The sequence below is a fragment of the Arctopsyche grandis genome, chromosome 2, assembly GCF_051622035.1.
Source record: "Arctopsyche grandis isolate Sample6627 chromosome 2, ASM5162203v2, whole genome shotgun sequence".
Taxonomy (NCBI): Eukaryota; Metazoa; Arthropoda; class Insecta; order Trichoptera; family Hydropsychidae; genus Arctopsyche; species Arctopsyche grandis.
Genome location: NC_135356.1, coordinates 29,505,947 through 29,632,863, shown reverse-complemented (window position 1 = coordinate 29,632,863; position 126,917 = coordinate 29,505,947). Strand labels below are relative to the sequence as shown.

At 33.9% G+C, this 126,917-nt stretch overlaps 3 protein-coding genes across 4 annotated transcripts; 2 read left to right on the top strand and 1 right to left on the bottom strand.

The window, feature by feature from the left end:
• The first annotated feature begins 11,988 nt into the window (after positions 1–11,988).
• blot (solute carrier family member bloated tubules) lies at positions 11,989–24,695 on the top strand. Its single transcript, XM_077446040.1, has 10 exons — positions 11,989–12,452; positions 20,458–20,713; positions 21,185–21,327; positions 21,408–21,451; positions 21,528–21,620; positions 21,692–21,949; positions 22,979–23,189; positions 23,263–23,479; positions 23,691–23,947; positions 24,019–24,695. The coding sequence occupies exons 1-10, from the start codon at positions 12,408–12,410 to the stop codon at positions 24,394–24,396; spliced, it is 1,902 nt and encodes a 633-aa protein (XP_077302166.1). The 5' UTR covers positions 11,989–12,407; the 3' UTR covers positions 24,397–24,695.
• A 982-nt stretch (positions 24,696–25,677) lies between these two features.
• Ldh (Lactate dehydrogenase) lies at positions 25,678–50,641 on the top strand. Of its 2 annotated transcripts, none has more exons than XM_077446043.1 (7): positions 25,678–25,767; positions 42,507–42,639; positions 42,725–42,842; positions 44,472–44,596; positions 44,697–44,919; positions 48,710–48,951; positions 49,055–50,616. In XM_077446043.1, the coding sequence occupies exons 1-7, from the start codon at positions 25,730–25,732 to the stop codon at positions 49,217–49,219; spliced, it is 1,044 nt and encodes a 347-aa protein (XP_077302169.1). In that variant the 5' UTR covers positions 25,678–25,729; the 3' UTR covers positions 49,220–50,616. The 2 variants fall into 2 exon arrangements, with proteins under 2 accessions (XP_077302169.1, XP_077302170.1); XM_077446044.1 differs by lacking the exon at positions 25,678–25,767 and adding an exon at positions 36,202–36,421 and having other exon boundaries at positions 49,055–50,641.
• LanA (laminin subunit alpha) lies at positions 50,628–111,762 on the bottom strand. The gene is made up of 57 exons (XM_077446039.1): positions 111,518–111,762; positions 101,373–101,519; positions 84,715–84,842; positions 84,527–84,635; positions 84,281–84,451; positions 83,982–84,195; positions 81,083–81,292; positions 80,816–81,009; positions 79,679–79,757; positions 79,467–79,604; positions 79,284–79,395; positions 79,030–79,205; positions 78,693–78,869; positions 78,493–78,615; positions 78,262–78,420; positions 77,921–78,177; positions 77,696–77,832; positions 76,618–76,756; positions 76,336–76,545; positions 75,951–76,259; positions 75,130–75,282; positions 74,872–75,055; positions 74,443–74,600; positions 73,959–74,115; positions 73,075–73,311; positions 72,838–73,000; positions 71,876–72,020; positions 71,582–71,722; positions 70,313–70,791; positions 68,639–68,870; positions 68,438–68,565; positions 68,241–68,365; positions 66,291–66,464; positions 65,930–66,211; positions 65,626–65,852; positions 64,464–64,631; positions 64,153–64,372; positions 63,966–64,075; positions 62,934–63,058; positions 62,593–62,866; positions 62,344–62,505; positions 62,078–62,265; positions 60,231–60,433; positions 59,824–60,155; positions 59,605–59,735; positions 59,229–59,522; positions 58,942–59,149; positions 56,922–57,254; positions 56,515–56,831; positions 55,236–55,483; positions 55,031–55,162; positions 54,439–54,669; positions 54,192–54,358; positions 53,868–54,110; positions 53,637–53,786; positions 52,035–52,266; positions 50,628–51,943 (listed from the first exon to the last, which is right to left on the bottom strand). The coding sequence occupies exons 1-57, from the start codon at positions 111,737–111,739 to the stop codon at positions 51,672–51,674; spliced, it is 11,136 nt and encodes a 3,711-aa protein (XP_077302165.1). The 5' UTR covers positions 111,740–111,762; the 3' UTR covers positions 50,628–51,671.
• Positions 111,763–126,917: the final 15,155 nt, after the last annotated feature.

Below are 126,917 nucleotides of genomic sequence, written 5' to 3'. Positions count from 1 at the left end.
TAGAAAGAGTGCACTTTTTATTAAAACACAAACGAGCGTTAGATCACTAAAACATGAGATATTTCAATTAGTGTAAGATCGGCTTTAGATGAAACACTGCAGAAAGAAAGATTCTGTTAACATATCCCACTCACGACGAGATAAATCTCTGCCTACGAATTTTAATATTTCAAAATCTAAATCTTCTTTCAAAGTTATAAGCCACTCGTTTATTTCGTACAAACTGTATTGAAACTTTTCCTTGACTACCTATTGTATAATAATTTACAACTTTTCATCTGCTTTTATATGTCTTGTGATATTCTTACTTATCTTACATATGTACCTGTGCTATCCCAAACTTGTAATATACGTTTTTCTTCAACACGACACGATACGTATTTACTAGGAAAAGTGCGACTCGATGATTTTGCGTAATGTGCAAGAATTCAATTGCAGTTTTAAAAATGATTACATTTTAAAAGAAACCTCATATTTTGAAACGTCTAACAATCTAAAATATGTGTAGGTCACTTTAATAGGCACAACATGCACTTTTGAGGCACAAAATGCACTTTTTAGGCACAAAATACACTTTTATAAGGCACAAAATGCACTTTTTCGGCACAAAATGCACTTTTTAGGCACAAAATGCAGTTTTATAAGGCACAAAATGCACTTTTTAGGCACAAAATGCACAATATTTAGATCAATGTGTGACAATGATTTTGTTTGATTAAACTTTTATAAGGCACAAAATGCACTTTTTAGGCACAAAAAGCACTTTTATGGTACAAAATACACTTTTATATGGCACAAAATGCACTTTTTAGGCACAAAATGCACTTTTTAGGCACAAAATGCACAATATTTAGATCAATTTAATGTGTGACAATGTTTTTGTTTGATTAAACTTTTATAAGGCACAAAATGCGCTTATTAGACACAAAATGCACAATATTTAGATCAATTTAATGTGTGACAATTTTTTTTTGTTTGATGAAACTTTTATAAGGCACAAAATGCACTTTTTAGGCACAAAATGCACAATATTTAGATCAATTTAATGTGTGACAATGTTTTTGTTTGATTAAACTTTTATAAGGCACAAAATGCGCTTATTAGACACAAAATGCACAATATTTAGATCAATTTAATGTGTGACAATTTTTTTTTGTTTGATGAAACTTTTATAAGGCACAAAATGCACTTTTTAGGCACAAAATGCACAATATTTAGATCAATTTAATGTGTGACAATGTTTTTGTTTGATTAAACTTTTATAAGGCACAAAATGCGCTTATTAGACACAAAATGCACAATATTTAGATCAATTTAATGTGTGACAATTTTTTTTTGTTTGATGAAACTTTTATAAGGCACAAAATGCACTTTTTAGGCACAAAATGCACAATATTTAGATCAATTTAATGTGTGACAATGTTTTTGTTTGATTAAACTTTTATAAGGCACAAAATGCGCTTATTAGACACAAAATGCACAATATTTAGATCAATTTAATGTGTGACAATTTTTTTTTGTTTGATGAAACTTTTATAAGGCACAAAATGCACTTTTTAGGCACAAAATGCACAATATTTAGATCAATTTAATGTGTGACAATGTTTTTGTTTGATTAAACTTTTATAAGGCACAAAATGCGCTTATTAGACACAAAATGCACAATATTTAGATCAATTTAATGTGTGACAATTTTTTTTTGTTTGATGAAACTTTTATAAGGCACAAAATGCACTTTTTAGGCACAAAATGCACTTTTTAGGCACAAAATGCACAATATTTAGATGAATTTAATAAGTGCCAATGTTTTTGTTTGATTAATTACTATATTTTACTATTATATTATGTAATATTAGATGTTAAAAATGGTTACCATGTGAGTATTTTGTTTTTTGTATGTTTTATAATAAAATAAATAATAAAAAAATAAAACTAAGGTATTTTATTTCTACATTTTTTTTTTTTATGAGAGAGACTAATTTCGAAAATCAGATTCAATATACATACATACATACATCCTTAAATACAAACTGGGGGGTGTTCAAAAAGTTTCCGGATAGTGTAAATGAAAAGACAGCATATTATATTATAATACTTTTCACTAATTACTTGAAAGATCAACATGAATTTAATATATATGTTACTTTACTATTAAATATCCTAATTTCTCTGGTGTTTCGCAAGGTTCCAATCTTTTAAACCATTGCTTTTTAACTTATTAAAAAAAATAACCGTGCAAATGATTTTAAGCATATTCGTAAGATCAGCAGAGGGTTTAAAAGATATGCTAAATAATAGCAGAAGTGCTTAAAAAGGCATTGGAAACGTTTTAATTTTATTTTTTATACAAAATATTGGATGATTACATAAGTTCGTGCCCAATTTTTATGTAAAGCTATTTTTAACAGAAAATAAGCAAGAACTTATGCAATCATCCAATATTTTGTAATACAATTATATTTTTCATAACATTTTAAATGAGTTCAATGACTTTTAAAGCACTTCTGCTATTATTTAACTTATCTTTAAGAATACTCTGCCGATTTTACGAATGTGCTTAAAATCATATGCACAGTTTTTTTTAATGTATAAAAAAGTATTGGACCAAGATTAGAACCGTGTGGAACGCCCGAAAAAGTGGGATATTTAATAACGAAGAGTAATATATTTATTAAATTCATGCTAATCTGTCGAGTAATTAGTGGAAAGACGAATTAATTTGTTAGAAAAACCAAAATTATTTGATTATGACTTCATTATAGCCTCAATAGCACAGATATTTTCTTACAAATTGAAGATTAAGAATTTGATGCTCTCGAATCTAATTAAAGCAATTGATGCGTTCAAAATTGGTATATTTTCATATTTGTGATAATGTCACGTAATTCCCAAACCAATTTAATGCTAGCGCACGTTTCGAATTTGGTGGAATCCCAGTTTTTCCATTTCAAACTGGATTTTGATTGCAAACACTAGATGTCAAAAGATCGATTGTAAATTTTGCATTCTGTTGTCAAATCACCTTCCGGGAACTTGCTCTACCATCCCACGTACGTATGATCTCATTCCAAGTAATCCGACTAATTTGGAAGTCAATTTGACTTTCAATTCGAGACGTAACGGTTTTGGGACGGTCGACTGCCTATAAACGTACACGTAATAATTTTCCGCGTTAGCCATTGCAAATTCGCATACAACGATTTTAATTAATTTTAATTGCTGTCTACGTATAATATAATGCATAGCATCCTTTCTAACAGTGTACGTAGATATCTGTACTGCATACGATGCATTTCATTGTGCAAAATGCAGTCTTACAACATTGACATTTTAGATACACGCGAATACTTTCATTTTTATGATGGAGAGAGACCGAAAAAAGAAGAGTCTGTGCACACTTCATTCACCTGCAATCACGGTCGAGCAAATCTTTCGAATAGCGAAGATTCTTTGCGGCCGAACTCACACGCGATTTTAAAATTTGCATGTTTTCCAACACGCAACACGATATATATATGTATATATATGTATATATATGTATATATATATATATATATATATATATATATATATATATATATATATATATATATATATATATATAGAGAGAGAGAGAGAGAGAGAGAGAGAGAGAGAGAGAGAGATTATTTCAACCCACGGGATCGAACCTGTCAACCTTGTTATAATTGTTGTAATTATTAAAAGAACTTTTTTAAATTTTTTTTTTATTTAAATGCTTTAAACTGATAAACTTAGTATACATATGTATATTGTAATAATGTTAAATATGCTATGAAATATTTTATAGCGATACAATTTAAATATCGTTATGAAATGTACATAAAAAAAGAAAAAGAAATTACTTTCTAATTATTTTTAAATATATTTCATCATTTGAATCAATTGAGCTGGTTAGGTAGTTTATTATCTCCATATTCTAAATTCGAAGCTCATATATCATACTCATTTCATCATAAATATTAAAATATGTATGCAATTTAATTAAATGTTATATATGTTACACCGAATCCGTGAAATTGTCTATTACACGCATTCGGCAAGAGAATTGCCGAATGCGTGAAAAATGCAAGCATGTTGCCCAGTTCACGGATTCCGTAAATTCTTTGCCGAATGCGTGAACTGGACAATGTGGACTGGACAACTGGACGAACCTGCGCTCATCACTATTTTCTTAATTTGAATGTGATGTATGTGTGGAATATTAATCTACTCTCTTCCATTTGGGCCTCGCTGTGATTTTATTTTACTTTTTCTTTTTCTTTCTCCTTATGTATATTTTAGGGGTCTACGTGACGAGACAGAATGTTAAATTACAGAAAACACAAATATCGGAAGGCAAAGATCGAAAATCGAAAGATCTTAAGTCGAAAGATCAAAAAAAAATGGTGCATGGTAAACGGTACATACTCACTTAATTTGCGCGAGCAGGATACAACAGGAATAAGAGGAACATACCTTTCCTCCCGTATTCTGCGCGCACACATTAATACGGGAGGAAAAGCCTGGTCCTCTTGTTCCTGTTGTATCCTGCTCGCGCAAATTAAGTGCACCATTTTTTTTATCTTTCGACTTAAGATTTTTCGATTTTCAATCTTTGCCTTCCGATATTTGCGTTTTCTGTAATTTAACATTCTGTCTCGCCACGGAGACCGATATTTTAGGTACTATTTTTTTTTTTTTTTTTTTTGGTCATTGTGAAACTAAGAATAGGATTTGAGGATTTTATTTATTTAATTTTTACACCTTTGTTTATTTATTTTTTTTCTTTTGTTTTCTGTTTTTTTATTTTAATTTTTTCATTTTATCGTGTTTTTCTGCCTTTGAATTTTTGCTTTTTATTTTTTGTTTTTCTTTAACAAATGTAGGCCATTGTGGCGCATAAGGTTCTTCCTGTGGTCCTTAGGTTGACAATGGTCCAAAACCAACTATAAATAAAATAAATTATTCAGTCAGTGTCACACGCGAGAACTGAGACAGTGAGACCGCATATTAAAGTAAAATCGTGAAGGTAGATCGCATACTAAAGTACATACATATGTGAAGGTAGACCGCATACTAAAGTAGCACCCTTGTTTCTTAATATGTCTGTTTGTCATAATGCCCCTAGCTACTACTGAAATGGTATCCAGAGACTCACACATGTCCATGTGAATGCTGACCATTGAACAGAGCAATCCTCAACGAGCCAGCGAACCCTCTTACGTTACAGTGGTTGCGTGCCGGCACCGGACCGTGTCGGCCGGGGAGCGCACGTCACATGCATCATATTGGATTCACAGAAAACAATTCTCTTTTGATCGGGAGAAAGCAAGCCCCTCGGATCATCTCAGACGCTGTCGATCCACGTCTAATTGAAATGCAGGACAGATCGCTTTCCACCAAATGCTTAATCACCGGAAGTGTGGCGACAAAACCCACCGGAAGTCCGAGTAACAGTAGCGTCTGGAACCGTTCGATTTACGCCATAACCGGGATTGGTAAACTGCGACCCAACGGTCAATCGACACGCATTCGGATTTACTCCGTTTTGGGTACCTACATAATACATACATACATGCATACGTGTTTAGTGTGTTATCAACTGTAAAATGTTTATGTGCTGGTAATTATGACAATAGGCCAATGTTTTTCTATAAATAGTATAACTTGTTTGATCATAAACGTTCGACCTGCTTGAAATAATTAATATGACCCGTTGATGAACTTGCAGTGGCGTAGCGTGAATTCCTAGTGCCCCCCCGCAAAATATTTCAAGGCGCCCCACCCCCCCCCCACCCCCCTCCCCATATATTAATATTAGTAAAATAACTTTCCAAATTAATATTTATACTTTTTTACGTATCGATATATGTACCTATATATCAAAGTGCATTAATAGTTTAATCTGGACGACCAACAAGCAGTGCACAATCTGTTTAAAGTAACTGATGGTGAATTTTCCTTAAAAACTTCCCACCTGTTAATGGTGGCAGCGAAAAATTTATAAACTTTATTGGTTTTAATCATATAATTTTGTTTTATTGTTTACACATTGAAAAAATATATACAAGAATAAGAAAATTCTCAGCTAATAGGTTGAAGTGGCACTGACGTTCAAAAGATGGAAAAAGACGGTAATCTTCTAGCCCTATTGGCATAGATCAATCACACAATGAGGATAAATTCAAAATATGTTAATGTATGTACATACACATATAGCACAAATAGGTTGCAAAATAAGAGAAGTTTTTAAAAAAATTACGGAACAAATTAAAAAATACGTGAAAAAGGCGCGCTTCGTGGCGCCCCCCAGGTCTCGGCGCCCCCCCCCGCATTGCGGGGTCTGCGGGCGCGGTAGTTACGCCACTGTGATGAAGGGATTTGTTGATAAATATATGGCTATTAAAGCAATTGCAATTGCCGTGGCTAAACTCATAGATGAGTAACTTTTTTCAACTTGTCGATTTTCTTCACAATATAATACAACCAGTCGAGTCATTGGTTTGAAATGTGTACAAAGAGTATACATATGTCTTTTAGTTCACCAAGTCTTATCTATTAATAACTTTTGTTGAAAACAAATGCTTGTAAATTTTATCATGTGGTAAATTTTATCACTATAGTACATGGAATATAATATTTTCATTTATATTTGTATATTTTTTTGTCTCACTGTACTGCTTTCTTTTTTTGTATTTTATTATGTGTGTGTGCCAATTTAAATAAAATAAAATTGTGTACCGACAGAAACTGGCAGTTATGTATATATCATGATACACATGTAGGCATAAAATAAACAAAACTATTATTCATTAATTATTTATAGATGAACCGGCCTAGCATGAGACTTACGTAAAATGAACACTTGACCCGCGATGGCCAATCACATTTCGTTTCAGTATTGCATTGTATTTTGGTCAAGAAATACAATATTTTTCGTGTGTATAGCTGTCGGTAGATTATGACTTTTATTTTTTGAGTTCGTGTTTTGAAATATTTACATTAATAATGTTTTAATATAAAATGCATTGTTGATATTATTAATTTATTTATGAAATACGTATATTTTATATTAATGGAAGTTTATATTTTTTAAGCAAAAAATGTAATTGTCAACGCCATGTTATGGACAGCAAAACTTACAGTAATGTATTATTAAAGACCTTGTATTTAATTATATTGTAATAATATTATATAGTTAAATAAGAAATAATTTAAAAAAAATAAGAAAATAATTTTACGTCCTTACAATGTTAAGGCACATTGCACGAATGCGACAGCATGCTCGGTTCTCGTCTTACTACAGTTCATATTTTTATATAAATAAAAACACAATAAATAAAAAATACATTAATAGCAGACAATATTATCTGCTATTAATGTATCGAGGCTATTGTCGCTAACGGTTTCAGCGGTCAATTCGCATCGCCCCCTCATACCATTAACATGTGTACATATGTCTTATTCAGTGACAATTGTAATATTTATATGATATTATTTTAATATTTATTGAAATCTCCATACTTGTCCATGCAAAAAACATGCATACATACGTCAATTCCGTTTATTTATTTCAAATATATGGTACATATATAACATTTTTATTTCAAAATTTGCATTTGTCAAAAGAATTGTTTATTGCATTTCATAAAAGTATTTGAAAGATTTGTCTATTTGAGTCTGTCTTGTGATCTCTCTCTAACAAATTTTGAAGGCAAAATTTACCGTATGACTTTTCTCTTCGTGAGTGTGCCATATAAAATATGTATATTACATGCAATGTATATAAATATGTAGTTTCTATATTGGACTTAAAGCGTTTGTAAACTCAAAAATATAGAATTAATCAATGGATTTAATTTTTTACTATTGTGAAAATGATAGCCTCAAATGACTTAAACCATAATTAACAATATATACGAATCTACTTGAAAAACACGCTTATTAGACACTAATCATACTGAAACTGGCTTAGACCAATAATAGACAAAATAAATTAATTACATTATTAACTATTTTTACTATATCTTTGTTTTCAAATTTGCAATATATGTAGACCATTGTCATAATAACAGCACAACAGTCATCAATTAATGAATCATATCTACTTAACAGACTAACACAGTTGAACAGGGAAAGTAGGAAAATGGGATAAAAAAATAATGTAGATAAGACCAAACTAATGTTCAATAGTTATTGCATGCCCGATAGCATTTTACTAGATAATAAAATAGTATTATATACATAAGTAGTAAATAATTATTTATGACAAAACAAGTGCTAGAATGGTACGTAAAGAGTAAAGACATTGAAATGGCCACGTGGCTAGAAGAATGGAGTAAAGTTGGATAAAAGAAGCGCCATAATGGTACCCGACAGAAAGCAAAAGGGTTAAAAGAAGACCGCAGGGAAGATGGGTAGACGAAATTAGGAAAACGTGAGAGTTGCGCAAAACAGAGACGAGTAGAAGCGTGTTGGAGGGGCCTTCATCCAACAGTGGATGTTGAGCGGCTGTTGGTGGTGATGATATAAATTGAAAAATTTTCATTTTAGATTTTGAATCCGAAACTACATATTATAAATTCGCGTATGAAATGTTGATTTTTTTTTTAATTCAAAAATTAACCCAAATGGAAATTTTTGACTAATTCATGTAATGAGTCAATTTCACGCATTTGATGTAACACAAACACTCTTAAATTGACATTGAATTTCAAGGTAATGATTATCAACGGTGTTTTTCTCCATATGTGCATATTATAAATTTAAGTATTTTACAAGTAATTACTATGTATTATTATGGACATCATTAAATAAATGGTGTTAATATTTTTACTCCGCTTTCTATGAGCACCGATGTTTCATGATCAAATTGAGTCAAATCTTGATATAGTGCACCCACATGATGACCTGTTCTAAGATTACTAGGTTTCAGGGAAAATATTATTTTCTAAAGGTGGAAACTTTTAAAAAATTTAAGTATAAAAAAAATCGAAGCAAATTTAGGTATAAAAAAAATCTGAAGACAAATTAAAATTTAGCCTTCGGCATTCGTCCCAATTACACCCAAAAGAACTTGAGACCAAATGTGGAATTTTTCGGATATTAATATAATAAATCGCACTTGAAAAATTCCGTCAACAGAGCGAAGAAAATTATTCGAAATATGCAAAGAAAAATAGACAGATAAGAATAGGAAAGTAAGTGCGAGCTAGAGGCGAAATGGAAAAGTCGACGATACGTCACGCATAATAGCAACAAAATAAAACACATAAATAAATAAATAAACGATACACTGTGTTACTGTAAAAGTCCAAACACTCATAAAACGCAAAACAGAAAATCTTCATATGTACATATTTGTGTTTAAGATTTCATAACGTGTTTTTGATTCACTACTGATATAAGAACTCTTGTTATAACTTGATGAATTTGACTCTCAAAGTATGTAATACTAAATCTACAATAGTTGCGAATCTGCCGCTTCCTCTTGCCCCCTCCACGGTGAAACACCACGGCTGTCTTATACTCATAAAATGTGTAGAGAATCTATTTAAAGCACATCGTTATATGTACATACATTAATCGTTGGCTCATTGATTCGTTTATCCATCCAAAAATCTCAACACACAATCATCAAATTATTTATTATTTACATATAATATATGGTCAATGAATCATAGCTAATAAATACAAAATGTGGCAAAAGTCTCGTCACTATTTAAAAACAAAAATAATTCTTCACAATATAATATAACGTACGCGTCATTTAAATGAATCAAAATTAAAATCATTTTGCTTTCTAGGGCGAAGCTCAAGGCTCATTGGGGCACCGAGGGCGAAGCCCTAGACGGCAATAGGCTCAGGGCGGGGGGCGAAGGCGAAGCCCTAGAAGGCAAAAAAAAAATTTTTTTTTTTTTGATTTTTTTTAATTTTTAATTTTTTTTTTTATAAAATATTAACTATTAGATTATTTATTAGTCATGTTTAAGCGGTTTATGGGGCGCAGCCGTCAACGAACCAATGATTCGATTTATTTTTTTCGATTCATAGGCGCCGATTCGACTTATTTTTTAAAGACCAAAGGCTCAGGAGGGTGCCGAGGGCAAAGCCCTAGAAGGCAAAGGCTCAGGGGGCGCGGAGGGCGAAGCCCTAGAAGGCAAAGGCTCAGGGAGCGCCGTGGGCGAAGCCCTAGAAGGAAAAAAAATTAAAAAAAAACAATTTTTTTTTTATTTTTTAATAAAATCTGTACTATTAGATTAGTCATGTTTAAGCGGTTTATATTATAAATACTGAGCGAAGCCGGGTAATATTATAAAATATTATAAAATAATAGTAATATTATAAAATACATTAACTCTGAATAGGTGTTCATTATTGTTGAATCGGTAGTCGGACGTTTAATGACATTTTGAATTTTTATTTTTAAATAATCATTTAATAGGCCATTTCTTTCGCTTCTGATTTTATTTCTTCATATGAATTTCGTAATTCATTTAAATTGTATGTATATGTTCTGTTTTTACTTTCGATATTTTTAGATTGACAACAATTATTTTTTCATATTAAGTGTTCAGGGGCCCAACAATTTGGGCCCCTTGTCAAGCTTGGCCCTCATGCTTTGCATGACCCTGCTGTTAGGTATGTACATATACGTATGAATACTCCAATTACAGCTTCCCAAATTATTTAGCTCAATCACTTCTTCCCTATCGTAAATTTGGCTAGTTTGGATTTGTTGATTTATGCAAGCATACATTTCTATTTCTATTTCTATTGTCTTCTCGCTTGCTTTTCAACTCGCTTGTTAGAAGTAAGCTAGAGTATAATGCGATTGTGTGGAATCCGCATGAAGCCAATTACTCTCTTATGATCGAAAAAGTGCAAAAAGCATTTCTTCGTTTTTTATATAAGAAAGAGTATGGGTACTACCCATATCTCTACCCTACACCTTTCCTTTTGGGCATGCTTGGGTATAATTCCCTTGAACTTCGGAGAAACTTCTCATTAACTCGTTTCGTTCTCCAGCTACTGCGTGGTAATAAGCCATGCCCGTTGTTGCTGGAACAGTTGGGACTTTTTGTCCCAAATAACTACATATGTGCGTAGTAGACATCATCATTTGATGATGTCACCTGCTCGCATAGTTCTTTTTCGAATTGCTCCTATTCCAAGAGGTATTCGACTTCTCAATGAAATCGTTGCTGCCGTGCCTGAATGCGATATTTTCCACCTATGTACATAAGTGAGCGTAGATTATCGGATATTATTTTAACATATTTATCTGGTAACATACGCTCATCATTATTCTCTTAATTTGAATGTGATGTATGTGTGGAATCTTAATCTACTCTCTTCCATTTGGGCCTCGCAGGGATGTTTTGTATTTGTAGCTTATTCTTATTTATCGGAACGGGCTGCAGGTGCAAGACATTCCCTTGTTTGTATTTGTACTTATTTTAAGTTTTTTATTATTGTGTTAAATGCTGTATTATTTTTTTTCTTTTCTTTTTTTGTAATTTTTTGCTTTTGCTTTTTGTTTTATCTATTAATTTTATTTTTTTATTTTTGTTTTCTCCCTCTCTTATTTTAATATTTTATTATGCAGGCCATTGTGGGGCATTAGGTTCTTCCTGTAATGCCACAATGCTCAAAAACGTTAAATAAATAAATTATTATTATTATATATTCTTTATCCAATTATATTATATCACTTAATATTTAATTATGCATTGTCCTATTTATTCAAATAATTAACTTTTATTCTTTCCTTTTTCATTTGCTTGTCTATATTTACTAGATATACACATTATGTATTTTGTAAAAATCTATAATTGGGTTCAGATGTTATTTTGTTATATTTATTCTTTATTTTTATGAATTTATACATCTGAGGCCTGTTGATTTTTCAATAAATAAATACATACATATGCTTGCGGTTTGTAATTCACATATGTATTAAAATGTATAGTGTGTTTGGATATGAGCATTGCTAGACATGGCGTCGATTTAGGGTGACCTTTATAGCATCATTTATAAATAAATAAATGACTACCCACTTTCACCGAAACTTTTCGGTAAATGTTAGAATTTCGTACATTTATAGTAACATACATATATGTATGTATGAATGTATGTACGTGTGTTTGAATCGTATGTGAACGTGTGTGTTCACGTAGCGAACAATTATTCAACGATGCGATCAGTGAACGGCCACTCGCGACACAGCCAACACCTGTGTGTACAATCGAGTTTATCGCGAACCGACGAAAATACGCGTTTTCCATTGGGAAAATTCGGAAAAGCGCAGTGATGCTGGAGCCGCTACCGGAATCGTCTCCCGCCATGTGCAAAGTTTAGCGCGCTCCATATCCATAAGGACGCTAGTGAAATACCCACAATACTGCATGAATCAATTTCACTGCACTACCAATAATGCCCAAGATACAGCAGTGAGTCAAATGTGTCATTTAACATGCTCATATGGAATATATCACTAAATATAGGATGGTGAATAGGGCGATGACAATTCACAATACACGTTCGAACAGTTCTGCATGCAATAGAGCAAAAAACAGTTTTTTACGTAGTTAATACTATCCATAACTACCCAAAAGCATATTGTCCTAATCACCATCCGCTATTTACATACGTACATATGTATATGTTGCAGTGAAAGCATATTTCAAGTGAAAATGTATCAAACAATGAATTTACAACGTTTAACTCTATACATTTAACCCTAACGACCCAATCTTAAATGAATGGGGCCAACCCTTACTTAACCTAACCGTTCCTAACCCTTAAATAATACCAACCCTAACAATCTAATCTTAAATTAATAAAACCAACCCTGAAAATGTGACTGGTTATGATTTCACTGAAACGTTAGTGAATATATATTTTCACTTGAAATATAATTTCACTGTGACATTTATACAACATACCTATAAATTCTGCATCAATTCACTAAAGATGGATTGACGTAGTAACAAATCGACAAAGCAAAATACAATATATTAATGTTTTGTTCACAATAATGTTTTGTTCAATCGGGTGATCCAAGTTGTATTCGTCGCTGTGTTTTAAGGATGAAAACTTTTATTAAATATTACATCGAACACACTATTTGCTTATTACGGTGAGCTTTACGCTTTTTTTAATGATATATAACTATGAAATGTAGTTGTGATCCCAAAATTGCATTTGTCAATTGTTTTTTTATTTGACGAAAATTCTCAGTAACGTATTTGAGAGGTTTGTCTCTATGTAGCGTCTATAACTGCGACATATATCGTAGCTCGATATGTAGACAAATACCAAATATCAGAAAGTGTAAACGGATTAAAATCGCGAATACGGAATATCTGGCACCTGAGTTCTCGTTAGTACAATATTTCGCGTGTGTAGCTTTCGATTGTTGGAATTTTTGGGTGCCAGGTGTTCCATTTTCAATTTTGAAATGAAATACTACTCCATTTTCAATTTTGCATATTTTTTTACAATATTTACATAATATAAAAAGTATGTTAAATATAATAGTTGTAGTAGAAATGGAATTTATTGCGGCAAAATTGTATACAATTACAAAAAGTCAATTAATAAGACCTTTAATGTCATTAAATTCATTTATATGTATATGTAGAAAATGCTCCATATCCAAAGTATTAATATTATATAATACTAGTGTTGTACCCAATGACATATCATCGCATGGGTGTTGGCATATTAAGTTATTAAATAAAAAAAATTAAAAGAAATGTGTCGTCGGTCATGTTTTCGATCCCCACGCGGTCGAATGTTTTTGAAATACCTTTTAAATATATTTATATTTAATTTTTTAATACGAAAAAAAGGTAAAAACAACCTACCTACATGTAAACAATATAAAACACCAATAGAAAAATTAATTAATTAATTATTTAAATAAATAAATTTTCAATAGATGGCGGTAAATTCTCTGCCAAGCGGAAACATAAGAAGCGATCAGTATATATAGATTTTTTTTTCTTTTGCTATTGTATTCGTACATACGTTTTGGCAGTGGCTCAGCTATGACGTACATATGTAAGTCGAATCGAAACGACTATTATAGTTCGGCGCGCGTTATCTCAGACAGACAGACAGACACGCAGACGGAATATCAATACTATAATTGAAATGTACATATGTATGTATATTTGAAATGAAATACTGCTCCATTTTCTATTTTGGATATATTTTTTTAAATATTCATACAATATAAAAAAAATAGCAGTTGTAATAGAAATGGAATTTGTTCAGGTAAAATTGTAAACAATTACGTAAAGCCTTAAATAAGTCTGTTCTACGTATTTCTTACTCGGTATGATTCATTATCATTTCCTAAAATTGTGCCTCATTAGTACGTGTTGATTATACTTGTACATATATTGACCTAATGAATAAAACATGTCAATGAATCCACACATCAGGTAGGCAAATGTTTAATAATATGAATTATGCAAGCGTTCCAAAAACTCCACACTGTTTGCACTTACATACGTTTTCAAAATAAATTTATATTTTATTCGGTATTGTAATCCGAATTTGTGTCAAGCTGCAACACTAATTGTTAACACTATATAATGGCTAATGTGCAGTTTTTGGAGCGAAAACAAAAACGTTTTCTACAAATACACATCCAGATCAGGTTATTATTTTTACGATCGTATCTAAAATGTAATTTTATTTATTATAATATGTATGTATATGTGCGAGCATACATAAGAAAGTATTCGAAATTTTCATTTGACTATACATATGTACATATGCGGTTTGAATCATTTACTCGTATAGTGAAATTAATATATAATAATAATAGAGAGTTGATATGGGTTATTATGAATGGTAATCGTTATTATCGTAAAACTTGGCATCTGTTTTTCGATAATTGGAAGATATTTGATATGATAAATGTTAATGTCTGTGAAAATTGCAAGTTTCTATATAATAAAGGGTTTTGTAATTAAAATATTGATGAAGATGTAAAACTATACGTACACTAGTGTTGTGCCCGATGAAATATCATCGCATGGGTTATGGCGTATTAAGATAGTAAATAAAAAAAAATTAAAAGATGCTGTGTCGGTGCTGTGTTCGATCCGCAAGCGGTCGTATTTTTTTCAAATACCTTATAAATATATTTATATTTAATTGTTTAATATGAAAAAAAGGTAAAAACTAACTATCTACCTACGTATAAACAATATAAAACAACCAAAAATTTATTAATTAATTAAATAAATTTTCAATAGATGGCGCTAAATTCCCAGAGACATATATACTGTTTGCTGCCAATGTTTCCTCTAGGTAAATAGGTCTCTGGGAATTTACCTAGAGGAAACATTGGCAGCAAACAGTATATATAGAAGTTTTTTCTTTTGTTATTATATTCGTATATTATGTATATTCGTACATTTTGTTGCTATGACTAGAGACATGTATTTTGGGCATCTATTTTTGTCAATTTTAGCATTTTCATTTTGCATTTTAGCGTTTTAGGGCATTAAAAATGTTCAATTTTAGCATCTATTTTTATGAACAGTTTAATTTTAAATAATAAAATATTTCGATGAATTTTAATAAAATTTATATACATATACATATGTATACAATTTAAAGACAACCCAACAATCAAAAAATAATAGAAAAATTCAAAAATGTTTTGGAATTAAATATAAAAATACAAAGACAAAAAATATGAATATAAAAATATAATACCAATTAAAATTTATTAAAACTCAACATGGAGCATATTTCTACAGATTATTTTTTGAGACGATCGGTAACAATTATATTGTATTTACTAAAATACCTTTCAGCATCCACATTTTTATCTACTATTTACAGTAGTAGACAAAAGCAGTTGCTTGGTTTCGACAGGAAAAACACCGTCTATGGTAAACTGCAAGCTCTGTTTTATCCCCTCAATTTCTTCACATAATAAATGGGCAAAGTTATAGGAAGACCCTTCTAAATCTATTCCGAATTTTAGCATCAATTAAGCATTAATAGCAAATGCCCAAATGTCTCTAGCTATGACGCACGTATGTATGTATGTCGAATCGAATATATATACATACATATATGCATATATACCTAGAAGAATGGTTAAGTTGTCATCTTGTACATGTAATACGGCAAACGACAGTTCGTTATGGCGTGTCTAGAAAAAGAAGGACCGAAACCTCTGAAAGAGTATCATTTTCTGTGCCGCCTATGTCTCCTCACAACCAGATCCTACACATATATACATACATATAATAAGAATTTTGTATTATGTAAGGCCAAAGAAAATTTGAAGGTTAACTTCATAATAAAAAATAAATATAAAATTCACACACCAATAGTTGTTACATGATATTTCAGCTGGTTTATTATAATTGGAATACTTTCATATGTGTATGTAAGTATAGTAAAAAGTAAACGTTATATAAAAAATTACGAAAGAAATTCACATAAAATGGACGAAATCTACGCGAATTTTGAACCAACGTAATCACATAATGTTGTATATGAATTGCGTAAAAATTCATCAACAACAAAGTTTTCCGGAGAATGTATTAATTGGGTGTAGTTTTTGAGATTTGTGTCAATTTTATAATCACATGTATCCATTTTCTTGAATATTGTCATTTTAACGTGAACATTTTTTTAAAAATTCAGATATTATAATAATTCAAAAATATATATATAAATATAAATTTTTAATATTAGTAGTTGTTTTACCCGGCTTCGCTCAGTATTTGTAAAATAAACAGCGTAAACATGGCGAATCTAATAGTAAATGTTCATTTGTTTTTTTATTAAATCTATTTGAATCGAAAAAAATATAATATTCAACCAATTGAATTGTCGTCATAGAAAACCTTTTTTCGTTTACGAAGTTCCCATCCAAAGATACTTACATATATACGTACATAATTGCATACAAAGTCTCTTTCGAAATTACATATATATTAGATTATAAATTTGAAATTAAATTCAAATAATGGTGACAAATGACGACTATTTGATAGGAGCTGTTTCAACAATGAAATTGGATAAATTGGCAAAATCTGGTATAAAATGATCGACTTAGAGTCACATATTATATATATATCCAAAATCTGGCCAGCAACACTGGACCAGGGATTGAACCCGTTACACTTCAGTTGTTAGCATTCTACGCTGACCACTGAGCTATGTTGATGGTTTATTAACTAACGAATTTAGCCAGATCTGCTTGGATTTAAATTCGTATATAAGAAATTAACCTAAATCAACCTATTCCGAAGTGTTGAAAAACATTTGCAACAATTTGCACCCGGGGGTAAACATGAGACTTAAAATGTATGTACATGCTATCACGTTCAATGCAATGGGCAATTACATTTCGTTTCACTTTCGCATTGCATTTTGGTCAAGAAATACATAGGTCAAGGTCGGTAGAATTTGACTTTTATTTTTTGTTAGTTTTGAGTTCGTGTTCCATGTTTTGAAATATATACTTCATACCCCCCGCCTCTATAAACTAATACAATTCATTACTAAGAAAGAAAACGTGCTTTTATATGTATGTAAATTATAAACGCAAGTTAAACACACAAATGACTTTGAACTGGAAACAAAAACGTTCAATTAAACCGTATGGCCATTCAAATTAAACCCATTATCAAAATTTCATTTCACTTTCGCGTGAAAACGCTTGTTTATAATAAAAATTGAAATCGTTTACTGACGCTTCGAAATTAAATTTTCGTTAGACAATTAAATATTTCTATTACAGAAGTATGTATGTATGTATATTGCGTATTGTATCTCACGCTTAGTAAAATTGGCGTATTTTCTCCCCTTGAAAAAAATCTTCATCGATATACATTGTATCTATCACAACTAATACAGTTCCTATGTACGTATTTGTATTTCATGCATTTAATGCCAACCCAATAGAATTCGTAAAAACGCTCACATGAGATAAAACACCATATAATATACAATGTACAATACTTCAAACAGTGTCCTCACCAGAATTTTTTCCCAAAAGTAATTCTGAGTAAGGTGGAAACCATTAGACGATTGGTTTTTTTGAAAATTAACCTTTTAATCGACAAGTGAATATCTATAATATGTATAAAAACGGACGCGATGTGTGTGGGTATGTTTGTAGGTATGTGCGAGTACATCGACAAGTATGGAGATTTCAAAAAATAAAATTTTAGAATACCAGAAGTATACGTTATGCATAGGGATGTGGCGTGACGACCGATCTTTTCGGTTTCGGTGTAAGCCGGCTTGGAAGTAGGATTTCTGAAAACCAGACGGATCCGGGTCCAATGTTTTGAAAACCCGACGGATCCGGGTCGGATTTGGGTCCAAAATAAAAATCAAAATCAAAAACTTCCAGGTTTTAAATTTAAATTTTATTTATTTTTTATTTTGTTTCATTATACAATTGTCGAAAAATATTACAGAAGGTGATTAAAAACATATAATATACAAATACAAATACATATAATGGGTCTACGTGACTTGACAGAATGTTAAATTACAGAAAACGCAAATATCGGAAGGCAAAGATCGAAAATCGAAAGATCTTAAGTCGAAAGATCAAAAAAAAAAAAATGGTGCATGGTAAACGGTACATACTCACTTAATTTGCGCGAGCAGGATACAACAGGAACAAGAGGAACATGCTTTTCCTCCCGTATTCTGCGCGCGCACATTAACACGGGAGGAAAAGCATGTTCCTCTTGTTCCTGTTGTATCCTGCTCGCGCAAATTAAGTGAGTATGTACCGTTTACCATGCACCATTTTTTTTTTTTTTGATCTTTCGACTTAAGATCTTTCGATTTTCGATGTTTGCATTCTGATATTTGCGTTTTCTGTAATTTAACATTCTGTCAAATCACGGAGACCGAAATATAATACAGTATATCATAATGCAAAAATATAGGCAAAATTACAATAAATTAAAAATTTGATTTTGTTTTCCTAATGTTAACATAATAATACTTTAGGAACACTAAAACATTATTATGAGACTTATCCCCCAATGCCGATCTCAGTTTAGTGCAGAGGTATACCAATATTATCGGCACATTTAGCAATTATGTGATTTTGTGTCCCTCTATTAATGTTACGTATACTAAAAAGAGCCGCCGAGTAGTTGCAATCGGATTAGCCCGAGTAGCATCCCAGAGACTGTGTGACCGTTATAATTGGTTTCAACGATTATATCTAGACTCTAAGTGCACGTAGGCTAAACAATGGCCGCTATTTGGTCCCTTCTCAGAAGTGACCAATGCCGTGGTACCGTGGGACCGAATGTCGTGGGAATACATATCCGAGTACGTGACCATAACAATAGGTAAACAAATCAGACGTCGAAGATGTCCTGAGAGACCTGTCCCTTATAAGGCGGTACTTAGGCGATATCAAGACATTCTGGACTGAGCACTACCAGTGTGTGTATCTCCTTAATCATCAATAAATGCTGTGACACGACTTTGGCCTTTTACTTGGATCCTCCACCCACCCCTACGCAACATTACTATCATTATCATTGTTATTATAGAATTTTGTAGTTCTCCAAAAAATATAATGAAAACTATATTTATATTCGATCAAGAATAAAACTGATTTTTTTAAGAGAACTACAAAAAATAATTAAAATAAAGTACTTAACGTTATAGAAATCAGGTATGATGATCATGATGATGATAATGTTGAAACGATGTTTACACTCTGAAGTCTTACACTAGTCTAAGGCAAAATTCTTAATTTAGCCAAAATCCGTTCCATTGTTCGTAGTTTTCTCAGAACTCACTATATAAGCATAACACTAATTTATTACCAAGTATTATAATAACACATAAATATTTGGATATTATTTCAATGTATCGAGTTTTTTATCATTTTTATTTTATTTTATTTTACTCTAAACAGACCATTGTGGCATAACAGGAATTCCTAAAGCGCCACAATGATCAAAAAATATAACACAAAAAAAAACAAAATAACAATTAAACATAAATTAATACATAACGAAAATAAAATACTCATCAATTATACATAAAAAAAATACATTTGAACATAAACATAAATACATCCATACATAAACATAAAAAATAGCATTTAATAATAACAGATAAAGTAAAAATATCAAATAAAAAAAATATAGCATAAGGAATTTTGAATCTTTACGTTAATACTCGATATTTTAAATACACGGATCCGATGGGTTTTGAAGCCCGGATCCCGAATCCGGTTTTTAAGTCATTACCCGGCCGAGTCGAGTCCAGGTCGAGTCAAATCCAGAAACTCTACTCGGAAGCCCTAACATATGTACATATATCCGTCTAAAACGGCTTGTGGGTCTTAATGTTTACATACATATGAAGCTAAACTTACTTATCTATATATTAAATTTGTTTATAATGCTGGTTGGTTGACAGAGGGATCCAAACTATGGAGACGAGCGTCCAGCAGTGGTTCGCAGCATCTTGTGCTCCGTCTGTGTCGCCGTCGGACTGGCTACAACTGCCCGACTTCCAAGGGAGGTAGCCGCACACGGGGGAGCGGCTTTCATGGTCGCTTACACCCTGCTTTCCATCGCCTTTACACTACCATTAGTCTTCTTAGAACTAGCACTGGGAAAGTTCAGTGAACAAGGTGCCATCAAACTGTGGCGTTCCGTGCCCCTCCTCAAAGGTAACTTACAACACGACACTTGTTATCACACATTGCCTCTCAGCGAGCACACCACTGTGTCAAATTATATCTTTGTTTTGATCGTTGTTCCACATTGTGTTGATATATGTATTTCAAAACTTGGCGTTGCATTGCGCATATTAGCGATTACACACAATATATTACATATGTGCCTACATACAAACTTGTCGCTACACCGTGCATATGAGTGAGATAATACATGAGTTTTTTAAAGGTCTTTTTTTATATTTTGATCATTTTACATCATTAAAGAAAAACTGTCTGAAGTTATAACTAAACTTTTGTAAATAAAAGAGACCTTTCAAATTATTCATGAACATATTGATTCTATGGCCGTACTATCATTTAAAAATCTATATAGTTTTTTTAATTGTAATCTGCATATTTTATGCGTAGCTGTGAATTAAAATTTTAATTCCTGATATAGATTGACAACTCAATCCTTTTTAGGTTTAGGATATGTGAAACTATTTGCAAGTTTTTTGGTCGCCGTCTATTATATGGTCTACGTTGGATTAGTCTGCGCATTACTTATATGGACTGCAAAAGGTCCAGTGCCTTTGGCAGAATGCCGCGAATTGCACCGAGCTTTAGTGAGTATATTGTTAATAAGAAGAGGCTTGTAATAAGTAATAAAATTCAATATAATATATAATTTGTAATTTTATTTTAGGACGGCTATCAAGTCGTCGGTACACCCGGCCAAAAATGTATATAGTAAGTTATACTGATGTGCATATGAAACATATTATAAATGGATTTTGTTTAAATTGAAAGTGTTAAATAATTTCAGTGAAACATTTTTGAAACCAGTCGTCGACGATCCCATGTGGTATGGAATTGTAGCTGCAATTGTTTTCACGTTATGGCTGCTGGTGTCACTATGGTAATATTATTAAAATAGTATAATACCTCATAGTAAATTGGCATTTAGTTATGTGGTGTTTGTTCTTTTAGTTTGATACGATTGCCTCAAACCTTTCTGATGTCTTTGTACGTGTTCGGAAGCGCCATTCTCGTGTTGAGTATGACGATCGTGATAATGGACGACCTCAAGAGCGTCAAAATGTTCTTCTTCGATGTGAATTGGGAGCTCTTAACAGCCAAGGAACTGTGGTATGCAGCTTTTGTGCAATCTCTCTTCTCTATGCATCTCGGATTCGGATATCACGTGACAACCGGAGGGACAGTCTACAACAAAAGTTGTCTTTTCAGGTATTTCTGAATAAATTATCCAAGCCACATTATGAATATTGTATCAACATTGTTTATTTTATCTTTTAATTTATACCAGGAAGGCCTAACAGGTAACCCCAATGCGCCTTCCTGCCCAGAAACATTGAACATTTGATACAAATATTATTAGTATTATACAAAGTACATTAAAAAATAATCAATTAATATCCACCAAGAAATCTGTGGTCAAATTTGAAAATTTGCAGCATTTTAAACAATTCAGGCGAAATTCGAGATTGCTAAAAACTCGAGATTTTGCAAGAAAATGGGTAAGGTTGCCAATTTTTTGGAACCGTTTCAATGAAAATCAGATAAATTCAGGAAACGATCGACCTGGAGGCACAAATCCAAGGTCTGGTCAGCAGAAACCAGTGGAATTTGAACCCGTGACCACTCTGTTCAAAGCATTATATGCTAACCACTAATCTATTCTGCTGGTTATTGTATATCTGTATGCAATTTAAAAGTAACATATTTGAAAATAATAGGCTAAAATTAAAAAGGTACATAAATAATATATATTAATGTAACAAATCCGATTAATACTAATAATACCCAATAATTATAACTGATTTTAAACCTAATCTAACTGAACCTCGTTATTTGATTTGTATAAATGATAACCGGTAAGAATTAGCACTTTCCAATTTGTCTAATATTGCCAAATGTTATAAATCTGCATTCACACGTTACCCAGAATATATATGAATTTATAAATATAAATATGAAGTTGCAATTGTCAAATTATTTACCAAAATGTTTTATATTATACAACCTATTTTCATTTACTTTTATTTAATTGTACTAAGTTGCTGTCTAATATAATTGACCACATGATCATTAAAGTAGAATATTATATAGCTTATCACTGCCTATAAATCTTACATCATAAATATAAATACATAAATACATATACATAAATCCTGTAAACTATTTAGATACAATAAAACCAACCTTTACTGTTTCCATATATAATGTGAATGTATAATTATTTCCTTAATCATTCAGAAGTGCATTGTGGTTCACATTGTGGAATATTTTATGCGGTTGGCTGAGCGTACTATTATGGCACAGCATTGAAGATACAAAAAAACCAAAAGACACGTCGATCTTGATGACATTAATATTAATATATGATTCGTCTCTATCAAAAGATGCGAGCGCTGTTAAATTTTCCTTCGCCTACACTTTGTTGATATGTTCTGGATTTATAAGCGTGGTAATTTAAATTATCCATTTGAAAAATATGTCTTTTCATATACAATTAATATTATTTAATGGTCTTTTTATAGCTGTCACTTACTTATCCTGTCGTCTGGTGCATTTCACTTGAAGATTGCTATCACAAAAGAAGCGTTGGATGGCTCGTCTCCATCACGGGGATATTTTGCTCTCTATCTATATTTGTATTGGGCTTGGATGTTATAGTGCTACTTGACTCTTTCGTCATCCCTATTTATTTATTAACATTTATGGCGCTGGAATTATTTGGGCTTTTTTATATTTACGGTATGAATTAATACATATAAGATTATATGAATACGTATGAAAATACGTACAAGATTATTCAACTTCTTCAAAAATTTCCACATAATTTACTATCTTGTCTGTCATTATATTTAGTTGATTTGAGACATATATTCTTATACAATATATTATTTAAGTATTTATTATCAATTTTGAATCTGAGAGCTAGACGTCATATATGAATTTGTTTTAGGTTTTAAATATATGAAGCACGATTTAGAATTCATTTTAAATCATAAAATCAACTACTTTTTGATATTTCTGTGGATGATAATGCCGATTGCTCTATCTGGCATGATATGCTGGCAAATTTGGAAGCATTTCAATGATTGGAGTGGTAGCAGTTGGACATTTTGGTTAATGATAGGAATGTTCATATTTTCCTTGTTACATATAACAATATGGGCTGTTTGGGTTATAACTCATAAAGAAGGATATGGAATAATGCAGGTAAATCTTGAATATGTATCAGATAATTGCAATTTTTAACAAAATTAATTTTAACAATTCTGTACTTATAGAAGTTGATATCGGCCTGTAAGTCATCGCGCAAATGGGGTCCAGTTGAATTCAAACTGAGGTACAAATGGCTCCACTACAAATCTACTAAAAAACGGTCTAAAGCGTGGAAACTAGATTGCAAAGAACCCATGTGCAGTAATTGCATTGTCGCATCGAACAAGCCGTCTGACTTGTATCTGGACTCGGACAAACATTCGACGAATAATTCTATACAGAAAATTCTTTGGGTAACAGAATATGAAACTGCAAAGCCATCCAATCTTACCACCGATTTGCATGCAATGGAGCCAAATATTTCGTGCTTGGTGAGGCACTCGAGGAAAACCAAATGTTCGAAGCATTGCGGACACGTCTGCTGGAAAGAGTCCGGCTTTTAGTTGTGCATATAATACTATATGTAATGTACTCAGTCATTATTTTTAATTGTTATATTTAAGATATGTTACTAAGCTGAAATAAAACAAATGTAAAATCGTTCGTTTATACTTCAATACAAATGATTCTTTAAACATAATAATAATATGTAGTTTCATTTAAACAAATCAAAGACTGAAAAGAAAAAGAAACACTTATTATTTTCAAAACTTTTATACATATATTACATATTATCTGGAGCTATATATGTAGTAAGTAAACATCACTTACATACATAAATGGATATTGAATAATGACGTTTATGTCTAGTTGTCTTTCTTAATGACCGAAAACTATTTTAAGCAACACAAATATTTACATACGTACATAATACGCAGTGAGGTGGAAATAACTACATGACTAATAACTTGAAATTAGCACTTTAATTGAGAATTTAAATTGATGGACTGTTTCTATCAACATGCTGAGACATTATCTTGAAAACATAACTACTATTTGAATGTAGAACAGTTCACATTTCAATTTAAGTGCAATTTTCAAGATAGTAATCGTCTAATTGCTTCTATCCCAACTTTTGGCACAGCACAAATTAAACCATTCATATCACATGTATACATATTACAATAACATTTATATAAAAAAATAACTTACAAGTTTATACATGAATATACTATTTTTACTCCTACAGATTTTTACTCTTACAGATTCCAACAGATAGTACAGTATATATTTACTTTATTTTTCAAAATGTTAATAATAGAAATACTAGCATTTGTAAGGATCAAAAAGCCATAGTTACAACATATACCATTCACCAAAATGAAGAGGTGATGAACAATTTAATGTAATCCATGAAATATCTGTCACTGACATATACGGTGCCAAAACATGCACATGTTTGGCTCATGTTTGATGACTAACTTACACTTGAATAATAACAGTGGGATTAGAGTTCCGTTAGATTGTACGTACATATATGAAGATAGTTGATGATGCATTATGTATGTATATTAAAGAAAAAATAGTTCCAAGTGGGTGAACCCGTATAATTTGGCAAGCCAGATGAAGTTTGTTGAAGAATTTGTGCCAAGATTCAAAAGAAGCATCAATGCAGAAACATTTTTTGTCAAGAAAACCAATAAAAACAATTATAAGACGGTTCAAGTATAAGCTAACATTTAACGTTGTATTCGAGCAATCTAAGTTTACTAATTGATAAGAAATAAATAGTTTTTTATCTTATCTCTGAATGGGAGCGTCTGCTATGAAATATAGTATTTTTGAACAGTTGACAGATGACATTTTTATCGACAACATCAACAGTTTTCACTTACAATGTCTACCGATAAAGTATTTTCGGAACTGAATAAACCGTAAGTAATTAACGTATCTTCTTTTGTATAGATGAATGCTTGTTTGTTTGTTCACTGTGCATCTACAGTCTTAAAATCTACATTTTATATATCATCTCATGAATAACTTAGACTGCAGACGGTTTTTTAAAGGGGAATATATGTATGTATTTATAGAAACTACTAAATTTATTACAGCTCAGTCGTCTTTTGCTTAAATTTGCTTTATTTTATCTGACTTAATGTTGTGACTTAATAGTTGCACACGAAATTAGCATCAACACATTAGCGGGATTAATGTTTGTCAAATATTAATCCCGTTACGATGAAGCAATTTATGCTATAATGTATATTAAAAAAATTGGCCTTCATACACGTTTTTGTACCATTGTTTTGTTGCACTTTACAACTTGTACTTATGTACATATTTATTATATATTCCTTTTCATTTGACTACCTAAATGAGACATCATTGAAAACGATCTTCGAAAAAAAAGTGTTTATTTTCTCATTGAGAATACCAAAAAAATTCTATATTTGAACCCACGACCTCTACTGGTAAATAATCAGCTATACGCTATTTTACAAGAATATTACTATATTAAATAAGAAGTAATTCCTATATTAAAGTACATACGCTAACTTTATAATCAAGTATAAAATTATTTAAAAAGAGATTTGTGCAATTATATTGTTTTCAATTTAGAATTTGTATATGTATTTATTTATTTGACAATTTTACCATAGCGACATTAGAGTAGTTCCAAATCGTAACTATGGCTAAACAAAAATAAAATAAAAACGATAAAAAAATAAAACAGAATAAACATAAATATTAAACAAATACAATATTAAAACACAGCACGGTCTCAAATTAAACAATCCCTCAACCACATCAAAATATTTTGAAGAAACAAATCCTAGTTAATAGAAATCGGTTTGAGGAGTTTGATGCCTCTTGCAACAGGCGACGAAACCATCAAATTGGTACGTGCCACGGGAGAAGAGGACAAAGTGCAGCACCTAAAGTACTCGAGTTGGCTGGGAACATTGAAGCGCTATTCTGCAAGAATTTGAGGATTTCTCATCAAACCAACCAGTAACTCAAATAAATGTTTCCCCAAATATACTATACATCATGAAGGAATTGTAACCTAGTGCTCCCACTAGACAGGTAGGCACTAGGATAAATCCAAGAATAGAGACCGTAAACTGTCATATTATATAAGTGATTATACCAAATTGCGCGGCCCTGATTATACAAAATGGATATAATCAGGGCCGCGCCTACCATATGTACAAATGTGTGCAACGCATACAGACAACCGAAATATAAAGACAGCCGAAAGAAATGAGAGTACAAAATACAAAACAAGACATCGTACTTTTTAAAATGCATTTCGGTTGTTTTGTTTTATACTTGTGGATTGCTGTTGCAAGTTACAACTTGTACTATAATTCGGGAAACTAACGGGATAGCAGGTATAGCTTTGGTCCGCATGGAACTAGGCAGTGGCGGCTTGTGAGAATTCATATAGGGGGGGGGGCTGCAGAGATTAATCGGGATGTAATAGCTGGTTGACCATACCGGTGATCAAATGCAGACAAAAATAGCATGCATATGTACTATACTGGGAGGTCTGCAGCCCTGCAGCCCATATGGACGGCAAAAATAGCATGCATTTGTACTATACAGGGAGGCTGTAGCCCCGCAGCCCATATAGACGAGCCGCCACTGGAACTGGGTCTTTTGAGTTCTATTATCTTTGCGACAGTCAGATTTATTTCTTCAAGGATGTTGAGTATTGTTTGGTCATGGAAAGAACAATGTCCTAGATGTGGGATTGGGGGTAAAAACACTATATTTTCAAGAATGAACTCGGAAACGTTCAGTCTCTCTTTTCGTCTGGTTCTGTTCAGAACTAAACTTTTTGATTTTCTGTCTGTTTTTCTGGTTAATTTTTATCCTGATTAAAATTTTCAACACTATACCCCGAATTAATATTGTTGCGTAGGGGCGGGTGGAGGATCCAAGTAAAAGGCCAAAGTCGTTTCACAGCATTTATTGATGATTAAGGAGATACACGCACTGGCAGTGCTCAGTCCAGACTGACATGATATCGCCTAAGTATCGCTTTATAAGGGATAGATCTCTCAGGACGTCTAATCTGTTTACCTATTGTATAGTCACGTATTCGGATATGTCTTCCTACGGTATGGGTCAGTTAACAGATAATCCTTGAACGGTCACACAGTATCTGGGATTCTATTCGCTTAATCCGCGGTGTACGTAACAATATGTTTATACAAATTCTGATAATATTAAAAGACGGCCGATTTAAGTTTGCACAAAGCGACCCTTGATATAATAACTTGGAAAAGCTTAGAACCAAGAATCATACAAAATTGTCTGAAAAAGCTCAACATTTACCTTTTTTAAAGGGACTATTTTTTTCTTCCTTGTAACGTCAAGCAGTTCGACTAGTACTCTAATAAAAGTTGCAATTTAATAAAAATGCAATATAAATTTTGTCGTAATGTATTTTTAAGGCTTTTAAAATTTCGAAAAAGTTAAACAGTAATTAGTATTGATTCAGATCAATGACGCTTTGCTTAGCGAAAAGTTTTTGATCAATGTGCTATGCCAGTAATGACGAATGGATGTGAAACTGTCATTGAATGCCAAAATGTTGCATAAAGTTCAATACACTCGCAGAAGTACCAAACGTTGTATGCTCAGAATAACAAGGAGAGACAGAAAGCGAAACATATGAATGAGAAGAAGAGTTACATGTGGCTGGAAAAATGGACGAAAAGTTGAAAGGCTCGAATACTAACCGAGAAAAGCTACAAATGTAAAGAAATAAAGAAAATGTATGGCAATATATGTATATGTATGTACATATATGAAAGATAGTGCCCAAAACAAAGAAGAATGGAAAAGTAAATATTACTTTATTTACTACTAGTAAGCCTGTGTGCACATAATTGTGCACTCGGTAAAACATCACAATTCGGATCAAGGGAATTAATAATTTAAAATTTAAGTATTTTTTTTTAAAATAACCTTTTGTTTTTGTCGGCCGATCATGTGAACGAAGTGATATGCCGCGTCTCTTTCCACGATATACGATTTCAAGGGAAGAAAGATAGATGGAGCATGGTGTTAACAGCGAGTACTTCGTACACACGCACACACGCATTAGGCAATTATTATATAAGACATACAAAATATAAAGAAATTAAGTTGTTTTTTTATTAAATAAATTTTCAAATATAAAAACACTTTAAATTTCAATGAAAATTAATTACACTAGTATATATGGTAAACGGATTATTCCGCAAAAAGCGATCTCGCGCAACTTACTAAAATCATCATCACAGAACATCTGGCACTCAAGTTCTCGTTAGTACAATATTTCGCGTGTGCTACTTTCGATTGATGGAGTTTTTGGATGTCAGACGCAAGATCACTTTTTGCGGAAGAAGCACCGAACCATTATATACATACATATATGTACTTCATTTTTTACTTTATCTATGTACGTAGTAACAATAGATGAAGTTTTGTGATCATGCGAAAATTCGAATTGGAGATTTTGACTGGTTCGAACTCAGAATCGATCACTGATCATGTTTTCATGATTTAGAAAAAATGTGTGTATTTGTTTGTGTACCTGTGTGTATCTGTGTGTGTGTGCCTGTGTGTGTATCTGTATGTGTTTGTGTGTCTGTGTATTTTGGGGATTTTTTGAAAACCGTTATTCCTATCTAACTGAAACTTAGTATCGGTCACTGAATTTTTTATCGATACGACGTAAATTTTTTTCAAATTTTTAAGTTGACCGGAAATGGTACCTCCCCTTATACATGTCCTCTTTTTTAAGTTTTTGAATTCGATTATCTCCCAAACCGCTAACTGAATCGCTAACTAAATCGAAATTTTTTTATATGTTATAATAGAAATAATAATCTTTATAACCTAATATTTTTTAAATATTTTATCTGAACCGGAAGTAGTACTTTTACTCTAGATAATCGACGTTTTTTATGTTTTTGTCAGAAACCTTTTGTTTTATTGAACTGAAATTTCATATCTAGGAGTTTAAGCGTAATACCAAGTTATGTATAAAATTTGGTAAGCATCCCTCAACCGGAAGTGGCAGTTTACTCTTTTCGATTTTTCTGCCCCTTAAACATGAATTCTTCACAAAAAAAGTATAATAATTGTATCAATGTGATGAAAACAAAAATCACAATATTTGATAAACCGGAAGTGGAAGTTTTTCCTCTTAGAAAGGTAAAAAATGTTTCGCCCACTATTCTGTCCACACCCCTAAACGTATCAAGCTGAAAATATATATTTGTATTATTTATGTACTAACTTAAACCGGAAGTAGTATTTATTTTAAAACAATATTTCATTATTTAATTTTGACCTTTAAATTATTTTAATCTTTTTGATATTTATTGTGTATAATACTGATAGTGATTTTAAGTAATAAAAAAAAATTAACAAAATCCGACAACCGGAAGTAGAACTTTTGTCTTGTGCAAGTTTCCATACATTTGCGCTCAATTTGTATCGAAAATGCTGTCATAGCTATTAGTATTGCATAATGCTGCCGGTATGTGTGAATGTGTCTGTACGGTTCAATATAGAATTTTGTTTTGTGACTTTCTTATATTCCTCAAATACATACATAGATAAAGTCATGGGTTGGTCACACCCGAATTTTTTTAATTAGTCACTGTAAATATGTTCACATACGCTTTAGCAATTAGTGCGCCAATTTAAATTTCCAACTCGTAGTATACATAATATACTACATATGTAGACTAGCATAGCTTTCGAGCCGCCCACATTATGTAAATTAATTATCAACTTAAATTGTCCTGAGACGCGCGTGCTATTCAATAATTGTTATAAAAATGTATATAGTGATAATATTTTGAGTCCTAGACAGATTGAACGCATTGCATTGTAAACCTTATTTATTAGCAGAATTTCTGCGTGAACTTTTTGACATCTCCATAAAATTCGTCAGAAATCTCGTTTGTCCTTATGAAGGACAATTCGCGGTCAAAGACACGATCACTAGTCTGGTCAACCTACGTTTCCCAAACTTCGAACCGATATTATTATACACGTATTTCAATTACTACAAACGCGTGCGCTTAAAAATAGACACATTCGAAACTATTACATACATTTGGCTCGCGACCAGCAACTGCATTCTAATGAAATAATCTCAATAATCTATATACATACATATAAAAAAAAATAATGTTTGCCTGTCAGATACACAAATTCATAACTTTCTACTTTGGACCATCAAATATCTACAAAAAACCCCGAGCAACGCTGGGCAAGTGTGTTAATCATAGATGTATAATACATAGATCCGCTCTCACGCTTTATACTGGTCTCCCTTTTGGCGCATGCAAAATACATGGCGCATGCACACTTTCTCTCAGTAGGTAGTTAGCTTCTAAGTAGGAAAGGTCGATTGCGGAGATCTTGTCGTCACTAACTGAGGGGTGCGGGGGGTTTAACTAGCGGGGAAGTGAAAAAAACGCCGACCGCTGCGTCATAGGGAAAAAAACCTTTTTTTCCCAACTTCCCCGCTAGTTAAACTCCCCGCACCCCTCAGTTAGTGACGACAAGATCTCCGACCAAAACCACGCGTCAGGGCCCATCTATGTGTATTATATATCTATGGTGTTAATCCTCTATATAATTCCACAATTTTCATAATAAAACTACCAAATATTCTATACTATCTCATGATGCTCTAACTTGGATGGGTTTTGGAAAGGCTCAGGACCCGGATTTGAATAGCTTCCGTGAATCCACTAAGTAATTCTACAGCTTTCGCAAAAAAAAAAAACTAACAAACTATCTCACGATGCTCTAATTTAGATAGGTTTTGGATGTGCTCAGGACTCGGGTTCGAATGACTTTCGTACAAAAACCCCGAGCAACGCTGGGCAAGTGTGTTATTTCACTATGTAATTCTAGTTTTCATAAAATAAACTACCAAATTTGGTATACTATCTCATGATGCTTTAATTTAGATAGGTTTTGGATGTGTTCAGGACTCGGGTTCGAATGACTTCCGTACAGAAACTACGAGCAACGCTGGGCAAGTGTGTTATTTCTAGAGGTAGGATATCCAAGGTGCCGCTCATTGTTCCATTGTTGTAAATCTTTTGTAAAAAAGGTTCGGCAAACCTTTAACAATGCATTTACAACATTTGAACAATACGCGGCACCCTCTGGGTCCGGGGTTTAGTTATTTCACTATGTAATTCTAGTTTTCATAAAATAAACTACCAAATTTGGTATACTATCTCATGATGCTCTAATTTAGATGAGTTTTGGAAGGGCTCAGTACCCGGGTTTGAGGGCTTCCGTATAGAAACTCCGACCAACGCTGGGCAAGTGTGTTTTTTCACTATGTAATTCTAGTTTTCATAAAAAAAACCTATCAAATTTGGTATCCTATCTCATTTATTTATTTATTTATTTATATATATTTTAGCTATGAAGCTTTAACATAGATGGGTTTTGGAAGGGCTCAGTACCCGGATTGAGGGCTACCGTACAGAAACTCCGAGCAACGCTGGGCAAGTGTGTTATTTCACTATGTAATTCTATTTTTCATAAAATAAACTACCAAATTTGGTATACTATCTCATGATGCTCTAATTTAGATGAGTTTTGGAAGGGCTCAGTACCCGGGTTTGAGGGCTTCCGTATAGAAACTCCGACCAACGCTGGGCAAGTGTGTTTTTCACTATGTAATTCTACTTTTCATAAAAAAAAACCTATCAAATTTGGTATCCTATCTCATTTATTTATTTATTTATATATATTTTAGCTATGAAGCTTTAACTTAGATAGGTTTTGGAAGGGCTCAGTACCCGGGTTTGAGGGCTACCGTACAGAAACTCCGAGCAACGCTGGGCAAGTGTGTTATTTCACTATGTAATTCTAGTTTTCATAAAATAAACTACCAAATTTGGTATACTATCTCATGATGCTCTAATTTAGATGAGTTTTGGAAGGGCTCAGTACCCGGGTTTGAGGGCTTCCGTATAGAAACTCCGACCAAAGCTGGGCAAGTGTGTTTTTTCACTATGTAATTCTAGTTTTCCTAAAAAAAAATCTATCAAATTTGGTATCCTATCTCATTTATTTATTTATTTATATATATTTTAGCTTTGAAGCTTTAACTTAGATGGGTTTTGGAATGGCTAAAAACCCCGGGCGTCGCTGGGCAAGTGTTTTCATCCACTAGGCAATTCCACAGTTTTCAACATAATAGAATCGATACATTTAGCATTCTATCTCACAGTACCGCAATTTGGACCGTAGACGAAAGACTTGAAAGGGCGTACTTGGAGCCTGGAGTCAGAAGACTCCCATACAATTTTTCTTAATAAGACTTCCAGTCGCTCTGGTAACGCTAGGCAATGCCGAGAAGACCAAAACCAAATGGTATCTAAAAAAAAAGTTCACACCCACAAATGGGCGTTATCGAAAAAAAAATCTATTGAGAGCGTTATCGACTATTGAACCGGTTGTAAATCATGATTCGCCATTGATTTGTTTGCCGACATGACTAATGCCAATATTGAAAGTTTACATTATGCAATGGGATTATCGGCTTGTGCAAATATCTACGATAAGTTGCAATATGTACTTGTGTGTGATTACGCGTTAACGGAAACGTATACTCAGATTTGCACTACGTTGGCGGACTCACGTGCTGATGCGGTTTCGCTGAATTAGGGTGACCATGAAGTGCGAAAATCACAATGGCACTATCACATTGCCGAAACGGGTTAAGTAGACGTTTTAGCAAGGACGGTTTGGAAATGTTAGTAGTTCATATTTTATTTTTTTATTTAATTTACACCAAGAAGGCCTAACAGGTAAACCCAATGCGCCTTCCTGGCCAAAGACAATTATATAAACATATATGTACTGTTTCGCAGTGACAAATGAGGTTTTTGTTTACAATGCGTTTTAGCCCTTTGAATGCCGACCAACGCCGATTGGCGTTTTGCCAACAAGTCAATGAGCCTTAAATAAGCCGATAAGCGTTGTATTTAAAAAATAAACAAGAATACTACCCGCTGAGCCTTTCCAGGGAGCATTGATAAAAAATGCATTGAACATGGGTCGTGTAATCCGTTTCAATGTTTATAAAGACTGGTTTACACCGGAATTTCTGAATTTATAACCATAGCAGAATTTCTCGACGGAAATCCCTAACTGCTAAGTATTTTAAATGGTAGCTTGGCATTTAGATTGTTAGCATTAGATTTTAACAACAATAAAGAAGATGGAACTAGTTTTGGAAAAATACATTAAGTGCAATCTCAAAATACAATACACGTTCCAACATTACATATAAAAAAAAAATCAGATGTGGGTAAAAGTTGGAATTCTCGACAGGGCGGACCCTCTAGGCTCGGAAGCGAGGCTCGATCGACCCACTCCTTCCTGTCATTGGTTGCTCTTTGCGAGTACTTTAGTATTGCCGTGCCCTGAATTAACTCGACTTTTACCTGATGAAATACTTTGACATATACTGACCGGTTCGCATATAATTTCAGACGGTTGGGCAGCGTACGGAAATATTCCGAATTCCAGTAAAAGTGGTTATATTTCGTGGATCCAAATGATAATGAAATACATACGCAAAATGTGGATGCGTGTGAAAAGAAAGATGAGGCGTCAATTTGGCACAACGCGTGCCCGTTTTGATTCATATTTAGATAAATTTGTATTGAACCACAAACGAATGCGTGTATATTCCATTCGTAATATGTGGAATATTTGCGTACGCTACCCAACCGTCCGAAATACTAAGCGAACCAGGCAGTATATGTCGGAATATTTCATCAGGTAAAAGTCGAGGTAATTCAGAGCACGGCAATAATTAGAATAGTCTCAAAGAGCAACCAATGACAGGAAGGAGCGGGTCGACCGAGCCTCGCTTCCGAGCCTAGAGGATCCGCCCCGTCGAGAATTCCGACTTTTACCCACATCCGAATTTTTACTTTATCTATGCACTTAGTAACAATAGATGAAGTTTTGTGATCATGCGAAAATTCGAACTCGAGATTTTGACGGATTCGAACTCAGAATCGATTACTGATCACGTTTTCATGATCTAGATAAAATGTGTGTGTGTCTGTGTATTTTGGGGATTTTTTCAACATCGTTAGTCTTATCGCACCGAAACTTAGTATCGGTTACTGAAATTCTTATCCACACTACGTAAATTTTTTTCAAATTTTTAAGTTGACCGGAAATGGTACCTCCCCTTATAGGTGTCCTCTTTTTTTATATGTGATGTTGGAACGTGTATTGTATTTTGAGACTGCCCTTATGACTTATGAGTAGATGTAGGATAGTCACAGTGCTATCCATTGTTCCATTGTTGTAAATGGACAGCGCGCTCTGGGTCCGCTCTTTACTCATAAGTAGTCATCGGACCCAGAAGGTGCCGCGTATTGTTCAAAGGTTGTAAATGCATTGTTAAAGGTTTGCCGAACCTTTTTTACAAATAATTTACAACAATGGAACAATGAGCGGCCCCTTGGCTATCCTACCTCTACTAATAAGTAGTCACCGGACCCAGAAGGTGCCGCGTATTGTTCAAAGGTTGTAAATGCATTGTTTAAGGTTTGCCGAACCTTTTTTACAAAGCATTTACAATAATGGAACAATAGACGGCGCGTTTCCGGTCCTTCCTCTACTTATCAGTAGAGGTGGGATAGTCACAGTGCTATCCATTGTTTCATTCTTGTAAATCCTTTGTAAAAAACGGTTCGGCAAACCTTTAACAATGCATTTACAACCTTTAAACAATACGCGGCACCTTCTGGGTCCGGTGACTACTTATGAGTAAAGAGCGGACCCAGAGCGCGCTGTCCATTGTTCACATGTTGCAAATGCATTGTTTTTTACAAAGCATTTACAATAATGGAACAATAGACGGCGCGTTTCCGGTCCTACCTCTACTTATGAGTAGAGGTGGGATAGTTACAGTTGTAGTTGTAAATCCTTTGTAAAAAACGGTTCGGCAAACCTTTAACAATGCATTTACAACCTTTGAACAATACGCGGCACCTTCTGGGTCCGGTGACTACTTATGACTCATAAGTATTAATAAATGGATACTCATAAGTAGAGCCCGGAATCTGAAGGGGCTGTTTATTGTTCAAAGATTGTAAATGCATTGTTAAAGGTTTGCCGAACCTTTTTTACAAAGGATTTACAACAATGGAACAATAGGCGGCACGTTTCCGGCCCCTGCAGATTCCGACCTCTACTCATAAGTTATGAGTATCCATTTATTAATGATAAAAATCTAGTCAAGGCAACGACCATACCACATGATGGAAGTCCCATGGTGACCCTAGGTGTGGCGCGCCAGTGGCGCACGGCATACGTGCCCTGTGGCTTGTGCGCGTCTCGCTCTACGCACACAAAAAAACAAATAAAAAGTCACTTTCCGGGGGAACGGAGATTCCCCGCCACTGGCACGGGGTGACTTTCAAGTTCACCTTTTATTCGGTGCCCGTCGCTCGATCCGTTCACTCGCTCTCGACGTGTCGGTCCACAACGTACGCACAAGCCTAACTACACACATAGGTATGATATCATATACATTGTACATAATACTCAATACACCATTCAATCCGCGTCGTGACAATTTCTTACCACATTCAAACTTCAAGTTTCAATTCCAAACTTGAAGGTCGTTCAAGAACAGCTGGGGATGTGACCCTTCTTACCCCCGACAGTCATCCTGTCTCATCCCCTATTGAGTATTGTCAGCATTTACAACCATGCACTATCCACTACTGGATGAAAGCCTCTCCAACACGCTTCCATTCGTCGCTGCTTTGTGCAGCTGTCACACATTTTTATTCTGATTTCATACACGCATTTCCCTTTTAGCCTACCTTGCGCCCTTTTACATTCTTTTGAAAACGTTTCATTATAAATATATAACTTAAATTTCATTTACTTTTCTGTTGGAAGCGTTTTGATATCATTTTATGAGCCGCTATATTTGAAAACACTATTTCAGTTTGACTTGATTCGCAAATCGCTACTTTTAATTCGATATGTCCAGAATCTTGGAAAAGAAGAATAAACTTATTACTAGAGGCCGGATAGCCAAGGGGCCGCTCATTGTTGTAAATCATTTGTAAAAAAGGTTCGGCAAACCTTTAACAATGCATTTACAAAATTTGAACAATACGCGGCCCCTTGGCTATCCGGCCTCTACTTATTACAAAGCAACCAGTATTTTTTTAAATATTGTGAAGGGTAAAACATTACATTTAATGTTTTGCGAGATATTTCTCGAAATATACGAGAGTGGACTTTCGTATATCATATCAAAGTGGATTTCGTATGATTCGAGTTGTTTTTTTTTAATTTACTTCATTTCGAGAAGGCAAATGTTAAATAAACCACTTGTTCAAACGAAATGTTAAAAAAAAAAACAATAAAATGTCGTGATAATCAGTTCTCAATACAATATATAGTTCTTTGAAATTCATTCTAAAAATAAATTCTTATTTCAAAGCTCACTCAGTTTTGAACATTTCGTTTAAACGAAATGTTCAAAACTGAGTGAGCTTTGAAATAAGAATTTATTTTTAGAATGAATTTCAAAGAACTACATATTGTATTTAGAACTGATTATCACGACATTTTATTGATTTCTTTAACTTTTGCAAGGCACACCCATTTCAAATTCGATGTCCTTGACCGACCTTGAAACGGTTCAAGTGGCAATGTCATGATTTAATTCAGGGCGTTTCTGCTGAATTGAGTTCAATGCCACTAAGGTCGACTAAAATAGCTGAAACTGAAATTATTGCAATTTTCGCAAAATCTTTTTTTGCCACAATAGGTCTTTTGCAATGTCACTCGTAGGTAACGGAAGAATTTGTCTAAACTCATAAGTTTTTCGTCTTTTTTGCTTAAATCGTGAATTCTTATTGCAGTCTGAATTTTGAAGGAATTTCCCATAAGTTTCCGGAAACCAAAGTTCATTATTTTCTTTTCACGACAGCACTGTTACATAGGGCGTGTTTTTTTCTCCCCTTGAAAAGTCTCAATTAATTAACTTCACAATAGATCACGAATACAATTTCAATGCTCAATGTTCAAATCAAAGCTTAGGAAACATCATCAGAAACTTTTCTTATTTTTCGATCAAATTTCAGTTTTAAATGCATGTATAGCAAACATTGAAACTGTACTATAGTCGAAGGGATCTAGCATGAATATACTAACGTAAAATGTTCACACTATCGCATTCATCCCCCACTCGACCTGCGATGGCCAATTACATTTCGTTTCAGTTTCGCAATGCTTTTAGGTCATGAAATACAACATTGTTCGTGGGTATAGTGGTCGGTAGAAATTGACTTTTATTTTTTGTTGGTTTTGAGTTCGTGGTTCGTATTTTGAAATATTTACATTAATAAAATTTTAATATAAAATACGTAAGTTGTTGATATTATTAATTTATTTGTGGAATACGTATATATTTTATATTAATGGAAATTTATGTGTTTTAGACGATAAAAGTAATTGTCAACGTCATATTATAGACAGCAAAGCTTACAGTAATATTATTAAAGACCGTGCTTTGAATTATATTGTAATTGTAATAATATTATATAGTTAAATAAGAAAGAATTTAATTAAAAATCAAGAAATTATATTACGTCCTATATCGACTATAGTAACTAATAATTCTAAATTCGTATACATATATTTAGCCAGCAGCATATCTTGGTGGTTGCGTCAATGCTAACCACCAAGAGGATCCCAAGTCCAAGCCCTGGGTTGACCTCGATTGAAAATAATTTATTCGGAAGTACTCAAATAACTATGGAACGCTGTATGCTCGACATAACGAGGAAAGACAGGAAGCAGAACACGTGGATGAGAAGTATGACAAAGGTAGTGGACATAGTGGATAGAGTAAAGAGACTGAAATGGCAATGGCCGGCCACATTGCTAGAAGAATGGACTAAAGGTGGACAAAAGAAGAGCTTGAACGATACCCGAGATAATGCGAAAGGGTAAATGGGTAGACGAAATTAGGAAAATGTGTGGGGTGAGATGGATGATAGTTGCGTAAAATAGAGATGAGTGGAAGCGTGTTGAAGAGGCCTTCGAAGATCCAGCAGTGGATGGTGAATGGCTGTAGATGATGATGATGATGATATTGAGTATCTTGATGGAGACATCTTTGTTGCGAATCGCAAGATACGCCATCGTTAGATGAAAGCACTGTTTCCTCTTAAATAAAAAAAGATCCAATCAATCTACCCAGTATATAATATTGTTACCATTATTAGTTTCTCAACTTACACGTATTCGTTTCCTATACATTTAAATCATTCTTAAGAGGGCAGTACACCCGAAACCTTAATTTTGTTGCCGTTCCTTTCTTTGATATATATATTGAGTGAATGCGACAATATATATCAAAAAAAAAAAAAATATTTATATATATATATATATATATATATATATATATATATATATATATATATATATATATATATATATATATATATTGAGTGAATGCGACAGTTGCGCTTCGACCAGATAAAACTCTTAATATAATCAATCAAATGTGTCATCTTGAGATAATAACACTATGTATACACATGTAATACATCTGGACTAAAACTTGGGAACACGAACGTTCAACGTACTATAGAAACTTCCCTTGAGTTATAAATATATCCAAACGTAAAAATAGTGCATTCATTGAAATCGAAAGTGATACTATTTGAATGCAAGAAGCGAGAGTATACAGAATAGTAAAAAAAAATACTAAACATTCAACAGACACACAACATTACCATTTACGATAGTTAAATATTAAACATTTCCGAATATTTTAGACTTGGGTGACGCCGGACATTTTTATCGCTTTTTGCTAAGGCTAAATAATAAACAACTATCGTACATATCGGCAATTAGTGAAACTATCGTTATAATTTATACTAAAAATCTTTCATATATCTATTATACATACATATGTTTATATCAATCCATTGATTCACAAATGTCGGATTTAAATTGAGGTATGGACGTATGGTAGATTAAAACCGGGTTGAATATGTACATGTATAAACCCACTTTCAATTTTAAGGTCTGATTCCACATTCAACGACCAATGTTCCTTTTTTTCTGGGCAATTACACCTTTTTCATAATGCATTTCGAACTTTTTGTATTTTGAATGCATCGTTTTGATTATTAGTGCTTTAAAACAGTAAACAAATTCTTGTCTTAACAGCCCTAATATATTCTATTGATTATTTTCACCCAGCATAAAATCACATTGACCCTCGAAAACACTTTAGTTCCATTATCTAACATGACTGTATATACATATTTACATATGTATACATATTTACATATGTATACATATATACATATGTCATGTAATGACATTTCACTGTACTCACTAGGTATACGATTAGCTAAAATAGGGCCACCATATTTTGATCATTAGAAAATAGTACCCAAGATCTTATCGGCATATAAAAAAAGTTCCCATTCTTTATTCTTAAATCAATAATTATTTTTCGGGGCCGCGTCTACCATATGTACAAATGTGTGCAACGCACACAGGCAACCGAAATATAAAGGCAGCCGAAAGAAATGAGAGTATAAAATACAGAACAAGACATCGTACTTTTTAAAATGCATTTGGGTTGTCTTGTTTTATACTTGTGGATAGCTGTTGCAAGTTACAACTTGTACTATAATTCGGGAAACTAACGGGATAGCAGGTATAGCTTTGGTCCGCATGGAACTAGGTCTTTTAAGTTCTATTATCTTTGCGACAGTCAGATGTATTTCTTCAAGTATGTTGAGTATTGTTTGGTCATGGAAAGAACAATGTCCTAGACGTGGGATTGGGGATAAAAACACTATATTTTCATGAATGAACTTGAAAACGTCCAGTCTCTCTTGTCGTCTGGTCCTGTTTAGAACTAAATGTTTTTGTTTTATGTCTGTTTTTCTGTTTAATTTTTATTATGATTAAAATTTTCAATACTATATTTCTCACAAGGTAAGATCGGGATAATTGATATACCTATAAATTGTTTTCAAAATATTAATAAAGGTTCGGAATAAAATCTTTATTTTATTAAAAGTAGGATTTTATTCAAATATATTGTTGCGTAGGGGTGGGTGGAGGATCCAAGTAAAAGGCCAAAGTCGTGTCACAGCATTTGTTGATGATTAAGGAGATACACGCACTGGCAGTGCTCCGTCCAGAATGTCTTGATATCGCCTAAGTACCGCCTTATAACGGGTCGGTCGCTCAAGGCATCCGGTTACAACCCTATTGTTTAGGCATGTACCCGGATATATATGTCCACGACACCCAGTCCCACGGTATCGGTCACTTCTGCGAAGGGACCAAATAGTGGCCACTTCGGTGGCCATTGTTTAGGCTACATGCACTTAGCGTCTAGAGATAATCCTTGAAACCAATTATAACGGTCACACAGTCTCTGGGATGCTATTCGGCCTAATCCGATTGCAACTACGCGGTGGTGTACATAACAATATGTACATATATGTAATGTACATCTTTTTTGCGCAATTTTTTTAATTTATTATTAATCCGTCTAAAAGGTATTAAATTAAAACCCAAACAAATAAACGTGTAGTCTCGAAGTCGTAAAAAATCAACTGACTCCGACTCCTTTTTATTATTTTCTTTAATTAATAGTATTACGGTATATGTCAACTAGTCTCCAACTTTATTGAAGTAAATCCACTAATAAATTGAAATTAAATAATTTTTATATAAAAATCATGAATTAAAATTACATTGCAAATAAAATTGTTGAATAGGTGTATTGTGGCCAAAACCGATCGTGTCCCCGCCTTATACTTTTTTTTACTCTCATTTTTATTTGAATTTTTTTATTAAATTGATTTACTTACGCATGAAATAAATACACATACACTATATATGTACATACTTACTTCTTATTTATACCTATTTAATTACCAATAATTCAATAAATTGGGTTACATATCAATTTTTAGTGATTTGTTTTAATAACGTTGGCAAAAAAAGTATATCTTACTAAAAGCGAGTCGGAGTTGAATCATAAAATAAAGTGAGAGTTGGTAAATTTTGAAGCGACTCTACACAGTCATTATAACATGTTTCAAAAACCCAACCCGACAGAAATTTAAGGCCTTAAAAAAGGACAAATCCAGGGGAAATTGGGCGTATGGTAACCCTAACTAATACCTACTATGTATGTATCACATTATGAAAGTGTATTTATGTATAATTATATATCTAATTTATAAAATGTAAGATAAGATATCGACGTGTAGAAAATATCATGGAATATATGTACATATTTTGGCTTGTTCCACCCAAAAGTATGAAATTTCAACAGAACTAACACCGGCCAATACTACATGTGGCAATTTCAACACACTCTTCAAATATATTATAATAATTTAAGTCCACGGTCAAACACTAACCGGTGCACGTTCTATTAAGTGGTACATATGTATGTAGTTGCGTTTGAACGTGCCAAATTGTTTCAATCTGTGCGTCCCTCCAAGTAGACCGAATTTGATTAATGAGTGTGTCGCACGCAATTAATGAGTATAGATCAACGCTGTTAATTTCGTTTATCTTTTGTCAGTCAAGGAAAGAAGATGGCTGCATCTACACTGATGAGTTTGCTGTCGGAGCCAATCCACACGACAGGCAACAAAGTGACTGTCGTAGGGGTCGGTCAAGTTGGAATGGCCTGTGCTTTCAGCATCTTGTCCCAAGTGAGTACATTTACATACTATCTGTAATTAACAGAAACGATTGTGAACAATCGATCGATCGATTTGTGTGATTGTAATTTTGTAGGGAGTCACCAGCGAGCTGGTAATGGTGGACTGCATGGCCGACAAATTGAAAGGTGAACTCATGGATATGCAGCATGGTTCTATGTTCTTGAAGAATGCAAAAATTCAAGCTGGCACTGGTGAGTTGATATTTAATTAAATTAATGTGCTCTTATATTTAGCCAAAGTCGTTTTTTTTAACGATTCCGCAGCCCTAATGTAGGTTTTTCATTCCAAATCTTCAAATTGATATTGAAAAGAGGTCAATTTGAAATGAAAATGGGTCAATTTCGAATGAAAAACCAGTATTTACCATCAAAATACGATCGAGTGAAATAAAACCACCCAATTCATTATTCATTTATTAATTTGAAAATATTTTAATTTATTTAATGGTATGTAAATATGTATGTATAAAAAATACTAGAATGTAAAATAACTACATACATACATATATGATAACTTAATCCGATAATTTTTTTTCTGGATCCGACCCTGAATTTAGTTATGCAAAATCATACAAGTATTATAAAGGTTTAATACATTGAACAGCTTTTTAAATATAAAATATATACATATGTAAAAAAATATTTAAGCTGAGGTGATTAGGAATTGAATGAAGTAAATAGAACATGCAATGATGTTTCTTAAAATTTTCTTAAAGTTACACTATTTTAAACATTTTTCTGCTGTATATAGTTTGACAAATTTAATATATAACAAATATTTTACACCATTGAAATTCAATGAACTGATTTTAAATAAAACCTCTTAATTTTCTTTAAAATATAAAATAGAAAAATCTAAATTTCATAATGGCATGCTTAAAAATTATGCTATACATATGTATATATAGTAGATTTTTAAAATTTCAGTCAATCTTTCAAACTCATAAGTCAAAATTGATTCTTCGATCATAAAGTGACCTTGCATTGATCATTTATATTATATACAGTAGAACCTCGATTATCCGGACTAATTGTGGAGGAAGGTAGTCCGGATAATCGAAAAAATCACAATTGACAGGGAAAGATGTGTAATAATTTTTATTTCTCTACATTTACATATATAATAACATGAAGATCAATATCAAATTATGCTTTAGTAAGAAATTCAATTATGATTTTTTGCTTAAAGTTAGCTGTTCTCTTTGAAGCTGCCAAATCGCGAATACTTTTCAAACAATAATGGACCAGATATTGTCTGTCCAGACGGTCGTCTTTGCATGAACCACATAAAAATACACTCTTCGACTTCTTCATTACCTGATTTTTCATAACCTTACGCCTGAGCTTCCATCTTCTGACATTAAAGAATCAGTAAACTTCATAATTTTTTCACTTTGTGTTTTTATATCCGAGATCGTTGATGTTCCAATACCATATTTATTTGTCAAAAAAAGTCCTAAGACACCGCCTTTAAAAGCATTGATTATATCTAATTTATCTTTTAATGATAATACAACACGTTTTCTTTTCCATATTGGTAATATTAAAAATAAATAATTAAATCACGATCAAATTTTCAAGAAACAAAAGTCCTTTGAGTGTTTAATTTTGAAGACAACTGACTCATTTCTCCGTATTATTTTCGAATTTTTATGTTATGCATTTTGAAGCTGCAAAATTGTAAAATTTGTGTTTGTTTTTAACAATCCGGATAATCGAGGTTCTACTGTATAGTAAAACAATCATGTGATACTGTAAAAAAATCGATTTTACTGTTAAAATTTAAATATGTATGTAATTGTATGCTAAATTTAATTTTAGACTATGCACTCACTGCCGATTCTGCTCTGTGCATCATCACCGCAGGTGCTAGGCAACGTGAAGGTGAATCCCGGCTTAGTCTTGTACAGAAAAATACAGACATTTTCAAACACATCATTCCTCAAGTACGTATAACATAATACATTTTTTTTTAATGCATGCTCAATTGCAATTTTGTCACTTTACATACATTGACAATTGACATTTCCATTTCCGCTTTTACAGCTCGTCCAATACAGTCCGAACACAATTCTGCTAGTGGTCAGCAACCCGGTTGACATTCTCACATACATTGCCTGGAAGATCAGCGGCCTGCCGAAGAATCGGGTCTTCGGATCTGGCACGAATCTGGACTCGTCCCGGTTCAGATACTTGATGTCGGAGATGCTCGGCGTCGCTCCGTCTTCCTGCCACGGATACATCATCGGCGAACATGGAGACAGCAGCGGTGAGATAACTGCGAAAAATTGCAATAGCGTCCGTTTATGATATGCACATGAAGTACATATATTTAGTGATGGAAAATTGATTGATTTTGTTTGCGCTTGTTTATGTGTATTATCTTTGATTGGTTTTATAGCTTTCAATGCAATGCGAGCGATAAAAAATTTTTGTTTCTTATCTTATGTTTATAATGCACTTTATGATGAAGTTATTAGAAGTCACTTAAAAAAAGTCATTTATCAAATGTATAAATACAATAGGTATTCTTTCAAAGAATTTTAAATTGTATGTATATATAATTCACTTAATTTTTATATAGTTTATTTATAATACATAATATTGAGGTTTTTCTCTGTTTACAATTAGTAAATAATAGGCAGTTGAATTCACTAATATCAACCAATTCCTATAACAACGAATTTTCAAACAAATTCATACATTCTTTGCTCAATGCTAAGCGTCGTGGTCATTGATGTCGTTTGGATTTTTTTTATTTGATGGACTATCCGCTTCCCGGTTCTGTGCCAAGTTGAAAGCAGAAGGGACGATTCCGTCAGCTCTTTGATTTGGTCTGACCATCAGTAGGGAGACCGTCCTCAGCTCGCCTTTCTCTCCAGCGTTCTGCTGACTACCAGCCTCTCCAAACTCTTCACATTATTTCTTGCAATATGGTCACAGTAGGAAAGAACCCTTTTTAGTTTTCCTACATGTTGTGGAGAGTCTCTCTGAAACGCCAGCTCTTTGAGAATGGAAATAGTCTCCAACACCACATTTCGAATACATCTAGCGTATACCTTTATCTCTTTTTCAGGTTCCATACTATTGATGCAATTTTTTTTTTATCGTATAACTGATGCTATAGATTCACATATGTATCTATATATGTATATGTGTGCAATTAATTATTATTAAATTATTTTCCAATTACATTCCAATAATGTTGGTATTATAGTGAACAAGCAAACTAAGAAAAAAAATTAGCTTATAGGTTTTTAAATTAAAACTATTATCTTCTTCTAATGCCAAATCCGTGCGAATTCTGCCCTATCACGGGCAAACCGAAACAATTTTTCGAGTCCAAGTCCCATACATACCTGATGTTCCGGAGCCAAGATAGTTTCTTTCTCCCAAACACCGTTTGTTTGCCTTCTATTTTTCTATTTTCCTCTATTATCGTTTGTAGAAGGCGATACTTTGAGCCACAAATAACGTGGCCAAAATATTTCTATTATAAAATTATAATAGTGCTGTTTATTTAAATATTCTTTAATGATGTTCAATAGAGTTAACATCAGTTCCAATTTTTCATACTTAGTAGAGCTTCATAGCAAAAGCTGTTTCAGAGGTAACAAATATTGCAATTCCGCTGAGTAACAACACTGAATGAAGTTTAGATTAAATATATATATATATATATATATATATATATATATATATATATATATATATATATATATATATATTTATATATATATATATATATATATATATATATATATATATATATATATATATATATATATATATATATATATATATATATATATATACATATATACATATATATATATATATATATATATATATATATATATATATATATATATATGTATATATATATATATATATATATATATATATATATATATATATATATATATATATATATATATGTATATAATGTAATCGTATTATTTATAATTCTCGAAAACCAATTAACAATATCAAGACTCAAATTTGTATTGCATTGAGTTCTAATTACATTATGTACAGTCGTATGACAACGAATTACTAACACCCGCGTATTTACCCTATTTTGTGTACCTGCGCCGTCTTAAGTAACATTTTGGGTTGGTTTTTTTTGTAGACCATTCATTGTATCCTATTCTATGTATTTAGAGAAGGATAGGATGAGTAGTGTTTATACAAATAGTTTAAAAACCGAACAAGTGCAAATACACAGTTTGGCTTTGAAATTCGTTTGGTGTAGACGTGTGCTTTCACTGGGAGAAAAGTTAGTTTTGAAGAGATTTTTGCTTTCCTGTATATTATCGATATCATTGAAGTAAGTTAAAGTGTTTAAATTTTTTAAATGTGACTTAATTATTTGTTTAAATTGCTTGTGAAAAAAACCCCTTTCCTTTTTAGATGGGAAGAAATAAAGATTTATCTATGGAGAAAATCGCCAATATTTCCACATTATTAAATACTGGGAAGTATTCTATACGATATATTGCTAAAGATTAGGGGGTTAGAGTTTTCAGTGTGCATAAAATTAGCACCCAACTAAAAAGAGGTGAAAATCCTACGGTCACCAAGCGTAAGAATTGTTGTGGCACTCGAAAATACGGTCCTCGAGTCGATCGATATATTATAAATACTGTTGAGAAGGATCGGTTTGCCACAAATAAAAAAATCCAGACAAATTTACGGGAGCGGAACCGAAATATCGACTCGGACAATACAACGCCGTTTCGCAGACGCGGGGATGAATGGCAGACAACTACTTAAAAAAACGCTTTTGACGCCAAAAATGAAGAAAGCCAGGCTCAATTTGGCTAATGAGCATCGCCACTTCACCCTCGACGATTGGAAAGGGGTAATTTAATTGAAATTAAATTATTTGTCTAATTTTTTTTGAATGAATTGAATTAATCGATGTTTTTAACATTTTTAAGGTTCACTTCTCTGACGAGTCGTCAATTCAATTGATGACACCGACTCACCAATACGTACGTAGGCGAGTCGGCAAGCGGTATAATGAGTCCTGTGTCATAAAAAATGTGAAACACCCGCTGTCACTCATGATTTGGGGCTCAATTAGAGCGGAAGGTCGGGGGCCATTGTATTTTGTAGAAGGGATGATGAATGCTTCGCAATATATAACGGTATTGCGATACACCCTATTGCACTCTATACAAAACAAAATTGACAAAAGGGATCGCCTGCACTTAATGCAATATTTTTGCACCCTGCCATAAAGCCAAAATTGTGAAAAAAATCATGTCCAACCACAATTTACCGCTCCTTCACTGGCCCGGTAATTCTCCCGATCTAAATCCTAAAGAAAATGTCCGGCATACCCTTAAAATGAAATTAAATAAGCTCCAATGTACCAATAAAAATATCCTAAAACAAAACATAATTTCTGTGTGGCAGGGAGATCCTGAGATAAAGTCAACCATTGCGTCTTGTATCGAGAGTATGCCCAAAAGAATAGCATCGTGTCTCCGAAATAAGGGTGGACATACAAAATATTAATAATATATATATATGTTGTATTAATATTGTAAATAAACTATGTATAATCATTATAAACACATCTTTGTTTTAATTTTACGAACCTACTCTTCAATATATAGCTCTAAACATAGAATTTGCAAAATCCGCATGGTGTTAGTAATTCGCTGTCATGGGACTGTACATATGTCAGCTTGGACACATGTCTCAAAATGTGCAAATTTTACATCATCTGTTAATAAATAACAATACACACACATTCAAATATAAACCGGTTTAATAATACAAAGTATGTGTGTTTAAAGATGACACAAAATGGTATGTTTTTCTTTTCCATTATGTGTACATCCTGTAATTTGGTTTAAGCCGCGTTGTATAACGCTCTTCTGTATGCGACTATAATTAAATGGCGATTTTTTTATCACTTTCTTCACAAAATCCACAGATCTTAGATCTGTGAGCGCGCACTGAAACACGCACATTGATAAATTGGGCAAGCCTGGATTATTTATATATTTTATTTATCATTAACAGTGTGTTATATTTGATTTCAGTTCCTGTCTGGTCTGGAATGAACATCGCCGGAGTAAAGCTCCGAGATTTAAACCCGCTCGCCGGTCTTCCCGGCGACGCTGACAATTGGCAAGAAGTGCACAAGAAAGTAGTGCAGAGTGCATACGAAATAATCCGTCTGAAGGGATACACATCCTGGGCCATAGGCTTGAGCATCTCTAACTTGGCTCAAGCTATTCTGAGAAACGCAGCCAGCGTCCACGCAGTCTCCACATATGTTAAGGTACGCAAAGAATCGACAAAAGTTTTAACAATACTGATCGTGTATACTGAGTGAATAAGCACATACTTGAATATGTAATACCAATTGATAATGTCAATTTTAGGGTCAGCATGGCATCGTAGATGAAGTGTTTCTGTCGTTACCGAGCGTGCTCGGCCTCAACGGAGTAACGCACATCGTGAAGCAGCCGCTCACCGACCTCGAAAAGGAACAGTTGAACAATTCGGCGAAGCTGATGCGATCCATCATCGATAATTTGATCATGTAAGCTTGTCGCACGATAATTTCGTAGCTAGGGCCCATGTTAAATGAGTCCATCCATTTATTTCCGCCTGCAAAATCTGTCAAATCATGTCGTCGGAAAAAAGTGGGATTTGCAACACAGTCCTGATTTATAAATGTAAATTAAAATAACCGTAAAGTTATATCGATGTATTACAATGTGACATTTATTATTATTGTTGTATGTATTACTAGTCCATACATACAAACTTATTGTATCAATGTTTCCCGAACACGTTTCATTTCATTAAATTCCTGTTTTAGTTTGTTTTTCCTGTAGGTTAGCAATGTTCTAGTAACTATTACATGCACAAGGGTATGCTGTTTCCTTAGAGTACAAAGGGATAAATATAGTTCAGTTAACTGATTTTCAATTGTAAGTTCCTTTGGCTTTTATTTTCTAGTACTGTTTCGCCCGTTGACATTTCAATGGGTAGTTTTGGAAAGGAATTAATATTTGATTTGAAATTTAAGTTATTTTTGAACAAATTTCGTACACTGTATAGCCAAAAATTGATGTTGTTTTAAAAAAGTTATCGGTGTGCTCCGATAGAATGTGAAATTAGGAACAAAAATGTATTTATTAATGACTCAATTTAACAAAATCTTACTTATCTTATTGTGCTCTCAGGTGCGATGTGCTTCTGATTTTATTATCATGTGTTATTAATGCATATTCCAGTTGTATATAACCTATTCAAAAAGCTAAAAATGTGCTGCATCTTAAAATGTATTTATTTCTTGTAAAAATTTTCATAAATGACATCATTATAATAATCATCTTCAGTTTTAAGTGCTTGTTTATATCAATCAGTTAGAAGATGTTTTCTTAGTTTTAAAGTTATTATTAAATTTTCAAACGAAATTACATATGTTTGAACTAAGATTTAATTTCAATTAAAATGATTAATATTGAGATTTATTATATATTACATGTAAAATTGCTATTTTATATGAGTGTTCCATTGAACACGTTTTGGGAAGCTATCATATTATATGTATATGTGTGATCGCTTTAGTATTATGCAAGAGTTATCTCATCACGATCTCTCGATGTTTAAAACATAATGAATAGTCAACTGAATTTATTATTATCTATGAAATGTTATGTAAATTTGGATATTATTGCATTTAAAATGTTTATCTAATATCTACATGTGCCAAAAATATCGTGAATGTCTTTCATTTTTTAGTTTTCATCGTGTAATTAATGGACTAGATAAATTCTATGTATTATTCGAATGTATGTTTTTGTTACAGCCTTCAGTAGAATTATTGACCGTCTTCAGCAAAAATATTTTTCAGTATTCTTGAAGATGCCAACGAGAGATGTATTTTTGATTTTATTTTTTAATTAAATTATTTTATAAATATGCTATTTATAAAAAAAATATACAATAATAAGTGTCTTTTATTTGTTATATTTTTAAGGGTACAATTTAACTGTGCATTGAGAAAAATACTTTGTATCTTAAAAAAAATGTTTGTGCATTAAAAATTTGCATTATTTTCGGTGCATTAAACAATCTCATATTGTGCATCGAATGAAATGTTTTGGCATTATAAAGTGACCATTAAAAAAAATATATGAAACGATCATTCGAAAAAATAGATTTTAGCATTAGAATAGATACAAAAAGTGGCAACGTTGCAGTCTTCCACTGTTGACAACTGAAAACAGTCGAAAGTTTTTACTTTTGTTTACGTATTACGTATGAATATGAATGGTGATGTCAGCTCGTAGAGTCGAAACCAAGATCGCAAGCCGAAGAGTAAAAAAGAAGGAATCCAGTAGAGAGAAGCGTTGTTCGTTGTCGGTTCGTATTTTGGTCATTGTAATACACATTTAAGTAGCAAATATTTTTTTCAATGATCAAAGCAAAGTTTCTAATGCAATCTGTATCTGCCATTTAGAAATGCACACAATTTTTTATTAATGTACAGAAACTTTTTTTTAATGTACAAATTTTTTTTTAAATTGCTTTTTTAAACGCACATTTATTTTATTAAAAGGAGGTATAAATTGGTCCCTATTTGTAATATGGTTAAAAAAAGGATTATATTGGATATAGAAGAGTTTCATCGAGTCTTTTAGAATGAGCGAATTTGAGACGTTTATTATTTTTATTGTTTTACAAAAATCGTAGAAAATATTATATTACATAAAAACTAGCACATTTTAATTAAAGTATTTAACAGTTCCTTTTAATATTATAATGTTGAATTGACAAAGAAAAATATAAGTAGCTCGTAGTCAAAAAAAAAAGATTTATACTTAATCTTAAACAATAAAAATGCTGCAACGGAAAAGCACACGTGTAAATAAAAAAAATTTCCACCGTCAATCCAAAATATCATCGTCGAATAAAAAACAAACACAAGCGATTATGCCGACATTCACACAGTTTAAATTATAGTCCAAAGTAACGTTTCTGTTCCTAATCGGTCGGACATACTCCAACGTGGACGTCTGCGTGCGCATTTGTCAACGTCACGTCCACCGGCGAATTCTTGATCTGCAAATTCTTCATGCATCCCGAGAAGCCGTGACGCACCCTCGCGCCGTTGAGTCTCTGCCCTCGTAGGAGGGTCGGATGGCCACCGATGAACAGGGCCGACTTGGTGTCCGTCGACGATTTGTCCAATCCGACACCGGCCTCGCTGAAGTGCCCGTCGATTCCGAGAGTCACGACGTTCCTCGATTTGACAGCTGCGAAAGAAACCCCAACGTCAAAATTGCAAAGTCAAAATTCTTCACTTGAATTGTACTACATATGTATGTGTGTGGATGTAACATTTACCTTGAATGGTGTGCCAGTTTCCGTCGCACATCAAAAACTTATTGTTCGGTTTAAAGTACGCCTCGAATGGACCCTTGCCGTTATCGACTCTCAAGACCACCATATTATCGACGATCTCTAATATCAAGTAATCTCTCCTACCGTGGACGGCCACTAAGAGACCAGATGAATTTCGAGATTTAATTTCCAGTGAAATTGTCGCTTCTACGCCGACTTTGAATTTCTCAACAACCTTAAAACACAAATTAAAAATCAAAGATTTATATATACATATATACATATTTTTAAATTTATTAAATTTAAATACACCCATTCATTAGTATTGTTACGTACACCGCCGAGTAAGTGCAATCGGATTAGACCGAGTAGCATCCCAGAGACTGTGTGACCGTTATAATTGGTTTCAAGGATTATCTCCAGACTAAGTGCAAGTAGGCTAAACAATAGCCACCGAATTAGTCGCTATTGGTACCTTCTCAGAAGTGACCGATAGCGTGGGACTGAGTGTCGTGGGAATACATATCCGGGTACATGCCTAAACAATAAGGTAGTAACCGGACGTCGAAGATGCCCTGAGCGACCTATCTGTTATAAGGCGGTACTTAGGCGATATCAAGAGATTCTGGACGGAGCATTGCCCTACGCAACAGTATTAATGGAATTCAAAAAAAAAAAAACTAAAAACTCCACAAAGACAGAGGTAGAAGATATAAAAAAGCAAAATATGTCAATAAACAGTACATTTTATCTAAAGGCAAAAAGTATTTGAATTATAGAAGAAAGATTTTGGGGAAAACTCTCAAACAAATACATATATTACATATGTTACAGTTGAAGTGTACATATCTTCCAGTTGTAATATATTTTGACCAGTTGGAATATATTCCATCTAACCTGGCACCAACTACCATTATAGTTGAAGTGTATTTTCAGTTGTAATATATTTTGACTAATTAGAATATATTCAGTCTAACCCACGTAAGTTGATTCATATGCTGTATTCCATTCCAACTGGTCCAAATATATTACAACTGAAAATACAGTTCAACTATAAGTAGGTAAGATGGAGAGATTACGTCTACGTGAAAACATCAACTGAGTTGGAAAGTCACATTTTTGTTTTGAACACACTCTTAGAGTTATCGTAATACGGTACTCATTAACTTTATTCGTGATATCTAGTAAATATTAATGCATCATTGAATTCTAAAGCATTCTTAAAAACATCAGAGCTGTCTAAACTCAATTGTATATTACAACTGGTGCACATTGTGTGAAAGTGTATTTGCGCTTGTAGGGATATAATTTACTAGTTGGAATATATTACAACTGAAAATACACTTCAACTATAGCATACATATATACAAAATTTAAATTTACAAACAACTTCTCAAGGGCTAATCTTATCCGTAAAGTGAGAGATAGATTAAGTCGAATCTAAATCATTTAAAAAAATCAATATTGAAGGAACCAATTTTGGTTCAATTCTACTTTTTCACATGCAAAGGTACTACGTATTCATTTCAAAAAATTAGTATTACTTTTGAAATCAGAACCACAACTGAAAAAATACATACTTGAAACTACATAATTGAAACTTACTCTGAGATAACCTCCAGATGGTCTGAAATACACTCCCTGTTCAATATTCGAACTACATGGTAGCACATTCACTCGTGCTTTAATTTCTTCCACAGGTTTATTATTCAATTGCAAATTTTTCAGACATCCTTTGAACGGCGAATAATCAGTCTAAAATACACAAACACAACATGTAGTTTAATTAAATACAAAAACAATTGATAGTAATTAAACAAAAAAAAATGAACTCACTTCTAGATGTTTCTTAATTTCTGTTGTAACATTGGGAACGCCGCCGTAGAAATACGGAGCATTCAACATGATCGGGTTCTGTAAATCTTTGGCTTCAGCTACGTTGATCACTTCGCCATCTATCCACAGCTCTCCGATCTGCTTCATCTTTTTGAATGCAACGTTGTGCCATTTTCCGTCGTTGTACATGTTTTCGTATTTCAAATTTATCGTACCCGTTTCATAGTGCAAAACGAAAGAGATCTGAAATATAAATTAAGCGCGAATTATACACAAACAAACGAGCATGAGTGGATTTCATCCGATCTGTTATTGCAAACGTACTTGTCCGTGATCCATAAACAATGCGATGAAGTTTTGTTGCGACGCATCGGTGGCATAGAATATGAGACCGCCATTATCAGTCGTATTAAATTCAACGGATAGCGTAAATGAACTCTGGAACCGATCTGGTAGTCTTTCGAACTGGATGCAACTGTTGTATCTGGTGCCTGAAATATACAATGCAATCGGCGGTTACATAATGAATCATGCAAAATGATTTGAATAATTGAATAAAGCTCATACTGACCGAATCTGTAACCCACGGCAGGATCCCAATGCCTTTTGATTGGATCGTGAGCTAATGCACAACCCTCTTCCTCAGACGTCGGTACAGGTCTAGGCCTGGATTCCGGCTTGGGTTCTGGCCTGGGTGCCGGCCTGGGTTCCGGCCTGATCTCCGGCCTGATCTCTGGCCTGATCTCTGGCTTAGGAGCTTTAGTCGTTGGCGTTGGAGATTTAGTTATTTGAGGTCGCAGGACTTGTGGAAGACAAAAATGACCATTTCAAACATATGTTCTCATCCTTTTAAAAACACTAATGTTCGAAGAAACTCCCCGATTCGTATCAGAGAAGCAGAACTTATGTACTAGATTAGTAATTTTAAAATGAATATTTTGATCGAATAGTCAAAATATAGATCCTAATTGAGTACGAAGCTGTATTTCTATAGGTAGAGAAAGAAACCAAACAAAAAACTAGCCACCTTTTTGTGTTACGAAGTATTTTTCTCAATGTACAGATAAATCGCACCCGCTAGAGGTAATTCCTGTCATGGCACATACGATATATGTATGTATGTAATAAAATTAACTTTTGAAAACTAAAAATAAAATTAAAACCTGGCGCAGAAGGAGCTGGTGTTGTTTGTGGCACAATTGTCTTCACTGTAGTTGGCACCCTATGATATTCTTCCTTCCTCTTTGGAGGTAATCTAGACAACGGTTCTGTGTCCAAGTTGGGAATGAGCGGAACTTTGGAAAATAGAGAATTGATTAGAATCAAATAAAATACGAAGTTGAAGAAAAAAAAAAACAAATCAAAAACCTTGAGCTTGACTGATAGCGACGGCTCCAAGTTTGGAATCTTTCGAACATTTTCGCAATGCTCTGTTCTGTTCATCGGTGGCATTTGAGAAGTCTATGATTGTTCCATTTAAGATCACATAGCTTAAACATCCCACGAACGGTTTCTTAGATCCCGTTGCACCTGGTGTGATGGTGTACCGGGAACCCACCCCACCGATAAATAGCTCTCCATACATCAGATACAATACCGGAGGCGGGCCGTCAGTACTAAAATCATAATGAGATAATGAGATAGCACGAAACTGATGTATAGATGTAGTTGAAGAATATAAGAAGGTCACAAAACAAAACTCGATAATTAAACATGCATACACATTCACACTACCGATTATGAGAGCATTTTCGATACAAATTGAGCGCAAATGTAGAGAAACTTACACAAGACAAAAGTTCTACTTCCGGATGTCGGATTTTGTTCGAAATTTTTTTATTAATTAAAATCACTATAATTATTATACACATTTAATATCAAGAAAATAAAAATACTTTAAAAGGTTAAAATAAAATGCTACTTCAGGTCTACGAATTCTGACCAAAACCATATCAGCTCTAAGTAAGTACATCAAGAATACAAATATTAATTTTCAGCCTGATATGTTTAGGGGTGTGGAAAGAATCGTGGTCACATCATTCTTGACTTTTCTAACAGGAAAAAATCCCACTTCCGGTTTATTAAATTTAGTAATTTTTTGTTATTTTCATCACATTGATACAAGAATTATAATTGAATTTTTTCGTGAAGAGCACACATGTTCAAGCGGTCGAAAAAAATAGTGGAAGAAAAATAAAAAAAAGTAAACTGTCACTTCCGGTTGACTAATGCTTACCAAATTTTATACATAACTTGGACTAAGCTTGAACTTCTAGATATGAATATTATATGTAAAAAAATCTGAGTCTGGTTAGCGGTTGGGAGATAATTGAATTCAAAAACTTAAGAAAAGAGGACACCTATTCCAGTCAACTTAAAAATTTGAAAAAAAATTTACGTCGTATCGATAAGAATTTCAGTTCGATAGCACTAACGGTATTCGAAATATCCCCAAAATATACACACATTTTTTTTCTAGATCATAAAAACTGATTCTGAGCTCGAATCAGTTAGAATTTTCGCATGATCACGACTTCATCTATTGTTACTACCTACATAGATAAAGTAAAAAGCGCACATTCATAATGGCAGCACAAATGTCTTTTACACTTTTCGATTAAAAAAAAAACCACCTGTTCAGTCTTACCTATTCTCATAATAATCGTCTACAGATATTTTGAGTGCCATGTCGTTGTGAGTTACGGTAACAATGTGCCATTGATTATCGTTGTATGTGTTAAGTCCAGTGGACAATTGTTCACGTTGACTGATGAGGACCAGCGATCCGTTGACCAACGACAACGAAATTCCCTCTCTCTGGTATTTATCCGTCGCGTAGAATATCAAACCGTCCTTAGCAGATGTCTTGAATCTGGCACTCAATTCGAATTTGTTGGGAATAGAGATGTTCGGCTTTCGTATGAAACCGCCGGTTTCACTCTCGAAACTCACCGCGTTGGTCAACTGAAATGCAACGAAAGAAAAATTAAAATTCATTCAATCCTACTATATACTACCCTAATCAAATAGTTATAGTTAAAGCGCAACACTGACTTTATTAGGACATCCAGACTTTACGCCGTAAGCGAGTTTGTTTTCTTTCAAATCGATGCCTCTTCTTGAAATTATGACCGAATCGATGCAACCGTCGAAGTCGACGTTGGTGACCTCCTCAAAATGATGCTCGCCAGGATAGCCACCGATGTAGATAAAATCAGTGACGACCAGATCGTCCAATACACCTTGGCCCTCGTCCGTTAATCTATCATCATCATCGACCTCAAGCTTTCCCTGTCGGTTCAATCTGCTTGCACTAACAGTGTGCCATAGTCCGTCATTGCAACGTGTGGGCGAACCGATTGTGACAACATCATCTTCTAGACGATACTGAAAAATCACAAGTGTTTGTATTAATAATAATAATAAATTGTTTACCTACATGTATTACATCTAATATATAATGTCGAAAGAGACTTTATAGAGAAATGTTATAATAATAGAAGTGGCTTTATTACGATTGTCCACAGACAATTCTAAATAATTTTAGCATCAGTCGTATTTGATGCTTGGTGGTCGACGTATGTCCGATAAAAACTTCTCTGGGCAAGGGCAACGGTCAAGTGCATCGTTAAAAATTGCACGATGCATTCAAAACACACAATAAACAACATGGGATACATTTTTATAAGTAAATTAATCATTTAAGTAACATATTATTCAATTAACATCATATGAAAGCGTCTTGACGACAGCTAGCATACGCATACGCGTACAATATTGCGTAGTTATGGAAACGGTACGCGTGTATTGAAACAAGAAATGTATTCCAAAGGGCGCTTCTATTATTATAACATGTATGTAACTATTGTTGGTTCGTAAATCCGTGACGTCATCAAACAAATGAATATTCAAATAAATTTAAATAAAATGTTTACTACTAGATTGGCCATGTTTAAGCGGTTTATATTACAAATACCGAGTGAAGCCGGGTAAAATACGCGAACTCTAATACAGTTTTCGGTAAATTCGAGCGGTCTTTAAGAGGGCTGGACACCAGCGCCTTGTCCATACAAACGTATTACACTTCTCCCTTCCTCAATTATGGCACTAGAGAAATTATTTTTTAATATACTATGGATATCCACCATTGGCATGCATCTATGCTTTTGTTTTTTTGATTAGTTATTTTTTATAGGAGCTAGGAGCCGTCAAACATCTATAAAATCGCCTTTTTTTCACACCAACGAAAAGAGTCCAGCGTGCTTATTTAACGGTCAATTTAAAAAAAAATACGCACACAGATGCATACAAAATATCTTTCTCATACCGATAAGGAATTTTTTTTAAAATTGGTCCAGTTTCGGAGGAGAAAATTGGAGAATACGAAACCTCGATTTTGTCGATTTAAAATACGTATTATCTGGTCGAAGCGCAACTGTCGCATTCACTCATTATATATATGATATATATTGTCGCATTCACTCAATATATACATATATCGAAGAAAGGAATGGCAACAAAAATAGGGTTTCGGGTGTACAGCCCTCTTAACATCGACAGTTAACTTTACAAGATTTGTCAGAAAGGTTTTCTCATTTAAAACTAAACTGACCAATTTAATCAATCATTAACTGCTACAAGGCAAAGCAGATTTTCTAAATTTTATCTAAAATTGAAACTGACCCTTGGAATTTGTATGAAATGAATAATATAGAATTCGTTTTACGGCAATCTTTTCATGAATATACTTTATAAAAAAAAAAAAATATATATATATATATATATATATATATATATATATATATATATATATATATATATATATATATATATAGAGTCAAGTATGCAGTAACAGATCAGAATTGTATGTAGGATTTGCGAATATTATACTATTTTAAACAGATAATCAATCCCGTACGGGATTGACAATCAACGTGATGAATGAAAAATAACATCTAAGGCACTCCGATTGCATTCCAAAGCATCAACTTGCGTTGTCAATAGGTGTACGTACACAAACGATACAAACAAAATACCATTGTATTAAGCTAAACATAATAAACATCAAACTCACTTGGAAATATATATTGCCTTGTCTCATTTCAATTGAAAAAAACGCGCGATTATTTCCAATCAAGAATAAGAGACCGTCTTCTGCGAAAGTGCTGAATGACAGCTTCACATAATAATCTTTCGTATCGTATGGTTTTCCGTCGATAATCACGTATCCATCACCTTCGAAGCGATATCCAGTAGAAGAATCAGAATTCAACAGCGTGTCTCTAAAAGTCCAAATAAAACAATTTACAACTTAAGAAAATTCATTCATATAATTCACATCGCATGTACAATACTAATTACCTCTCCATTGCTCCTGAATTATTGTCTAGTTTTGCATCAACAAAGTTCCACAATCCAACAGGCGTATCACCAATAACGAGATCTTCTATTTGACCGTCAAATCCTGCGAATTTCAAATCGTCTTGCATTTCACCCTGAATTTCGTTAGGATAACCTCCAACGAAGAGCTTTGATTGCTGTTGATTCAAATTCAAAATGTTTTTATCTCCTTTTAGCGTACTCACAACAGGGTAAATTCGTACGCTTGCATTAGACAATTCCTCTCTAATAGTCAAATTAACGTTCTTACCAACTCTGAAATGATCAAAATAATAAAGTAATTTGTTTTTTAAGAATGTTTTTAATTTATATGAATATTAATACACATAATATTTACCGATCAACAATTACTTGATACCAAACATCGTCAGAAACATATTTATTGCTGTTGATTCTTTCAGGTCCATTTCCAATGTCAATAGTGACATAAGGATATCCTTTATCTATCTCTAGCGCCATAAAATCGCCCTAAAAACACCAAAGCGACATAGAATCTCATTAAAAACAAAAAAAGATATGTAAATATTATATAAAATCTTTATACAAGCAAACTTACCTTCTGATTTCCGCCAAGTGTTGAGCCTTTAGGATTACCCAAGTACATCAAAAATCCGCTATCGTAGGATGTTTTAAAATAGGCAGACACATGAGTAGACATTCCCATATCTTCGATGTTTTCTGGTGGGGGCAGTTGTAAGACTTTGGACTGATCAAATTTAATACCGACTTCAATTCGGTTTGCTGTGTCTTTCGCTGTAGCGACTGTCTTCTCTATTTCTCCCTTAAGTTTTTCAAAATTTTGCATTTTATCTTTATTTTTGCCTTGTTTATCAGTTATATTATCAGCTAACGCTGTCATATTAGGAGCTATCGAGTCAACCCTTTCCACTGCAAACGAAATAAAAAATTACATCATTACATTACATCGTTAAAGGGAAAAAAAATCAAATTCATAATTCTCACGTTGATTTTTCAGCTGTGTGACGTCGTTTAATATGTCGTGCATTTCCTTGGAAACATTCTTTGCCTTCTCGAGTTTTACTTTTGTGTCTGTCTCGTTAGCGACCCGGAGCACATTTTTGGATAGGTCAAGAACCCGCGTCGAGTTCTCCATAATCTTATCTTTGAAATCGCCCAATGATGGATATGGAAAATTGGGTAATGACCTGCCAACACAAATGATCATTAAATTTAGAAATGAATAATATACATACATAAAAAAACGGGCGCGATGTGTGTGTATGTGGGTATGTGGCAGACCGTGGACACAGAACCAATCAGAGTTGAGTGTTCAAGGAGAGGCGGGGAAGTGGGGGGGAGGGTGTGGAGCGTTATGTGACGTCGGGCCGAGCGACGACAGTGCGACGACATGTGCGACGTCAGGCCGAGCGACGGGTGACACACACATCCATTGATCATTTCGAACGGGTGAACGGGGCATTAATACGTGCACGCGCCCATAAACTACCTTACACTATATTTATATGTAATATATACATAACTTTATTTTAATTCACGTATCAATTCCTTTCCAAAATCACCCTGAAATCAACAGGCACAACACTAGTAATGTTTAATAAGTAATTTAACCATTTGGCTGTCGGAGCATTTTAAAGGTCCCTGTCTAAGACTACGATACAGTCGATCCGTTGCAGGACTACTTATTTTTAAATATCTCTGTATATGTACATCAAATCTACATTCAGCCGAGCCAAGAAATTTCGACCCATAAAAATAAAACTCATTGCGCTCTCTATCTTTTACATGTCAGTTTTCAGTTAGGAAATATCTTTTTTTCATACTTTTTTTTACAAATTTATAGCTAAGCTTCATTAATATTTGTTTTGTCGGAAACATTTTTAAATACAGCAAATAATAATTTAAAATTTATATATTTCTAGGAAACACTGTAGGAAGACACTTAGGTAAAACGAGCATGCTGTCTCTTACACCCCATCTCGACCAATAGCATTTCGCACGTACAACGTTCTATTGTCTACACGAAATGCTATTGGTCAAGAGGCGGTGTAAGATACAGCATGTACGTCTTTCCTAAGTGTCTTCCTACAGCAGACCAACTATAAACTGTAAACAACGATATGCATATAGTACCCAGGGGCGGCTCGTCTTTAAGGGCAACCGAGGCACTGGCCCACACACATTTTTCTCAACTAAAAAATAAAATGAATTTTGTATACAGTTGGAGACTTCTCAAAAGTCAAAAGGTGTTTGTTTATCCCGATTACTATGCAGTGAGCAGAACCAATTCGTATTTTACTTTGGGCAGTTGCTTATCTGCCGTGATCCCGTGGTAGCCAGCATCAGCTCACCTGCTACTCTGTCACTTGCTAGTGGTACAAAGAAAAAAGATCCGTATTTCCGTATACAGACAGTCGCTTTTAGTTGCCTGTGTTTTGAGTCTCTTTGTATGAACATACATATATTCTATATACGATTCGAAAAATACTCGACACCGTCAACGTTTTTCGACATTTCAACTATATTTTACAAGGTATTCTTTCATGTTTAGAATTAAATATTTTTTATTAATCATATTTTTACTGTTTTAGAACGAACATAATGAACGAAGTCGAGTGATTTTCCTTGCCTAGTAAAATAAATTAAGTTCATTTTTTTTAGGACGAAAATATGTTGGGTCACGAGCCATCCCTGATTGTACATCTATACACATTGGCACCCAAAGGGTACATGTCATAAAATCCTCAGTTTGTCCACAGACAAGGTAAATTTACAATTCAAATATAATATATCAAAAAAAACCTAGTGACATATTTTTATTGATCACTTACGAACTGATTGCGTTATTTTCATCGTCAGATTCCTGATTTTGATTTTTGATATCGTTAACAACTGTCTCAGCAGAATCTAACTGAGGCTTTAACTTTCCTTGAACGAAATTCAAAGCTTCCAAAGCTTCCTTGTGCAAGTTTGCACTTCTATTATTTGATGGTTCGATTTCACCAATGATGGCAGCATTCTAAAAAAATAAAAAACGAAAACCATTAACAACTTTCATACATACATACAATATTAAGCATAAAATTACTCAATTTACCGCAAAAGAAGCATTGTTAGCTGCGATTTTAGCATGTTCGGAATTTTCCAATGCTTCGTTTACTTCCTTCACAATATCCGAATATGCAGATGCCGCTCGTACTGCGTTTTCAGTCTCGATGTTATTCGTAAACGATTGCAACATGTCTTGTAAATTTACTGACTGAAACATTTACATGAATAATGAATTAATCTATTATACAAATGTCATTTATAAATAATACATATAATTTTAATTACAAATATCAACCTTGTCCAACAAATTGTAGACGTGTTCATCGGCTCGCGCCATAAGATTCTCGAGTGGTTGTATTTCGTTATCTCTATCGTTGATTGTCTGGTGGACTTGATTGTTGATCAAGAATCCTTCGTTCAGTTCGGTCTGGGCGGTGATCAAATTCGCTTTAATTTCATCTAAGAACTTATTCGAGCTCTTCAGCAGCTCCGTTGCATTCTTCAGATTGTTATCGCTGTTGATCGCGGCTGAATTTACTCGGGCAACTTTATCTTTAACATCAGTTATTCTAAAATATACAATTAATATATGTATTTATTAAGATTTATATAAATAAAAATTTAATCAAATATTACCTTTCTACAACATTGTTGAGTTTGAATGCTTTATCAATTTTCGTTTGAAGTGCTTCAGATATGTTTAACAGATCATCAAGATCGTTGTTGTACTTGTTTATGGTGTTTTTCACTTTTTTCAATTCCTACAAGTTTAATATTACATATTAATAAAACCATATAGGTTGACTTTGAGACATAGACATAGGTTGACTTTCACAAATCGTCGACTTTGGAGAATCTTTAGTTAATATTATGTATAAGCTGTATTATGAGCATTTATAAGAATTGTAAATAGGTTTTTGAGTTATTTTTCCTATTATGCTGTACATAAACATTAGAATAACATAATACTTTAATTACTAACAAAAATTGTAAAATAGAAAATGATCAGTAGATCAGTAGCCATTAAAATAAATATAAGATGTACTGTGAACATAATTTAGTAATAATAAAAAGGATTTAAAATTCAAAATAAAATACAGGTTGCGGTGGAAACAACTAAGCAGTTACTTTCTTGAGAATGAACACTTTAACTTAAAAATAAATATTCACTAGCTGAATAAAACCAAGCTGATTAATATAACTTGGTATTTGTCCATAATTTTTTGAGCATAATCTGAAATTCTATGAATTTTCAATCGACTGTTATCCTTTAACTCCTTGATGGTTTGAAGTAGATGAACGAACATACACTACTCTTTCAAATCGTCGTAAAATAAATCACACAAGCTTCAAGTCCGAATAATGTCTTCTAGATGTGGATGGGGTTTTGTGCAACATATATCGATCCAGTTGGAACCGAACCACTTTAGAATTTCAATCCAGAAATGCCCCAAAAAGTTCAACGGTTCAAGATTCAAGGGCTCATCTGAATGGCATCATCTTCAAAAAATGTTTTGTAGCATGTCGTATAGTTTGCTATCATTTAACTAACGTACATATATTTATTTTTAAATTAAAATGTTCATTTCAACTTATTGACCGTCTAATTAGTTCTAAGCCATTCTGTAGTACGATTAAACTAATTTTAAAAAGGTGACTTTTTCTTACCGAATCAGATTGCGATACAGGTTTCAGGAATTCACCAATTTTATTATAAGACATTTTGGCATTATCAAGTTGAACTTGAGAGGCATTTAATTGAGGACTGAATTCCTTGTCTGAAAAATAAATAAGTGTGCGTTTAAAAATATGAAAAACAGTATTTTTTTTAATAAAAATGCCTAAATAACAATACCTTTGATGTCTAATAAGATTTGTTCGGCTTCAGCCAATGCACTATCTACTCGTTGACCCTCTCCGGTGACCAAGTTTGTAGATAGTTGTTTGATCTGTTGTACGACTGCATTAGATTTCAAAGATTCTCGTGTAATATTCTTCAATATTTCTTCGCACCGATGCGTCAAATTTCCCGCATTGTATTTGTTTTTTTTTGAATCATTGATTCCGTAATCGATCTGCATAGTCAAAAAAATAAATTTAGAACTTACTATGTAGCGCGTGCGGAAATTTATGTGGTTGTTTTAAACACCAAAAAATATATATTACTGTTCTGTTGAGATTTTTCGTTGATGTTTCCAATTCTTCTATCTTGTTGTTAATCACGTTCAGATCAACAACATCTGGATCTAACTGTTTGATTGTGTCATTTAAATTATTCAACTTCCTGTTAATGTAAACCAAACGCTGGGCCGTGAAAAATCCGGAAGCTTTATTCTACAAACGTTTATATTTGTAAATTAAATATAAGATTTCAATTTTAAAACTAAAACATATAATATTTAAAAAGTGAAACTTCACAATACGCATGCAGTTCCTGTTTCCGTTCTAGTTCTCGTTTCTCGATGTGTTTCGATAAGTGAATGTTTCAGTTTCAAATTAATACTTAATAATTAAATTAAATTACAGTAATGATAATTTGTCGGAAAAACATTTTAAATTATTCAATTGTTTATTTTACCCTAACAACGCAGGTGCTGACGCGAACACATTTTAAATTATTGCGTTGCAATGCCACTCATTCCCGTTTTCCCGTTTCCGTTTTTGGGCGATCTTTTTTTACAGAAACCATCGCAGGCATGAACACAATAACTCATGTAAGTTTCATCGCAATCGGTTGAATGGTATAGGAACGCATACGTGACAAACATTGATTTTTATGGTTCGGTGATTATTGGTCAAAAAGCGGTCGCCCAAAAGTCACTAAAATCTCTATAAGGGCCGGGCCGCACCGTGCGACTTGCAAACGACTTGGTTGAGGGCGACCAGACCAATGCATGCAGGTAGATGGGACATGCTACACCCGTCAACTTGTTTGTCGCACACATTTCCACACATTTTTTCGTGTCGCGCAACTAGTCGGCCGACAAAGTTGCACGGTGCGGCCCGTTCTTAACGGAACATCTGGCAGCCGAAAAGTCCATCATACTAACGATAACTATCATACTAACGAGAACTCCAGTGCCACATATTCCGTATTGGCAATTTCCATGGCAAAAATTGTCTTTTGGGCGATCGTAATGTGACTAATAATGCAATTACCGATTTTTATAAATATAGATATTCTTCAAGCAGCAAAACTAATGTCCAAAATTTTTAAAGGAATTGCAAATCGCCTGAGAAAAAATTTCACTCTTGAAAAGCCAAATTTGACTCACAATTAATATTAAATTTGACCTCAAAAATTAAAAATACAAAAAAAATTACGAACCTCAAAATCATCCATTGTCGGATTGATCAAAAGCTCCAGCGGATCAGTAGAATTGAGAAGATCATGAGTGCAAGAATCACATTCCAAGCATCCTTCTTCAGCCACCAGAACATTTCTATACGGACAACGGTCACACTTGTCGCCAACAACACCCGGCAGACACTCGCAATGGCCAGTTTTGGCATTACAACCAAACCCATGAGAATATTCAGTGTTGCAGCCACAAGCTAAAATTTTAAAAATTACCTCATATAAGATCCAATTACAAGGGTCGATTGAATCGATCGGTGACGCATTCACTCACTGACGCATCCCGTAGAACTGTAGTTCCAGAATCCAGGAGCGCATTTGTTGCACTGCTTCCCAGTGACACCAGGCATGCATTTGCACTGGCCGGTCTCATCGTCACACTGTTTCGAATGTGAAGCCAAACCGCAATCGCACTCGGTGCAACCGTTACCCCGCTCGTAACCCCAATGATCTACTTCGCATCGATCACACTTATCACCAATGATATTCTTTTTGCATTCGCACATTCCCGTATAACTGTTACACCTATCCATGCCGAGGGAGTCGCAGATGCAAACTGAAAGAAATCAGTCTATTATATAAAGAAAAGATCATTGAGCAATCAGTGTTTATTTTACAAATCCATTCAAAATTACGTTGACAATCTTTCAGGACAATAGCATCTCCGTAATATCCAGGCTGACACAAACTGCAGGCTTCACCACCCGTGTAATTCATACACTTGAGACAGTCGCCCGTTACCGTGTCGCAGGAACTAGGATCGTCCTTGTTGATGTTTCCAGAACATTGACACTCCTTGCAAAAATCACCTGAAAATGTCATCAACAACAAATAAACAAAACATACACCAGCGCTTCTTAACCTCTTAATCGGCACGCGTTCGTAGAAACCGATTCGATTATTTTATTATGGGTGACCGTCACCGCACAGACAGTCAAAAAATCGAAAATGTTCGTTTACCATGCATACATATGAAAAACGGTTAGTATATATATCAGTGACGTGCGGTAAAACTCTCTCTCCCCCCCCATCGTACATCCTCACTTAATTTGCGCGCATAGGATACAAGAGGAACAGGCTTTTCCTCCCGTATCCTACGCGCGCACATTAAACAAGGCTGTATGACAAAAAGATAAATAATTTCACCACGTGCCACTGATATATATTATATATACATACATAGTACCGTTTACCATGCACCATTTTTTTTTTTTTTGATCTTTCGACTTAAGATCTTTCGATTTTCGATCTTTGCCTTCCGATATTTGATTTTTCGATCTTTTGACTTTCGGTGCCGTGAGGTAGACCCCATTGTGAAGAAACCAAAATTAATTTCGAATCATAGCCTTAAATACGAAGGAGCGCGCGCACCTGTGCGCTTATGGCGATTAACTGGCTAAGCAATTGTGGAGGAGATTCACTGAACTACGACAAATTTGTATATCATTTTAATATCCCGATCATAGCAACTAGGGATTGCAATACTGAAAGTACCGATACCGGTAGTATCGGTATTTGAACGAAAATAAGCCTTTGTTGATACCGATAGTATCGACTTTTTTCAAATTCGTACATTTTATTTGTTGAAAACGTCAAATCTCCATGGCTAAAAACTACGAAAACGACTATAATATTTTGTGTACGCGACGCTGAGCGGGTTATTATTTTATAAATTGTTTTCGATCTCTCTATATTTTATCACGCCACACATCTGTAAAATTGTTTTAATTTTTACTGTTTTCCGATACATATCGTTAAATACAATGTTTGGCAGCATTTTCAATTTTAATTTAAATAAGAAAATGTTTACTATCCAAATTAATTTAAAAAAAATACCGAAAGTACCGGTAACACCAGTATCGTTCTATTTTTATTTCGATAATACCGTACCGGAAGTTCCGGTATTTTTGCAATCCCTAATAGCAACTAAATCAAGGATAAATTTTATACATACATATGCATATCTATTCATTGATATTTTCAAACAAAGACCTGGAGGTACCGGTTTAGCTTGAGGTCTACCTGCTTCTTGCAATCTACCATGATTTGGCGTGCGGTCTACCCGCTTTTGTTGAAAGATCGTGGTTAGATACAAAAATCAAGATAATGAAAAATATGAGGAGTACTCAACCAGACATGCTGAAATCACATTTAGATGAATACTGGTGGCGCTTCGAGAACAAGGATTTTCCTGACCTTTTCGTCAAATTTCTTACAGACATTGCAACTGTTTACTGATAATCGAATAATATGACGATGACGATTTTTTAATTTAATGAATATTACCTTTGACAGTAATAAAACATAATAATTAAAAAACTGTTTTTATTTCAAACGTTCCTGTTTTTTTTCAAGGTCCTTAAATTACATACATTACTGTTTTTTATCATTAAACAACAATTTCTGTTTGTAATAAAATATAATAATGTATTAACCCTATATTTATATCTTCAAACATGGGTAGGTAGACCGCATGCTAAACCAGAAAATTGCAGGTAGACCACACGCTAAACCGGCACGGACCTGAAATTCTTTACACGAAATGAGCTCATCTATTAAATTCACACACAACCGAGTATATTTACCCGTTAGTTCTGGCTGTCCGTAATATCCTGAAGTGCATGATTCACACCTGGCACCGAAATATCCTGGTAAACAATCACACGATATACTATCACCATCAGGACTGACTCGACAACCCGTCGCAAAGCTGAAATATAAATATATACATGTATGACACCTTTAATTCGAACACAAACATAAAAATTACTATTGAATTTACTTGTTAGATGTGATCGGAAGTGGACAAGCGCAGATAAGACAGTCGTTCGGCGTGCCGATGGTCGCATTTCCGTGATATCCTTCTATACACATTTCGCAGTGGTCTCCAGTAGTCGCATGCTGACAGTCCTGTTGATAGTATTCACTTTATAGTAACCGAACGTTCGTTTTATACAATTTGTACCGTGTGTGAAATATTTACTATGCAAATGCCCGTGTCAACGTCGCAAGATGTCGCGTGTTCATTGCATTGGCAAGGTATGCATATTCCGCCGTGCGATCCAGATTGGACTCTGTAATACCCTTCGGCACACTCTTCGCATGAGGTACCTTTGTAGTTGACTGGACATTGGCATTCTTCGATTGACGTGGCCGCCTCCAGATCCTTAGTCCATAAATCGTAATCGCCGTAATCCAGAGAAACGTCTTGAAGCCTATTTCCGCGAAATTAAAATGTCAGTGAAATAGATTGGGAACTTACATTATATTATATGTACATATATAGGGCTTTCAAAAAGTTTCTGGAAAGTGTATCAAGTATTCGAACAGTGCTGTATGATTTCCTTTAAGAATGGATTATTTGTTTTAACGAATCAAGAGAATATTAAAGACGACAGTCATAGAGGCGACCGTTAACTTCACTTTCACAACAAAATATTCATAATAATGTGAAGACTATAGAGAAAAATGATAATCAAATAACCATCCAAATGATAATTTATATCTGTCAGCAGAGGATATTGTAAATTAAAAACTAAAACTAAGCAAACTTTCTCTATGATGAGTGCTAAAGTTGTTACATGAAGTGAACAAGTGTAGTGCAATAGCGAGAAATAATTTTTACCAAAAAGAATTTGAAAAATATCACTGTATACATAAATGTTCGAACTGCATTCAATTCCTTGACTTTTTACTTTATCTATGTACGTAAGTAATAATAGATGAAGTTTTGTGATCATGCGAAAATTATTACTCGATATTGTGATTGATTCGAACTCAGAATCAATCACTGATCACGTTTTCATGATCTAGAGAAAATGTATGTGTCAAATTGATTTTTTTTTTACATGTAAGATAAATTATAAATTTTATACCCTAATATTTTTACCTGAGCCAGACGTAGTACTTTTACTTTAGAGAATCGAGGCTTTTTATGTTTTTCTCAGAAACCTTTTGGTTGATTGAACTAAAATTGAATATCATGTTTAAGTTTAATACCAAGTTATGTATAAAATTTAGTAAGCATCCGTCAACTGGAAGTGGTAGTTTACTCTTGTTCAATTTTTCTTCCACTATTTTTTTCGACCCCTTAAACACGTGTGCTCTTCACGAAAAAAAGCATGTATTATTCTTCTATTAATGTGATGAAAATAAAAAAAAAACCACTAAATTTAATAAACCGGAAGTGGGATTTTTTCGGAAGGAAAGGTCAAAAATGTTCTTTCCGCACCCCTGAACGTATCAGGCTGAAAATTTATATTTATATTCTTTATGTACTAGCTTAGAGCTGATTAGGTTTTGGTCAGAATTTGTAAACCGAAAGTAGTATTTTTTTTTAAAACAATATTTCATTATTTTATTTTGACCTTTTAAATTATATTTATTTTCTTGATATTAAATGTGTATAATGATTATAGTGATTTTAATTATTAAAAAAAATTCGAACAAAATCAGACAGGCGGAAGTAGAACTTTTGTCTTGTGTAAGTTTCTCTACATTTTCCCTCTCATAATCGGTATGTGTGAACGTGTATGCATGTTTAATTATAATAGTCATGGGTGGGTCACATCCGAATTTTTTATTTAAATTTTCCAGAAAGTTTTCGAATGCCCTTCTCTCACTACGCCTGTGCAGGTACATATATGTATATCAGTACCTTGTAGTAACGCTCGCTTCCCAATAAGTAGCCCGTATGTAGATACCCTGCAAATTTTCTAGAGCTGTCATTAGAAGCTCCCTTGTAGCGGGCAGGCCAGATACAGTCGTAAACTCTGACTCCACTAGAGACAAATTCTTCTTCCAATGCGTATTTTCCGGTGGCTGCTCAATTCCAGAATGCACCAACCAATTATCGGCTCCTTCCAGAATGACATCAGCGTGGCTGATAGCATTTCCGAACGGACCAGTGGTATACAACAAGGAATATTTCAACAAGCCACCGTACGATGTCAATCTATTGTTGAGATAATCGTGCGGAGCCCCAAAATATACGGTATTTTTGGAATCGATATCGTTGGACAAATCCGCAATGATGGTCGACTCGCTGTGATTTTTTGGGGCGCTGGAATATTGTGAGATCGTTACGTTCTCTCCAATCGCAATATTGAAAAGAGCCCATCCTCTCATTTGTTTGATCTGTAAATCGAAGCAAACATTTTTTTATTGTGAACATATTTGCATTAAAATATTTCCTCTTTTCTTAACTTCTATAATACTTTTATGACTCAGCAAACAAAATAAGTAACAACCCTGGCTAATCATTCAAATTTGCTTGTACATATAGTTAATTCCCATTACAGAAACATAAATTTGGATTCGACTTACCAAAAGGAACTGCTGGTGTAAAATTGACTTTAAGAAAACATTACTTCAAGTGTTTTCTTTCTAAATGACTATGATATAGTAACCCTATACTTTATATACATATTATTATTTTAATTTTAATCAATGAATCATGCACACTCGTCATTACAGATTGCTCCCATGCGACGAGTATACTATACAGATCAAGAAATATCAATCATAAACAGGGGCGCGGGGGCAGCTAAAAGCTTGGTCCGTACTGCACTCCCAACAGTGCTATACACATTTCTTGTTGCGGTCGTGTGCGCGCCGCGCTATATATATATATATATATATATATATATATATATATATATATATATATATATATATATATATATATATATATATATATATATATATATATATATATATATATATATATATATATATATATATATATATATATATATATATATATATATAAATATATATAACACATATCCAAGGTCTGGCCAGCAGCAACCAGTGGGAATCGAGCCCGTGGCCACTTTGTTCGAAAGCATTATATGCTAACCACTAGTCCAAGCTGCTGGATATATATGCTGGATATATAGTTAAATATAAGATTGACATAACATACTTGACTCCAATATGCATTTACACTGTTGCATCTAGTAGTTTTGCCAAAACAGAAGCATTTGGTACAGCCAGCATCATTTTCTTCGCGCAAATCGAACGTGCCATCTTTGCAATGTTCGCACGCTGGTCCAACAACATTAGACTAAACAGAAAAACTCATATTTAATAAATTTTCCAACGGATACAATACACAATTGGTTAAAATCGGGTATGTCTTTTTTTGTACAATACAATATTAAACATTAATCAAAAATAATTATATGTATGTATGTGTTGTTAGAATTGTCTGACATACTTTACAAAAGCATTCGGCAGTTTCTTGATCGCATATGTCTATGGTAGAACCTTTCAGGTCGCAATTACAAAGTTCGCAATCGGGGAATTGGAAATGTCCCGGCAGACATTTATCACACGTTCTGCCGACAACGTCTTGTTTACACCTGCAATATAGAAAAATGAACAAATTGATTGAATAAGTAAAATATTTTATTATGTTAAAAATAATACACACTAATCCCTCGATTTTCAGACTTTACATTATTTATATGAATAAGGAAAATAAAACTAGATATTAAATTTATCATTTTACGTTCAATCGTTAATGTATCGACTTTGATGTATAAAAAAAGCTTTCAATAAAGTACTTCTTCAGTAAATTGAGAGTTTGGTGTAATTTGAGATGAATTTGTGTAAGATATTAAGAGGGCTGGACACCAGCGCCCTGTCTATACAAACGTATTACACTTCTCCCTTCCTCAATTATGACACTAGAGAAACTATTTTTTAATATGCTATAGATATCCACCATTGGCATGCACCTGTGCTTTTATTTTTTTTGATTAGTTATTTTTTATAGGAGCTAGGAGCCGCCAAACATCTATAAAATCGCCTCTTTTTTACACCCACCAAAAGAGTCCAGCGTGCTTATTTAACGGTCGATTTAAAAAAAAAATACGCCCACAGTTGCATAGAAAATATCTTTTTAATACCGATGATGATTTTTTTTTTTAAATTGGTCCAGTTTCGGAGGAGAAAATTGGAGAATACGAAACCTCGATTTTGTCGATTTAAAATACGTATTATCTGGTCGAAGCGCAACTGTCGCATTCACTCAATATATACATTCAATCAATATATATATCAAAGAAAGGAACGGCAACAAAATTAAGGTTTTAGGTGTACAGCCCTCTTAAGGTTGAAAATTACCTTTCAGTCTCTTTCGAAATTATATATTAGATGTATAAAAATTATACTAACGTGCAGCTGCCATTCAAAAGATCGCATTGCAAATTATTAATCTCTACTCCAGAAGGATCACAATTGCAATCTTCACATCCGATAATAGGATCGAAACCGTACGTCAGTGGTGTGCACTGGTCGCACTTTTCTCCGGTGACTCTTGTCGGGCAAATGCACTCACCTGCAATAAGCATATATAAATTGAATTTCGAAAAATAAAACCAGACTATTTGATTGTAAAGTATAAAAAATCACCGGTATCCTTTTCGCAGAGGGCCGTGGAGGGACAATCGCAAGGTTTGCAATTGGGGAAACCAAAGAAACCCGTCTTGCAAGCTTCGCACTGTCTACCGATGATATTCGGTTTGCAATTGCATTGTCCGCCAAAAGCGTTGCACTCGAACGACAACGAGCCTAAATAATCACAATTGCATTGTGTACCACCATTGTTGTAATCAGCCGTCAATGCAAACACAGCATCTCTGCAAAATTCTGTAATAGATAAGCGACATTTATTTATTATCCTGTAATAGAAATGCATAAAAATAAAAAATAAATGTAACAAAATAACATCTAAGACCAATTATAGATTTTTACAAATTACATAAAATGGTACATAGAGACAAACAAATGAAAAATAAAATAATACAAACTAAAACATGACTGAATTGACCAGTGCATAACTAAACATCAAGTGATATAATATTAGATAAAGATTATATAATAGAAATAGGAATAGAAATGGATCAATCAATTAAAACTCTCCCGATGGCAAAACCTGAATTGATGCAAGGAAATACCAAATAGATCAACGTCTTCAGCTCCCCGTTAAACATACGATACACACGCTGTAGATTTAGGGAATTGGTTTTGAAAGGATTAAGTGAAAGGAGTGCAACGTGTCTAAAACACTTAACTGGGATCCTGAAACCAACCTTACTCAGTAAATCGGGACAATCAAGGAAACCGTTTAGGACATATGAATGTTACAAAATTGTATATACATATTTGGCAGTCAAGTTGTTGAATTCGACTTGGTTTCATCCCACATTCGACTTGGTTTTCGATAACACACAATTGGGAATTGATGTATTATTGATTCACAAATTGAAATTATTATTATTAATATGTCATTTTACCTTCATTGGTGATGTTAATGTGGAAATGATCGCTTCCACATGTTGAAATAAATTCCCTAGTTTGATCCAATTTGTTCTCTTCCAATAAATAGTTAAAATATTGATTAGCCGGAACAATCAATAAATAGTCGAGCCACAGTTCATTACCAGGCGTTCCCTATATTAGAAAACAAAAAAAAATCAACAATGCAACTTTTAAATACATATTATATTCATAATGTTAACGAATCAAATCAATCAATGTTCAGCAATATATAATCGCAAATTGCATATTACATACAAAAATTATATATAAGAATAAGCAACACAAAACAAATAAAATACATTTAAAGCATAAATAATCAATTATACCTCATTTCGGTTAATTTGATAATATGTTAACTCTATATCTTGTGTTCTACCTATACTAATCGACGAGCTTCATTATGCGAACTTCTAAATGAAATGAAGTATGAATACTGAGGTTAAAGCCCCGAATGATTACCTTTAGATTGACGACAAAATTCTCAGTTAAAGAAAAGCGATTGTTGCCATCGGCCGTCTGAATTACAGATCTACAGCCAGAATTAGAGGGGCAATGTTTGATCGGCAGTATTCCTTCATAAAAGTTACCGTTCTGTATGATAACCTCCATTTTACTTTCTGTAACAATACAAAGAAAAAATTGCAATACCAAAGGAATACTGATCGACTTTAGCATAAATAGAATACACATGTATGTATGTAGAATATAATCATTTAACTCGCCCGCTAATATAATTCGCATTAGTAATATGTATGTACATTTTTTTAAAACAACGCACATAATCTAACATGTATATAATTAAAGACGCTGCAAATACATATCTTATTTGATAATACGCACAGCAAATATATAATTTAATGTATGTATAAAGGTATTCAAATTTGTTACCAGGATAATTCGGTTGATAATACTGCACAATAAATACATATTTTCCTGGATAAGGGACCTTAGAATTGAGATCGACATATTCTTTTTCTGAATCGCCGCTCAAAAAGACCAATTCTGTTGCATTGTCATAAATGTATGCCGGTTTGTCTTTAGTGGGAAGTTCAGTTTCCGATTCAAATTCCACCTAAAATAGAAATAAAAGAGTTGATTCACAATAGTAAAAGTTTGACGATCGATTATGTCAATAATGAACAATACCTTTTTAGAATCCGGAGCTGATGGGAATTCACTCTGTAAGCATTTTCCATTTTTCCTTATGCATACAGGTTGTGGTTTGATAAAGTCAGAATGCCACTCACTGTATGGAATAGCAACGACCGATTTTAGCCCCACAGTCGTATTTTGTTCTCCCTGCATCATCGATCAATCGATTAAGTATTATCCAATCATAACGCATGCATAACTTATGTACAGAGTGGGACAGACATGATTGGACGATAAGTATATTATAAATAAACTCTTTAATTTAGATGTAAATGTTCACCAGTCAAATAAAACTAAACTATACAGTATTTCAGCCATTTTTTAAATTAACATTAGTCAGATGAGATCCACTGGATGTTGAGCAATCTTCAGCACATTCCCAGATAGAGACCATAAAATTCCTCATCACAATCTCTGGACTTAGAAACTATGAAATTCAAGAATGTTCGGTTGGCAAATAGCCCAAGAATTGTTCCATATTATCATATAGAGATGTTGTCCGATTTAAATACTCCCTGATTTATTAGCATGCGATTTCTTCATATAGAGCTATTTTAAAGATAAAGTGCATGCTCATCAATTCCAACTACCCAGGAGTTAAAGAATATGTGCGCGAAAATTCAATGAATTTTAGCGATTATACTAAATAAAGTAGTGGACATGCTGAGCTTATCTGAATGACATTATCTTAAAAAAAATGACTGTGTAGCATAATGTTACACTAAATATTTTGGTTGTATTTAAGTTGTGATTTTTTTAAGTGTTACAATATACCGACCTTCTACCTCACGTCTGTCTACCACAAACTTTTATACCTTCAAAGTCAAGCCAACAAAGTTGTTGGGTATTTTGAAGACCTGCACACGTTTGTTGTCATTGAGTAGGACATGTCTGCAGATGGCTGTATACGGACACGAATCCAAAAACACACTAGAGTGATCTTGAGAAGTATCACTTCGAACATCTATGTTTATTATTCCGCCACTACTGTCTCGATTCTCATATGGAGTAACGTATTCTATCAAGAGCACGTACGATCCCGGTTTGCTGACTGTCAATTCCAGCATTAGTTCGTCTTGTTCGCCGTTTATTAATGGTATATCATTCTCATTGAAGTGTGCAACCTTTAAATAATGAAAAAAATATGATCAAAACAAGAATTTTCACTATAAAATGCATATGAATAAAATGCAACTCTACCTGTTGTTCGTCGACAAACTGAGTTATGGAAGATCGTTCGTTTTGCTTTGAAACGTATCCTCCAGCACCTTGGACGGAATTGAACGATGTGATATTCGGATATGCAAAATGATTGCACAATCCTTTTTCGCCAACGACACAAGGAGTATTGATGTTTTGCAATAATATTGTAGCTTCGTAATATGACGCCGGTATCAAAACAAAGTAGTCCTAACATGTACAATATCGAATTATGTATATTGTTCAAAATGATAATGAAGGAATTGATAGTTCATATCTTACCAAAAATAGGCTTTTATCTGTCTTTATGCTGACAGTCCATTTGCCGGGATTTATCACGAATGGTGATGGGATAACTCCTTGAGATCCAGACACTGTTACAAATCGGGGAACCATAGACGATTTCAACAACACATCAAAGCTAATAAAAAATGAATACAATATTTAAATATATGTATATATGTATGTACATTTGATTAAATTTAATTATATTATTGTAATATATATATGAGGCTCATTTTTATAAGCCTCTTATCAGCTTACTTTCGATTTTTTCGTCTGATAATATTTGTTTAAAGTAAGAATTGTTTTGTCATAAATTGAGAATAATTTATTGTAGCGCAAAATCCTTGTGTTTTAACAGAACTATTTTATAAAATAATTCCTGATGATATTGTAAAGTAGATATTATGTAATTGGTGTTCGTGGACCGCTGACTTACCATCACTAATACAACAGCCAATAAGGTATCCAGGTGATCTCTCTGTGCTGAGTACACGCTGTATATAAATAAATATTCAGCAGATCTGTTCCGTGCTTTATTCAAAGCTGGTTCATCGACGGATCAAGAACAATAAACTACTTCTACCAATACTGGCTGTGTCTTTCATTCCGATCTCGGAAACCCCACTATACGTCCAAGCTACAATACTTAAACTTTTTAGAGATTGATAGACAAACTTGGCCATCCCTTGTTAAAGAAATCTGCCACCGGTTCCTTGAATTAGTTTGTGACAGTTTGATGGACGACTCAATCAGTCTGCATGCATTTTCCAAGAAAAAATTCAGGAAAATATATGCAAAGACCATAACTATCAGATCTACACTGTACGGAGAATGGTTCAATACCTCAATTTTGAGCAAATAATTATTTGGCGAGATTGATCATTGACATAGTAAATGAAATGTTATTGAAAATGACTTCTGAGGCACTCGCAAGACTTAAATAACATTATCACGGACAATTGTACCAATTCTGACCAAATTGTATTCCAAAGCGTTAACTTACGTTAGTATAAATACGTAAACGATTCTTACTTAAACATAAATATATTATTTCTTATTATATTAAAATAAACACCTTTGTTCAGTCTCATTGGGATTTTCCGGCGTAATAGTAATCCTTCCGATGATTGGATCCGGATTTGGGTTTACGTAGCGTAACACCATTTGATAAACTGACGACTTTTGAATTTGAATATTTTGAAAGATTTCATTCTAAAAAAATGGCAAACAACAGAAATGTCGATAGAAAAATACTCTTATAACAAATATAACACTAATAGTCATGTATGAGAATGGGTACCTGTAGCAGGGAAAACACTGCATAACCTTTCCAAGAATATCCCGGGAATTTAGATTGCGAAAATGCATATCGAACGGGATTACCAGAAACCGTGAAACCATCTTCTACTTCATACTGGAACTGATGCAATGTGGGGAAATAGTGAGCCGTGAGTGGTTTATCACAATTAAGTCCGTCGATTCTCGGACGACATGCACACTGTCCAGACTCCTTGTTGCAAACATTGTTAACCGAACCGCCAATATTACATTCACAGTCTGAATAAAAAATAATTAAATCAATTAGACCATTCATACAAACACTCGATATTCAACCATACATATGTACAAATGTATTTTTACCTGTACATCCGAAGATATTTGACTCCTTCAAACCGAACGAACCGTCTGCACATTCGTTGCAAGCCCTTTTTCCAACGGAATATTTGCAACTACACTGTCCCGTTTTCATATCACACGTTCCGATTCCAGCTTGTGTTCCCCGGGAGTCGCATTCGCATTCTGTTCACAATGAAAACTTTTATAGCATTCCAATACAATATAATATTTTGTTTGGTATCATAAATGTCGAACCTTGACAGCCTAAAGCGTTACTCTGCTGGAGGTTCCAATACAAGGGTCGACATTCGTCACAGATTCTTCCTTGGACCCTTTCTTTGCACTGACAAAGTTCACCGGCAGGAACAGATCCGCATCCTTCCAAGAATAATGGAAATCTTTATTGAGTCCTCTACATTTAATGCTTTATTTGAGAAAAAAAGTGTCAAAATTACCAGCAAACGATTGAATGACTCCATTCGGATCACAGTTACACTCTTCACATATTGGATAATTGTAAAAGCTTTCTCTACAGGTGCTACATTGTAAGTTGTCAAAGTTTCCTTTACAATAGCACTGACCCAATTCATCACAAGACATTCCAGTAGATCCATGACTGTCGCAACCGCATGCTAAAATAAAATGTAAACCACATATGAATGTACATATTTGTGGTCCAAATTAGGAGTAAATGAATTTTTTGTTAGTATTTAAATTTGGTCCGCTATATTAATATTTGGAAAACATAATTAGAACGTTCAAGTATGCAAAATTTCAATAGAATTTACTCACGTAAGCATTCGGGATATTTATAGTAACCAGCAGTACATTTATCGCAACGTTTTCCAACAAAATTATGTAGGCAAATGCATTTTCCAGTGGCATCGCAACTCGTTGACGTAGAGCCAATCGATGAACATTGACACTCGACACAAACTCTTTCTCTATCTCGCAATTCACTATAATATCTGCAACATTCAAATAATCGCGCAAGTTAGATACACTATACCACTTAATACAGCTTAAATATTTTTGTACGTACGTACCCAGCAATGCACTGATCGCAACGAGGTCCTCCGAAGCCTTCTTTGCATAGACAAAAACCAGTTAAACTGTCGCACACGCCAGGCGTTGTGCCGCTATGATCACAACTGCAATCTGTAATTCACAATAACTTACATGTAACCTGTCGTCAATATTCATAAGACGATTTAAATTTAAAATATTACATTTGCACGTAGGATAGTCGTAATAGCCAGCTTCGCAACGTTCGCAAGTTCGACCAGCAAAGTTATTTCGGCACGTACAATTTCCGCTGTCTTGCTCACACGCCGGAGAAATGGCACCAGATGGATTACAGCCACACTCTAAATTATATTAAATGTAAGTTGTTTTCGAATTTCTACATGTATTCACTGTTTTAACATTTTAATTGACTCACCTTCGCATTTAGGGAAGTTGTAATATCCCTCGGAACAAATTTCGCAGAATGATCCTTGATAATTGGATTTGCATGGACACTGTAATTATATAACAAACATTTAAATATGTAACTTTATAGATTTATGGAGGTAGGCGAGTGAGACGACCAGGACCATTTCGGGTGCAGCCGACCCCCCCTAGATTTGAACGGGACTATCCACGTTGTTCGATGTATTATTATGAATAAAATGGTATTGTAAATAAAGTGATATTATAATAATAACATAGTTTTCAACATTTATTTAATACTAATTTTATATTTTTTAGTTTAAAAAAAAAGTTATGTACTTTCAGGAGATTATTTTGTACTTTATAAATATGCGTTTATACCCAAATTATTTTACTATTAATTTTATCGATAAAAATATATAAATAAAAAAATAGTTAAAATTCATATACACTCATTTTTTTAATATATGTAATACCCCCCCCCCCCCAGAAAGTCATTCCATTCTGTTCAAAAATTTTGCCCCCTCCTGGGAAAAGCTGAAATGACGCCCCTGCAGACAACTGTGTTGGTGGTAATGCACAACTATGTATATATTTCGACGGCCGGGAAGGAAGTGATTGCTTTCCGCGAATCGTTGGCCAACCGATGGTTTTACAGCCAGTACCTCGGTGTTGCCACAGATTATATAGGTATATAAATTAAAAATCTAACATTCAATATATATAGTTAGTATAAAAAAACCACATTGCAAAAATAATTAATTGATTATATGGCTTGGTGCACGGATATTGTATGTCCATTTTTGAATTTGTATCGAATTTTAAATTTGTAGATTCTGGAATAATTCAGGTTTTTCCTTTCAAGGTAATTTATATATATACCATATCCAGCATCTACAAACTTAAAATACGATACAAATTCAAAAATGGACATACAATATCTGAGCACCAAGCCATCGATGGGAATCCAACACAGGTGAAACTGTCTAACCGGGGATATCGCTTTTTTTACATAAACAAAAACCAAAGCAATTCACTCAGTCAATAAGTTAACGAGTAATTATAATTCGCAATGGTAATAAAGCTTCTGATATAAAACTTGGTGTTTAATATGAAATATAATAAACAATTACTAAAAAAATCATACCGATCCATCAATAGGCTCACAATAATCCCCATCAGTTCCATTCAAATTACAAATACACGGTTTACAATCAGGATAGTCGTAGTATCCATAGCTACAGGAATCGCAATATGGGCTTTGGAATTCTTTGCGACATTCGCAGAGTCCGGTACGTTCAGCGCAATTTCCAGTCGAATAATGGTAATCACAATCGCACGCTACAAAAACCATAAATAAATTAATTAATATTGAAAGGACAAAGAAATTTCATCAATCAAGAATTATAATCACGTTGGCAAACGTCCATCATGTCCCACTCCTTGTCTTCGGGTCTGTAATACTTAGATCGGCATTTGTTGCAATTGATTCCTTCAGTATTGTGTTGGCAATTTTTACAGACGCCTCCTCCTTCGTATTTTCCGCTCTTGTCGAGAGACAAATGCTGAGCATCTACGTCGGCATCGTATTCACACTGGTTCGAATGATTAAAACAATTGCACGCTGAAAAGGAAATAAAAAGTATTTTCAATACGATCCATTGTATTAATTTTCTTTCATATAAAATTACCACTATAAAACACAATTAATTACTAAATTATATTTCATAATTGATTTTGTCTTCATATTATATTAAACTTATCATCATTCACAGCCATTCGCCACCCACTGTTGGATGAAAACTTCTCCAACACGCTTCCATTCGTCTCTGTTTTGAGTAACTCTCATCCATCTCATTCCATACATTTTTCTGATTTCATCCACCCATCTCCGCCGTGGCCTTCCTTGCACCCTTTTACATTCTCTCGGGTACCATTCGAGCCCTCCTTTCGTCTTTTCTTCTCGCTACGTCACTCACACATTGCCATTTCAATTTATTTACTCTCACCATTACATCAACCTCCTTTGTCACATTTCAAACCCACGTATTCCGTTATCTATCTCTTCTCGTTATGCCAAGCATACAGCGTTCAATGCCCAAGTTTTGCATCTATACGGAATCACTGGCAACACACATTGATCGAAGATCTTTTCCTTGAGGCACAGTGCCCATCCTAATTTCGGTAAACGGATTATTGCGCACATTGCGATCTTTCTTTCTTTCGTGATCTTTCGTTCATCTATCGTTCATTCTTCTAGCTACATTACCTGCCCATTGCCATTTCAATTTATTTTCTCTCACCATCACATCAACCACCTTTGTCGTACTTCAAACCCACGTATACCGTTTTCTATCTCTCCTCCTTAGGGGCCGTTCAAGTATTACGTAAGCACTATAGGGGGGCGGGGGGGGTCTTTGCTTTGCTTATTTTTGATGACATGGGGGGTGAGATGGTGATTACGTCAGCAGTAGTTATTTTTGTTTTACACATTGGCAACACAGAATACATTAAAAGAAAAATGCATATAGGTACCAATGTGTACGTAAGCATGGGAGGGTAAGAGCTTTGCTTACTTTTGCTGACAAGGGGGAGGAGGGGGTAAATAATTGTAATAAATCTGCTTACGTAATACTTGAACGGCCCCTTATGCCAAACATATAGCGTTCCATACTTATTTGAATACACTAAACCTTATGTAGCATTCTGAAGTTCAATTCCCAAGTTTCGTATTCATACGTCATCACTGGCAACACACATTGATCGAAGATCTTTTTCTTCAAGCACAGTGGCATTTTAGATTAATTTGCCCAAATGCACTCCATCCAAATTTCATACATCTCCACATTTCCTCTTCTTTATTACCGGACATGTCAATGATTTGACCAAGATATAAATAAATTTTTAGCTACATCTACTGGCCTCTTGTCTAATGTAATACTATCGGGCATGCAATATTTATTATACATTAATTTAGTCTTAAATACGTTAATTTTTTGTCCTACTTTCCTACTTCCCCTGTCCAGCTGTTTTAGTCTGTAAGTATTTGCATAAGTCAGCTGGATCGCGGGCTATTAGTATTATATCATCTGCGAACCAAAGGCTACCGTTGATGTTGAAACATAGTGTCTCCTTACCTTACTCAAATTTTTATATTAAATCTATCAGTATCTGAAAAAAGCTTAACCGAAGCTGTATAATTCTTATATATTGGAGCTAACAGCTCCACATAGGGTTCCGGCACTCCCTATATTTGTAGGGCGCTAAGTACTGCACTATAACTGTATCGAAAGCTTTTTCATAATCTACAAACCCTAGGCACAATGATTGTTGATATTCATTGGCGCGCTCTATTAATTCGTTAACTACTCGAGAATGTTCCATCTTTACATATTATTTTTTAAGAAAATCGATAATATTTAAGAAAATTTTTCGAAACCGATTTTCTTATACAGATATAAATTTTACTAAGAGCTACTATACTATTATATTTAAACTAGTGTTGTACCCGATGAAAGTTATTAAATAAAAAATAAAAAATAAAATTTTTCGGTCCTGTGTTCGATCCGCACACTGTCAAATTTTTTTCAAATATATTTAATTGTTTAATATGAAAAAAAATGGTAAAAACTACCTACCTACCTACATATAAACAATATAAAACACCAATAGAAAAATTTATTAATTAATTAAATAAATTTTCAATAGATGGCGGTAAATTCTCTGCCAAGAGGAAACATTGGTAGCAAATAGTATATATAGAAGTTTTTTTTCTTTTGTTATTGTATTCGTATATACGTTTTGGCAGTGGTTTAGCTGAGACATATTATACACACAGAATATCGATAGTATATACATATATATGATATGATGATTGTTATTGATTTTTTTATTTCAATAGATTCCACAACAGTGGTCATGCAATTGATAATCTCGTGTGACATCTAGAAAATTTTCCTCTATTGTTCAATAAATTTTACTTACTACTTAAGACCAAGATTGAATTGCTCCATATACATATACATAGCAAACAGAATCATCATTTTCGTTACTTTGGTATGGTAACTTTGTTTCATTCAAATCATTCATTTGCTTTATGCATCCTTTTATTTTATTTAAAAAACATTAGATTCATACAGATACTCCAATACGAAATATTCCATATAAATTTGTTTGGATGTAGTTTTGCATAATGAAACTAACCAACATACATAATTACATGCATGCAATTCTTATATTATAAATTTACCATAATGTTTATTCATCATCATAATTACAGGTCTAAAATTGCCTTGCACACAATTATTTCTCACCTTCGCAAACAAATTTCTGCCACATTTGAGATTGTCTCCATTTTTTTTGCTCATATCCTGAACAGCACTGTTCACACTGAGGTCCACATGTATTATGCTGACATCTGCACTGAAGTTTGTTCGGATCTGCAGGATCAGGAATATCACAAGTGTCTGCATGTCCGTTGCACATGCATCTACCTCCAATACTAATGTCTTTGATAGAATAAAAATACTGAAAAATATATATATATATATATATAATATTACCAATTTATCCCCACTGTGTATTGTATTATATAACACTTGATTTTATATACCCGTCGTGTAACGGTGGGATCTTGTCTCGCAACAGACATCAAATGTCCCAAAAGGGTTTTAGTTCTCAACAAACGCAGGCGAACATTAGTAGCCCTAGTCCACTCTTGCAATACCGAGGAATTGAAATACATATTAGCCGAAGGGCGGTTGTTCAAAAGCGATATCGGGATCTGAAATTAAGATATATTAAGATAAAAGCATTTTAATTCTTATGAACATGCAAAAGAAACATAACAGTTGATCACCTCTCCTCCTTCTAAAGGTACAATTTTAGAATATTCAGTGTTGCAAATGACGGAATCGTCCTGCGTGATTGGGTATAGAGTTTGCTTTCCGAAAAACGTCTCGCAATCGCTGCAATTAAAATTATATCAATGTAATTAAGTTGACATTTTAGATTATGAAAATTGACAAGGATGTGTGCATTTCATACCCGGGAGAATCGGAAAAATATTGCCAGGGCGTGTAGGTTTTTCCGTAGTCTGAAGACTTTTCCAAAGCCCATAGGCCAGGACGTGGAGAATTGCCCATCCTCACGAACACGTAAGCAACATGAAACTCCTGTAAAATTAAAAATAAAATATTAAATTCTTGCAATGCATACATTATTCATTAAAATAACTATTTTATTTATTTTATCAGCATTTAAATTGTATCGTTTTATAGCATTTTTGTAGCGCTCATTTTTTCAAATATGGATCTAAAAGTTATGCGCAGAGGCATTTTTTTTTCATTTCAATTTTTGCCATAACAGGTTACCCCAAATTTGTATATGTAGGATTTAGTTTTCTAACCTAGGAGAATGCATGCATGAATGATTGTGTTGGCACGCTTGAGTAGAATGAATAGTGAGGTTGGTAACACGTAATGCGCCGAATAATCCGTTGTGGCGCTAGTTGTGTAGGTTATTTAATCTATTAGTCATTATTTTCATAATTGAATGTGATGTATGAGTGGAATTTTGATCTTCAGTTTCAGCATTGAGCTATTTTCCATGCCGACCCGTCTTTTTATTTCCCTTTCACACCCTTCGTCATACGAAAGCATTGATCCGAGATAAATGAACAAAAACTTCAAGATCAGATATAGCATCCGTCGTCACGAGTTGGCCATGTCGATCCACTATCATAATCTTTGTTTTCGATCTGTTCATCTCGAGTCCTAGTATTCTGGATTAAGTCCGCCATTTCCTCTTCAGAGTTGGTGTCATCGGCTTATCTGAGATTGAATATGCTTTTACCACCCATTTTTACCCCTCTTCCCAGTCATCAAGCGCCCTTCTCACAACATAAGTAATAAAATTTCAATCAATATAGAATACAATAGACATCTATGGACAAAATGATACAATTAACAAATTTTTGATATACAGAAAATTTGCGAGAAATACTTTTTACAGAGTATGTGGGTAGCATATTTATAAGAATCAGCAAATTTGGGATGCTAGAAACTCTTATTTTAGGAGAAACGATAGGATGTTTCCTATATATGTATGACCATATATATAAAAGCAATAGGTATGTATGTTTTTTGCTTTGACAAGTTTGGAGATTTCCAAAAGTTCATAAGAATGCAGAAGATCGAGACACTAACAAGAACATACATACATATACGAAGGCACATTCATATCTATGCTCATTTGTACAAACCGCGAGCATATCGCGGGAATAGGTACACCAGAAAGCAGGGAATTGAACCGTGGCCACTGTCGAAGATACATGCACTTTTGTACGTGGATGGCCGGGCGAGCTTGCAGGGATCTTTTATATTTACTGCTGATTCTTATATATTGGTGCTGGCTATAGGTGCAAGACATTTCCTACTTTGTATTTTATTACTCTCTGTATTTTTTCGACCACTGTCCATGTGCCCACTCCATATAAAAATACGCGGAAGACCAAAGCTCGGACCAGACGCATTTCGGTAGACATGGTGATGCCTTGGTTTTTCCAAATTTTGCTCAGTTTCGATATTGAGCTTTTTGCGATGCCTATTCGTCTTTTTATTTCCCTTTCACACCCTTATGATTATGTACATATCTGTATCTCTGTGTTTTTTTTGGATCACTGTGGCGCATTAGGGACTCCTACCACAATGGTCCAAACTTAAATTTAAATAAATATAATAATTTCCCAAACTCCCATTTTTGTGTTCGGCTCTTTTTTTGTGACCTTAGCATCGATGAATTGCCGCCCTTTACTGATAACGTTTTTATCAATGTATTCCCAAATTTACAATCGACAAAAGAATTTTTTGTCGTCACTCGCTTCGAAACATTTCGTAGTGAGCAACTTTTTAAAAAGCCCATGAGCCTGAAATACGCCGATAGGCGTTGTTTTTTGAGTATGTAAAAATTAACAATACTACCCGCTAAGCCTTTCCAGGTAGCATTGATAAAAAATGCATTGAACATGGGTAATGTAATCCGTGTCAATGTTTATAAAGACTGCTTTACACCGAAATTTCTGAATTTATAACCATAGCAGAATTTCTCGACGGAAATCCCTAGCTGCTGTGTATTTTAGATTGTGGCTTGCCATTTATTTTATTTATTTTACATACATACCAGGAAGGCCTTACAGGTAACCCCAATGCGCCTTCCTGGCCAATTACAAATATTGCAGCATTTTTTTTTATTATACAAGTCTCTGAATTACGAGACACTGAAAAACTCGCAAATTAACGAGACACCTATGAATTGTAAATTTTATTGTAAATTAATCAATCTCAAATAGTGGTGACATAGTAGGTAGGAAGGATATTTAGACAATTTTACCGGGAACCGTTTCAACAGTGAAATCAGAAAAAAATGACAAACTCTGATAGGAAACGATCAACCTGGAGCCACAAATATCCAGGTCTGACCAGCAGCACCACATATATACTCAGAAAAAATCTTTTCAATCGAGGTCAGCTCATGGGATCGAACCCGGCGCCTCTCGACGCTAAGCAGAAGCTTAACGACCAAGCTATGCTGCTGGCATAGATTTAGATCGTGAGCATTACATTTTAACAACAATGAAGAAGATGGAACTACTTTTGGAAGAATACATTCATTAATAGACTTCTTTTGTTTATTTTATATTGTTGCAAGATATATTAGAGAGTCTAAACACACCTTTACAAAACTCGAAATCCTCGGCAGTAGTTATCTAGGGTTTGTTCGGATTAAATACAATTTTTATACCGGCTTTCTATTGTATTTCTAAATAATTCTATGTAGTTGGAAATGTTGGCCAAATTTTCAGCGTGGCGGGCTTTCAACAGAAAAGACGTGTCAGCACTCAAAGAAAAGTTTGTCGATCAATATGAATCGAGATTTAGTAAAATAACCGACTGGAATCCAGTTCGAGAAACCATACATAAATCAGACTGGCAAAATCTCATCGCCATCCTTAATCATGCTCATTAATAAACGACCATATTTTGGCACGCCGGAGACCCTGGGCGTGAATCTGAGTGTGGAAGAAACAATGACGGGAACAAGGTCCAGCTCGCTGGCACCACTTGATGTTAATTGTCTAGTTACAATTAATATCAGCGTAACATACGACAGCGATCGCCCCCGCCATCCTATGAGATAACATGCCGAACTGCGACGATAACGCGCTAGCTTCCGTTCCAGATACGCTCTCGTTGTGGGCCACAGCCACCAAACTTGACGACATCCTCAGGAATACCAACTTCACATCCAACGATCATCATTCCAAATCATTCGATCATCATTCCAAATCCCCAATAATGACGGGGGCACATTTAGAAACAAGCCACAAAGAAGCATCCTCCTTTAGAGACTGTTAGTTACCAGCTAAGGCAAAAGCTTGAATTTGGCGCCCCCTCCCCCCCCCCCTTCAAAAATCGTATTTTAACTCATTTTATATTCAATATACAAATCAATTTTCGTCAACTGTGTAAATTATGTATATTTTTTTAATTATTATACAACATCAATTAATCAAGCACACTCGTCTAACAGATTGCTCCAAAGCGACGAGTGTGCTAAAATGATTAAGAAAGGACAAAAGGAAAAAAGTACATGAAATTTTACAATTAAAAATACTTAAATAAAGAAAAGATAAATAAATAAACATGTCAACAACAAAAAAAAAATCATAACCTTCGCGATCATGGTCGCGACTTCCGTAACTTAGAAAGTGGTGTAGAGAATGAAGAGAGATGTGACAAATGTCAACGGCACAATCCAGTGAATTTAAGAAACAGAGGCCACGAGGAATGGGAGAATAACTAAAAGCCACAGTTCTAGCCAGACATTTAACAATGTAACATATACTTAATATGTTTCATTGTCAAGAAAAAATACTTACAAAAATATTCTATTCACATTTGACAAATGTACACACAAAAAAATATTTAACACTAGCTGAACCCGGCATGCGTTGCAATGCCACAATAACGCATGCAATTCCCGTTCCCGTTCCCGTTCCTATTCCCGTTCTGGTTCCCGTTACCATTTGTCGGAAAAACACAGACAGCGAACACATTTGAAATTATTCAATTATTTGTTTATTTTAACAACGCATGTCGCAATGCGAAAACATTTGAAATTATTGCGTTGCAATGCCACTCATTCCCGTTTTACCCATTTCCGTTCCCGTTTTCGTACGATTTTTTTCACAGTAATCTTCCCGCACATGCATACAACAAATCCTGAAAGTTCCATCGTATCGATCAATTTTTTTTATTAGACGCAAATAGAGAATAATAACTAAAGCCCGGACCCTGAGGGGGCCGTTTATTGTTCAAATGTTGTAAATGCATTGTTAAAGGTTTGCCGAACCTTTTTACAAAGCCTTTACAACAATTGAACAATAAACGGCACGCTTCCGGTCCTACCTCTAATAATAACTAACGAATTTACTAGAATTTTTTTATATTAAAAATGCATCTTCCTTGCATCGTCCATTGTTCTAGCCATTGTGTTGCGTGCTTTCAATTGAAAGTACATATACAAAAATTATTGAGTCTGTTCTGATCCTTTAAAGATATTAAATAACTATTTTTAGTTAACTGAAAGATCCTTCAGCTTATTCGACGGTTACTAAAGAAAATTATATGTGCTCTTTTCATATTTTTATAGCTTGCTGTCAAGTATAAATATCTGTTAATCCAATTTTTTTGAAAATTTTCATTCATTCAAGGCGGGAACATTATCTTGGCATTTATTATTTTACTTCAAATTATTTCTTAAAAATTTGAGACTTTGTCTCATTCAAAATTTTTATGTTTCGACTTAAAGCGCAGACACACAGAATCGTACGGCACAGCATGACTCCAGCTGTGAATGGGCGTCTCATATCATTGTGCAAAACTATAAAAAAAAACACGTGCCGCTTACTATTCTGTGTGTCTGTACCTTTACAATTAATTCCACAAGGAAATAGTTATACAAAAAGTCAAAGTCAAAATGGATATTAAATTTTTTTCATATATTCAGACGCAGTTTTGTAACCGAGCGCTTTTTGCTGGGGCGGTTTTGTCTTCCGCGGTTTTTACGCCTCGCGATTATGTCGGGGAGGTTATGCCGGGGCGCTTTTGTCGATTCCTGCAAATTCATTTAACTTTTATATAATATAAAAACTGCACCTACACATAAAAGGTGCCACTAATGACTGAATTACTACAATATTGCCACTAACGACTGGGGCAGTCGGATGGACTTGGAAGTATCAACTAAATGATTTAGTCAGAAAATGCACTGCTCTAACTATTTACTATGATCGTAGATTCCATGGTCTGATTTATTTATTTATACAGGTATACACCCATTTCTTATTTTACTTGACATCTATGATCAAACATTATACATAAATATTATAAGTATTATTCAAGGCCAATTAAAGACATTGATGAATAATCATAGAGACATTTGTGGAGAAATTTGTAGCATTTTATCAATCAGCAAATTCGAAATGTTGTAAACTCGAATTTTGTGAGAAACAGGACAGGGTTACGAAGTTGTTGGAACCGTTTTAATGAAATCGGATATATTCGAAAACTTTGGCAGGAAAAGATCGACTTTGGAGAGACATATCCAAGATCAGGCCAGCTGCACAAAGCCAGGGATTGAACCCGTGACCACACAATTGAAAACATTACAAGCTAACCTCTGATCTATGCTGCTGATACTCCGGAAGCAATATAAATATAATATTAATCATTAATTTTTTATTGTCATTTATTCATTTTTATGTATTTATTATAGTAATTGAATAGTAAAAAATTGTACGATTCAACATGAGTCTATTTGAATTAGATTAATGTTTTTAAAACATTTTTTACAGTTCTTGTTTAAGTGTAAGACTGGTGTGACGCATTGGGGCAACCTGTCAGGTCACATCGGTCATTAATTTGTTATTCTTTATTCATTTGTGTATTAATTATAATAATAAAATAAATAAAACAGGCTTTCATGCCGGAGACGCAGTATCATTGGGAATGAGAATAAATAAATGGAGAAATGAAGTGGTTTATTGCTATTTTTACTTACCTCCTTTACGTTTCACATGGCTTTTTAACATACCCGAAACCCCAAATAACCGAGGACAGGACTTGAAAGGATCAATTGACGAATTTAGTTGAAATTTTCTAAATGTATATTTAGCTGTTACTCCAGAAGTGGCGAGAAAAAGATTTCATTACTTTTTTAAAGTACATATTATGTGTCTTAATTTTTTTGTATAATGAACTACCAAATGTCAAACGGTCTTCTGCTATGCCGATTCCTTTTGTATTCGAATTAATCTGGTTTAAAGGTCATCATGAATGCATCATCTGCGTACATTCTGATTACACACCCACAAATTGGGCTTTAAGATTCGATAGTAATTAAAGCAGTGATTCTCAACATGTGCGTAAATATAGTGTAAATAAAAACAACGAGATAGCGCACTCTTTCAAGACGCTGGCCTAGTGACCTTTATATAGGGGAACTCCGATAAAAAATACATTCAAATATTGGATCGTGAATGACGTAACGAAATTATCTTTCATTATTTATGAAACATATTACAATACATAGTAAAATTTAGATTTAATGAGCTAATTGGTGGGGGGGGGGGGTCGGCCATCTTCAAAATCCGTTAAATATGTAGCTAATAACAATTCTATTTGAAACCATCACTTTAAGTATTGATTTATGTATATAAGAATCGCTTGGTTAATATTTTCATTGTCATTTTAAAGTCCAGATCATTTGATCTTCTAGAACTGATTTAAAAATATTATTCTCACTTCAAATATGTACAACAACTTGACGGCAATTAAAAATTGACTTAAAAATAAACAAAAAAATCATTTAATACTTGGAAAAAGAGTCGTTTGCAAAAATTTACAAAACATCTCAAATCGGAACTTCACGGAAACAACCATAAAATATAATATGTAGAAGCGTACGCGGAAAGGTCTTTGACTTAGCTAATAACCCCAACAGCATTTCTAAATAGATCGCATTCTAAAATAGTTACAACCAGAGATGGAGAGTGCATCTATGCATTATAAGAGTCGTTTTATATGAAAGTGGAACATGTTAATTTTTCAAACAAAAAAAAAGCAATCCACGGCCATGTGGATTGCCATTGAACAATGCTTTCATCCAAACTACATACGTTATATATGTACACTTTTTCCATAATAATTACAAACATATATTAAAAAAAAATTCGGGTGTGACCAACCCATGACTTTATCTATGTATTTGAGGAATATAAGAAGGTTACAAAACAAAATTCAATATTGAACTAATAACTATGATAGCGATACAAATTGAGCGCGAATATATGCAAATACTTGCACAAGACAAAAGTTCTACTTCCGGTTGTCGGATTTTGTTCAAATTTTTTTTATTATTTAAAATCAGTATAATTATAATACACATTAAATATCAAGAGGATAAAAATAATATAAAAGGTCAAAATAAAATAATGAAATATTGTTTTAAAAAAAAATACTACTTCCGGTTTACAAATTCTGACCAAAACGTTATCAAATCTAAGTTAGTACATAAAGAATACAAATATAAATTTTCAGCTCAATACGTTTAGGGGTGTGGACAGGATCCAGGCGACAACATTTTTATCCTTTGTAATAGGAGAAAATCCCACTTCCGGTTCATTAAATTTGGTGATTTAATTTTTTAATTTTACTTAAAATCACTATCTTTATTATACACAATAAATATCAAGACGCTTAAAATAATTTAAAAGGTCAAAATAAATTAATGAAAAAATAATGAAATATTGTTTTTAAAAAAAATACTACTTCCGGTTTACGAATTCTGACCAAAACGTTACCAAATCTAAGTTAGTACATAAAAAACACAAATATAAATTTTCAGCTTAATACGTTCAGGGGTGTGGACAGGATCCAGGCGACAACATTTTTGACCTTTCTAAGACGAGAAAATCTCTCTTCCGGTTCATTAAATTTGGTGATTTAATTTTTTAATTTTACTTAAAACCACTATTTTTATTATACACAATAAATATCAAGACGCTTAAAATAATTTAAAAGGTCAAAATAAAATAATGAAATATTGTTTTAAAAAAAAATACTACTTCCGGTTTGCGAATTCTGACCAAAATGTTACCAAATCTAAGTTAATACATAAAGAATACAATTATAAATTTTCAGCTTAATACGTTTAGGGGTTTGGTCAGGATCCAGGCGACAACATTTTTGACCTTTCTAAGACGAGAAAATCTCTCTTCCGGTTCATTAAATTTGGTGATTTTATTTTTTATTTTTACTTAAAATCACTATCTTTATTATACACAATAAATATCAAGACGCTTAAAATAATTTAAAAGGTCAAAATAAATTAATGAAAAAATAATGAAATATTGTTTTTAAAAAAAATACTACTTCCGGTTTACGAATTCTGACCAAAACGTTACCAAATCTAAGTTAGTACATAAACAACACAAATATAAATTTTCAGCTTAATACGTTCAGGGGTGTGGACAGGATCCAGGCGACAACATTTTTGACCTTTCTAAGACGAGAAAATCTCTCTTCCGGTTCATTAAATTTGGTGATTTAATTTTTTAATTTTACTTAAAACCACTATCTTTATTATACACAATAAATATCAAGACGCTTAAAATAATTTAAAAGGTCAAAATAAAATAATGAAAAAATAATGAAATATTGTTTTAAAAAAAAATACTACTTCCGGTTTGCGAATTCTGACCAAAATGTTACCAAATCTAAGTTAATACATAAAGAATACAATTATAAATTTTCAGCTTAATACGTTTAGGGGTTTGGTCAGGATCCAGGCGACAACATTTTTGACCTTTCTAAGACGAGAAAATCTCTCTTCCGGTTCATTAAATTTGGTGATTTTATTTTTTATTTTTACTTAAAATCACTATCTTTATTATACACAATAAATATCAAGACGCTTAAAATAATTTAAAAGGTCAAAATAAATTAATGAAAAAATAATGAAATATTGTTTTTAAAAAAAATACTACTTCCGGTTTACGAATTCTGACCAAAACGTTACCAAATCTAAGTTAGTACATAAACAACACAAATATAAATTTTCAGCTTAATACGTTCAGGGGTGTGGACAGGATCCAGGCGACAACATTTTTGACCTTTCTAAGACGAGAAAATCCCACTTCCGGTTCATTAAATTTGATGATTTTATTTTTTATTTTTACTTAAAATCACTATCTTTATTATACACAATAAATATCAAGACGCTTAAAATAATTTAAAAGGTCAAAATAAAATAATGAAAAAATAATGAAATATTGTTTTTAAAAAAAATACTACTTCCGGTATACGAATTCTGACCAAAACGTTACCAAATCTAAGTTAGTACATAAATAATATAAATATAAATTTTCAGCTTAATACGTTCAGGGGTGTGGTCAGGATCCAGGCGACAACATTTTGACCTTCCTTCCGGATGCTTCCGGAAGGGAAAAAATCCCACTTCCGGTTTATTAAAATTAGTGATTTTTTTTTATTTTAATCACATTGATACAAGAATTATACTTGCATTTTTTCGTGAAGACCACACATGTTTAAGGGGTCGAAAAAAATAGTGGAAGAAAAATCGAACAAGAGTAAACTGCCACTTCCGGTCGACGGACGCTTACCAAATTTTATACATAACTTGGTATTGAGCCTTAACTGATCGATATGAAATTTCAGTTCGAATAATCAAAAGGCTTTTGAGAAAAACATAAAAAACCTCGATTCTCTAGAGTAAAAGTACTACTTCCGGTTCAGATAAAAATATTTAAAAAATATAAAATTATAAAAATTATTATTTCTAGTACATGCAAAAAAAATTCAGTCCGATTCAGTTAGTAGTTTGGGAGAAAATCGAATTCAAAAACTTAAAAAAAAGAGGACACCTATAAGGGGAGGTACCATTTCCGGTCAACTTAAAAATTTGAAAAAAATTTACGTAGTGTCTATAAGAATTTCATTAACCGATACTAAGTTTTGGTTCGATAGGACTAACGGTGTTGAAAAAATCCCCAAAGTACACAGACACACACACAGACACACACACAGACACACACACAGACACACACACAGACACACACACAGACACACACACAGACACACACACATTTTTTCTAGATCATTAAAACGTGATCAGTAATCGATTCTGAGTTCGAATCAGTCAAAATCTCGAGTTCGAATTTTCGCATGATCACAAAACTTCATCTATTGTTACTACGTACATAGATAAAGTAAAAAGCAAGAGATTTATGTAATAAGTATAACGCATGCCGGGTTCAGCTAGTATAAATGCATATTTACAGGCTATTATAATTTATAATAGCCTGTAAATATAATTTATAAAGCAAAGGGAATAAAAACAACACCCTGGGGCAAATTATGAGTTAAAAAAACTGTTGAAAATGTATGGTTTGAAGAAATTTCGGACGACATACTAAAAAAAGTCGTATTGTCCCCGCCGGCAGGTACCATCCCATCATAGAAGCAAGACGATTGACTTTAATTATTATATTACTATTTATTGTTGTCATGAAAAATATATACTGTAATATTATTTTAGCTAGAGACATTTGAAATACATATAAGAAAAATGCCCTATTTTGCTTTTTTTTTTAATTCGTATCTCGCCTAAATTTAAAAATATAAATAATATTTTTTAATCGTAAAACATGTTAAATAGTTGAAATCAAATAATAAAACCAAAAAAACTTGTGTAAAGCTTCATGTAATTAAAAAAAATCGAAAACATCGAACAATTGAAAGTGATGCGATTTCTCTGCATGTTACTGTATATATAATACTCGGAATAATTTTTTTTCAATTGAGGTCAACCGAGGGGATCGAACCCGGCAACCAACTTTGCAAATCTATGATAGAAAATTTCACAATACAGCACTGAATTCGGTTAAATTCAGGATGAATCGATATCAAAAAATGGTTGATTTTTTACAAGGCTTTATAAGCTTTTCTTGTACAACAATTTTTAATTGTTAGCAAACGAATGATTTGGTTCAGTAAGATGTCTCCAGTAAGAGGTTCAGTAAATGTTTTAAAGCTATGACAAATTTGCGACGAAAACCTTGTGCGTATTTCCTTGAATCAGTGACAATAAATTGACATATCACCCCCCCCCCCTCCCCTCGTTTATAAACACAAGAATATGTGCATTTATTCTCAAAATGCACTTCTATGAAGCATAACGAGGTAAATACGCGTACGGTTTATCTACAACCAACACTTTACTGTACGCGTGGGCCAAATGCAAGAAAATAAGACAAATTAGCCAATAAACCGACTGTGTACTCGACAGATAAGAGCAATCATTATGGGCAATATTTAAATTGGGAATACTAAACTGACCTAGATTCGAACGAATACGCAAAAAAAAAATTTTAGATCAACCACATTCTTAGATTATATACACATATCGTATCCACTTACGTATTTCATTAACATGCGTACATTCATATGTATTTATCAAGGCGCACTGGATCATACGGCACGCCTTGCCCAGGTGGATTTCAGCTGTGGTGGGCGTATCGTCATGTCATTGTTAATTCGTACGATCTTATTATTTCGACAAGTTTCTCGTACACGTAGTTGCTCATGGTCACTCTTGGTCACCCAACTCGGGCAACCAGAAGCGACCAAGAATTCGCTCACTAAACCTATAAGAATTTTCAATACGTGATGATATAGTCCATCCAGTGTAAGATAACAGGCCGGGTCACACCGTGCGACTTGAGTAGGGGCGACCAGACCAATGTATGCAGTTACCTGGGGCATGCCACACCCGTCTTCTTTCTTCTTTGTCGCTCACATTTCCATACATTTTTCCTGGTCGCGCAGCTTGTCAGCCGACAAAGTTGCATGGTGTGACCCGGGTCTTAGGTAAGTGTCATCCTTACAGATCGGCTCTATCGAACTCTACTCGATCGGTTAATTTGTATGGTCAGCCTTATTTTTTGCTCTCTAGCTTTGTAGTTTGCCCTCTTTCCTGGAAAATAATCCTGTCGTGCCTATCTTACGCCGGATGGACAATATACATTTTGAGGTAGTGCGGCGGTTACTTAACCCTTTGCCCGCGATGACCTCTATAGACGTCATGCGTAAAATGCCAGTATCGAGAATACTTCAGGCGTGATTAACTATTTAAAAAGTACTTCAGGTGTCAATTTACATATCTTACAATATATACTTACGGTCGAAAACTCAATCTACGAATACGCTAAAAAATTACCGCAAAAGTTAGCGCGTGCAAAAATTTAAGTAAAAAAATCGCCGTGACCAGACCTAAGCCAGCAGTATAGCTCGGTAGTTGGGCTTTTGCTTAGGGCCGAGAGGACGCCGGGTTCGATCCCGATCGTGTATTTTCTGTAATGCTGCTGGTCAGACTTGGATATTTGTGACTCCAGGTCGATCGTTTTCTATCAGAATTTGACAATTTTTCTAATTTCATTGTTGAAATGATTACTGATTAAATTCGCTAAAAACCTTCCTACATACTATGTCACCACTATATGATTATATATACTATGATTAATGTATAATAAAACATTAGGTACAAATTCATAGATATCTCGTTAATTTGGAGTTTTCAGTGTTTCGTAATTCAGCGACTTGTGTAATAAAAATGCTACATTGTTTGTAATTGACCAGGTAGGCGCATTGGGGTTTACCTGTTAGGCCTTTCTGGTATATTCGTAATATATGTATAGAGCCGACAAATAATCTCACTGGGCTGGTGAATTTATGACTTGTAAACCGGTGAGTCGCCTAGTGTGGCATGCTCCATATAACTGCATAAATTTGATCTGCCCACACAATAAAGTCACCCTGAGATGCCCGCAAGTCACCCGGTGTAGCCGGGGGTAATTGGATTATTAGTCACATTGCGGTAGTCACAAAGATAATTTTTGCCATTAAAATCGCGAATACGCAATATTTGGCACTCAAGTTCTCGTTAGTGTGATAGTTATCGTTAGTATGATGGACTTTTCGGCTGCCAGATGTTCCGTTATATAGATTTTAGTGACTTTGTGACCAGAAATCACCGAACCGTTACCGGACTCTTAGAAGAAAAAAATAAAATTAATATCGAAAATTGTACACGTGTGTCTTGAGCTCTGTACAGAACGATTCATTGATCAATTCGAGCCAAAATAAATATCGGAATGAGAAAAAAAAATGGTCATGATTCATGAGACACATTTTTTTCATCACCTAGAAGACACTCCTTTGATAAAATTATAAAGCACGATAAGACACATTCCGAAAGAATAAAGTTACCATTCATGGCATAAGTACGAAAGCGATGATATCATATTTACCCAAACCAAACGCTTATCAGACACAATATCATCATTGTAACCGTACAAATTTATCAATACTAATAAAAAATAATTGTCATATGTATGTAGTCATTGACTTCACGATCTAGATTTCAATCCCTTCACCACGGAACTGTAAAGAGGCAAACGCTTTGGAGCAGATTTTATTCCCTGATATTATATAATAAACCACATAAAACACATATAAAGCTACTTTCGAGCTGCCATTGCATAGATTTGAGTTTTTTTCATATTTTGCACTAAAATTAAAAATAACCTGAATCAGCTATCACAAATTTTGTCAGACGAAAAAGCGAAAGCAAACTGATATGAGGCTTAAAAAATAGACTTAAGATGTACATATGTATTGTGAACATAATATATCAACAATAAACAAATTACATGAATTGGATTGCTGATTTTTACTACACTGGAGTTATTTCCGTTGTTCCAACGGTGTTTTTGGAAAGGAATTGGTACATGAAGTACACCCGAGGCTATTGTCGCTAGCCGTTTCAGCATGCACAGGTCTTCCGGTCAATTCATATCGCCCTCTCACACCATTCTTTCATACAATCCCTGCACGCTCGCCCGGCCGTCCGCGTACAAAAGAGCATGTATCTTCGACAGTGGTCACGGTTCAATTCCCTGCATTCTGGTGTACCTACTCCCGCGATATGCTCGTGATTTGTACAAATTAGCATAGATATAAATGTGCCTTGGTTAGTGTTTCGATCTCCTGCATTCTTATGAACTTTTGGAAATCTCCAAACTTGTCAAAGCAAAAAACATACATACCTATTGCTTTTATATGTATATGTTCATACATATGTATATAGGAAACATCCTATCGTTTCTCCTAAAATAAGAGTTTCTAACATCCTGAATTTGCTGATTCTTATAAATATGCTACCTACATACTCTGTAAAAAGTATTTCTCGCAGATTTTCTGTATATCAAAATTTTGTTAATTGTATCAGTTTGTCCATAGATGTCTATTGTATTCTATATTGTTTGACATTTTATTACTTATGTTGTGAGAAGGGCGATTGATGACTGGGAAGAAGGGGTAAAAATGGGTGGCAAAAGCATCTCAGATAAGCCGATGACACCAACTCTGAAGAGGAAATGGCGGACTTAATCCAGAATACTTGGACTCGAGATGAAAAGATCGAAAACAAAGATTATGATAGTGGATCGACATGGCCAACTCGTGAGGACGGATGCTATATCTGATCTTGAAGTTTTTGTTCATTTATCTCGGATCAATGCTTTCGTATGACGAAGGGTGTGAAAGGGAAATAAAAAGACGGGTCGGCATGGAAAAAAGTTCAATGCTGAAACTGAAGATCAAAATTCCACTCATATGTAAATCACAGTGGATCGACATGGCCAACTCTGGTTATCAGATATAACGGATATAACGGATGCTATATCTGATCTTGAAGTTTTTGTTCATTTATCTCGGATCAATGCTTTCGTATGACGAAGGGTGGGAAAGGGAAATAAAAAGACGGGTCGGCATGGCAAAAAACTCTATGTCGAAACTGAGCAAAGTTTGGAAAAACCAAGGCATCACCATATCTAAGAAAATGCATCTGGTCCCCGTATTTCCATACTGAGTAGACACATCTACGGTATAAGCACGATAAAGGCAGAGAATAAAATACAAAGTAGGAAATGTATTGCACCTACATACATATGTATAACCAGCACCAATATATAAGAACCAGCCGCAAATAGAAAACATCCCTGCGAGGCCCAAATGGAAGAGAGGAGATCAAAATTCCACTCAAACGTACATCACATTCAATTATGAATATAATGATGAGCGCAGGCTATCAGATAAACGGGTTCAAATAATCTCCAATAGCCTACGCTCGCTGAAGTGGAAAATGTCACATTCAGGCTCAGCAGCAACAATTTCGAATAGGAGCCATTCGATAAAGAACTGTGCGAGCAGAAGGTACAACCATCAAATGATGTTGTCTACCGCGCACATTATTATTAGGGACATTAAGTCCCAACTGTTCCAGCAACGACGGGTATGACGTATTACCACATAGAAGCTGGAGAACAGAACGAATTAATGAGAAGTTTCTCCAAATTTCAAGGGAATTATATCCAAGCGTGGCCAAAAGGAAAGGTGTAGGGCAGAGATATGGGTAATACCCATACTTTTTCCTATATAGGAAACGAAGAAAAGCTTTTTGCGCTTTCTCAATCATAAGAGAGTAATTTGCTTCATGCGGATTCCATACAATCGCATTATATTCTCGCTTGTTTCTCACAAATTAGTTGAAAATCAAGCGGGAAGTCAAAAGTTTGGAGAATAGGTCGTAGATTCCACTAGCTTCAACAAGACGGATCCAATGGAATATCCGTGACAATAGAGCGAATGTGCACGTCCATAGCTCATAATTGCACATTTATTAGTATTATGAGAGATGAGAAGAGACAGCGAGAAGAACCAATGCCTCCATCCTGAAAGAGCTGATGGTTGGCGACTGGCTGTCATCCATTTGTCTTGGACGTATCCTCCAGTTCTTTGAACACATCGCGAGGCGAGACCAGGACAGCCTGGAAAAATTGGTCGTCCTGGGAAGCATTGAGGAAGCAGAGGAAGAAGACGATCTCCAACAAGATTCAGTGACCAGATCATGACTGCCACTAGGAAAACAGTAGTCCAGTCACTGTGAGCTGCGGGGTATCGAAAGGACTGGAGGACCATGACGGGTATTATGGAAGTTAGAAGACGGAAAAGTCACGACCCTCGGATATGAGGAAAGAAAATGTACAAAACAATCTAACCATATGTGTCGCCTTGGAGTGATTCTTGTCATAGCACCTATGATAGAAATGTACATATGTAACAGAATATAGTAAAAATGTGTTACCTAAAGGAGTATTGACTGTCAAATCGATCTACCTATGTACGTATATTGCATAACACGATCGGTCGTTTCTAGAAGATATGTGTGTAAGAAAAAAATATATGGAAATGTAACCTGCTTCACATTTGTTTACATTTTTCTACAGAAAGGAAGTCCACACTGTAGTTACAATTCCGTTCAGAAAGGTACTATAGTGTAATACCTTTCTGAGCGGAATTGAGTATAAAACCAGCAAATTAGTTAATACCAAGATCCAAGAAGTGATACGCCCGTACAGGCGTGTTTGCACACATCCGTTGAATTTCAACGGGCAAAACACTAGTAGGTGTACATACATATACGTTCATAAAATGTAGACTAACCTGTCCCAAATCAATTGTGAGGTTGACTTCGTTGTATTTCATTCCTCTGGATAGTGGAGGACTCTGCCACCAAGTCTCCATCCCATCGACAGCATATTCAGGAGGATGACGTTTCAGACGCAATTTCGAGTCGCATTCGTCGCAAACCTTTAACAAAAAAAGCAAGTCTCTTAATTATATAGTTCAGTTTTAATCAAAATGTTCAAATTAGCTATTACTGTGGGAAATCTCAATTGTGTATAAACGATTTAAATCACTATCCGTATTTTTTCGTGTTTATTTTTGTACATTCATATGTACGTACATTTGTATGTACGTACATTTGTGATCAGGCCGGGGCGACAAACGCGAATTTTGGCTTTTCATCGATGGACGTAGTAGAAAATTTCGTCGTCGATTTTAAACAATGTCCTGTGCCATACGATTTATCTCGACAAAATTTTTGAAATAATTATCTCGTTAATTTTTCATTTTCGAGAATAGTTTTGATATTTTTACTATTTAAAAAAATTAAACATTCAATACTCACTTATTGAAGTTTATTGCGGTTGGTTATCATAAGTTTTGACTGATTAACGAGAATTCAAAGTCCCCATACAAAGCACGCCGCGCTCGCAATGGCTGTTTGTATGGCGGAAGCGTTATTTTCAGAAAATCGTCATTTTTTGTGTTTCCGTGATTATTTTGCAGATAAAAACTGTCGAGAGTTTTCTTAAGTATTGCCTTTAATCTGAACACAAAAAACTCAAATTTTACGTCAAACAGCGACTTTGGATTCTCGTTTATCAGTCAAAACTTATAATAATCCATCCAAATAAACTTCAATTAGAGTGGATATTTAGTGTTTATTTTTTTAAATAGTAAAAAAAATCAAAACTATTCTCAAAAAAGAGATATATGCAAAAACCTACTTTTTTGAAATTTTTCTCGAGATAAATCGATTGGTTGATGGCACAGGACATTGTTTAAAATCGATGATTTTTTTTATTTACCGTTCCCTTGATACTAAGAAAGTTTTTCGATGAAAATCCAAAATTCGCGTTTTTCGATTCGGCCTAATGTACACATGTAAATACATAGTAGACGCTTTGTTATCAATATTGTGTTTTTTACTGAGAAATATAAACACGATTCCAAGAAAAGTATGCTGATAAATTATATGTAAATTATACATGTACAATACACGAATGGAATTTTTTCATGTTTTAAACGAAACAAATTTAAATTCTGAAATGTTGAGGTAGTTTAAAACTTATTAAAATGAATTATTATATGAAAAAAAACTTTATATTCAATTATTCATATACAATTCTCGAGAGCAATTCCCTTACAAACGAGCAAATCTGAATCGATGAGATCACACACACAAACACACAATGTTAATAATTAATTATTTGTTTAACAAAAAAAATATTCCACTAATAGAAACTCGAATTTGAATGAATCTCGGCAAGGACCTCTTAATTATAATAATAGATTTATAATTCGTTGTTGAAAACAGGAAAATTTAGTATTTTTTTATGGTAGGTTAATAAGTAAAAGATGGCTTCAAACAAATTAATATTTATACGGCATCTTTAGAAATAAGTCGGGAAGATATTACACGGATTTCCAAACTACAATCCATAAACTAGACAAATATGAACTTTGTTCGTTTCCACAGAGATAGTATAGTTTGTTTTCGTTATTAAAATCAAAGTTTAAATATCAGCGGAAGTCAAAATTTTGTATTCAAATTTCTACATACATACAATCATCGCCTGTTAGGATTATCCGAACTTGATATGAATTGATACAAAATTTATTCTGGCTCAAATATCCTATGACCACCTCTCGAGAAGTACTATTCCTAGGACACTTGCGTACATAATTTCATGACCAACTCCAAAAGCATTCGCTACAGCGAGCCAGCATTTACGACTTCTGGACAGAGCCAGGCACTAGGTATATAACATATAAAGCAAAATACATCATTCATTTGAATGCTGCTGACTTTTAATGACATCAGCTTTAGTAACACGTGTTTACACTTCGAATATGATAATTTGAAAGATGAGGAACAACTACAAGTACACTCGGAACGAGAATAAGTCATTTTAAATGAATATACCCAAATCGAACCAAAATGTAAACATACGCTGAGAGAACTGGACAAAAAGTTATGGAAACTATAATACGAGCACGTACAAGAGAGCTGAGCAAGTTCCCATGTGGTCGACACATGCGTTCAGAGAACCAAATATGTTGGTAAATCTAAAAGCAGATATGGTTGAAACAGTCGGCATCCACTGTGATGGTTTTTGTTCGACAGAAGGAGATGAAACAGAAAAAAACGAAAGGGAAACGAAGGAAGTCCGAACTGAGCTAAAAACGTCATAGTTGGGCTCCCCCTCCGAATACCCAACATAACTAATAACATCGGTTTCACCCAACGAATTCGTTCGGTCTTGGTCCACTTTTGCGCAAAAAGTGTACCACAATAACGTTCAACTTTAATCACGAATCTGGGGTTCAGAGTTCGGCATGGATGTCGTTGACTAGAGCGAGGTCTCGACCCTATCTGCTATCTTCGTTTTCGAATATTTGGATCGTGAAAAATACTCGGGTGTATGTGTGTTTGTATTGTTTCAATTTGGTTAACACAATTTCGACGACACGTCCTCAAATTGTATAATAGTGGAAGCTCTATGTACATATGTGTGGTGTAATATGGGGTATTTTCGTCTTACGTGGTCTGTTCCGACCAAACGAAAGTTTTGGGAACGATCAACGGCTTCTATCACTGGTTGACTATAACTTGAGCTAAAACCGTAGATCTGCATTCCTTTTCATTCAGATGTAAACTGGATAAAGGTGCTGACCTAACCAAAGATGAACTCATTGATCTTAGGGCAAAAAGCGCTACAGTTGAAGAATTTAAGTGTTGCCTGAAAGAAGCCTATCCTGGTCTTGTAAACCCAGCTATAGAAGTTTTATTTCCGTTTTCAACAACATGAAATGCAACATGGATGTTGAACACAAACAAAAACTTTTAATCGATTACATGTGCAATATGAAAACGTAGATACTGAAATTAACATAAATCTAGGAATTGAAGGACGCGTTCTATAAAATCAAAGTTCGCTCAAAACGAGGTATTCGAATGATACTACGTATATATGTATGTATGCATGTATATTGGAAGATAAGTTTCAAAAAATATATAATATAAAGAAATAATCTTAACATACTATCTACTAATATCGTCACCTTTCTCTATCTAATTCAATGATAACTATATATCTCCATATTTATTTTTAGTGATAGTTGTTGGCTTTCTTTACATAAATAATGTGTCACTAAACATTGTTTTCTTTTATTTTTAGTCGTCTTGTTTGCGATAATGTTAAAACCACGTAAAATAAGTATCGCAGATGTATGTGTATAGAAATTAACATAATTTTAAGTCTGGTTGATGAAGAATCATAAATAGGAATAGTAACTAGGGGTGGGTCGTTTCTGGAAAACTATCGCTCGAAGAGGATACCGAAGCAAGAGAATAGAAAAAATAGTGCTCAAATATGATAGTATCCACAAAGATGTAGAAGAAAATAAAGGAGGTAGACAAATTCACCATGAATGAAGACTTCTACAATACCATTTCATTCATCTATGTATGTTCTGAGCAACTCTCATCCACTCAACTTCACATATTTTCCTTACTACGTCTTCCTCTTGGGTACCATTACTTTTAGGGGGCAGGAACTAAGAGTGGCACGCAGCATGTTTTTTTTTTAGATAGTTTTGCACACAGGCCAAAACTCACCCCCTGGAGTGGTTACATGGTACACAGTCCCAAATTTGAAGAAATGTATGAGAAACTTGTCGGTTGCATATGGACCTCCGAAACATATGCATTCTACACGTGAACAGCGGGAAGCCAAGAACACGTGACGTCCCATACCACTTAGTGTGTTTTCGCCTTTATTCTAGTGGATACCATTAGTAAATCACCTTCTAGTAATTTTCTAGCTAAATAACCCGTTCGTTTTCATTCGATTCCCTTCACTCATTTCACTCACCCAGAGGGTGCCGCGTATTCTTCAATTGTTGTTCACCGAACATTTTTTTTTTGGACTGTAGCTTTGTAAACAGAGCTAAACCGCCCCGATTCCTGGAAAAAGCACGGTGTCTATCCTCAGTCTAGTCATTATTAGAGACCGGAATCTGAAGGGGCTGTTTATTGTTCAAAGATTGTAAATGCATTGTTAAAGGTTTGCCGAACCTTTTTTACAAAGGATTTACAACAATGGAACAATAGGCGGCGCGTTTCCGGCCCCTTCAGATTCCGACCTCTAGTCATTATCTTGAGCATATTATGTTCCTTACTTCTCAATCTTTCCCAATCTCAATATTTTTAAAAATAAAAAACCAATCCTTATAAACGTGGTAAAAGTGAAAATTTAGCGAAATTAACTTATAATATTAGAGGAAAAAATGTGTAAAAAAAGCATATGTTTAACTTTTAAAATTCGCCAAATGATTCATTATAAGTATTTCAAAGCAATAAAAAAATCACACAATAGAAAAATCATCTGACTATTGATTCCAACTCTCACTCTTAGTACAGCAATACTAGATTTTGAATTAAAGACTGTAAAAGCCAAAAATCTGTAAAAATTTCCAATTTTTAAACGCTCATATCTCTTAAACGAGAGCAAGCTAAAAAAAATCATTGTCATATTCGAATTCAGTGGGTCAAACGTAGTAAGGATTGATTAGTTTTTTGTTGCTCAGTGTAATTAATCTCATCAAAACAATCAATTCAAATGGCAGTGAATGAACTGACTGAAGGTTAAAGAAAATCATCTTTCATATCGTAGCTATTCTGATTTTTTTTTTTGAAAGAAAATAATAATATCGTTTTTTTTTCAAAAAATAATTGGTAACATATTTGGTATTACTTATAAATGAACTAGATAACTACATATTTAATAATAATTCAGATCAGCATTTTTCACACTACGTAAATTCTCAGTTATATAATATTACTCACATACAATTGAGCTAGTCCTATTTTTAGAACAATAAATAATATACAAAGGCCAAATGGTGCTTAGGCTATTTTTTATGAGACACTAACTGAATCCATATTAGTTCACTTATTAAAATAATCATACGTACATCTCTCGCATTCTAAATTTGTCTGTAAAAACGTTAAGTAAAAAAAAAACCCAGGATTAAACCCCAAGATTAAATTTAAAAAGTCTATAAACTGTTAGCCAGATTAATGTTGGACAAAATGGTATCTGTTTCGTTGGTTACCATATCAATTTATCAACAATTTATAGTATGTGTTTTCCTAATAGACGGAGTGAAACATTAAACTTTTAAAATCTTATAACTTGAAAATTGTTTTCAAATATGATGCATCGTGCATATTTAAAGCCGAAGTCTAAGATCAATATCCTCGAAGAGATGTTGAGACTGCATAGAAAGGACATCGGCTTCTGAGAAGGACACGCGAAAACGCCCCACATGTTGTCTCTGGACGCACATGGTCATTCCAAAGTCCTTCGGCAAAAAAAGGACCTTCCCATCAACCGTTACGTCTCCAAAAGTTGTAAAACAATGAAAAGAGAACCATTCTATATATTTCTAAACATTTAAAACCATTATTATTTAATAGGTTTTTGAGCTCTTTTTACTATTACGCTGTACATATTAACATTATAATAATATAATACTATGATTGTTGATTACTAACAAAATTAATTTAAAATTGTAAAATAGAAAATTATCAGTAGATCAGTAGCTATTAAAATATATATAAGATGTATTGTGAACATAATTTAGTAATAATATAAAACATTTAAAAATAATAAAAAAAACATTATTAAGGATGAGCAAGTTCGTAGAATATCCCACATTGAAAACCTTTGCTTTAAATTGTGAACGAATGTGACAAAGGTCCTTCACTATTTTAATTTTAAATTTTCAAGTTTTGATTTTAAAGATATAACTTTGCATTTGTACTGTACATCTTACATATACCTATAGATGCAATAAAACTCCACGGTAGCCAAAGAAATTGGACTTTCTAGGGAGAAAATGCATATCTTGACATCTTGTGATGTGACCTCGATATCATTACTAGAGGTAGGACCGGAAGCGTGCCGTTTATTGTTCAATTGTTAAAATGCTTTGTAAAAAAAGGTTCGACAAACCTTTAACAATGCATTTACAACATTTGAACAATAAACGGCCCCCTCAGGGTCCGGGCTTTAATCATTACTAGCGAGCGGGCCCAAAGCGCGCCGTTCATTGTTCAATTGTTGTAAATGCTTTGTTAAAGGTTCGCCGAACCTTTTTTTTGCAGTCTAGCTTTGTATATAGAGCCAAATCGCCCCGATTCCTGAAAAAATCACGCTCTTTATCCGCGCTCTAATCATTACATTATGATACTTTAGACATGACAAAAGTTTCGAGATTATATTATATAATAATTTACCAGAATAATATTAAATTTAATCAAGTTACAGACTAGTTTTCTGATTGTGACATTGGTTTTTATTATTTATTTATTTTAAGTTTAAGTTTAGACCATTGTGGCATTATATTATGAGTAGAGGTCGGACCGGAAGCGTGCCGTTCATTGTTAATTTTTCGCTGTGCTTTGTTTAATTTTATATAAAACCTTTTTTTTGCCTCTAGCTTTGTAAATAGACCCAAAATGCCCTGATTCCTGGAAAAAGCACGCTGGTTATCCGCCCTTTAATTATGAGTCCCTAATGCGCCACAATGGTCGAAGAAATACAGAGAGATGAGAAAAATAAAAATATATACACATTGTATACTAGTATTTTTACCCAGCTTCACTCGGTATTTATAATATAAACCGCCCAAAACATGGCCAATCTAATAGTAAACATTTTATTAAATTTATTTGAATATTCATTTGCTATTAGAACCAAAGAAAGTCTTTTTCGAAATTATATATTAGATGTATACACGGACAAAAAATACATTTATACCAACATAAGAACCAGCCGCAAATACAAAACATCCCTAGGAGACCCAACTGGAAGAGAGAAGATCAACATTCCACTCATACATTATGCTACAATCATTCCGAAGCTTTTAAAAAGTCACCAAGATAATGATCAACATTTCAGCATTCAACACCAGCAAGCTAATCTCTAGCAAAACAACTGACCTAGCCATTTTTCAAAGACCAAAATCCGTCGGGTGAAGCGCACACTTTGATTAGTACGGCACGCCAAGCCTAGATAGACTCCAGCTGTGATGGGCGTATTATCGTGTCATTTTTAGGGCGCAGACACATTGAGTGGTAGGCAGCACGTGTATTTTTAAAATAATTTTCCACGTGTAAAAAACCGCTATCGTATACTGCAATACAAAGTAAAGCTCACCCTCTGGAGTATTTTCGGTTATATTGTATACTGGTATAACAGAGATCGTTAAGGGTGATTCTCAAATTTTAAGATATGTAGGAGAAACTTGTCGAAATAATAAGATCGTCCGAATTAACAATGACATGATAATACGCCCATCATAACTGGAGTCTACCTAGGCATGGCGTGCCGTACGATTCCGTGATTTAATGATTCACCATTAAAGGTCTATTTATACTATGCAGCAGCTCACGTAAACGACAGCTTCTATTCATACTATCCGGTAAACGGACTATTTTGCACCTTGTGATAGCGCACACGACAATTTTTGCCATGAAGATCGCGAATACGAAATATATGGAACTCGAATTCTCGTTAGTATGATAGTTGGCGTGGGTGACGATGAATGGAATTCTTGTGTGCCACACGTTCCATGATCGAGATTTTAGTAACGTGCGTGAGATAGCTTTGTGCGGAATAATCACCGAACCATACTATCCTGCACCTCACGATTTCGGCACGTACAGACAAGATTTGTCAAGGCAAAATCTGCTTACATTTACATTACAGAGCGCGAAGATATAGCGCATAATTGCTTTCACCGTATCGTCGAGTTAATATTGTCAGAATATGACGTTTCTGAAAATATTCATATGCGATTCGTTAGTACGCGCCCACTCGCCACTGTCAATACAAGGATTAATTATCCAAAATGAACCCCTGGACTGTTTTCGGTAAAATTGTATCCTTTTATTTATCTTTGCTTGACAGTGATCGATAACGGCGTATCCCATATTTGAAGAAATATAGGAGACCACAGCGGGGAGCCAAGCAGACGATGTGCCGTTCATCGCTGTGTGTTTTCGCCCTAACTGTTAAACACGTGCCGCATACCACTGTGTTAGATTGTGTTAGGCCCTGATTTTAGACCTGTTTGAAGTCAAATTTAAGTACTTTTTTATATGATTGTTAGGTATCGAGAGATTTGTCTGTCGTGGCGTGTTTATCTACGATGAATTTCATAGTTATAGACTCTTCTGCAAACCAATTTCTAGATTGAACGGCAATAACTTACACGCCGTATCAACAACGAACAAATAATTCCACATAAAAGCTTGCACATACATATTTGTGAATACAAATATGTATAATTTATTTAAATAAAAATATCACAGCAAAATTACGATAAGAAAATGAGTGTCGGAAATGTGTACGACACATTAACGATAAACGCTTCATTCATAGATATTTGTTTTCCATTATTATATACATACATATGTACACATATATGTTGGTATATATCTACATATTCTTGAAAATAATTAAACAAATTAATATTGTTTAATACATTTAATAAATTGTACGTTGTCGTATTATGTATATTATATTATATTATAATACATATATCGCTGAATCAACGGAATTTAATATTCAGAATATGCATTATAATATATATCGCTGAATCAACGGAATTTCATATTCAGTTCGCTTCCCACGAAATGTGAACGATGCATTAGCATGCATGTAAATTTGATACCTTCATTAGAATGTAAAATAAAATAAAGTAAAAATATATCTTGCAGTTTAGTAAAATAATATATTTAAAATCGACTGTCTGGTTGAATAAATATACAATTATTAAACGTTGTAGGGCTAATTTAGAAATTACTACTATCTACTTTAGGATGAAAGTATCTCTACGCGCTTCCATTCATCTTTGTTCTATCCACTTCACTTGTAGTCTTCCTTATATCCTTTTACATTCTCTTGGGTATTATTCGAGGACTTCTCTTGCCCACATGTCGCCCATTGCCATTCTAATCTCTTCGCTAGCTCTATAATGTCAACTATTTTCGTGATATCTTTCAACTCTCCATACACCGATCATACAAAGTTCATATACCTCCTCGTTCGAATAGATGAAGGCTAAAAACATTCAGGATTTCGTTCGGGAGTAGATTTACCAAACTGGTTGATTTGCACAATAATAAATTATAAAAGTAGACGAAACACCATAGTCGTTGACCATTAAGAGTGAATACACAATGATTTATATCGCGGCATCTCTTTCAAAACCTTTGTCAAATGAAGATTGATCTACAAGATGTAATCGGACGCAAAATTTAAGTGAAGAAGCAGTTAATGAGCAATTGTTGAAGACCATACATCACAAAATTTTTTTTTGTTCATTCCCAAACTATTAGCGTAGATTTATAAACACATTTTCCTCTTTCTCAGCGTCCATTTTCCCTATACGATGAGTGCAAGATTCTGTAATTTTATTTATTTATGGATTTCTCTCTATCTGTAGCCACGGTATGGCTCACTGGTCAAGTAATTGCTAGCCAGTTTAATCAAGGGTCGTGGATTCAAATCCCAAAATCAAATATTTTGTATATTTAAATTATTATAAAATCCCCATCGGCCCGTGCCGTCTCTTGTGAGTCTGTTGCTTTTATCAAAAAAATATTAAAACGGTTCCGTAGTAAATTAGAAATCCAACCACTGCTTGATAATTCATACACTCTTATATAGATAGTTCTGCTAGATGAAACCCCTTTTCAAGATAAACATACTACATTGTATGTCCGATTGGTGTCTAATAAAAAAAAACTTTCATACGCATTTTCAGGAACCAATTGTGAACGAATGGTATTGCGGTATCGATTAAAAGTGAACTTGAAGAATAAAGGGGCAATTTATTGTTTTTCCTAATGACGAAAAAGTTTTAAAGTGAGGGGGTTGGCATACCTGTCCCTGGATAACGTTGATGTTGATATCATTCTGAGCGTTGGCTCCGACGAGTTTACAGTAGAGTTCCGGTCCTTCGTCTCCACAGGTGGCGGTGGCTGTAATCTTCCGACCCTCGGCCAAATTGAAATAGGGTGGAGTGAGCACCTCGGCGTGCGCCCCTACGAATAATGAAAGCGCGGCCGCGAAAAGCAGGCGCGGCGCGTTCGCGTTCGGCGACATCCTTCGAGTGCGAACGCCGCCACCCGACTGACGATCCTACTCGATCCGCACTCCGATTGCCGCGCTTTCGCATGCAACACTTTCAACCGTAACAGCCGTTTACACGACCATACTCGCACTTTTTTCAGTGGAACGCAAAGCTTTAGGGCGAAATCACACAGCGAAGAACAGCACGTCACGTCGAGGCTCCCCGCTGTGGGCGGTCTCCTACATTTGGCCAAAAATTATAAGCCTCAAAAAACACCAGTGGAATATATATGTATGTAATATATCGGATGCCCATGAACAAGAAATTATATCGAAGACGCATTATCGTTTTCGTTTAATTCGTAAAGGGACGGGTGATCAATGAGACTCGTTCGGTGCTTTGATACTAGTTTGACACGATGCGAGTAGCTTGGACGTTACTCGCAGCGTGGTAACAGGTGTACCAACCGTTTTTTAACGCTGACATCCAACCCAAGTAAGTTGCAACACGCTCAACTTTGCCAATTTTAGCTGTATACAAGTAACGTTCCAAAATGACCGCGGAGAGCGGAGCGTTGAAGTATGTATGTAACCAGCAGCGTGGTCTTGTAAGTGGTAAGTGTTGTATTCTCTCGTGCTAGCGGTCACGAGTTCACTTCCCACTGGAGTCTCGTTGCTGGCCAGACCTTGGTTTGTCGAGGTCGATCGTTTCATATCAGAATTTGTCAATTTTTCTGATTTGAAACGATTCCTGTAAAATTGGCTTTCTTATCCAATTTTTTATTAATTATGTATTTAATAATATATGTATTATATGATGTATCGATTCTTAATCTGTTTAGCATATTCGCCGCTTTGGAGCAATCTGTAATGGTCCGTACGCACCAAACCAACGACGATTTTGGGCCAACTTTTAAAACCAGTAGCGTACAAAATATCGAAATAAAAATTAAATAAAAAAATTGAAATTAAATATCAAAATTAAGCTAACGAGCGAGATTGAGCTAAAATTAGATCATCGTTGATGTTTTGAATTACAACAATGATTTGAATTACGACAAAACGCATTACAACCAGAGAAATATTATAATTACGAGCGAAAAAAACCTTGTTATTGTTTCTTATAAGTCGTCACGATACACTACTGTGTTTCCCCCTTCGGAAATATTTAACCAACGAAGATTTTGGGCCAACTTTTAAAACCAGTAGCGTACAAAACATCGAAATAAAAATGAAATAAAAAAATTGAAATTAAATATCAAAATTAAGCTAACGAGCGAGATTGAGCTAAAATTAGATCATCGTTGATGTTTTGAATTACAACAATGTTTTGAATTACGACGATATTTTTTTTATTTTTTATTTATTTATTTAACATATTAGCCACAGTGACATTACAGAGATCTCCAACGCGTCGCTGTGGCCGGTCATTCAGTAATAATAACATGATAACAGTAATAATAACTTATAATAATAACAATATTAACACAACATCATTAAAATCATAAAATCATAAAAAAAAAGAAAAAACATAGATAAAGTAATAACAATCATTAATATTTATAATAGGCAAAATCAACCACTGGCATTCCTCAACAACCACTCAACCAGATTAGTATATTTTATATTGAAGAGGTCAATTTCACCAGAAATCCTGTTAAGCAGATATATCGCTCTAGATATAGGAGCCGTTGACAACATATTTGTGCGAGCCACAGGAGGAACAAACAAATCACGATTTCTCAAGTCCCTGAATTTACAAGGTGCATTAAACCTAAATTCCTTTAGAACCTGACGATTGTGTATTATCCCATTCAACAGCTTAAAAAAGTGTCTTCCCAGTAACATATTCCGACGAGACTCCAATGAGTTGAAACCTAACGCCCCTAATAGGAATGCACTAGGATATAGCCAAGGATAATAACCACACTGTTTCAAATAAAGATATCTGAGAAACCGTTTTTGGATTCTCTCAATCTTCAATGAATGAGTTATATGGGTAGGATTCCATATAATAGAAGAAAATTCTAGAATACTACGTACTAAAGATTCATAAAGAATTTTAAGCACCAACGTACTCTGGAAAGATTTGCTAACTCTTAGTAAGAATCCCAGCATTTTTGTTGCACGCAAACAAATATTGTCTATGTGTCGTTTAAATTGAAAATTATTCGAGAACAAGACCCCCAAATCACAATATTCATCTACAAACTTTAATTCAACACCACTTAGGCGATATGGATAAATCAAGCGATTTGAAGATCTTGTCACATTGAGAACACAGCATTTTTGAATGCTAAAAAATAATTTATTATCGACAGACCAACTTGACAGCGCATCTAAGTTCAATTGGAGAAGGGCTGCGTCACTATGAGACTTAACTGTCATAAAAAGCTTAAGGTCATCGGCGAATAAAAGATAGTCTGAATACTTAATTATTTTTGAGATGTCATTAATGTAAATTAAAAAGAATCATGCACAGAGTCGTCAAGCCAGGTTTCCGTTAGTACCAGGATGTCAGCACATTGAATAGCCGAGTTAGAACCTAATTCATCCAGTTTAGATTTAAGGCCTCGTACATTTTGATAGAAAATGCTTATATTATGCATTACAACCAGAGAAATATTATAATTACGAGCGAAAAAAACCTTGTTATTGTTTCTTATAAGTCGTCACGATACACCAATGTGTTTCGCCGTCGATGAAATATTTAACAAAAAAAATGACGGTGATTTGTCAAAGGGTTTTTTTTTTCTTTTGTCGAAATAAAATTAATAATCACACATTATCCGATAAATTTTACCTCTGAGATGGATTTAATTATATGATTTATTTCGACGAGAGAAACAATTGAAGATATTATCCGATAAAATTTACCTCTGAAATGATTTAATTAATTGATTTATTTCGACGAGAGAAACAATTGAAGACAAAAAAATTTCCTTTGATTAAACCGACAACGTCTCGGGTTGAGAAGACATCGCTCGGTCACCCATACTAACACATAATATATGCTCAGTAGCTGCGCATTACGGGGAAGTAAAAATAATAATTCTTTGATTTTTTTTTCGATCTTAGTGCGTATCTACGTAAGTCAAAACATCTTCGACAAACAAAAGTCGAGGATTATCTGTATGTGATTGTTGATGATCTAATTTTAGGTCAATCTCGAAAATTTATTTAAATTGTTCTGTTTTAACTTTCAATATTTTATTTTAATTTTAATATATTGATTATAATTTTATTTTGATATTTGAATTTAATTTTAATATAATAATAATATTTTTAATTTTGATATTTAATTTCAATTTTTAAATTTAATTTTTATTTCGATATTTTGTACGCTACTGGTTTAATCCTGCTGGTTAAATCGTTGGACCAAATTCGTCGTTGGTTTGGTCCGTACGCAGCATAATGGTCCGTACGCACCAAACCAACGACGATTTTGGGCTAACTTTTAAAACCAGTAGCGTACAAAATATCGAAATAAAAATTAAATAAAAAAATTTAAATTAAATATCAAAATTAAGCTAACGAGCGAGATTGAGCTAAAATTAGACCATCGTTGATGTTTTGAATTACAACAATGTTTTGAATTACGACGATACGCATTACAACCAGAGAAATATTATAATTTCTCTGATTACGAGCGAAAAAAACCTTGTTATTGTTTCTTATAAGTCGTCACGATATACTACTGTGTTTCCCCATTCGGAAATATTTAACCAACGACGATTTTGGGCCAACTTTTAAAACCAGTAGCGTACAAAATATCGAAATAAAAATTAAATAAAAAAATTTAAATTAAATATCAAAATTAAGCTAAATTGGGCATGTTCTGTTTTAATTTTCAATATTTTATTTTAATTTTAATTTATTGATTATAATTTTATTTTGATATTTGAATTTAATTTTAATATAATAATAATATTTTTAATTTTGATATTTAATTTCAATTTTTAAATTTAATTTTTATTTCGATATTTTGTACGCTACTGGTTTATCCTGCTGGTTAAAACGTTGGACCAAAATCGTCGTTGGTTTGGACCGTACGCAGCATTAGGCGAATGTGCATGATTAATTGAAAAATGAAAATAAAAAAAAATTATATGTGTGCATGGTGCATGCCTCCGTTACGATTGGCGTGCAGCACCGTAGCTAGCGGATTTTTTAGCACAGTAAGACAAGTGTTAATATTGTAAATTGTACATGTAAGTTGAGTGAAGGAGCGTAACGCGATTCTCTGGATCTCTCTGGGTCGACTGGTTGACTGGTGGTTGAATCGGAATCCTGCTGACCGAGAAAAACATTTGGTACATAGAAGCTGTCATGGCACGTGCGAGGGTCGTTTTTTGTTTTATATTTTTACACGAAAGTCACGTACGACAGTCGTTACCACGAAAATCGCGAATACGGAAAATCTGGCACTCACGATAGTTCATGGTCAATGGATTGAATTTTTGGGTGCCAGATGTTCCGTGATCAAGATTTTAGTTACGTGTGCGCGATCGCTTTGTGCGGAATGATCACGAACCGGTTGTGCAACAAAAACTGATCTGCATATGTATACATACATACATATGTATGAAGAGAACTGCCTACTTCCTGCTTATTGAAATTTCTTCAATCCTTCGGAAACTTGACAAGAAAACTGAAAACAACTTTTTCGGTGATTCTCATTTTATAATTATTTAAAATAAATTTTAAATCGTTTTAAATCTTAGGATTACGGCCACGCTATCCAAAATTGAAAATTATACTAAGTTTGTTTAGAATGTTACAAATAATCTTAAATAGAACAAATTAGTATGTAATAGAAATTCGAGGTCATCAGTAGATGAACTCGGGTCATTAATAGCTCAACTCCAAAATACGATATTCACATTATCCAATATATGTATGTCTAGGGTTGCCAAGTGTCATATACAAAAAAAGAGAAAATTTAACGAAAAATTGTATTTGTATTCTTTATGTACTAACTTAGAGCTGATAAAGTTTTAGTCAGAATTCGTAAACCGGAAGTAGTATTTTTTTAAGACAATATTTCATTATTTTTTTTTAAACAATATTTCATTATTTTATTTTACCTTTTAAATTATTTTAATCTTCTTGATATTTATTGTGTATAATAATGATAGTGATTTTAAGTAATAAAAAAAATTGAACAAAATCTGACAACCAGAAGTAGAACTTTTGTCTTGTTTTCAATTCAGTCAGGAATAAAAAACTTAAATGTTTCTGCGAGTCTGCTGAGGTCACATATAAATATAATAACTTACTATCCCATTCAAGAAGTTGGTGGTTATAGCTCCTTCCAGCAATTGAAAGAATACTACGAATATGGGAGCTGTTGAAATTTACAAACCTATTATCAGAACTTTAAACCTTGTTTATACACAACCAAACAGCTTGAAAAATCTGTCATAACTGTCATGCCCGATGGCCCACATGCCATCGGGCATGTTCACTTGTATGCATGGGCCATGTTATTTCTTATTAAAAGTCGTCACGATATACTACTGTTTCCGCCGCCGATGAGACATTAAACAAAAAAACTGTCGGTGATTTGTCAAAGGGTTTTTTTTTCTTTCGTCGAAATAAAATTAATAATTACACATTATCCGATAAATTTTACCTCTGAGATGGATTTAATTATTTGATTTATTTCGACGAGAGAAACAATTGAAGACATTATCCGATAAAATTTACCTCTGAAATGATTTAATTAATTGATTTATTTCGACGAGAGAAACAATTGAAGACTAAAAAAATTTCGTTTGATAAACCGACAACGTAACGGGTTGGGACCATCGCTCGGTCACCCATACTAACACATGATATATTCTCAGTAACTGCGCATTACGGGGAAGTAAAAATAATAATTCTTTGATTTTTTTTTGATCTTAGTGCGTATCTTCGTAAGTCAAAACATCTTCGACAAACAAAAGTCGAGGATTACCTGTATGTGATTGTTGATGATCTAATTTTAGGTCAATCTCGAAAATTTATTTAAATTGGGCATGTTCTGTTTTAACTTTCAATATTTTATTTTAAATTTAATATATTGATTATAATTTTATTTTGATATTTGAATTTAATTTTAATATAATAATAATATTTTTAATTTTGATATTTAATTTCAATTTTTAAATTTAATTTTTATTTCGATATTTTGTACGCTACTGGTTTATCCTGCTCAGTGGCGTAACTACCGCGCCCGCAGACCCCGCAATGCGGGGGGGCGCCGAGACTTGGGGGGGCGCCGCTAAGCGGCGCGTCTTTTTCACTAATTTTTTAATTCTGAGAATTCTCTCCTACTCTTGTACGTATATATATATATATTTTTAGTGTTAAAACAATAACATAAAATTAAATGAGGCGTGAAAACCAATAAAATTTTACAACTTTGTATTTATTTTCGAGAATAGCATTGAAATCTCCGACCAAAATTATTTCATTACAGACCGTCATAAAAGTCAAAAGCATGTCGGTTTTATAATGGGTCGACCTTTTTTTCAACATAAGTATAACGTCTTTCCATGAATAAATCATAGAACGCGACCAAAATATGTCAATTTTACAACTTTACTCATAAAATCATTGTGTTCGTTCAGACTTTTCTTCAGTTGATTTTGAACACGCTCTGGAATCGGATCGCGATTGATTATAATTAAACTAGCTCCCGAAACGTGTTTGATCATTGTATATAAAAACTAACTCATTGCTCAGGGTAAAGTGACGTGAAGTGTACCATTGTGTTATCCCTGTAGTTGAGAAATCTTTCGCGATACAAATATTTTTTTAATATGAGTAGTTTTAAGAAGAAGTTCAGTGGAGCAGAATCTCGAAAGCGAAAAAATAGTCAAATCGCGAGTTCATCGAAATTGACTAAAATCCACAAATTTCTCAAAGCCTCTAGTGACATAGTGGAATTAAGTCCTCCAGCAGTTTTATCAGAAAATTAGCCTAGCTCTCCTTTGAGCAATACCGATGTAATCGAACCAGCAGTTACGGATGATACGGCGAAATTATGTTGCAGAAATAACTGTTGCAGAAATTCAATCGACTGAGCCTAGCTCTTCTTCCTCAAACATTTCTGGTGAAGTGGTCGATTCATTTATAAGGTTCCTTCTTCAAGAAAAATATCCGACGACCGAGGACATTACACAAATGATTTTTTGATGTGGTTGAAACAAATTTATAAATTTTTCGCTGTCAGCAATAACAGGTGGGAAGTTTTTAAGGAAAATTCACCATCAGTTACTTTAAAAAGATTGAACCCTACTCGTTGGTCTTCAAGACTTGATTCCATCAATGCACTTCGATATTCATATACAGATGTTTTAAAATGTCTTACAGAAATAATTTTAAAAAGTAAAAGAAAGGACGAACAATTAGAAGCAAAGGGACTAAAAAAGAAAATGGAAAGTTTCGAATTTATTCTCCTACTCGTGCTTTTTGATAACATTCTTCAGCCTTTCAACTTTGTAACAAAGCTCCTACAGTCAAAAAACGTCGATGTTATCAGTGCTCAGTCGATGATCAAAAATGCATACGACAATCTCAATCGTTTTAGGAATACATTTGAAGAATTTGTAACGATTGCAACAAAATGGGGTTTGGAGCCAAAATTGACATCGAATCGTCAATCTTTTGTCAAAAAGCACTTCGATGAACTTAGTAATGATACACGATTCCAAAATTCATTGAAAAAGTTTGAAATAACAATTTTTAATGCGGCACTAGACGTAGCCTTGATGCAATTGAAGGTTCGTTTTACATCTTTTAACGATATTATTTCAAAGTTCGCCTTCCTACAAAGTAAAAATCTCATTCAAGTATCAGATGACGACTTATGTATATCGTGAAGCCAAATCTTTAACCGACCAATATGTCAATGACTTTGACAAGTCACTACCTAGCCAGGTGCTTGATTTCCGTTCGTGCTTAAGAGAAAAAATAGAGAAGATCGACAGTGTTTGCGATTTTTACACTATAAATTCATTTTCTGATATCGCCACCGCAATCATCTTGTTCCTCACGCTTCCGGTAACTATAGCCACTGCTGAGCGCTCGTTCTCTAAGTTGAAACTAATTAAAAATTACTTAAGGTCAACTATGGCACAACATCGACTCAAAGGATTAGCGCTGATTAGTATTGAACATGAGAACAAATAAAATGAATTTTAACGAAATAATCGAAGTGTTTGCCAATGCGAAGTCCAGAAGAACAGATTTTTCTACGTAAAAAAGTATGTATTTAATATATGTGTATATGGGGGGAGGGGGCGCCGTAAAATATTTTGCGGGGGGGCGCCTGGAATTCACGTTACGCCACTGATCCTGCTGGTTAAACCGTTGGACCAAAATCGTCGTTGGTTTGGTCCGTACGCAGCATAAGAAGATTCCTATCGATCTTAACCCATTTGAACCCACGCGGTCAGTTATGAACTTACTCGATGTATGCCAGCGCGGTCATTCACGGCATTTTACAATTTTGCGTCGTAAAATAAAGGGATCACTCAGGCCGGCCGTAAAACCTTTCGTTACGCTTGGTTAGATGTTGGTGATGAATTTTAAGAAAGTCACACGAAATTAAATCAGTTCCTTTTGGAGTTTTGAGGGAATAACATCGAGCGCTTTTCGACTTGCAGATATGTCGAAGAGAAAACATACGTAAGTTTTTTATTTTTACATATTTTTTATTTATCTTTATGTTTCTAATACAATAGGACTTATTGTATAATATGCATAAGAGAAATTGCGTTTATATATCTCATATTCCTGAAAAAAAAATCAAAAGTCGACGGAGTCGTATATGACTCCTTGGGATAATGACACATATTTTTTTCCAGAGAATGCAATTTTACTACTGCAGAGATACGGGAAGAAATTGATAATTGGGACGAGTCTCAGCTTCCGGATTCCACATACATACATATTACCACCCCTGGAAACTGATATTCGGTTAAAGAAAAAAGTAGGGTGGAAAACAATCAACCATTTAGTATAAATATGTATAATAAATATATGGGTGGGGTTGATCAAATGGATAACCATATTTCTAACTATAACATAAGTATTAGAGGGAAAAAATGGTACATGCCTATTCTGTTTTGGAACATCGATGTAGCTGTGAATAACGCTTGGATTCTAAGCAAAAGTTTTGGTTGTAAATTTGATAAATTAGGATTTATCAGACAGGTAACAGAGACGTTGTGCAAGTTTTATGGTCAAAAACGAAAACAATTGGTCCCATTCAGACTCGGCAAAGTTAATCAAAATCAAAAGGAAGTTGGAAGACATTTGATATTGGTCAAACAGAAAAGGAGAAATTGTGGACACTGTAAAAATAAAACGTTTTCCGCTTGTGATAACTGTGAAATTCCATTGCATGACAAATGTTTTGTACCGTATCATAATAATTAATTATTTTGTCTTCATGTATTTTGTTTTTACGACTTTTGAACCCAAAATCTCGTTTATGACATTTCTTCTTTTAAAAGGGTGCACCCTTTTTTTTGTTGACGATGTGTATATGTCACAATATATGTACCTACGTGTGTTATGTTATGCGATTTGAAAATATCATTTTATCGAAGAGATGCGTGTTTGTTATTTTTAAAATTAATTTTATAAATTTCTTAACAATAAAATTACAAATAACCAGTGAGAAAGTATTATAACTGATTATGTGACTCCATTGTGATTTGTTTTATTTTAAAAAACATGTTTCATTAGCCCCAAAGGTCGTTCACGACACCACCTTGAAAAAAATTAAAAATGTTGAAAAATCAATTAATTATCCATCCCTATCCTATAAAAAATATTTCCCATGAAATAACTCAAAGATTTTGGAAAATAAACGAAAAAATAGTCCTGGGCACATGGGACATGTGTTTTCACGCGAGCTCTGGGTTCAAATGGGTTAAGCTTAAGTATCGTTTGCTAACTGATCTATACAAGCCTCACCCGTCATATGATTTTGAAGGCGACATGTCAGGAAGTGGAAAACGTTGTTTCAGGGAATTTTGGCTAACCCAGTATACTCCATGGTTAAAGGTGCTTTTTGCATTTTCTGTGTTTTATTTCCGCAACCAGTTCAAAGAGGAATTCAAGGTGCCTTCATTACTACTCCTTGTACAAAGTACAAAGATTTTAATGCTGATTTAATTAAGATGTTGAACACTTCGCGTCAACCATTAGATATCCAAATAAGGATATTATTTGTCAGATAGATAATTCTGTAAAACGAACTATTGAAGAAAACAGAAAGAAACTGTATCCTATTATTTCAACAAACTTATTTTGCGGATCAAATGATTTGGCAATTCGTGAGAAAGATAGCACCAAAGGAAACGTCGAACAACTTTATGCGTATCGAATTGAGGGAGGAGAAAGTATTTTAAAAAATCATTTTAACAACATGTACGGTGGAGCGATCGTTCAGCACATTACGTCGTGTAAAAACATGGATGACAAAGTGAACTGCAACAAAAAAGACTTTATGGACAAAATTGTAGATACATATGTTTGGCAGCGATAACAGACGACTTCAGTTTATGTTTAAAGAATAAATTTTATTTTAAACTAGTGTTGGGCCCGTTGATTTCAACGGGTGGTTTCGAAAAGGAATTGAAACTCGAATAAAAATAAAGTTAAATATATTGAATCGACTGGTTTCGGAAAGAAATTGATGCACGAATGACAAATTACGAAGTGATTACGAATTACGAATTACGTTTTGTGCATCGCCGACCCCCCGACGCCTTTGCCCCCAGCGCCCCCGATGCCTCCGGCGCCCCCAGCACCCCCGATGCCTTCGGCACCCCGGGAGCTTCGCCCCCAGCGCCCCCGATGCCTTCGGCATCCCGGGGGCTTCGCCCCCAGCGCCGCCGACGCCGGCGCCCCCAGCACCCACGATGCCTTCGGCACCCCGAGGGCTTCGCCTCCAGCGCCCCCGATGCCTTCGGCATCCCGGGGGCTTCGCCCCCAGTGCCGCCGACGCCTCCGGCGCCCCCAGCACCCCCGATGCCTTCGGCACCCAGGGGGCTTCACCCCCAGCCCCCCGATGGCTTCAGCACCGCGGGGGCTTCGCCCCCAGCGCCCCTGTAGCCTCCGGCGCCCCCAGCGCCCCCAAAGCCTTCGGCACCCCGGGGGCTTCGCCCCCAGCGCCCCCGGCGCCACTATGAAAATATGAAAAATATGAAAAAAATGAAAAAAATGAAAAATATGAAAAAAATGAAAAAACTGAAAAAATGAAACAAATGAAAAAAATGAAAAATATGAAAAAACTGAAAAAATGAAAAAACTGAAAAAATGAAAAAACTGAAAAAATGAAAAAAATGAAAAAAATGAAAAAAACTGAAAAAACCTGAAAAAAACTGAAAAAGATGAAAAAAATGAAAAAAAAAAAAATTATGTTCCCCATACTGGTTGACGGTTGATCGTCCGTCACATATATACAAATATACATACAAATATACAAATATATTTAGCGACAGTCCGTTTTTATATCTAAATCTATAATTTGGAAAGAGACTTTGTATGTAATGCTGCGTACGGACCAAACCAACGACGAATTTGGTCCAACGATTTAACCAGCAGGATTAAACCAGTAGCGTACAAAATATCGAAATAAAAATTAAATTTAAAAATTGAAAGTTAAAACAGAACATGCCCAATTTAAATAAATTTTCGAGATTGACCTAAAATTAGATCATCAACAATCACATACAGATAATCCTCGACTTTTGTTTGTCGAAGATGTTTTGACTTACGTAGATACGCACTAAGATCGAAAAAAAATCAAAGAATTATTATTTTTACTTCCCCGTAATGCGCAGCTACTGAGCATATATTATGTGTTAGTATGGGTGACCGAGCGATGTCTTCAACCCGAGACGTTGTCGGCTTAATCAAAGGAAATTTTTTTGTCTTCAATTGTTTCTCTCGTCGAAATAAATCAATTAATTAAATCATTTCAGAGGTAAATTTTATCGGATAATGTCTTCAATTGTTTCTCTCGTCGAAATAAATCAAATAATTAAATCCATCTCAGAGGTAAAATTTATCGGATACTGTGTGATTATTAATTTTATTTCGACAAAAGAAAAAAAAACCCTTTGACAAATCACCGACATTTTTTTTGTTAAATATTTCATCGACGGCGAAACACATTGGTGTATCGTGACGACTTATAAGAAACAATAACAAGATTTTTTTCGCTCGTAATTATAATATTTCTCTGGTTGTAATGCATAATATAAGCATTTTCTATCAAAATGTACGAGGCCTTAAATCTAAACTGGATGAATTAGGTTCTAACTTGGCTATTCAATGTGCTGACATCCTGGTACTAACGGAAACCTGGCTTGACGACTCTGTGCATGATTCTTTTTAATTTACATTAATGACATCTCAAAAATTATTAAGTATTCAGACTATCTTTTATTCGCCGATGACCTTAAGCTTTTTATGACAGTTAAGTCTCATAGTGACGCAGCCCTTCTCCAATTGGACTTAGATGCGCTGTCAAGTTGGTCTGTCGATAATAAATTATTTTTTAGCATTCAAAAATGCTGTGTTCTCAATGTGACAAGATCTTCAAATCGCTTGATTTATCCATATCGCCTAAGTGGTGTTGAATTAAAGTTTGTAGATGAATATTGTGTTTTGGGGGTCTTGTTCTCGAATAATTTTCAATTTAAACGACACATAGACAATATTTGTTTGCGTGCAACAAAAATGCTGGAATTCTTACTAAGAGTTAGCAAATCTTTCCAGAGTACGTTGGTGCTTAAAATTATTTATGAATCTTTAGTACGTAGTATTCTAGAATTTTCTTCTATTATATGGAATCCTACCCATATAACTCATTCATTGAAGATTGAGAGAATCCAAAAATAATGAAAAATATGAAAAAAATGAAAAAAAATGAAAAATATGAAAAAAATGAAAAAAATGAAAAAACTGAAAATAATGAAAAAAAATGGAAATAATGAAAAAGATGAGAAATTTGAAAAAAATGAAAAAAACTAAAAAATACTGAGAAAACTGAAAATAATGAAAAATATGAAAAAAATGAAAAAAATTTTTTTTTCGATTGTCGACGAAAGCCGAAGTCAATTGTCGATTGTCGACGAAATGTGTGTGTGTGTGTGTGTTTCCTAACTCTCGCCGAACATAATGAATGAATCGATAAAAATCGATAAATTTATTTTTCGACGAGACGACTTTGTCGCGACTCGAACCGATCACCTCAAATAGCCTGAATATAGGTCTGAATTGAGCTAATGGTCACGAACATCACGCCAAATCCAATTCTTCATTTCGCCTTTTTTTTAAACATTAATTGAAATATTCCTTCTCGCCATTTAAAAACACGTAATTTTAATAATTTCATTTAGCGAGGTTTTGAACCATTTTTTTATATATTTATTTTTAATCCAATTTAAATTTAAATTTAAATTATTTATATTTTGACGATATTCGTGAAAAAAATTGATTTCATTCATCGAATCGAGCCTCGGACCTCCGATCCAAACGCGATGTTCTCACGAGCCCGCGCCGCACGCCATATCCTCGCCAAGAATACGTGTTGTAAATACACATCATATGTATATGCACGTAATTTGTTATGTGTAATAATAATATTCAACGTTACGAGGTCAATGACCGTTTGTGTATAATCGGAAACTTTTACATTTTGTGAACGTTAACTTTAAGAATTGAAAATTATTACAAATAAAGAATTGAAAACTATTTATGAGAGTCTACGAAAATAACGGTTCCGGTTCCGGATTTTTTTTTTAGTTTTATACGAGTATATAATAATTTTATACCCATGCGATGATATTTCATCGGGCTATTCACTAGTAATATACATACTCATGATTTATTGTCGTCGTAAGCAAGTCGAAAAAGTCTTACTTACCGTTCAGTATTTTCTATTGTAATTTATTAGGGTGTTTAACATCTCTATTATTTCAACTATTAATTTTATACGACACAGGCACATCCTGTTCATTTAAAATAATATATATTAGTGATTTAAATATGATACAATGAGTAAAGACGATACAGTACAGGACCTGTTTAAAAATCATTGTTCAGAAGATTTATTACAGCAGCTCTATGCAAGTGTTGCACATGTCGAAAGTCCTCCGAAAGAAACCGCTGTCTATTGTTAAATACACCAGGACACTGTTATTTACATTATCCACATAATTTGTAGACCACATTTTTTTTTTAATTTTCTCATCTGTGGGCGATTAGATAATCTATTTAAAGGTCCATCTATGGCCGATTAGTGAAACTATTAATGGCGCCATCTATGAACGATAAGAGAAACTATTAAAGGCGCCATCTATCGACGGATATTGAAACTATTTAAAGCGCCAACTATGGGCGATTAGAGAAATTATTAAAAGCGCCATCTATCGACGGATAGTGAAACTATTTAAAGCGCCATCTATGGGTGATTAGATAACCTATTTAAAGCACCATATATGGGCGATTAGAGAAACTATTTAAAGCGCAATCTATGAACGATTAGAGAAACTATTTTAAGCACCATCCATGGGTGATCAGTGAAACTATTTATAGCGCCAACTATGAACAATTATTGAAATTATTTATAGCGCCATCTAAGGGTGATAAGTGAAACTATTTATAGCGCCATCTATGGGTGATTAGTGAAACTATTTAAAGCGCCATCTATGGGCGATTAGATAAACTATTTAAAGCGCCATCTATCGATGGATAGTGAAACTATTAAAAGCGCCATCTATGGGCGATAAGAGAAACTATTTAAAGCGCCATCTATGGGTGATTCTAAAAACCGTCGATACGTAGTATAAATATTACAAAAAAAAGGAATCCGAAACCATAAATGAGAAAGGAATCATGATCCGGAATTGAAACAGGAATCTGGATCCGGAACTTAAAAAGGAATCGGGATGCAGAACTGATATTTTTTCTGTTTTCGGTGGTATTTTATCTTTGTATTTATCCTTGCTTGACGGTGAATCCCATATTTAAAGAAATGTATGAGAAAATTGTCGAAATAATAAGATCGTAAAAATTAATAATGACATTAAAGATTTCAAGCTTTTATTGTTTAACAGTGGCGGCTCGTCTTTAAGGGCAACTGGAGCAGTGCCCCACACACATTTCTCTTAATCGAAAAACAAAGTATATCTTTGGTAAT

Coding starts and splice junctions, on each gene's coding strand:
- Ldh (XM_077446043.1), top strand. CDS start 25,730: ATGTCTACCGATAAAGTATTTTCGGAACTGAATAAACC. Junction 42,640..42,724: donor CTTTCAGCATCTTGTCCCAA/GTGAGTACATTT, acceptor GTAATTTTGTAG/GGAGTCACCAGCGAGCTGGT. Junction 44,597..44,696: donor TCAAACACATCATTCCTCAA/GTACGTATAACA, acceptor CCGCTTTTACAG/CTCGTCCAATACAGTCCGAA.
- LanA (XM_077446039.1), bottom strand. CDS start 111,739: ATGTCGCCGAACGCGAACGCGCCGCGCCTGCTTTTCGCGGCCGCGCTT. Junction 79,206..79,283: donor TGCGATCAGTGCATTGCTGG/GTACGTACGTAC, acceptor TGAATGTTGCAG/ATATTATAGTGAATTGCGAG. Junction 64,632..65,625: donor CGACAATGGATGATTTTGAG/GTTCGTAATTTT, acceptor AAACGTTTGTAG/AATAAAGCTTCCGGATTTTT.
- blot (XM_077446040.1), top strand. CDS start 12,408: ATGAATCAATTTCACTGCACTACCAATAATGCCCAAGATACAGCA. Junction 21,452..21,527: donor CCCGGCCAAAAATGTATATA/GTAAGTTATACT, acceptor AAATAATTTCAG/TGAAACATTTTTGAAACCAG. Junction 23,948..24,018: donor AAGGATATGGAATAATGCAG/GTAAATCTTGAA, acceptor CTGTACTTATAG/AAGTTGATATCGGCCTGTAA.